This window comes from Aythya marila, assembly GCF_965140915.1.
Source record: "Aythya marila genome assembly, chromosome: 14".
NCBI classification, from domain to species: domain Eukaryota; kingdom Metazoa; phylum Chordata; class Aves; order Anseriformes; family Anatidae; genus Aythya; species Aythya marila.
In genome coordinates, this window is record NC_139055.1 from 1,858,995 (window position 1) to 2,003,173 (window position 144,179).

At 36.1% G+C, this 144,179-nt stretch overlaps 1 protein-coding gene across 4 annotated transcripts; it reads left to right on the top strand.

Moving 5' to 3' along the window:
• Positions 1–24,056: 24,056 nt before the first annotated feature.
• On the top strand, positions 24,057–102,021 carry GABRG2 (gamma-aminobutyric acid type A receptor subunit gamma2; the record flags this gene model as incomplete). Of its 4 annotated transcripts, XM_082771303.1 has the most annotated exons (10): positions 24,057–24,163; positions 54,211–54,359; positions 55,946–56,013; positions 57,012–57,232; positions 62,732–62,814; positions 63,482–63,619; positions 96,057–96,209; positions 98,242–98,447; positions 100,226–100,249; positions 101,746–102,021. In XM_082771303.1, 10 exons carry the CDS (start codon positions 24,057–24,059, stop codon positions 102,019–102,021), a joined length of 1,425 nt encoding a protein of 474 aa, XP_082627429.1. The 4 variants fall into 4 exon arrangements, with proteins under 4 accessions (XP_082627429.1, XP_082627431.1, XP_082627430.1 ...); XM_082771304.1 differs by lacking the exon at positions 24,057–24,163 and having other exon boundaries at positions 54,224–54,359; positions 96,060–96,209; XM_082771305.1 differs by lacking the exons at positions 24,057–24,163; positions 100,226–100,249 and having other exon boundaries at positions 54,218–54,359.
• Between the last annotated feature and the right edge of the window lie 42,158 nt (positions 102,022–144,179).

Here is a 144,179-nt window from a genome sequence, read left to right on the forward strand (position 1 = left end):
ATTAATAGTGCTATTCCCTTGCTTCTAAGAAATCAACCCACTTTGTAGCAACAAGAGTTTAGAAACTAAAAAACAAAAACAACTACAAAAACAAACAAACAAAAAACACAAATCAAAGCAAACAAACCAAAACAAAAAAATAGAGGGAGCTGTTGGGGTGGCAAAAGAAAGGTCAGATGGAGCCTCTTTGTCCCTTCCATCCTTTGCACAGTCACCTGCATCACCATTTGGAATACTGTAATTGTCCTTGCAAAGAAGGATGTTTTCTTTATTGAACTAAGAAATTCTGGTCTTGTCAAGGTCTGCAGAATGATATGCTATTGAATTTTGTATCAGTCAGGCCCAGCTCAACAATTTTTCTTACTCCCAGCTAGAGTTCTAAGCATTCAGAACTGGAAAGTCATTATGCATTCAACATATCCTGTCCTACCATCAAGTTCAACTACCCCAAGAATTCCTGTCCAAGTATTGAGCAAAGCTGCCAAAGACACTGTAAAGTCTCTTCATTTGCTTGTTCACTTCATTTATTTGTTAGACAGGCTGAGGGAGTTGGGATTGTTCAGCCTATGGAAGAGAAAACTGCAGGGAGGCCTTATGGAGGCCTACCTAAAAGAGGCCTACAGGAAAGCTGTGAAGGGACTTTTTGTCAGGGAGTGGAGGGATAGCACAAGGGGGAATGGTTTTAAACTAAAAGAGGTAGATTGAGATTAGATATTAGGAAGAAATTCTTCACAATGAGGGTGGTGAGGCACTGGCCCAAGCTGCCCAGAGAAGCTGTGGATGGCCTATCCATGGAAGAGCTCAAGGTTGGATGGGGCCTTGGGCAACCGGGCGTGATGGGAGGTGTCTCTGCCCAAGGCAGGAGAGTTGGAACCAGGTGATCTTCAAGGTCACTTCCAACTCAAAGCATTCTACGATTCTATGATTCACTGCACAGGAAGATAGAAAGACCTCAATTTTTTCATAAATTAGAATTTGATAGAAACAAATAAATGTGATTTTCAATAAATTATCTAAGCCCTCAGATAAGCCACTGACCATCTGGCACTTGGCAAAATACTAACTCATGAAATTATTTTGGTGAAGCTGTGGATTGACATATTACATTCGTTATCTCTTTTGCTTTTAACTGACTCACAAAGCTGAACAGCTTACAAATTCCGTCACAACAAATGTAATAATGATTCCTATACTCTTCACCTTAAATCCATTTTTAATAGCACTTTTCAGCAATCCACAGTGACATGTTGTAGGTGGGCTACCAGCTTAGAATAACTTCTACATACCTTCTGATTTCATGAAGCATTTGAAATAGAAGCCTGTAGGAGGGAAAACCGTTTGCAGATACATTAGTTGCAGGTCATGCTGTATATGCCCCTGTATAATTGCAAGATTACAATGTTAACAGTGCTAAAATTAGGGATAACATTTAGAACAAATATCTGCATGAGAGGCTTAGCAGTTTCAGTTTTCCTGAATATCATTTGTTTGGCAGTTGATACCAAGAATACAGCAGATAGTTTTAAGCATAATCCAAAATTGAATTTGAGCTACAAAAAGAACAATCAGGTAACATATTGTAGATTTTTGAACAATAATACTATTTTCCCAGCCACCAGAATAGAACATATATATATATCTTTATTTTTTAAAAGAACTGATGATATTAGTAATTGAGTAGTCCTGAACTCATAGATTTAATAAAGCATTTAGAATTGAAAAAAGTTTTCTTTGTTGAATAAGACAGGACACTTTGGAAATTCCTTCCATCATTTCTTGAGTTTTTCAAAAGCTCATGTTGAAATATACTATTGAATGTGTTAATACATTATGAAAAAAAAAAAAAAAAAGTATCTTAGGAAAAAGCAACAAGGATTAAGCAAGCAAAAGGAAAAGAAACATACTGGTATTGAAATCTACAAACAGGTGTAAAGGTGTTCAGATGAATAGGATTATACGGATTATAATGGATAATAGGATTAATAGGGTAATTTAGGTTTATATGATATAAAAGAAAAATCTCACTGATAAATAAAATGCTTGATTTGTTTCATTAAATTCATCAAACTATAAATGTACAGAATTTTACAGGTTTTTTTTTAATTGTTAATAAAGGTGGCTGAATTGTTCTCTTGTATGCAGTCCTCTGAGCTAGTAAAGTTAAAGTTCTTATTGTACTTCTGGATTAGGAGAGCTCCGTTCAGACTGCTAGTCCTCTGCTTATCGACTTAATAATTTCACTACTGCCACCTAAACATGAGGTGTGTTATTAATCTCTGAAGGATGCACAATGTCATGTATTTTCAACTATGTGGTTACTACCTGCAGATACTGGAAGTGAGCACTGTCACAATTACAATTACCTTTGTAAATGTTCTTGTAACATATGACTGGTTCATTTCTAGAAAAAGGGCAATAAATGAAATCAGACAAGGTCAAAATTGTATTTTTTTTTTTTGGTTGTTGGTTTGTTTAGTAGAAAGTATATTGTGTAAACATGAGAGTCTTATTTTAATATAAATACTGAATGACAGAAACAAACTTGAATTTATAAATGTTGCAAATGTTATTGCTACAGGCATGAACATTTAGTTCATGATATATAGTTCAGAAAATCTAGAACAAACAGCTTCCTAGCATTTTTGTAGGTATATGACCCTTATGTGATAGGAATCAGGTCTCAAATCTGATTGAGAAATCAATTTGAAATCATTTTCTTTTTAAAAACAAAAATTCTATCTTTTCTAACAGCAACAATAACAAAACGCATAAACATCTACAAATAAGGAATTTAGCTCTCAATGATCATAAAATATATATTTGGATGAAGATATGAATGTGCTTACCTGCTGACAAAATGTCTCTAGGTTTCTTCCATCTGTGATTGAGTCTTACTTGCCAAGCTAATAAATAGAATGCATCACTGTAGCAGCTAAAACCCTTTATTTGCAGACAATAAAATTCAACACTTGTGCATCAAAGGAAAACAAATAAAGACATATTTGAAAAGTCCATCATACACTGAGTTGTCATTTCATATATATAATTACAAGTAAATGGGTTGAGACCATATATTCTGTTTTCAATGAAAATTAGTCATATTGTGATTGTGATTTATTATAGAAGCTATAATAGCAAATACCTCTCATGTTTTGTTAACATCTTCAACGAAGGGTAATGAGAGACTTTCTTTGTTCCAAACAACATTTAGACATAGTGTGGATAACATATGAGTGTGAGGCCTGCCTGAGTGAAAAGAACAATTTTTCCATTTGCTCAGATAATGCTTGTTGAATAAATTAAAAAAAAAAAAAAAAAAAAAGAGAGAGAGAGAGAGAGAGATACCATCTGATATCACAATGAAGGTTGACAACTCTGAAAGAAACCAATAGGACTAAATGAATCAGCATGTTTGCCACCCTTTTTTCCTGTTCTACTAGCAAGTATACTTATTCATGATCATTGTCAGGCTTGCCACTAGTGGCAAAATAATTCCTCACAATCAAATAAACAGGCTAAAGAAAATATACTAGAAGAAATAGGAACATTTAAGAAATGGGCAAAAAAGTAAGTAAAACTCTGAACCAATGTTATTATGACTAGTATAAAAGTGCCAAATACAGAACTTACGTCATTATGTCTTGATTTGTATTCTTCGTGGAAATCAGAAAATTATGTGCTTGTTGTGAAGAACAGCTCATTTAATCATCAAGATTACTTGTAAGTGTTACTTAATAATGCTACCAAACTGATAGAGGAAATGATGATTTGATTACAAGTGGCAAATCTGCATACAGTAACTCCTGTCATGATGTCATAGATTTATTAAGAGGATCTGGCTTGATTTTGAGCTAAAGAGAGAGCCACTATGGTCCTCAGCACAAGAGGAAAAATGTAGACAGTTGACTTCTCTAGCACTCAGAAACCTAATCTTAGTTCTTGGTAGTTAATTTATCTACATTGTAATAGTGCTCTCACACCTGAGAACAGAACTGGCATACGTATTTCATGAACATATCACGAATTGTTTATTTCCTCAGAGACCTTATAATATACTTTGAAGGGATAGAGAAGCATCCTTTTTAACTGTGTTTTATAGATGGGGAAATGAGACACAAAATCTGTGCCAGAAGAGGTAGGATCCAAATTACCTGAAAGCATGTCATGTCTCACCTACTTGTATGTTTTCTACTTTATGTGTCACTCTTGGATCAAGCCTAGAAGCAGAACATCTTTGTCCAGATTTACTTCCTTCTTGACCAGCTACCCTCAGAAATAAGTTATATAATAAGCTGATATTTACCAGGAAAAAATGGTAAAGATACTTCCACAGAATGTAAGTGATCTAAGTCCTAATCATTTTTCACATTTTTATTTGATTCAGGTATGGGATTAGAAACAATGAGACCATCCTGATAGCAACACTACAGATTTTCAGTTTAGTAACTGTTTAAAAGAGTTCATGACATTTAATAGCGTCACACAAGTAAAATGGTGAGTGAGCACCTTAGTCCATGTTACCCCACAGAGCACTGGTTAGAAGGTTTTTGTAGGTGCTCTACATTCAGATATCCTCATGCAGCAGAAGGAAATAAACCAAGGTGCTAGAAAATGCTGGATAAATGACAGTTTTAAATGCCTGCCTGCCTTCCTTCCTTCCCTCCCTCTTTTTTTTTTTTTTTTCTTTTTCTTTCTTTTTTCCTGAATAATAAGGGAGGATCTTCCCTGTCAACTTGTGAATCTGACTCTTCCCTGCTTATGCTATTTCTTCAAGCATTTGATAATAATAATAATATTAAAAAAAAAAAAAACAACAACAACAAAAAAAAAAACAAACAACTCTCAAGTTATATGAAGATTTTAATTGCTTTAATTTAATTCTTATTTGAAATTTATTTTTTGTTAGATAGCTGAATTGAGACCATCCCTGAAACAGTTTTATGAATAAAAGATGTATACAAAAGTTTCTCCATTCATTTCTGAAAAAAAAATAAAAAAATAAAAAGTTTAAAAGAATAAATGCAATTAGAAAGTAAAATATAATCCTTCTGTGTGGAAAGTGAAGAAATTGACAGAAAAAGTACCATAAACGACTTAACAGATGAATGTATTTATGTCAACTCATATAGTCCTTTGTATTTATTGTGAATGTTTCATGTACACATTGATTTAAAGTTGACTCATGAAGTATTTTTATTCCTATAATTGAACATATACAAATAAAATTGAATGCATACCAATATATATATTTTTTAAGCATGTGACTTGTCATGAAAATTGCTGTATCTAATTTCTATTCCCAATGCACATAAAATACAAGTTTATTATATTACTAATATTTTTTATTTGTGATTCTTGAAGGGTATTTTGAAATATTGCCAAAATTTCCATTCTTTACCTCCAGCCTAATACCAGCCATTTGCAACATAATTTCTAATGAAGTCCAAGTAAGAATGGTAAATAATCATGCGAAAAAATCTCTATATTGCTAAGCTTCATTATTCTATCCCCAAATGAAATATCCTCGTAGTTGATACATGTCTTGTTTGTTCGCATTATTGAACCTTATTTTCAAAATAGTGGCAAATTATGTATTTCTAATGAAACTGTATTATCACCAAGGGAAAATATAAAAGATGAGAGTGAAAATAAAGCTAAACAGCAGTTAGGAAGTCAAAAGGCAGCTGGAAAAGGAAAATTGTACCAGTGGTATGCAGGCAATAATCAAGAATACGCAAAGAGACTGTTACTCTCCCCTCTCCTCCTCAGAGTAGACAGTCTAATTGTCAATGAATTGAGAGCTATGCATATTTACTGTCACTGTGTTTATAAACCCTTAAATATTTATAGCAGTATGATTTAACTCAAATCAGTGTAAGCCAACAGGAAAAGAAAAAACTAATTGATTTGGCAGCAGAGATTTTCCTGACTGTAGCAGATACTGTATACATATACTGTAGCATATATATACAGCAAAATGGTTGAAAAGTTTCCAGGAACACAGATACAGAAAATGCTCAGTGCAGAAAATCTTCATGGCATGATTTTTGTCTAGTTTTATTTCACCAGTTTTCCTGTAATATCTGCTCAGTTAATAGGGATAATCTTAATTTAAATTGTCGTAAATTTAGGAATTAACTTCCTAAACTATGAGACAGTGTGTAAAAGATCATTGGATATTATTTTTGTATCATGAAATGAATGTTCTATTACAATGCAGCACTCTTCTCAGAAAGGAAGTTACAACTACAATAGGTAACATAATTTAGGCAGTTGCTGTATGGATGATAACTGACCATTAAAAAGGCTTTCTTCCACTCAGACCTGATTCTACATTATAGAATGTAGAAATACAATGATTACAACAATGATTCAACTCTTCACCTCACCTTGAGGTCTGTTTATGGTGTTTCCACAAGAGACTGTCTCCCTCTGATATGGTTGACATACATTGCTGGGTCAGAAGAGTCTGAAAGGAGCTTTTGGGAACATTTCTACCACAAACTGTGATATTTAACAGATAATCTTATTTCCAGATGGTTCAATTACAATGGGGAAATTTCTGATTGACTCTTTAGTTCAGATTTTCCTCTCCACCACTGCCCTAAATAAGAATTGTTTTGTTAAAAAATAAAATTATCCTTCTTGAAAATGAAAGATTTATGCTATCAGTCTTCCATGAGATAGAGGTGAACATCTGTATATAAAAGAATAATCAAATATATATTTTTGTCATAATTATGATACAGTTCTACTTCTAGTGTCATAAACCTATATCAAGAATAAAATAAACATTCATTACTCTTTGCATAGATGAACCATAGTTGCTCATGGAAGGTATGTTATTCCTATAACATTTTGACTAGTTTTTTGTAAACAAATAATAAAAACAAATAAAAAACAAATAAAATATTAAAAACAAATAATAAATATTTTGTAAACAAATAATAAAATCTTTATTTATTTATTTATTTTATTTTTTGGAAGCCAATGACATCAACAGGTAAAGGAAAATGACTACTTACAATGTAAGGGAGCACCTTACATTATATTCACTGCTCAAAGTTGTGAATATAATGAAAATATCTGATTTTCCAGATATATGAGGTAGGCATAGCCATAAAGAGGTTTATGGATATATTCTGAACAGCTGCGTGGATCTTTTCTAATTGAAAAGATGCACTGTAGCCAAACTAAATGGCTCATTGTAATAATTTGTTTAATATTACAATATTAATACTAATATTTAATATTACATTGTTTAATACTTATATAACAATATATAATATTGTTATATTATATATATTTATATAAATATTTAATTTCCCCTTTCTTCATCCTTTGTTTTTATTTATATTTTCAGTGTGTTTGGCCATTTCCAGAAAAGGATTGGAAGGCCTAAAGTGAACTGCAATTTTAGGTGAGGGCACCTATGTTTTGAGACGTGTGACTCCTGACACAATCATTCAGCTCCTGTGTGACCTTGACACAATACAAGTGCTGTCAGGATGCTGTCAGGATGCTCCTGATGCTCCTGATTGTGTTTTTGCCTGGTACCTGTTTTGACCATGGTGACCAGTTTTGCACCTAGTCTTCCTAAGTGTCAGCAACACTACTACAATTTGCATTCTACTATGAGTCTCATCCTAGCTGATGAGGCTCGTAAAAGTTGTGGGCATGTAAATAATATGTAAGAGTGTTCTGACAAATCAAAATCTCATATCAAGCACAATTTCATTCTTAATTGATTTACTGCTGCAAACATGCACTAACGGATCTAAGAGAAATCCCTAAAATGCAGAATGTGTATTGATATGTAAAATAATCTTCGCTTCATTCAGTACTTATTCCCATTAAATGAAATATTAAAAAATTAAACAAATACACAAATCTCCAACAAGCAAATTTTTAACTGGTATCTTGTTTTGTGTGATAATTGTTCCTCATAGTACAAATGAGGTGAAGTCAGAAAATGAATAAAACCACTTTCATCTGGGGATTTCACTGCCACTTGTAACTGTTCACAAAGTCTGTCAGGGCACCTCTGGGACCTGGGCAGGCAGGGCAGGGCCTCGCAGTCATGGCCGCCCCAGCCCCACCCAGGCAGCAGGGTAGGATGGGGGCAGCAGGACAGCTCCAACTCTGTCCTGCTGTCCTGCTGTCCTGCTCCTATCACACAGCCCTAAGCTCTTCTCTTTGGAAAGTGGTGAAAGAAATGGTTATAAAAGCAATGAATGCTGGAGTGCTCAGGAATGATAAGGCTAGGGCTCAGAGTGAGCAAAAGGAGATATGTGTAAGAGTTATCTTCCTGCACAGCTTTGTGCAAAGGGCCCGTCACCTTGGTGAGGAAGAGGTTGGAGGCTGGGGGCAAATCAAGAGGTGTTAGGGAAAGTGGTGAATCACTGGCTGGTGAATCCTCACCTTCCTGCAGAGAAGGAAACATCCTCAGACACTCAGAAAGGAGGAAAGTTCACAAAGATGAGAAATGCAGCCCAGCCAGGACATAGCATACAGAGCTGATGCTCACTTGAAATGTTGTGACTGACTAGTGGGAGAGGGTTGTAGGTGACATGTTATTTCCCCATAAAGAGAACAGCTTTCAGAACACTGTTGGTTGTTGCTAGTGAGGCTTCTGCTGTGATGGAAGGTACAATTTTTATTAACACGCTGTTGCTTGTTAACAAACAGCTCTCCTTCCCAACTCTGAAGCACCAAAGTGCTTCATGTGTTTAATTCTTCCTTACTTATGAAAATTAAAAAAGGTACCTACAAATTCATCAGCTAAAATACAAGAACTGGCAGCCATAAACCTTTCCACACAATTTTGAGAAAATAATTTTAAATTACGTGTAGGATTCAGATCTATGAGCAGGATTCAAAGTAGCTCAGACCTGAGCAATAAAATGATCAATAACTCTGTCTTTTATCCTCCAGAACAAAACATGTCTCATCTCAGTTCATGACCAATTTCTAGGATTTAGGAAGACATTCATTTATTATCAGATTATTTTGCAAAATTTTTCCAGTTTTTCTCTGAGGCACCTGCTACGACCACTGAAGTACATAAAAATCATGGATTAAGTAAATACTACTTCAATAAGGCATTGTAAGGGATTGTATACATTTTTGTAATTTAGCAAAATAAAAAACAGGTGAGATCTTAGTAATATCTTTTTTGCTTTTAGTAGGAACGTACCGTAGCTTCAGCTTCTTGCCACTGAGTCTTTAATGTGCTTAATTTAAAAGCTTCCACTATCAGAAATTTCTCCTTCTTCCAAACATTTTTAGATTCTCATATAGTCCCCCTTCTTAACTCTTTTGGATAAAACAGAGGGGATTTTTAGTATGTCTCACTCTAGGACAAGTTTAAGACTTTGTCTTCAGATCATTCCCATGACCTCTGTTTCATGTCTTTTCCAGTAACTCAGTATCTTTCCAAAGTGTTTTATGAGTAAGAAATTGCCCCAGGTTATACATCCAAAGATCCCATTCATGCTGGCAACTAAAATATTTCACTGGAAATTTGTCCAGCAGACTATTAACCATTACCAAAACATTACCTGGACCATTTTCACAACCGTTGTATATCTTCTACATTTTGAACATGATCTGTATTTTTGAATTTTAAATGTATAGCTCTGTTTAAATACAGTGCCAATGACAATTTAACAATCTTCTGAGGATCTGTCCAGTTTCCATTGTACGCGACTTAAAAAAGGCAAAGCTTTTGTCTAGTCACAGCCACTATGTTGAACAACTTTTTACAGTGTAGATTATGCAAGTGATTCTACTCTGTTTTTCTTTTCTCACAGTAAAGTAAGAAGTGCTGCCTGAACACAACTGGCAGTTTTTTGGCAATGTTACAAAATTTTGTGTAGTAGCTGTGCTCCTAAATAAACAATTTGATATTGAAGAAATTAAGCATGAAGTGCAGTAAACAGCTTCAAGCCAGGAACTAGAGACACTTCTTTTTGCTTTGGAGACACATTGTGGCAGAGTATCTCTGATGGTTATTACTGTGAATTTGATTTGCAAATGAATAGTGCAGATCTGATCGTGTAAAATAATTGCTTAATATTTTCTTTCAAATACATGCAAAAGTCTTAAAATGCCACAAAATGTAGATACTCATTGTGAGTATCCTTGCAATTCCAGTTTAACTGATTAACCACTTTCATGTTGAAACTGGTAGTATTTAGCACTGAGATTTACAGTTTCCACACAGGACAGAGAAAATAACTGCCATTTATTAAAGCCATCTATTTACTTTATTACTGTAGATGAGCTTGGAAAAGAGAATATCCACAGAATATTTCTACTATTAAAAAGCTTGCAATTTACCTTTTTAGTTTTCCTCCTACCATTTTATGTAATATATCTAAAAATGCTAACTTAGGCCATCTGTTCTTATTCCTATTTTCAGCATACTTTTTCTGATGTTGTTGCATTCCCTTAGTTTAACTCATTTTAGCAGTAATGAAGCTCATTCTGTGACATTTTGCTACAGGGAAAATCCATGTTTATTTCCATACAATTTAACACACACAATCAAACAATGAATATGCAATTTTGAATATGCAAGAGTTTTGAAAAAGAGAGCAGTGAGAAAAAAAAAAAAAAAAAAAGGTCTACTTTTAAATACAGAGATGTTACAGTGCAGAATGGGTATTATAATTAGCCTCTAAACACTACAAAGGAATATATGAGACACTGCCCAGATCAATAAATAGAATAAAGAAAAAAATATTTAATTACAGTAAAAATGAATGGGGACAGAGCTAGAACTCTCTGAAGTTTTACAGATTAAAAGTTTATTCACTTCCAAGAGGAGAAAGAGAACAGAAGTAATGAGAAATATTTGCATATATGGATAGCATTTCAAGAAAAAAAAAAAAAGAAAGAAAGAAAAAAAAGAAAAAAAAGATTTTTCTATTTTAACATTTTGCTTTCTATGTTGGGGACAAAGACAAGAATAAAAGGCAAAATGGCTGGCCTAAACTTGGCCAGCACCTTTGGGGTCTAGATGCCAAGAATTCCCCAGCTGCTTAAGCAAATTTTCTGTCCCTACTTTGAACAGTGTAAAAGAATCAGGGTTGGGAATGTGATGTGACAGAACACATCTGAAAATTCAGTTAAACCATCCATAAATAAAATGAAAGGATATAAATAAGCAAACATGTATAAACAACTCTGGGTCATGTGTGGTCATCTATCTGTTTAAAAGAGCCTAATTTATTTGTTTTCCCAGGATTGCCTTTCACAGATGCTGTGAAGAGATTTTTTCTCCCTCTTTCTTTCTGCAGGATTGTGACTGCAATGTCCATTAGGGAGGATTATTTTGAGAAATAGTCTCCCCATCTGTTGTCTCTTTCAAACAGTGTTAAGTCGGTTTTTTCCTCACTGGAAAAGCTGTCCACATATTCTATATCCACTCTGCAGCAGCAGACAGGAATGAACACTAGGAAACCTAACTGAGTGGAGTATTTTCAAATAACAATGTTTGTTTAACCAAGAGTAAGAATGGTCTTACCTTCAGAAGAAAAACTACACTCATAAAGAGTGCATCTTTCAGTGCACCATAAACTGTGGCATTTAATTAAAACCCTTTATTTCTCAACAACACAGTCTGCCTGCAAAAAGGCCACTTTTTGTTCTCCCCTCCCACCAGTGAAGCTTTAGTGGAGATACTTGGGAGCTAGCAGAAAGGGACACAGCCTTGCCCTTCTCATCCTTCAGGGAGAAAGGTGTCCAAGAAGTGATGGTGCCTGTTTCCCTGCCTGGTACTTCAAAGACAAACTCTGGGCAATAGGGTAAGCTTATCTGTTTCAAGACTGGAAAGAAATAAATTTCAGATGTAACATACAAAAAACAAAAAACAACAACCAAAGTAATGGTCTCAGGGACAGTAGGCTAATTAGCTTTAATGCAAGTCAAAATTGTCAAAATTTCTGAATTTTTGATTTCCCACATCTCCACCGACGTCTGTGAAATTTCAGTTTTGGATCTGAACTTGTGAGCTTTGCCACACCTCTCTCTGTTTTTCTTAGTCTGTTTCATAGACCCTGATGAATTATTAAGAAATAAATATATAAAAATAAATAAATTTCTGCTGGTGGTTATGCAAATAGCTACCTCAGAGGCACAACAAGTTGCTTCTGTTACTGAGGAGTTTGCTCTGAAATTATACGGATCTTAATTAAAAAACATCTCTGAAAACAAACAAACAAACAAACAAAAAACAACCAGCCACATCATTTTATTTTGAATTCCTAGTTTTAAAAGATGCTGGTGCCTGCTGCTAGACAGACAGATATAAAAACAGTAGATTGCCCTTTATTTCTGGATTCATTTTGAGATCACTGTTGTTGACATCATCTGACAAAGATGAAAGTGTACAGTCCATTAGTTTCTTGGCTTTTTCTTTGGGAAAAATATGAAAAAATAAACCAATATTTTCTGAATGAAAATAATCAAATGTTTCTGCAACATTTTTCTAAAGTAAGAGGAGAGTGTAAAATTAATCCAATAATTAAAAAGTACTTGAAAGCTTCCTCCTAATGGTTTCTTGCAATATCAATTCACTAGCACATCAGTACTATGTCAGAGGACAGAACAGTTTATTTTCAAGTGGACACATTTATTCTACTTTTCTTGTTTTGCCTTTTTTTTTTTTTTTTAATCTATAAATTAATATTTGCTTTAGTCCAAGTCCCTGCAATAACACATCTCAAGGCCTTCAGACTTCAAAGTAGGCAATGCTGCCTAATTTGGGTTATGATGTTATCAATTTTAATAGCACAATTGTTTAATAATTACCATTGCTAATAATAATTATCTTAACCTGACTAGACATTAGAGTGTTTTATATGTTTAAATTTATTTGAACTTAAATATTTTTACAATTTTTTTTGCTCTAAAATCAATTTAATTTACTGAAGTTCTAATGGGATTGTGTTGATACATGAACTTATTAATTCTAATAAAAATCAGGCCCTCTGATTATACAGCCTTTACAATAAGAGAACTGGAAAACAGAACTAGCTACTTCTGAAATAGAAAGCAGTTTACAATGATCTTTTTTTTTTTTTTTTTTTTTTTTCCTTCCACCAGGGGAAGTTGTACAGATCACATAGCATACAAAGTGGGCACCCAAAAATAATTTTCTTTAACATAAAAGAAATATTGATTATAGTTTTTCTCAGGCTGTTTTTATCTAGAAGTTTCACATTTCACATTTTATTTTTAATAAAATTCAGTACTAGAGGAGATTGGATACACCCTCATCAAATTAGTGGACAACACCACTAATTTGGGCATGCGGTCAATGTGTTGCCATTCACAGAGACCTCAATAAAATGAACAAATGACAAAACAGGAATGTTGTGAAATTCAACAAGAACAAATACAAAATGCTGCACATGGGATAGACTGATCTGCCAGCCAAGGGTTGGGAACTGATGGGCAGAAGAGCAGGAAGAAATGGGAATCAAGAGCATGCCCTGGAAATGATAAAGGGTACAAGTATTAACAGTTTTCATTCCCCTTTACCTGGCACTCATTAGACCGCATCTGGAGCATTGAATCATTTTTAGGGCACCAGAGTTTTATTTTTAAATAAACTTGAGTGGGTCTCCAGAGGGCCATGAACGTAGCCAAAGGAAGGGAAGGTTTGGGCACATGGAGCAGCTTTCCAGGACCTTCAGCAAGGTAGCTGACAAGGCAGCACTGAAGAAAGGGGTCATTAATCCAAACAGGTCAAATAATAATTCACTATTAGGGATTGGAATGAATTGCCCAGAGAGTTTGTCAAATCTCTGTCCTTGGAGCTTTTCTAGAGCCAGCCAGACAAAACCTGGTTTGAATTTTTGCTGATACTGCTTCTGATGAGAGACCCATGTGGTCCTTTCCCACCAGAGTCTGAGTACATCCCAGCAGTGTACCCAGACCTCAGCTTTCAGCCTGATGCTGAATTACATCTTTATATGACAGGTCTTCAGAGAAATCAGTCCCAATTCTGAGAGCTTTGTAGTGCTGAAGAGAGTAAATTCCTGAATCCTTATAATTTCTGTACTTCCTGTCACTGTAGGAACTCATAGCAGTTCCTCAAGCCTCATTTAATCTGAGAAAATAAACAGTAGTAGGTAGTAGGGGAGACAGTTCTTTCTGTTTACATTTGACTTACTAAGTGACATATGTGGATGATATGGAACTGTTTTGGAGCATTAGTGTTATTAAACACCTGGAACAGAGAGAAACATTGAAACAGAAATCTGCTAATATAGGTAAAGGCTCAAATCTAAACTGCAACTCAGGTCATCACACAACCCACACTTCAATGGAAAAGGGTTAATTCCAATCTCATTTCTATTTTATTATTATATGGTCCTGTTATTTATGTTATTATTCATGTCATTTATAGGTGCAAAAGAGGACAGTGAAAGAGAATAATGCTACTATTCACTGTTAAAAAAAAAAAAAAAATGTAGACTGGAAACGAAAAGGGGAATAAAAGGATTCTAGGACTTTTGCAGCCCCAGCAATTTGAAGAGATGCAGTTACAGTTCTGAGTACATTGTAAGTAGTGCAAGACAAAATAATGTGAAACATAGTACGGTTAACGTTTATGTGAGCAATGTGTTACTGAAAATCATTACTTAGCAATAGGCTTTCACATCAGAAAACAGAACTTGAGAGGCAGAGATGAAAAAAGGCTATAGGTTTTACAAAACATCATAGGAAAACACTTTTTTTCCTGATTTTCTTTTAATCTTGTAAGCAATACTTCCAATTTCCTCTTATTTTTTCTCCATTTGCTTTTTATTTCATATGCCTAATTTCTCATTACCTTTAATATGTGTCATTTTCCTCATTATTTTTTTCTCAGCTAAATTGTGAAAAATGCTTTTTTTTTTTAGTGGCTTCAAATGTTTTCAATGCCCTTCAACCTATTAAATGAATGAATTTCTATCAATTCTTACAAAGAAATGTAGGATATTGACTTTTTACCTTTATGTTTAAAAGCTTATCTGAGAAATTATTTGTTTAACTTCAGACCATTTTTTAATGTAAGCCTTCAGCTACAACTTATACACAGAACTTTTGTTTCAGTCATGGGAAAAAAACACTGAAAAGACTTTATATACATATTTGACTTAAGCAAGCTCTTTCAGTGTTCTGAAACTCCTCCCATATGATTTTTATTTTTTTTCCTATTTTCTCCAAAGATAATTAACCTAAGAAGCTGTGACAAATCTCTATCATACAATGAGACAGAAATACCAGCTATTCCCCTCCTCATTCCACAAGTACAGATTAGGAAACTTGGCAGAATTCCTCTCAGAAAAAAGTGCATTAAAACACTTTTGTTGTTGTTGTTGTTATTTTCTCTGTCAAAACCATTTTTAAGGACTTCTGTCTGTTCCTTCTGAGCTTTCTGAAATTCATCATAAATTATTATTTTTTTTAATCAAATTTTTGAAGGTCTTCTTGATTTCTAAGCCTGTTCCCTACAGTACCCAATCCCATCCAGCCCCAGGTTGTCATCCTTACTGAATGTGATATTATTTATACTATCATCTAGTTCATTAATGAAAATGTTTAGAAATCGACTCCAAAATAAACATGACAAATCCTACTGAGTACCTACCTCCAATTTAAAAGAAATACATTGAAAATAACCTTTCCAGAAAAGATTTCTAGAACTAAATCATATATCCTTAGTTTGCTCATGAAAACATCATACACAATGTCTAAAGAGTTAAAATGTGTACTCCTTTCCTCCGAACACATATGTATTGTTATTAGGTAGCATTTGTTTTCCAGTATGTACTTGCATCCACTTTATGGAATGTGATCCTACAAAATGCTGAAATTTTAATGAGAAAACAGTGATTAAAGTTCTAAAAATTGACATTAGTTGAGGCTGAAGTGTTTTCCATAAAGTAGTGGCCTTTTGTTGAATTAATGAAAAAGAAAAGGCTACACCTCTCTGTGCAAAGACATGGACTTAGATGATGATGTCAGAGACAGCAGTTAAACATGCTCTTAATGCTCATCAAAGTTGTGAAACTTAAACTTGGGCTTTATTATAAGCATGTATTTCTAGCTGCTTTTTGTAGTAGCTACTTGTCAGGAATTTGCAGACTTTACTCTTCCCCACAAAATATAGGTATTTGCAGAAAAACTGATAAAGTACTTCTGAAAGAAGTCTTCAGATAGCTGAGGTCAGTTATTTTCTCTTTCTTGTGCAGAAACCAAGTGTTTGGTGTTGCTGCTGTTCTATAGACTAGGGGAATCCAATAAATGAATGAAACATGCTTCATTCTTCATCTGGGAATAAAAATAATATTGTATGTGTGCACAGTTTAAATGAACTGAATTTAGGATCCTCAAGTGTTTTTTTTGTTTGTTTTTGTTTTTGTTTTTTTTTTTTTTGTAACAGTAAATCAGAAAAAAAACTTAAATTTTCAAAAGGTATAATAATCACAGCCTACAAAGAAAATAAAAAAAGATTGAGTTGAATTACCAAAGAAAAAATCACAGAATCATAGAGGAGTTGAGGTTGGAAGGGGCCTCTGGAAATCATCTAATCCAAGCCCCTGCCATGCCAGGTCACTCAGAGCACTTTGCACAGGATCACGTCCAGGTGGGTTTTGAATATCTCCAGAAAAGGAGACTCCTCAGCTTCTCTGGGCAACCTGTTCCAGCACTTTGTCACCTTCACAGTAAAGAATTTTCTCATATTCACATGGAAGTTCTTGTATTTCAGTTTGTGCCCATTGCCTCTTCTCCTGACACTGAGCTCCACTGTAAAAGAATCTGGCCCCATCTTATTGACACCCTCCCTGTATTTATATACATTGATAAGATCTCCTCTCAGCCTTCTCTTCTCCAGGCTAAACAGGCCCAGATTTCACAGCCTCTCCTTGTATGACAGATTCTCCAGACCCCTCATTTTCTTCGTAGTCCCCCAGTCAAATTGGTCTAGCAAATGTGCTGCTTCTTAGATGATTTAAACACCTGTTTGGTTTCACTCCAATATTCACATATGCATATCAGAAAACAGTTACTGAAAGTACCCTTTCAAAATGTTCTTCCCACATTTTTCACGTCTTTCCCTGTGCTATTCAGTGTTTCTTATGTATATGTTGCATTTCTTCCTTCTCTCATTGCTAAGTACAGAATACATGCAGTTATAAATTTGTTTATCCCATACAGATACTGAAAGATAACTTCCCCAAAAAGTACACAAGTAGGTTGAAAGATCACTGATCACAACTGTACTGGAAATGATTGAACAGAACTCATCAGAACTCATCCCACTGAAAGTACAGACTGTTCCCTCGTTTCTCTGGGAACAGGCTCTAGTGTAATCCCAGAGGCAACAGCAGCATTACCTGGCTGTTACACCTCGCTCTTTCAGAAATGAGAGGAGGACATCTCTAACTTTCTCCTTTCCCCTTCAGTATAGTGCTTGACAACAAGAAGCAGAAACCACCACCACAAAAAAAAAAAAAAAAAAAAATAAATAAAATAAAATAAAAAAATAAAAATTGGTCTTCATCTTAGACATTTAGCACAAGGTACAGGGAGAAAGCTAGAGTTTGAACACAGGGTTTTGACCTATGCTCATTCATTATACAGTATAAAAACACTCAAAACACACTATGTGCAAGATACCTTGCTAAAGACTAATACACATTTGAATATGTAACAATACACAGCTCCTGATAATAATGCTTTTCTGAAACTCTTGTGGAGTTGAGAATTCTCTTAGGCATTAATGGTACTGTTTAGAAAACCATTATTGTGTTCCTTACAAAGTTTCTTGATATGGTGATTTCTTCACATAGAAGTTAGTGTAATGGAACTAGGTCTTCAAGAGTATATTACAGGTTGAGAAGAAAACTTTGACAGGGTCACTGTCAAAGGGACAAGGGGAATGCAGTCTACTGAAAGAGTTTTGTGATAAAATAATGCTGGATATTTATAGTAAAAAATAATGTTTGTTAAGGCTTTTCCTGGCAGGAGCTTGTGAATCTAAGTACAGTTAGAGAACTCTTAGCCAAAAAATATATTTTCTTTAATGTTTAAACACAAGATCAAAGCACATAAACAAACACGGTATTTTGGGATTGTGTTTTCGGTACATTTAGGCTACCAGCATTTTTTCTTGTAAGTCAGATACTCAAAAAGCAATTGCTCAGAATAGAAACCTGGTGAAACAGCTTAAATATTTCTGAAAAAAAAATCGATTTGCATAAAAAAATGAAATACTACTATGTACATATTTTAGAAAATAGAACCTTTATTGCTAACCTCTTAAATAATTCTAAAAACACATAGATAATTATTTCCCTAGTAGCATAAAATCTTTTTTTTTTTTTTAATAAAATTGATAGGTTGAATACCCTTAAAGTTGACCCCAGCTTGATTGCTTTCTTGAAAGAATTATTATTTTTGCCATTTTCATCTCAGTTTTCTTTTACTCTAGCAGCTTAAGTGAATCATCTTAATTGTAAAAAATAACACTGAAATAATGTTTAAATTCTACTTTCTCAGTTAAAAAATTAAATCCATCTGGAGTCCTACTTTGCCAATCTAGAATATCCATCTTCTACACAATGATATGCAATCTGTCTAACTACATTCAGTGTTTACCAGGAGAAAGTAATAGTGAGATTTAATATTACAAAGTGATTATTATTAGTTATATCACAATAAATAATTAGATTTAAGTTACATTTGCCAAAATATAGAGGACTGTATATACGTGAAGCACTGTAGTTTTGAGTTCGTCTACTTAGCCTTGGTATGAATGTATTAATTGCAGTAATGTTTAGTTAGACTTGATTAAAGCAAAACCAAAAACAAACAAACAAACAAACAAACAAAAATATTTGAAATGGCCAAAATTTCCTCTCCATTAATAAATAAATAAATGTTCCTAATCTATGATTTCAGTCTGTCACTAAAAAGCGTAGTTTCTCTTCAGTCCATGTACATACAACTTCTTCACAAAATATCTAGGAATATTTTGTGCAAATGAATTAAAAGTGAACAAGACCTAGAACTAGTCTAGAACTAGACTAGACTAGACTAGAACTAGAACTAGAACTAAACCTAGTTCACTAGGTCTTCTAGTTCTAGAAATCTCCATCCACAGTCCCTTACTTGGCAGTAAGTAGTCAGACCTAGCAGTTCCTCTAGTAGAGAATTTTCTTTATCTGTGAGATAATAACCTATCAGGAAAACACACACAAACACACACCATCACAGACATACATACAGTTATAGCCACTTAAACCACGAGCTATCTTTCTTCTAAGAGATGAATTTGTTCTGCAAGATTCATTTGATTTCTAGTTGTTTCCATTTTTTAATAAAAATGTATATACCTATTAGTAAACAGAAAATGTTTTAGAAGGTGGGCCTTGGGAAAAGTCAGCAATTGTATCAAAGCCTAAAGAACACTTTTTATTGACTTCACTATGCTAGGAGAATCTTGGAAGAAACCAAAATTCTATCAGTGTTACTATTACTACCATGAAATACCATGAAATTTATATTTAGCTTTAAGGAAGTCTTTTTTTTTTTTTTCTTAAAGTTTTATATTCATGCAGTGTTCAAATGGCTTTTTTTTTTGTTGTTTGTTTGTTTGTTTTACTTTGTTCTTGATCTTTGTAACTCAGGTATTTTATTTTTGGATAAAAATAACTTGAAACATTCCATATATTTCTCTAAGAATCATAAGATTAGGTAACATGAAATTAACAGTGTCTCCTAAATCATCACTAGGCAGCTTAGCTACGAAGAAGTTTTGATTTTTTTTTTTTTTTGTTGTTTTTTATTTTGCCTTTGAGAAACCATCTTTATCATGACCTATAAAAGCCAATCTCTTACTCAGATTTTATCAGCCACCTGAAAGGTAGAAAATTAAGTTTAAGAACATTTTATATATATATATATTTTTTTTCTTTCTTTCTTTCTTTCTTGTCTAATGTAACACAAAAGAAATAACAAGCTGAAACAGAAAGAACTTGCAGATAGGAAAATAATGTATGTTATCTTTTCTGTGGATAACTTGGCAATCTATTTACATTGGCAGTGTACTTTACCTGTTCTATCCTATCCTATCCTATCCTATCCTATCCTATCCTATCCTATCCTATCCTATCCTATCCTATCCTATCCTATCCTATCCTATCCTATCCCATCCCATCCCATCCCATCCCATCCCATCCCATCCCATCCCAATACTTTCCACAAGCCAAAGGGGGTGCTTTCAGCCATGGAAGAAACTACTTTGGGAGCAGTGAATGAGTAGATGGGTTGATGTGAGTTCATTAATATATATATATATTTCATTTACTTTTTCTCATATACCCTTTTGTCTTCTTTGGTAACATATGATGCAATATTTGATACACAGGAAAAATCATTTTAGTGGTAAGGAAGAGACAGATTTTCTTTGGGCTTAACGATACAGAGTGCTCAGGAAAACTATGGGAGCTGGGAGCCTGTTTGTAAATGAACAAGATGTCTGACAAAGTACAATAGGATTCTCTTGTGAGTATTGCTCTAGTCTTGTACAGAAAGTATGTTTTTGGAATAATCACTTCTTTGTTTAATTATTTTTCATTATATTTTTTCCATACAAAACCTTTAAGTAATTTGCTATGAACATGCCACATTTGTGCTCAGGGATAAGTTAATACATGGGATTGATTTATCACACACAAAGCGTCAGAGAAACATTTGACACGAGGCAGTGTCCTCATGTAAATTTGGTCCTTTGTGATAATTTATTATGATGGAGTTCCAAAAGATTGCTGTCTGATTTGAGTTTGTAGGCATAAAAAGCAGAAGCCTGTGCTTCAAAGACCACATGTTCAAATAGAACACAGCAACAAGATTTTTGTTTTTTGGAGCAGTTACATCTGCTATAGATAAACAATATTTTTCCCTGCAAGGGATATCATCATAACCAGAGATTACAATATTGAAACGTATTAAGGGTAAAATCTGTTTTTGCTTTCTCTTCCTCCAAGCCAAGACTGAAAAGAACTGCAGGATGATTTTGTATTTGGTGTTGCAAACAAATTGTCAATTCCTTGATTATTGGTTGGTAATTTTTAGGACTCTTGGTCAAATATTTTGGTACTGAAATTATGTTAGTTCTGTATCTACTACCAAGGAGCACTGAAAAATGTGACTTGGCCTTTGTATAGTCTGCTGATTGTACAAGATGCCAAAGACCCTAATTCCACTATCTAAGTTGATGCCCAAAGGCCAACGGCATACATCTGAAAATAAAAGTGAGGTGAACAAAAGATCATCATATGAAACATGAAAGACCACTGATGTCCAATTAATAATGTAAATAGAAAGGTACAGATAATATATAATAATAACATACCTACTAGAATAATATTATCAGTGGGCTATTTTTCTGTACATCTTAATGAACTCCAAGCAGTGGAGGATTAATATAACACTAACTCTTTTTGAGATAACCTACATGTGATGGGAAGCCCAGGGAAAACAAACAAACAAACAAACAAACCTGACCCCTTGTCCCCTCCCCCCCTCCAATAAAATAAAATAAAATAAAATAAAATAAAATAAAATAAAATAAAATAAAATAAAACAAAATAAAATAAAATAAAAATTGAGAGTTGGCACCAGAAGATTTTTCTTCATTTGCAGGCTCTTTGCCTCTCTAGAGGAGCGTAATGAGCTGGACCTCTGGAGTAAATCTGCAGAACAATTTTGTAGGGAGTTTTTAGACAGAATGGGTGTGAAACATTTTGCTATGGGACAAATTTCAGTAAGTAAATTGTCCTGTAAAGTTGATATTTCCTATGTTACATGAGACAGAGGTGCTATAGCTAAGACAATAACATTTGCATGCTTCAGATGCTTAGATCAGCTATAAGCAATTTTAACTCCCTAATCAAAACACACACAACATTGTTAACTTTCACAGGGATGTTTTGATAACTGATGAGAGAGACTACAGCACACCACACAAAGGTGGCATGTTCACAGGTAATGAAATGAACTATGAGCTATTAATATTTAAATATGCAAACATACATATATACACAGAGAGATACGTGGAGACCATTGGGAATACTTTATAGCATTTTATCTTTGAAGTAGCTGTATTTCATAGATTGGTGAAGTGACTGAATTAAGAATAAGGTCATTGACTGGAAATATTAAGAAACAGGCTCATAACTTGGTATTTTGCTTGGAACCGCCAATAAACATGCAGTGAATGTGTTAGATATGGGCTCCAGATTATCACATAAGATAACAGCCATTTCCAAAATGCATTTATTTCAACTAATAACATTGATCGCATTTTTATTGTTGTAGTTAAATGTGATGGCTGAAGGCTGGATATTTGTTTTTTTTTGAGATTCCAGGAAAGCAACTAGTGTACCTATATGTTTTTGATGGATAAATTACATTCTGCATTTGGACATTGGGAGTTACCAGATTAGCCCAAGTATTGGCAGGTCTGAGCAGGATCCAAGTGTCAAATTTGGTTCAGGCTGCTCTCAGAACAGATAGAAATGTTGCTACCTTTATTCTGTGAGAAGCATTTCACTTGCTCTCCATTTGAGCACTCCTTAAAAGATTTTTTTTTTTTTTCTCCTTAGAGCTTCACAGGGGTGGGTTTTGAACTGAAACAGTATCAGTTTGCAGCTGCCATTTCCTAATGATTATATCTGCACACCAAGCTCTGGTTTGTAAGCAGGTTTGAGGAGGCTTAATGCTGTCTATATTTGCCTTGCTTTTAGACAGAAAAAAAAAAGGGGGGGGTCAAAAATTTGTTACTGTGGATCATGGTCCAACTGTCTGTTTTAGAATGAGGTGCTCTGCCTCTGGGAAATCATGAGATTCTCTGTTTGTTTGTTTGTTTTTGTTGTTGTTGTTTTATTGATAGTTTTTTGTTTTGTTTTGTTTTGTTTTGTTTTCCCTAATAGCAGCTAAAATTCATGTTTGTACAATGGAACCTGGGATTCTGGTTCCAAAACTTGGCAAGATCCAGCTTTTATAGCCATCTAGTGTTTCCCCTTTGTCCAGGAAGCATTTCCTGTGTTGGTCTAGCCAGATTTTATTAGGGGGAGGGGAGATGAAGACCTTGCATATTCTCCCTAATCCTATCACACACTGAATCACCTCATTGATACTGACTCCACCAATGCTGCTTTCCCCATTTCCTGAGTTACTTAGCAACAACCATCCCTCCCTTTTCCACTCCCCCGATCCATCCTTTTATTTTTTCCCCTTTGCAATCACGATTTCCAAGCTGTTTAGAAATATGAGGATCCTCAGCAGCATAGGGCAAGCTTTTCCTTCCAACCTCCCTTTTTATGCCTGCCAAATCTTTCTTGCCTCCAAAGCAAAAATCCAGGCTGCCTGCATATGTGTAATCAAAGGTTAAAAAGCACCACGGCTGACACCACGCATGTGTTAATCTGTGCTGCTGCAGCAGAGTGCATCATTTCCACTTTGACCTCAGAGTTAATCTGCATTCAGGCAGAAGCTCCATTGCTTTATTCATTCTTTTTTTTTTTTCCTTTTTTTTTTTTTTTCTCTTCTTTCTTTTCTCTCATCTACCCTTTCCACTGCTGTATCGGATTGTTGCATGTATGTGAGTGGTTCTGTAAATGTGTGCATGTGTATGTGTTTCTCCTTCCCTTGACTGTTTTTATTCTGCGAGTGTTTGTGTATGTGCGGTTTTTCTTTTCTTTTCTCCCAATTATATTATTGCCCTAGATCTGGAAGCTGCTGCTTGCTGCCTGAGCTGACGTTTTTTGATTATATCTGCAAAGGGCTTGTGCAGATCTAATTTCTGCCCCCCCCCTGCATATTAATTCCCGCAGCTGGGCGCAATGTATCATCCCACTGACGGGACCTGGTAGGGAGGGGGGGAAGAACCACTACCAAAAAAAAAATAAATAAAGAAAGAAGGGGACGGATCCATCTGCAACCGAGAGAAAAGGGGAAAAAACAGGGCTGGGGGGGGGAGAGAGAAAGAGATGATTCCTCCAAATCCAACAAGCCTGGGGAGCACTGCACTCTTGAATCCTGCATTTTCTCTCAAAATGATGGTGTGGGCACTTGTGTTCCTCTCTCTCATCCAGTGGTAAGATGTGCTTTCTGATTCTGTTTGTTGGGGGGGTGGGGGGGAGGAGGGCTGGGGGTGAAGATGCTGTTTTCAAATTCACAGAGCTGTCGTGAGAATGCTGGAGGTTTAGATAGCGACATTACATTCATCTATCTCCTAGCAGATGAGATCTTTTAATGTTTTATTTCTCTTACAATTGTGGTTGCTCTGAAACGGACAGGGAGTGTGAGCAGCGGGTGTGTGTGATGGTGGTACATGCCGGGTGTTTCATGGAATTTGGTGCCATATTAATGAAGCCTTCTCCCTCTGAATTATTGTTTGCTAGAGTGCATGGAGTTATAATGCAGCTGTGTTTTGTGGGTAGAATGTCCGTGCATTCACGCTTGTTTCCACCTAAGCAGCCACATCATGGCCGTGCCTGGGCTTTGGGCTCTGAAGCGCTGTATGTTTGTTCTGTAAGGAGCCAGTGCAAGGATTTAGGACCAAGGACAGGGATGCATATCTCTGCAAAACCTCTGAAGGCAGATAGTGAGCTGCTGCCTGCATTTGCTGGTTACTGAGATGTGTTTAATGCTGATGAAACAAGCAGTGGGATGTAATAGAGTGTGCAAATCACATAGCTGGTCAGATTAGACAAATATTTACAGTAACATTTACCCCCACGTGCTTACACATGTACTGTTTGAAGACAACATGTGCAAGCATGCTGCATGTGTGTATTGTATACATAAATGTAAAGAGGTAAAAATCTTAATAGCAGAGGAAGAAGGAGTTTGTATATGGATGTGCAGAAAGTGGAGGGGGAGAGTAAGTACTACTGCAGTGCCAAGCAATATGCTGAACCAGGCATTCTTACAAAGGTTTCTGGACTGTACATTTAACAGTTTAGATGAGCAAGTAGCATTGCATTGTAAAGTACTTGGTCTTTCAAGACTTTTCCTCACAGCTGCACAAGCCTTGTTGACATTTATACACTACAGAAGTTAGTACCAACTCCTTTTTCTCTCTTTTTCTCTTATTAATGCTGTAGTCATACAGGCTTCTCATTCAGATTTACCTTCTTTCTGCTCCCTTCCTTTTCCTTAGACACTGCCATACAAAAAAAGTGGCTTAATTTTGTTTGCTTTTTTTTAAATAAATAAAAAAAAAAAGTGAACTTTGTAGCTGCAGATGTAGGACTTTAGTTCCAAGCAAAACAAAAGACAAAAATTACTGACCAAGGAAATTAAAAGTTGCTGGATTTTACAGTAGCTTTCATCACAAACAAATAACTTCGTGAAGAATTCCCCTAAAATTAAATGTAAAATGGCTGAAAATGGAGTAGAAAGTGAAATAAAACTTAGTGAGCCTACCAGAAAAGAGACCTTGTTGTCAGAAGCCAGACAAGCAAAAGGCATGTCTGATTTTGTAAGAATTCTTTATGATTACTATGTGAATAGAAAGCAATGGAAAATGAGCTTTTATTGGATTTCAAGAAAGCAGTTCACCTAAGGACTTCAGCTGAGGTGACTGTACCTGTGTTTGTATTGTTCTGTGTAATTCTTCCTTCTTTCCCACTGGACAGTGCTCACTTTACACAGATACAGTCTCAGATTATTTTACTGTAAAACTTCCACTAAAACGATCCCTGATAGTTAGTTTAATTCGCTTATTTTCACTCACTTTTCAGCTACAGAATTTTGCCAAAATTATTTCATAAGCTTTAAAAGAAACTCTTCATAGTAGAAATTAAACTTTTAGCTCAGCAAAATGTTCTGTTTTCTGTTCATAACCATCTGATAGCCAAGATGGTTTGCTCTGAAACTTTCCTGACATCATATTTTAAGGAAAAACAGACAGAGAAGTAATATTAAGGAGTTACAATTAAAGAGGAAAATTATTTTTAGTGCTTTACAAAAATATTTTCAATGAGTCAACATGAAAACATGATTTTATTTCTAATAATCAAGACACCTTTCTCTTCCTGTTGTGGAAGAAAAATTAATGTTAGCTTTGGGAAGTCATGGACCAAGAGAGAGTTAGGAAAGTTGAACTTAGTGTCTATTTATAGCCACAATGAAAACTTTTCTTTCTTAAAAACTCATCAAACAGATCAGATAGAGGGCAATATAATTGTATTATGTGTCACTTGTCTTGGACATTTAAATTCTTATAGGGCAATGTAACTGAACACTAACATGTGCTCCATGTTATGTGTGTAAATAAATGTGTTGAAAACAGTCAGTACACACAGATGTTAAACTATTTGCAGAATCTTATCAAAGTAGCTGAACATAAATTGGTTGTTAATTTTGTGCAGAGGTTTTTCCTATTTAAATATAAAAAAAGAAGTTATTCTCTGGAGAAATTAGTTGTTTCACAATTGTTGATAGTTTGGAAGATCAGAGAAAGAAGAAGAAAGTTAGGGCACTATTCAGGTATCACTGAAAGCAACAAACCATGATTTGAATCAATTCAGAATAAATGTCACATTATAGCACAGCGGTACATTACCTTTACAGTGATTTTATATCATTAGTTTCATAACATTCACACAGTACATCTTTACAACTCTGCACACTAAAGTTTTAGGAAGCGTTTCTTTCAAAATTTCATAAGTTCCTAACTGTGCTGCAAATACTGCATAAAGTTAAGTTCCCCCATTATCCTATCACTCAAACCAATGTAACAGCACTGTGCAGCCCACCCTTTTGACTGAAACACTCATAGAAAATGAGTCAAACCAAATTCCAAATGTCTGTGCACCATAATACGGGGTTTGAGACAATATTTTAAAAATGTACGTAGAATACTTTAATATTTGCACATATCAGTATGGGGTTTAATTGGAAATAATATTTGATTAAACTTATTGTATACTACATAAGTAATTAATGAATATTGCATTTATTAAAGCTCACTTACCAGCAAAGTTTCAGATAGATTGAAAGCTATACCCTGTGTACTGTTTACATATGGTTTTTATTTGTTATTTTTGTCTAGTCCTTAGCTCTAACTCATTGACAACAAAAATCACGCAGTGCAGAGTAATGCTGGGACAGTGGCTACTTTTTTTTTTTTTCCTTGGAAGTGCCCAAGTAGTGGAATGACAGCGTTTCTACAATGTTTCTATGCTACAACTAAATAACTAAAATTGAAAACTGTCAAGAATGATCAGGAGAAAAAAAAAAAAAAAAAAAAAAAGCACAAGACAATCATTTTAACTCTAAAATACCTTGGTGCATATATGAATGAGCATATTTTTCTTAGCAAATTACACAGCATGGAAATGAATAAAATTGTTTTGTTCCTGTAAATCACTAGCAGTGTCAGCTGGTTTCTTGTACCGTGTGGTACATGATATAATAACAATGATTAAGAGGGGCATGAATATCCCTGAGCTGAACAGTCATTTAGAATTACTGTAAAGTTTGCTAACATCAGTTTGGAATCAACCTTGCAGATGTAGTTATTCATATACTAGCTTCCAATTCTTTCATGCAGTGCATAGCACTTCTGTAAAGTCAGAGGTCCTGTGGAAGTCACCTGGAGCATTACTGGAGTATGATGTTGCTGAGCAAGACAATTTCTCAACAAGGAATACTCCCTTGTAAAGAAGCACCACAACAGAAGTTGTGAATATAAATGCTGTTAAATGATGACTTTATCCTTGTACAATGAAATTGCAGATTTAATGCTGACTGGCCTATATACCACCGTGTATTTCAGCAGAGCTGAGACTGCATGGACACAGGACCTTCACTCTACTTGAAAAATTCAGGGGTAGCAAGGAGAGTGAGATTGCCTTTGAGTTTTTCATAGCCATACTGCATTCCTGACTTTTATCAGTTATCAGCTGTAATGGTGATACATTCATACTGATTCAGAGAAGGAATTTGGAACAGCTATGATTCTAATAAAAAGACTGCAAAAAGCAATGGTATAAAGCAGACTAGAACAAGTAAATAACATTCTATTTAGTAATTTTAATGGAGCATAAAATATTGTAGATATTTTCTCCCTACTTTCAAGTATATAATGGTTTGGAAATGTGTATTAAACCCTTTAACTAACTTCTGTTTTTCGGCTATTCCACATAACCATAACTTGCATACTAATATTCATGTATTCCAAATTACTCTGATGAATAAGCAAAGTGATATTAGAAAGCCTTTCAAAAAGTTTGAATCCTTGAAAATCTGAGAAATAAAACTTGTTAATAGTAAATAAATAAATAAACAAACTAACAGCAGCTTTAGAAATGAATCTAATCTTTAATTGTAATATTTACCATGCAATTCATGTTGTGTCTTCTCAGTGGCCATCTAAACCATGTCTTTGGTCATGAATTTAAACTGTTCTAGTTCAATGCTATCTGGAAAAAAAATATCTTGTTGATTTGAATTGTGATTATGTTGTTTTCCTGTTGAGGATATATTTGTTCAGTTGTTATAAGTCAAGAAACTCTGTAACATTGTCCAAAAATTTAAAAGGAAAGAAGATTGACAGGAGTGAATGTATGAAGGCAAAGGAAGTACGTATCTGGTCACAGGAAACTCATTGCAGGTCTCCATCCCACTATGCTTAAACACTTTAGTACCTTAGTAATGACCACCACTTGCTCCAAAAAAGCACTGAATCATGACTTAAAAACATGAGTTATTAGAAGATTAGATAAAATGTATAAAAAGTAATCTCCAAAGAAGAGGCATCCTAAGGACCCAGGTCCAGACTCCCAAATGGCACTTTCCTGCAACTTGGAGATGCACTAACCCATTTTAAGTTAGCTCAGCACCCTATACCTTTCCCTGGTTTTGTTCAGCCATTCTAACTATAAAATGTTTATACATTCACAGATATAGACTTTGTATTAAAGTAATAGTTCATTAGTTCTTTGAAAACATGCAACAGAATACCTAGAGTGTACTGTGGTTGTCGGCATCATTGATGCAGTCTGAACTGCTGCTTTACAAACTACTGCACCTGCAGCCCCACTCAGTCTTGTACAGAACAAGTAGGTTATGTCAGAATGGCAGGGGAGAGTACATTGCTAGCTGAAGGCTTGCTTAATATGGATTTGGGCTTGGTATACACACACACACACAAAGATTTTAGAAGTGAAGTTTCTTTTTAGTTTTGATGCTTCATAGTTTATCTAGTGTTGCACTTTCCTTATGGACATTTATTGCACTATAAATTCCCTTTGACACGGATGGTGAGGCTTGATTTTACATTTTCCCTGTGATGTCTACTGAGAAATCAACATCCTATCCTGCAGCTAATGCTGAACATCTCTGCAGTCTTAGGAATCTCCTCATATCATGGACCCAGTTTAATCTTCTCACTAACACTTGACCAGATGAAGTCAGTCTCTTGCTGAGAGAAAAGCCAGGACCTACAGAGTATGAATTCTTATATGTAATGTGTTTAGAGCTAAGAACTGGGAAATAGCCCAAAGTTAAATTATAACTCCAGAAGAATCTTCAAGAAGTATTTCTTACACTGTATAATGCTTTTACTCTGCAGAAAGCTCTCAATCTACATTCCAGCTAACTGATTTACAATAGCTATAAACAGTTTGTTGTTGTTGTTTTCTGTTTGTCTGCCAGGGTGAAATTTATTCTGTATTGAAGATCAGCTTAAACCTAACATGCCATTTCAGCCAACAAACTATAGCATACATTGATCTTAAGTCTCACGTAGGTTTTGTCCTGACACTCTGGATATAAACAATATTCTTTGTTGAAGAGCAGAACTTGTTTTCTTGTTCTGCACAAGAGCTAGGGAGACTGTGCAGCACTAAAAGACCAAGATGCATGTATATTTATCTCTTTTTGGAATAGATGTAACAATTAATGATAGAAATAGGTGTCCAAGTAACTTTACTGCAAGTAGAGACATGCTTCTGTGTGCAAAGGTGGAGCAAGTGTATTTAGAACAAGTAATGTCCATTTCATAAAAGACTAAATTCCTGCAGAAAGTAACAGGAAAGAACCACAAATTTCAGGAAAAAGAAATCCATTGCCATAGTCAGAAAACTATTATTATTATATTATTATGAGGTAAGGAAGAGCCTATTTCAAGAGACTAAACTAACTGAGACTAACTGAGACTAAAACTAAACTTGCTGAGCACTAATGAATTTAGGGAATATGATTAACCATAGTGAATATATCCATAGCATGAAGAAACAAACAAACAAACAAACACAAAAAAGCAGGTGAAAAGGTGAAGAGCTATTTTAGCTGAAGGATAAAAGTGATACGAAAAAGGAACAGCTTAAATGGTCCATTCTAAATTCACTGATTTTAGACTTTAGACTCAACATGATTAGTGACTTCTAAAGACTTAAAACTTAATGTATATATTACATTCTTCCATTTGATTCTGGATTGTAGCCCAGATCATTATAATGTTAACAAAAATCAGGCCATGAGAGTCTGAATCTTCCAAGCATATATACCTAGAGAGACATTATCTTTACAGGTATTTAGGTGAGCTCCTGGCTCGGAAGAGCTCCAGTGCAGTCAGTAGGAGCTTTGTTGTTGTTTGAATTGAGTCCATCTTTTCTCCTGTTATGTCCAGAAGTAACCTGCAATTTTGACCTTTCCAATTAAGAGGAAATTAAGGTTTGCTATAAGCCAGGAGGTGGAGAAAATATCATTTAATTTTATCTTTGGAAACAATAAAATAATATTTACATTTAAATTTGTCATATGGTTAGAAATTCATTTATAACATAATGTGTAATCATCTACTTCAATGTGAGAAATTTATATAAAAACTATCATTTTTCCATCTTTTTTCATAGAAGAGTTGGAAGAGGGAGATAGTGGGTACATATTTTCACAAGTCCCAGCACCTACCAGTTTGCTGAGACAAACTGAGGTGGCTGAAGAAGAGGGCTGAAGGTGGTAAATTGAAGACAGCTATTGAGGGTGATAATCATCGAGTGTGATTCTGGGTTATTTGTACAGTTGTGCCAGGAAATTAATATGTGAGTCTCATGAGACTGAATATTGGGTATTCAGTCTGACACACAATGATATCCTCTTATTTATATAACTGGATAATATTTTTAACACAACTACTCTCAAAAATGGGAGGCTTTAATGCTGCTGAAAACCATCAGGAGAAATAATTCAGTGACTGCATAAGCAGAAGAGAAATTTAGCAAACACCTTCCCATATAAATGACTACTTCAACAGCATAATGAATTTTCATATGATGTCCTAAGCAACCAGAAGGAAGTTCACTACAGAAGCATTATTTGTTTTCTCCTATAAAAAGCCTGAATAAATTATCATTAGCTATGTGAAAAATTAAGGAAAGTTTACTTTTCTAGCCAGTGAGGTAACTGCAGAGCCTGAAGTTTTACAGAGGTTCAAAACCAAGAGAAGTACATCAAGGAGCATTGAACTCAGTGGCAAGATTTTGTTACAGGAAATCTCCAGCTGCATGTTTCTGGAAGCAGAGATTTTACCAGAAAAGCATTCTTTCCCCAATATTTTGCTCTTAGTTTCTGCTAGTGGCATGTCAGATGCAAGAGACCTGACATGATATATAGCTGATCAGACCCAGAATAATCATTAGTTTAACCTCTTATATATCCAAAGCAATGGCAGGTAGTAGAACTTCATTAATTTATGCAAGAATCCCAATGCAACAAATGGTTATCTTTAAGAAAGAAATTCACTTAAGTGTAAGTCATATTTTCTTACCTACAGGCTCAGTTATATTTTTTCAGATTTAGTTGAAGGACATTTTCACACATAATCAGTGATGTACAACACAATGCGTAGGCCTAACTGTGAAATCTGGCCATTGTATATGAAACTAAATATTACTCTTACAAGACATAACTTTCATCTGTTCACAGACAGACAGCAAAACATTAAAGAAAAAGCACTTGTACTCAACCTAAACCAACATATACAGATTATTACCATAAATAAAACATCAATATATGGAAAGAAAAGTGTCTCAAAGGAATGAAGGCTAACAATGAACATTTTAAGGAAAGGAAAGAGAAGATATCTACTTTTTGTGCTTGCATTAGCTTATTCCAAACGATGCAGGTAATCATGAAATATGAAATTGTATTTTTCACTGAATGCCATCTTGGACTTTGGTGTGAAACCTTGAGATGAAAGTCTAGCTGTTCTCTGAGCCATTTATCATCTTAATTTTTTTAAATTTTTTTTTTTACAGAAAAATAGTTATGGTTCTATACACTGATGAGAAATGTGTCTTAAAAAGGTTCTCATGCATACCCAGAATAACTCTCTGACAGAATTCCCTGGAAAACACTGGGTGACATCAGAAAATGTTTTCCTTCAATAGTGATTCAGTGCTGTATTGTGTAACACAAATAGCATGCTCTGGTCAGATGAAGCTTTTGTTAATCTGTAGTAAGATATCTTCAGATAGAAACAGAAATCTGCCTGCTTCAACAGATTGAGGATTACCTACTGAATTGCACTTTTGCTTAATTCATCTTGTAAAAAAAATAAATAAAAATATTTCATTATTTTTCAAGAGAAGAGGGAAAAAGAAACAGAAACAGGAAGAATGATAAAAACAGTTAAGAACAATTAATATTAATGAGGTAATGTTTGTTAGAAAACCTTATTAAACTAATCAATATACTATTCAATATGTTATTAGGTGCACTTCTGGCCCTCAATGGTCCGTGCATATGGTTGGTAAAGACAGAGAAAGCTACCAAACCAGTCTAAATTATGCTCTTTTAAGTCAGTTATGAGATTGGTCACTTAGTCATTTCTCATGCAACCTGTAAAAGGGAGGTATAGGACATACTCTTCTTTTTTTTGCACTGACGAAGGCACAAAAGACCTCACACAGTAGATTAACAGTTAAAAAACTTCAACTGGGTATACAGCAAATAGTGATGGAGTCAAGGGAGCACAGTTAATTAAGGTTCATTAGGTTCATAAAGGTTGATCATCTTTCCTCTTTTGCTATCCTGATTTCTGCTTTTATAGGCCAAAGAGCCATTCTACCTAAATTTAGGCACTCAAACTGCCTCCATGTGAAGAAAGATAATCCCCTGACCAAAATAAGTAAATAAATAAAAATCAATAATATAGGTATATATGTAGATCATTGGCTCATGCTGATCTGTACTAAAGACCAATATTTTCAAAACAGCTGAGAAAATATTGCCCAGAAAGATACCACACTAAAGGCAAACAAACAGACAGATGTTAGTGAATGAAGAATACTACCAAATAATTGATATACAATTCAATTTACTGTCAGTTTGAATCTCTGTAGATGAAACACTGTTAGCTCTTAAAGGGACTTCCTACTGAGAATAAGGGCTTTAGCTATCAGCCCAGAAAGACTGTTGTGAATTGGAGGCAGAACTGAAGGGTATATGGAAATGAAGGCTGGAATTAGACTGTGTTTTGAACATACTGACAAGAAGACTGGCATTACTGCAGATAGGAAACCAGTGCAAGGACTCAGAAGGGTGAGTTATTATGATCAAATTAACAGACAAAATGCAGGGCAACCTTCTCTATTAAGTGAAATTAGGCTGTGTATACCTTTAGTAAGTATATTTTAGAGGGAAGGGAGCATGCCACTGTGGAATAAGAACAAATGGGAAAGTTGATGGTAGCTCACAGTTATGCAGGAAAAGGAGAAAGAAGCAAAGCAAATCCATTACCACAGTAAGCAACTTTGGCTGAAGAAGTGGTGATGTGATTAGAGGGTTTGGAAGATATGAGATGTTATCTGTGTAATAATATTTATATTGCCAGGAACAGTCTTAGTAGGTGAACCTGAAGACTGAAAAGACACCTTTTTGCTTTCATATATATAACTGAAATGATGCATTTTGCTTCTACAGCCAGTGAGGCTTGTGAACCCAAATCTCTTTGTGTACTACGCTTTCATTTCATAAGTTAGTAAAGGTATCACCATTTTCTTGGAAGGGGAGGATTTGGAAGAGGGGAAGTTTGCCAGTAGTAAAATGCTTTGAGGATTGTCCTTAGAGGACAATCACAAATACTGTTGCTCTTTTATTGGGCCAAAATAATTAACTAATGTCAAAGAGTGCATTATAGTAAATAAACCTATATTGATATTTGTAAACTCTTTGGGGCAAAGACAGCATTACATCATTAATATCTTTTTTCATTTTCTCTCCCTTGTTTCCATAGTAAAAGCTCAAAAACCTTAGTAAGCAGCTTTAAAGACTTAAATTATGTGCTTAAAATGACTTAAAACCTTACTGAATCTCTAATGCAGCACATGAGATTACGTCACCACAAATATTTAGGAGCAAATTCTTAACTTCCAGGTCCAGCATATCTAATCAGGCTCTGAGCACAATTTTTAAGATCCCACAATTAGCAACGTGAAAATATTCTTCTCTTCTACCGATTATCATGATACAGATCCACAATTCTGCCTCCTGGATGTCAAAAAGTTTGTAAGGCTAAGATACCTCTATTTCCCAGAGTGAGGACAGCGTTCCTTTTGTCTTTCAACATGGCAATGTGCTCTAGGTGGTCCTGCTCAGCAAAGGGGTTGGACTTCAGAGGTCCCTTCCAACCTCAGCCATGCTGTGATTCTATGCTGACATGGCTTCTAGAGAGATATAATTTCTCAATACTAAAATGAAGCATTTCCAAGTTACTATTTGCTGTTTATATTGAACCACTTTTAACCCTTTACTCTGTCTCCATAATGGTTACTTTTTTGAGTTCCATAATTCGCTACTCAGTCATCTAGGGATTATATGTGTGAAAACAAACCCTATATGGATATGATTTTAAAATAGGAATAGGAATAATTTTAGCCTTACAGATTTCAAAAAGTGGATTTTATTTTACATTTTGCAAAACAATTATTCATCGGCCAGAAACCAAGAATTGTAGCTCACATGAGAACTTTGAAAATGTTCTGAGTGTATGAAGAGCTTCAGAGAGTATTAGAACTGAAAATAATTTGCAGCTTTAATTACAACATTTGTTAAGGAAGGAAAAAAAAAAAAAAGAAAGGAAACCTACTACATCTGTAAAATCAATTCTTGTGTTGTGGTACCCATAGCAGTATTTCTTTATTCTCACTATAGTAGATTAGCAGCAGAGGTGATTAAATTCACTACAATATGTATTCAGATTAAAGAATGAGAAACATTTGTTATCTGCAATTGTTACCTGAACACACAATGCTCTGAGCTCCTCAATAAAACAGTATCAAAAAGATTTAATGAAAGAAATGGAAGCTTAATAATCAAATGATGTTCAGTCATAAATAGTACATATTTTAAATAGGACTTCTTATTTTAGTTTATCTGCAAAAACTCTAAAGAGCATGTGAAGAATACATTATTTTAAGGGAGATGTTGTGTCTGCCAATGACACTTCAGGAAACAGTGGCTGTTACCTATGTATTTCTGCTATGTATTTCTGGATATGGTTTTCTGAACAGGAACCAGAATACTAAGCAGGATGAAGAGCATAATCCCAGGAAATCTGACAGGGATATGTAAAAATGCCAATGTTGCCAGTTAAACGTATTCCAGTTATGTCTCCTGGAAAACTTTAAGTCTTGGAACAGCACCTGTTCTTCATTTAAGAAAATATTTTGAGGTGTATTTGCCAAATTCCCTAGGAATTCAGGAGAACAAACTGCATGTAAAAGTCTTGTTTTGCTGGCTTCCAGTGAAATTTCTTCTCAGTACCCTATCAGATATTCTGCGAAAATCCACAGTTCATAAAAAGCTGTTGGAACTTTAGCAAGTAAAAGTGAATGTGAATTTAGCCATGTAGAAAATATGTTATAATTAGTAAAGCATCTCCATCCCTCCTTAGTTTCTGCTCATGTTCTGGTAATTTTAAGGATTTCCCTTCTTTCCAGGTTTTCAGGTCTCCATCCTCACCTGATGGTCCCAGCTGGCTTCTGCTCAAGCCACTAGAAGACTTCCTGTTTTTAAATAGATCTTGATCATGCAGTTTGAAAAGTACACACATAATCTCTGAAGCACCATCGTGTTGTCAGGTGTTCTACATTTTTTTACTGAAGAGCCTTCTCTGCACCCATAGAAAATGGGTTCTTAAACCCATCTGCATCTTATTCTTAGAAAATATGATGCTTGTGCTGATACCCTAATTATCTCCACGGACTTAGCTTAGGTGCTCACAAATAGTACATCGCCCATAAGTGCCACCATTTGTATCTGCTGCTCTTAAATGGAGACCTCACAGCTGGGAATGGACTAGTTTAAAATGAGCCAGCAAAATCAGATAGCAGTTGCCTTTCACTGCTAGGTTTTGCATCTGTTCAGTTTTAAAACTTATCACTGTCATGGCCACAGTGAACACTCCACAGGGCTCTCAGAAAGAACCAGGGAAACCTGCTTGGGTGCTAGAACTTGTGGCCTTGAACATATGGATGTTTGGGTTTATGTGTGAAAAATGCTCTGCAGCACATTTAGTGGATCTTTAGATTTAGCCACAATACAGAGCTACAGTGAAGAAAAAAATATATATATCCTCTTATGTAATCTTTCAAACTGAAGAATACATTTTCACTTCTGTAGGTCTTTCTCCACTTAACATCATTCTCTGCGATATCTTCTGCACTCTGTACCTTTCTATTGCTAAAAATATTTTGAAAGTCTATTTACCTGAGTCTGCATCTCTGAGACCTTAATGTGTTTTTATCTCTTATACGAATTTCAGAAATATATCAGTAATAGTTATACCCTATCATCTTTGTTCCCAACACAGTTTTTCCTAAGTATGTTTTTGGAATATTGTCATGGTTACATCTACTGCTATTTCTGACCCTCATAGCCACACATTAATCAAACTCACTCAGACAACTTTCTTAGCTTCTGCTCATACTCAGTTATTGTTCTGATTCCTGCCCTGTTTTCGAATTATGAGGCATCCATCTTTCCCTATGCCTATCTTCTAACTCTAAAATATGCTCCTAGCAGCTTTCCCTTTAAAAATTTACAAATTTAAAAATTTTACAAAGAGAGACTTCCTTGATCATAATCAGTGCAATGAGAATTTATAAAATAAAATCCTACTTTATCACAGAATCACAGAATCACAGAATTGTCTAGGTTGGAAGAGACCTTCAAGATCACCTAATCCTACCTCTGACATAACACTAACAAGTCCTCCACTAAACCATATCACTAAGCTCTACATCTAAATATCTTTTAAAGACCTCCAGGGATGGTGACTCCACCACTTCCTCGGGCAATGCATTCCAATGCCTAATAACCCTTTGGGTAAGGAAGTTCTTCCTAACATCCAACCTAAACCTCCCATGGCACAACTTTAGCCCATTCCCCCTCATCCTATCAGCAGGCACATGGGAGAATAGACCAATCCCCACCTTGCTACAGCCTCCTTTAATGTACCTATAGAGAGCAATAAGGTCGCCCCTGAGTCTCCTTTTCTCCAAGCTGATTTATGTCAAGGAGTGAAAAAAGGTGTGTTAAAATATTTCTGGAAAAAAAGAAGGAAGGAAGGAAGGAAGGAAGGAAGGAAGGAAGGAAGGAAGGAAGGAAGGAAGGAAGGAAGGAAGGAAGGAAGGAAGGAAGGAAGGAAGGAAGGAAGGAAGGAAGGAAGGAAGGAAGGAAGGAAGGAAGGAAGGAAAAGGTCTGTGAAGTATATGTTTGTATGTGTGTGAAATAGAAATTTCTCCTATTTTCCTGGTGTTTTGACTAGCGATAATAGTCACATTTAAACATAAGGGATGGGGAGATAGGCTTTGCAATGATCATTACACCCAGCCCACTCAAATGTCAAAAACTTGAGAGATAGGTAAAAATTGCATATTATGTGCCTTACATTTTGTTTATTGGAGACTGATAGAAGAAACAAGAAGAAAGAAATAAGACAACAGCTAAGTGAATCCATACTCAGTTTCTTCTCATTAAAATAAAGTGCTGAGTAATCTTATTATTATTAATTATCATCAACAGTTCAGCATTTTTTTCAGAAAAAAAAAAATCTTGCATAAAAAGCTGAATATAATTGATGGCAAGATTTTTTCAATGTAACAGATATCCAAAGTACATGTTTTATATCTTTTTCTGTATGCTGGCATTGCTAACAACAGGCTGTAGAGCCAAAGAGTAGGATAAATATGGTTTCAAGGTAATAAAAAGAATCATGAAATAGTATTTAACAAGGTCAACTTATATAGTAAGCTTGGATATAATGTGGAGCTGCATGCCAGTGAAGGAAGAACTAAGACTTAAAAACATGTTAGGAAAGAAAGAAAAATGATCCCAAGTGGATCTTGGGGTGAGAAGAAGGAAACTACCAACATGACCATTCTTCCAGCAAAAGATGCCAGATGGTGGCAACTCACTGTAAGACCTCACCACCACCATTATGAAACCACCAACCTCAGGAGCAGGAAAAGGGTGAGCCTAACATCAGGAAGTGGCATAGAAACTAAAAACTGGGTATATAACAACTTTAACTGTATCATTATTATTGAATCTTTTTCTGAAAAAACATATTATTTCTTTACATAATTACATGTGGACTACTACAAATTCTTGTCAGACTGTTCAGATTCCTATTATAAGCACAATAAATTCTTGGCTTGTTATGTAAGGTGTGTTTCCTTTTTGCCCACAAACAAGATTTTGAGCACAACAGAATGATGATTCCCATGCCCATGGAGTCTGGATACTTTGATGGCTCTAGTGAATACTCATTCTTTCACATTACAGCTTTAAAGGACCTTTAATGAAAGTGAGACTGCCTGAGATAGCCTTAGATTATTTATTCATTTCTTCAGTGTCAGGTTGAGATCACCAGGGCGGTCTCCAGAAAGTTTTGCCTTCAGAAGTCCTCTGTTGTTTAAGTCGAGGAACAACTGTTCTAAACCCTTGAACCAAATGTCTTTCCTTGCACTTGGTTTGAGTTTGAGTTTGAGTTTGTCCAAAAGACAAAGGGACACTTTGGGATTCACCAAGGGATTCTTTGTATCTTTGCTTTGAACTGCAGTCCTGCAGAAATGAAATTTGGGTTCATAATAATTTCTTCCTGTGCAAAGAAGGAAAGGAATTCTGCACAGCTATATATGTGTCAGATCCTACTCAATGAAACCTGGCTGCTTTGAAAATTCTCTGAAAACCAGTCCCTGCAGTAATAGCTACAGGCTTGAACATGACTCCAGAAACTCCCCCCTTTTTTTTCCTCTTTTTTTTTTTTTATCTCTTTTATTTTTTCTCTGTTTGTGACTGTTTGCTCACAGTCACTAATAGAAAATTAGTTTACATCTCTCACTGCTGCAGATCTGCAATGATAATCACTCTTTCTTCTGATATATACCGAAGATTGATCTGTGAATGCTTGTGGATATGATTTTCTTCTGTAAAGTGATTTAAAACTGGAAGGGCTTAAGAAACAACATTTTTACAAGTTTTTCTTCTTTATTATTTCATTGAATAATTTATGTTTAAAATATATGAAGAATGTACCAGGTCTTCACTGCAAAATAGCATTGGACATCTTATAAAATGGGAAAAGGTTACGTTTCTCTTCTCACATGGTACTGGAAACAGAAGTTTTTGTTGCCTTCAGTGATGGGAAGCAACACAACCAGCCATTCCCTCTGAGTGGGACAGCCTATTTCTTATTTATTAATAAGAGACTGAAATATAGTTCTAACCATATTATAGTATTACACTCTGACCCCCCTTCCCCCTTTCTTGTTTTTTTTTTTTTTTTTTTGGCGGGGGGGAGGGGGAGTGTAAAAATTTATTCCAGCTCCAATACGAAGGAAGAGATTTGTAAAATCAGGTGCCACTTGACAGGGCTAAAGGTTATATATACCTGTCTAGCTGCATATGACAGCAGAAGTGCTAACAATCCTTATCCAGAAGCTAGTATGTTCATACATTCTAGAAAATTAAAGAGACCCTGACTTGAGCCATCCTGATGGACTTTCCTTGTGGCTGGTTCTATCGTAATTTCATAACAAAACCAATATAGTCCTTTTATTGAAATTAATGCATTCCATAGGGAAAAACTCAGGCACACTTGTTGACTATTCTTCTATGCAGATGACACAAAGACTTTAGCTTGCCACTTACATTCTTAATGTATCACACATCTAACCTGTGATCAGGACTAAACTCCACATCCACCCCTGTACAGCCTGTTTTTTGAGTATGAGTGCAAACAGCGTCTTGCATGATACGCGTATAAGCTGGTTTAAGTGGGATTGCATGGGTTACAACTGGTTACTGTGCATAAAAACTGAAGTGAAATCAAAAGCATTGCTAAAAAATAAAAGTTTAATATTCACTATTTGCTTATACTCATTTTGTGAATGAGTTAGCTTCATGATAAGTAAGTTAAAGAGCCATGTATCAAGCAACTACTTGCTGTTCATTCAGCTCGCTCTTCAAGACGCATTTTCTATCTGACAAACATGTCCATAATGATACTTCCATGATCTTAAAGAAGCAAGAATTGAGAATTGAGAATATATTCTGAATGAATATATAAACCCATATTGTTTTTAAATTTATTGTTGCCTGGTTCCCCAGTCATTCTAAGGTTAACTGACACACCTGACGTAACAAAGCTATGGGCTATAATGTGGCTGTTAAGAGCAATGGAAGTGTGATTCCCAGCAATGCAGCCTTATTTCCAGTAAGACACAGATAATGATTGCTTATTCCTTCATAATAAGGCCATTTACAATAATGCCTAGTCTTCACCAAACACAAATAACTACGCAGATTTATGTATTTATTTTGTAAGCATAATATACGCTTACAAGAACAGTTGATAGAACTTGCTCAACACCTTTCAGCAAAAAACACATTTACATTAAGAAAATCATGTGGTTCCTAGGCAATTAGGTTCCAAGATTCATGTAGAAGATGTAGTCCAAAGGTTTCTCCAGGTGACAGAAACAAATTTGAATTCAACAATACTGTGTTAACATATCTGAATAAGATGATTCAATTAGCTAAATTAATCATTTTGCAAAGTGGAAATTGCAGAAAACCTAAAGAGTTTGCTTTAGCAGGAACTCTGCTGAGAAAGCCATAGAAAGTATTCAATTTGGCATAAGCAAATCTGAGGACAGAACTTGTCAGAATGCAAATGCCTATTCTAGGAACCAGGATGGAATTCCTTAATTCTGACTGATATCTTAAGCTTGACTGATGAATTGCACATTAAAAGGAAGAGAAGAAAAATATTGACACCATGGATTGTTAGAAAACTTATTTCATTTCCATGTATCTGTGTCTAAATGAACTGTTTATTTAGGTCTTCGACATTCTAAAATCCAGATCCTTCAACACCATTGCTCTCACACAAGGTCAGGATGCCCCCAGATTTAAAAAGTAACCTAGTCAGAAACCTGGTCTAGTGTAAAAGCTTATAATGAAGGACATTGATTTGGACAAGAGGGCTCCTAGTAACAAGTATTACCTGTAATATCCTTGGCTACAGAGATGCTTCAACCATGCATGCTTACATAAGTTTAACACCAATAAATGTTTTCCTTGTGTAAAATAAGTTCCTTCTCACTTTCCTGCACGTAAGCCATAATAGAAACACCCTAGTTCAGCCTTGTAAGAAAATGAGAACTGTAATCTTTATTATTATTATTATTATTATTATTATTATTACTATGTGACCTGTGTAGAGCTTTTCAAGATCTGTTTCTTTATGTTCAAATTGCACTGTCATTTCTGTCTGGATTATATGCTATTCAGAGTTTGGTATTATGTAGCACTGATGTGGTGATAATCTTCATGTCAAACTCTTTTTTTTATTGTTACCTTGTTAAGACCACGCACAAAGAAAGAAAGAATGACATAAAAAGTTTAGTTTTCACATGTAAACAGGTTTTCCCATTCATTAATTACAAAAACAAGTGTGTCCAACAAAAGCTTTTTTTCCAAAGGTGAGAAGGCTGTGCTTGAGGTATTTGTTTCCTCATCTTAGCTAAGCAATCCATTCTAACACTAGGTGAAGCATGGCAAGATTTTTTTTTTCTGTTGTTATAATTGCTTACAGCTTTGCTGTTCTAATAATATTCATCACAGTGCTGTCAGACACAAATCAAAAAGTGCCCTATACAGTGGAATATTATTAGCTGAGTATTTCTTAAATGAGTTGAGTCAGTAGAGCAAGAAGCACACTAGTCCTTTAAGTGGGATTAGCATCCAATGTTCCTGACTCCCAGCCCAACATGGGGAACACCACACTACAGTGTTTTGTTGTGTATTTAGACATAGAAGATGAAAACGTTCCCTGATACATTTCAGTCTAATGAGGAATTATATTCAGTTTCACCTGAATTTTGAAGCTCACATATAAAATAAAAATACATAAAGAAATAAATAATCTAAAATAAAAAGTTTAGGAGGGTTATTCAGTAAGAAAAAAATGCTGAAATTACCAGCATTTTACATGTTTGTTTCTAAATAGTGGCAGATAATGATGTAAATATGACTGCATCATGAATGTTTGATTCCAGAAGTGAAAGTATCATGATGGCAAAATACAGAAAAATTGTGCAAGTATCATGACAGACTATGAATATGAGTACCTTACAAGGTATTACAGAACAATAATCTTTATTCTTCTATTTTTCAAACCTAATTGAGCAATAACTTTTTTTCTTTTTTTTTTGAGATAATATTGTTTAAATAGGTGGCTGCAGGGCATTCATGTTTTCCTAATTTTACTGAGAATAGCATTAAGCTCCATGCTTCTCCTATTAATTTACAATGAGATTTTAAAGTAATCTTTTCTGGAAAAAAAAAAAAAAAAAAAAAAAAAAGTATCTTATTTGAGAAGAGAAATTATATATAATAGTAGCAGATGAAATTAGATACAAAAAAAATGCAGCCAGAACAAATGGTGAGAACTCACACTAAACAATACCTATTCAGATCACATTTCAGTAATGGTTGTTAACTTAATTTCTTGAGCTCTCCAAGCTATAGCACAAATCTACAGGAGCTGAGTAATAGCAATAGGCAACAATCATACCCCATGAGCCTCAGATTTCACATGCAGAGATACATAAAACAGTTTTAAAAGAAATTAAAAAAAAAACGGGGGGGGGGGGAGGGGTAGGGGCAGGGGGGAGAAAGAGGGAGGTAAACCAAAAAATAAACCTTCTGAGATTCAAATAATTCCAAGGTTATGCTTTTTACAATTAGATATGCCTAGATAATTTCAAATAAAGTCAAAGCTAAATTCAAGCTAAGATTATGATGCAGAAAAATACTGAAATTATTTCTCAGTTTCTGTTCATTTCTACCTAATTTTGTCCTTCACTTGCCACTTAAATGTGTAGCCATAACTACAGTAAAAAGAGAAATGGGTAGATTATATAACCTCATGTAAACAAAATAAAACATATAAAAAATTTCAGCTCAAAAAATAATAAAAAAAAATATTTGAAATGATTGTTTTAAATTACAGAACTTTATCTGAATCATCTGAGTTCTTACAAGTTTAAATGCTGTTCTTCTAGCTCAGGCCATTCAAAATGAATTATATGAGCTTGGTTTTATAATTATCACTCTTTTTTCTTACTGGTTATAAAAGTTTGTTTCATACCTCTACATTTTGTTATCCTTTCTGGGGATGGTATGTATTTCCTCTCCTTACCCAAAAGTCTTATATCATGGTATAATTCACTTTTGGTCCACTACATCATCCTAGTCCAGTATATCTGACAACAGAAATCCTTTATATATATATTTAGCCAACGTGCCTCACCTTTCTGCTGGATAAACTGATCCCAGACTAGATGCTATGTTTCAGCCTGCATTCCATTTTGTTTCCTTTTTAGGGCCACTAACACTGATCTCTGCTTCTGGTAATCTTAGTGATAATTGGTCAAAATCCCATTTTGTTTATACTAGACATATTTAAAACATGACAATCATTATCATGCTTACTCACAACTTGAATCAATCAGTTGCATAATGCAAAAATTACAATGCAATTTTTCAGTAGAGCAAACTAGAAAACACAGTAAATACTATAAATCAAAATTTTTATGTATAACACTCTCAATAAATGGACCCCATATTTTTTCTTTAAAAAAATAATAATAATAATAAAAAATAATAATTTTCAAAAACTTATAAGCAGCAAATAAAATTTAAACTAAGATTAATTTTCATTTTCAACCTTTCTCTGTACACATTAGCTATAGCCAAATTCTACAGAAACTGTAAATATGGAAAATAGATGCTTTAAATATAACTACCAAAAGCTAAACTTTATGATGTGATCAGGTGCACTAGCTAATATGAGTGCACATCTTGGGGCAGATACAGAATAACTGTGAGATAAACTGGTCTGTTTTACAGTGACTATTAAAAAAGCTTCATTGCCATGTAATATTTAAGACGTCAGTGAAAGGGTTTAAGAATAGGATTGCTTTACTCAAAATGGATGACAAGTGCCAACAAGAATGATATGAGTTGCTGAATGATTAGAAGAAGGTGTGTAAAATATACGTCATGATCACAGAATCACAGAATCACAGAATTTCTAGGTTGGAAGAGACCTCAAGATCATCGAGTCCAACCTCTGACCTAACACTAACAAGTCCTCCACTAAACCATATCCCTAAGCTCTACATCTAAACGTCTTTTAAAGACTTCCAGGGATGGTGACTCCACCACTTCCCTGGGCAGCCCATTCCAATGTCTAACAACCCTTTCAGTAAAGAAGTTCTTCCTAACATCTAACCTAAAACTCCCCTGGCTCAACTTAAGCCCATTCCCCCTCGTCCTGTCACCAGGCACATGGGAGAACAGACCAACCCCCACCTCTCTACAGCCTCCTTTAATGTACCTATAGAGAGCGATAAGGTCGCCCCTGAGCCTCCTTTTCTCCAGGCTGAACAAGCCCAGCTCCCTCAGACACTCCTCGTAAGACTTGTTCTCCAGACCCCTCACCAGCTTCATCGCCCTTCTCTGGACTCGCTCGAGCACCTCCATGTCCTTCTTGTAGCGAGGGGCCCAAAACTGAACACAGTACTTGAGGTGCAGCCTCACCAGAGCCGAGTACATGGGGACAATCACCTCCCTAGCCCTGCTGGCCACACTTTCTGATACAAGCCAGGATGCCGTTGGCCTTCTTGGCCACCTGAGCACACTGCTGGCTCATATTCAGCCGACTATCCACCATCACTCCCAGGTCCTTCTCTGCCAGGCAGCTTTCTAACCACTCATCTCCCAGCCTGTAGCTCTGCTTGGGGTTGTTGTGCCCCAGGTGCAGGACCCGGCACTTGGCCTTGTTGAACTTCATACAGTTGGCCTCAGCCCATCGGTCCAGCCTATCCAGATCCTCGTGCAGAACCTTCCTACCCCCGAGCAGATCGACACACGCACCTAACTTGGTGTCATCTGCGAACTTACTGAGGGTGCACTCAATGCCCTCGTCCAGATCATTGATAAAGATATAAAGAGGACCGGCCCCAGTTCCGAGCCCTGGGGAACGCCACTAGTGACCGGCCTCCAACTGGATTTGACTCCATTCACCACAACTCTTTGTGCCCAGCTATCCAGCCAGTTTCTAACCCAACGAAGCGTACGCCAGTCCAAGCCATGAGCAGACAGTTTCTTGAGGAGAATGCTGTGGGAAACAGTGTCAAAAGCCTTGCTGAAGTCAAGGTAGACCACATCCACAGCCTTTCCCTCATCTACCAAGCGCGTCACTTTGTCATAGAAGGAGATCAGGTTCGTCATGCAGGCCCTGCCTTTCATAAACCCATGCTGACTGGGCCTGATCGCCTGCTTGCCCTGTAAGTGCCGTGTGATTACACGCAAGATAATCTGCTCCATTTATGTTACTTAGGTGTTATGTTTTAAGGTACCATCTTATTCAGTAGAAAACAAAGTAAATATTCAAAAGAATCCAGCCAGCCTTTAAATCTTGAAGTAGGCATAATTTTCAGAAATGCTTGTTTGTTTGCTGGCAATCTAGGGTCTTCACATACTGTAAAGACTGAAAAGTCATCTGCTGGGAGCACTCATCTCTCCTGTTCTAGAGATATTGGGTCCTAAATACTCCCTCTGAGACCTGTGTACTCAGTCCCTACTTAATTTTGTTTTGGTTATAGCAATTTATTTGTGAAAACTGTAGTATTATTTTAATCACTTTTCCTTATATGCCTCAGTACCTCTGTGACTTAGGAAGGATAAAAAAATTCAAGCAGTACTCCTGGCTGTGAATGGGACTACACAGATCTGTGCCATTTACTGCTGTTACCAGCATTTGCTGTTACACTAGCCTTCCAAGACTTTAGTCTGATCATTTTGTGAGCAGTTTCTGAATATTTTAAATGATTAGAATACTTCATGGAATGATAACTGCACCAGTAGCATAGGAAATAAACTGTGAACCACAGGTGACCTACCTAAAATCTACCCAAACCATTAAGTAGGGGTAAGAACCATTTTCTTTCTCCCTGTTGTGAACTTCTTTAGCCTCCTTCACCCCATGACTAACACAACTGGCCAAAATACAGTTAATAAACTCTAAAGGCTGAGTCTGAAACAAGCTTTTCTGGAAACAATGTGACTCAGCATTTCATGGTTCGGTCTAGTCCTTCTGGAATAAGACTCCATCCAGATAAGAGAATCATGGTCTCACTGGTGCCAGAGGTCTAAGAGGAGGGAGCAGGACAAGTAAACACTTTTCTCTGATTTTTAAGCCCAAATCTTCCAATGCAGTTTCCATTTCCTGTTATGGAACTTCAGATGGCTAACTGGATTTTCTATCTTCTACTCTAAGCAAAGCATTATCTTCAGTTTCTGTCTCAGATGTGGGAACTCAAGAGTATGTTACTTGGGAAGAGAATAATCTTCACATTTACATGATCTACAATTATGAAAAAAAAATATGGTTGGGTATTGTAGTGAACACTTAATAGTAAAACAGAAATAAGTACCACTGTAGTGAGGTCAATGTCAGTCTCTTTTCTCAGGTAACAAGTGTTAGGATGCAAGAAAACAGCCTCAAGTTGCTCCAGGGCAGGTTTGGGTATCAGGGAGAATTTCTTCACAGAAAGGGTGGCCAAGAGTAGTGGAAAAGGTTGCTCAGGGAAGCGGTGGAGTTGTCATTCCTGGAGATATTTAAGAGACGTGAAGATGTGGTGCTTAGGGACATGGACTTGGAGGTGTTAGGTTGATGGTCAGACTTGATGATCTTAAAGGTCTTTTCCAACCTACATGATTCTGTGATTCTATGGGAGGCCTGGTCCTGAGCACAACTTTTGGGTTTAAACACTACAAACAGACAGAACAGATGTGAGCAGGGAGAGAAAACCGAGCATAGTGCTTCATGAGAAAAATAAATAAATCTGTTTTAAATGAGATATTTTTACTTAAAATATGATCAGTAGTCAAAAGGAGAGAGAATAGATACAGTTAGATTTCCACAGACACTGTAATCTCCTGAAAATGTGCTATTCACTACACATGTCTTGTATGCATAGAGCATCTTTGTATCTGCAGTGGGAACGTGGAATATGTCCTTCCCTCCCAGTGACAGTATTATTATCATGAATAATGTATAACATAGAGTACAGTAATTTTTTATGTACAGCAGAGAATGAATGTAGTTTGACTGTTCATTAAGTTAAACAATTCTGTTAAGTAAAGCAGCAAGCTTTGTTTCAGCTCTTCACTCAGAGGTAGAAAGCATTTGTGCTATAAGTGGAGATTTACTGTATGCATGAGTAATTTGTTAAATCTCTCCTGTGGGCTCTGTAGCTTCTATAGCCTACTTAGCATAAAAGATAAAATCATTCAGATTTTTTTTTTTTGGACAGATAAATTTTAGTTGGAGTTAAACTAATTACTTGTTGGCTATTCAGTACTGCTAAAAGTCTTTTTCTTTAGGCACTGTGACCACTGTGATTCTGCTTGCAAACAGCAGTGCAGTAGCCAGCAGATTCCAGCAGGGATAATTGACTCTTGTGCGAAGTTTCATAACAGAACACTTGGAAATGGTTAAAATTCATTTTCTAAATTTAGAAAATTAAAGGACAGAACCACAGCAGGTATAAATCACCATGTCTTGGTTGAAGTCACTGGAATTTTAGAGATTTAGACCAACAGAATACATGAGCTCACATCTGAGTATTGAAAGACTGAGCAATCACAATAGGTTTCTGCTTCAGAGAAAAGCATCTTTTCCCTTCTACTGCTTATGTCATTATCCAAGTTATGAAGCAACCAGTTGTGAAAATCATATTCCTATAGATTAATATTCACCTTATTTTGGAGGAATATCCTTTGTGGGTGACTGCTCACTAATGAAACAAGATGTGCCCAATCTTTCCCTCAGTTTAGAGAAAAAAATTATTGCTGCTGGCAGTAATTTTAAGCAATCAGAAGTGCATCTTTACTGACAAATGGTGGTGTCTTTCCAATGCTACATATGGTTCTTCTGAAAGTTATATAAGAATGTATTTGATGCAGAAATATTGTGGAACAGCAGAGATCAACAGTTATAATTCTGACTTTAAGTTAGTAAACATGGTAGTTTTGAAAAAGATAATCCATTCTCTAGTTTGAATTTTGAACTAAAGAATTTAGATCAAATGACTCCAAAGGATAATCATTTAAGACAGCTAAGTACCATTAATATATGTGTTTTCTGAATTTTACTAAAAAGGTGATTATTTTTGCATTGGTCTAAATCTTACCATCAGGGAAATGAAAGCAAAAAAGAAAAGAAATCATATTGATCCTACTGAGAGGAGGAATAGATTTCAAAACTGTTACATGGACGCGCACAGTTTTGGACTGCTAAGAGAAGAGTATATCAACACATTAATGAAACCTTTGACTGGCAGGCTTTGCTCTGTCTTCTGATTCAGAAAAGAAGATAAGGAGAATAAACAAACAAACAAACAAACAAAAAACCTTGTTTTTTCCCTAAGGTATTGGTGATTTTACAGCAGAGATCTTCTCAGACTGACTGAATTAATCTGCTACAGTTTTAACATATTTCCAGTATATGTTTTTAATGCTGAGGATTCTGTAAAAGAGACTATGCCAATCAAATAGAGCATCTCTATAGTTTTTCACTCCTTGGTAGGAGAACCCATTCCTAGCTACAGTAGGTATCTCTGCCCAGAGATGACAATTTCTGCATGAATGTGTTGCCCAGGTGGTATTGCAAAAAAAAAAAAAAAAAAAAAAAAGTATGGATGATGTGCATTAGCAAAGATATGGAGAATCTGGTCCTGAACATTTAGCTGGTGTAATCCCAGTTTGTGCTAAAGTTATATCACAGAATCACAGAATTTCTAGGTTGGAAGAGACCTCAAGATCATCGAGTCCAACCTCTGACCTAACACTAACAGTCCCCACTAAACCATATCACTAAGCTCTACATCTAAACGTCTTTTAAAGACTTCCAGGGATGGTGACTCCACCACTTCCCTGGGCAGCCTGTTCCAATGCCTCACAACCCTCTCAGTAAAGAAGTTCTTCCTAACATCTAACCTAAAACTCCCCTGGCTCAACTTAAGCCCATTCCCCCTCGTCCTGTCACCAGGCACGTGGGAGAACAGACCAACCCCCACCTCTCTACAGCCTCCCTTGAGGTACCTATAGAGAGCGATAAGGTCGCCCCTGAGCCTCCTTTTCTCCAGGCTGAACAAGCCCAGCTCCCTCAGCCGCTCCTTGTAGGACTTGTTCTCCAGGCCCCTCACCAGCTTCATTGCCCTTCTCTGCACCCGCTCAAGCACCTCCATGTCCTTCTTGTAGCGAGGGGCCCAAAACTGAACACAGTACTTGAGGTGCAGCCTCACCAGAGCTGAGTACAGGGGGACGATCACCTCCCTAGCCCTGCTGGTCACACTGTTCCTGATACAAGCCAGGATGCCGTTGGCCTTCTTGGCCACCTGAGCACACTGCTGGCTCATATTCAGCCGACTATCCACCATCACTCCCAGGTCCTTCTCTGCCAGGCAGCTCTCCAACCATTCCTCTCCCAGCCTGTAGCTCTGCTTGGGGTTATTGCGCCCCAGGTGCAGGACCCGGCACTTGGCCTTGTTAAACTTCATGCAGTTGACCTCAGCCCATCGGTGCAGCCTATCCAGATCCTCCTGCAGAGCTTTCCTACCCTCAAGCAGATTGACACACGCACCTAACTTGGTGTCATCTGCGAACTTACTGAGGGTGCACTCGATGCCCTCGTCCAGATCATCGATGAAGATATTAAAGAGGACCGGCCCCAGCACCGAGCCCTGGGGAACGCCACTAGTGACCGGCCTCCAACTGGACTTGGCTCCATTTACCACGACTCTTTACCAATGAGGACTCCAAAGAGCTATTTAAATGATAGAAGTCAAGGAACAATTAATTTAATGTAGAATTAGGACTAATATAGTGAGAAAGCTAAAAAACATGAGAACTTGTTAGATCCTGCCATTTTAAAAACCTTACTGGCAGAATGACATTTGTATGCAATTATAGTGATTTACCAGTTTATAGATCTTATGCATTTTATCACAAAATGAATGAAGCAAGCAACTCAGTCTTGTGCTGTCATCCATCCACGAAGTTTCCCATGGTCCAAACTAATGCACTAATTAATACTAATGCAATAATAAATACTACAAATAAAAACTAATGCACCAATAAATACTTACTAACATTTTTTCTGCCCTCTATCTGCTTTGTGATGATATGTTTCAAGTAATTTGACACATTCAAATAACCCCCCTGAATTTCAGGTATTATCACAGTTTTATATAAGTAATTACAATGAAAGGCTCTTGCAGGCCCATATTGCAAACTGAGAAGGGACTGGACCAGATGACCTTCAAAAGCACCTTCTAAATTTAAAAGTACCTTCTAACCTTTAATTTCTTTACTATTTGAAGTCTCAAGTTCATATTCTGACACCCTTGAATCATGTTTCACAAATAGGAAAACTTGATATCAGCAGATTGGTTTGCACACATCTTGTTACAACACTAATGTGAGAAGTGGGAATATCTCAGAATGAGATTTTGCATCAGTGTCTGAAACGCTAACTTTCAAAAAATGTACTATAATCTGCAAATAGGTAAACAGATGTGGTTTTGCTTACCTCTATTGATAGACCTGAAAATGTCTAGCAGTCAAAAATAAAAATACATTTCAGTACATATTTAAGTGTAATCTGGGCATTATCTTTTTTTTTTTTTTTTCTGGCCATTAAAAGCACTTGCAATATTTAGGTCATATAATCAGAAAGACTGATCTGAAAGTCTTAAGGAGATGAAAAGGGCTTTATCTTTATATTTTCATTAGTATTAATGGCACTTGCACAACTAAAGCCCTGCCCATCTGGATATAGATGCAACTCTGATTGCTTTTGCTGGTATTCAATTTTATAGACACAGATATTTATGCAACTGGATATCCATGTTGACTTAAGATCCACTTGGAATTCAGATAAAAGATGGAATTCGGTGGCCTTTTTCCCTAGTTGCATTGGCCTTGTTCCCTTCCCTCTCTTTCACACTAATCTCATAAAACATTTGCTGTGTTTTGAGATATAGAGTGCCAAAATGGCTTGGGATGGCAGATGAGCAAACAGATAGCTATTTCTTTCCTACAAATCATTACGAAAGGGAAATGCAAGTTTTAGTGCCTTCAAGCTGCTATTTAATAAGGTTGTTGTAGATTTTTGTAGATTTGAGAAGTGTCCCAGACAAGCACAAGGTTTTCCACCTTCTGATTTCACACTGTCCAGTATACCAGACTCTACTAACTAGCTGCTTAGCTTTTGATGTTTTTTCAGCACCTGTATATTCACAGACTCATTGTCTCTGTGAAAGGAGGTATTTGATTTTGTTGTTGTTGTTTTGTTTTGTTTTGTTTGTTTTTTGTTTTGTTTTGTTTTTTTCTTTTCCACTTAGAAAAACATTTCTTCTTGGAAAAGGCATGTTTAACTGGTTTTACAACAGGAGTATGGTGTAAAGGTTTTATACATAAAGGTTTTATTTATTTATTTATTTACTCTGCAGACTAAAAACATATAATCTAATGCCTTCTGTTTGCAATGACTCTATTTAGAAGGATTTCCTTTCCTTCAGGAGGGAGAACCCTGCTTCAGTTATGTTCCTTTGAATTGCAGGTAGATCTCTGAACCCTGGACAGCTGAATAAACACATTTCCCTCACTGATTTAATTATCCTGGTCCATTTGTTAGTACCAGCAGAATACTATATAGCACATTGCCTGTTAAAATTCAGCCTTTGATTGCCCGTAATACATTACAGGTTCAGTCTGTACAGCCAAAGAGAGAAGGCTGGGTTGCCTATTGTTTGATGTGGAACGCTGAAGCTCCAAGATGTTAATGCTGATGCAGGATGGGTTAGGTGATGCCTGGAGGCTGCAGTCAGTGGTACTTGGTACAAGCATTGAGGGCATAAATCGATCTAGCTTCACTAGCAAGCTCAACTCAATGTAATGCAAGACTTGCTCTCTCATGCACATTGTTAATTCCCACTTGCCAGTGTCTTATGCACAGTGCTATGCTGCTTCCAAGTTCTCTGTGCCTTCAGCACCTCCTAGGAAAAAGAGCTCTATATGAAGAGGTGCTGTGGCTCTTTTCTGTTAAGCTAGGTTCATGGGGAAGACAGAAACAAAAGCCTCTTTCCTTATTAAGCTGTATTTATGCAGTTGGCTTACAGCTTCCAAATGCTCAACGCAGGAAAGCCCTCGGGCCACCCACGCTGGGTAGGTCTGATCAGGATGCATCAGTATAGTGCTGTAGGTAGGAACATGCAAGACCTCGACTGAGAGAAGGTCTGTATTAGCATAATGGTTCTCTTAGCATCTGGGACTACTTGTTCCTTTTCTATCACACTCATAAGCATGGTCTGCTATGTCTGTTTTCAATCACGTGTCAAGCATGAGCTCCAGACCCCATAAAATCTGCTTCTCTGCACTCTTTCCCACTTCTGTGCTGTACAGGAGAGACTGTAGAGATTCAGGCTGACACAGGAATATTAATGAAAATTTCTGCTTTTAACCTACTCATACCGAAACCCACTGTCTTGCTTAAAACATTTGTAATATCACTAAGAATTTCAATATCCAGTAGTGTTTAAACTTTGTCATAGAAGCAGGTCAGGAAAGGAGGGCACTAGCATATTATGCAAATAAATAAATTAAATAAAAACCTCACATTTGCCTAGCACCATTCAGCTTTGATTACCACCGACATTCTCAAATGAAAATTTCTGTTGATGCCATACAGTAAATTAGATTCTATGTTTTCCTCAGGAAACTGGAGGCACAGATTTCAAGAAAGTAAAACATCCATTAAGGCTAGTCTACACATTTCTGATGCCCAACTTGCCCTTTTACCACACTAAGATGGATGAATTTTACTAGATCTGTTGCCATACTGCTCAGTAGCAGAAGATAAAAAAAAAAAAAAGGGGGGGGGAGAAAAAAAAGAAGTAGACTATTTTTATTCTCTGGGTTCTGCTTAGCAAAAGTGAAAACAAAAACACCGGCAAAAATTTATGCTGAACTTCCAAAATGAACAATAAGCTCAAGTTCATCAGAATGGAGAAAAGCTGTATGACAGTATGTTTGAATGAATCTAATTATTGGCCTTGTCAGTAATGTGTTCCATCAAATTGTTCTCCCAAAGGAAACTAATGCAACAACACTGTGTACATACTAAGGGATATTTTGGTGGAGAGTTACATAACAATGACAAATAGATTTGTTTTATAAGAGGTCCAACCTGAGTCAGTGAGAGAAAAAAATAGACATGCCAAAGGTAAGAAACACTGAAGCTTCTTCAAATAGACAGTGTGATCTCAATTGTATTAAAAGGAAACTTTGCTAAAGTGAACTGTAACCTCAACTATTATGTGACATCTTTACTGTGAGTCTCCTTTTATAAAGCAGGCTACTTTTCAATGCTTTGTACAGTACTACTAAAACCAGAATTATATGTGTATTGTCCGTGTCCAAAGAGGTTGCCTGTAAATTCATCTTTTTCAAGGCTTTGCATTTCTTTGTTTTTATTTGTTTTTACAGTTCCACCCAAAAGGGAGATGATGATTATGAAGATTATACTTCAAATAAGACTTGGGTTTTGACTCCCAAAGTTCATGAGAGTGATGTCACTCTTATTTTAAATGGCTTGCTAGAAGGATATGACAACAAGTTGAGACCTGACATAGGAGGTATGTTGGTTTTCTTTTTAGTCCAACTTTGAGTGGTGAAGAGAAAGCTTTTTCATACCATATTATACTACACAGGTAGCAGAATCCATTGAAAGTTGCTATGAAAACAAAGTAAGATGTAGTAAAACATCACTGGCACAAAAAGTACCCATGATTTTGGAACCTGACATAAATTGTTAAGGTTGCTAAATCTAGCCTAAGACACCTAACAAAACCATCATGATTTGCTGAATCAGGACACTTGTAACCTTGAAGGTTAACCCTGTCATACTTGGGGCCGTGACCACTGTCCTGGGGAGCCTGTCCCAGTGACTGACAACAATCTCAGTGCAGAACCTTTTCCTAACATTGAGCCTGACCCTCCCTGTCCCATCTCCAAGCTGTCCCCTTGGGTCTCTGCTCAGCAGGTCAAGAAGTGACTGGGAAATGAGACAGTGAGAAAGAAGGGTTCACAAAGGATAACTGCAATCAAGCAGATTGACTTGATTTCCATAGATTTCCCCCACAACTTATAAAAGTCTATACACCCAAGTTCAGACTCACAATAGAAGTCTTATTTAACTGGGAAAAAAAAAAAAAAAAAAAAAAAACTTTTGCAAGGGTATTCCTCTCTATTGATTACTGAGGAATCTGAGAGATGAGGGTTCCTGAGTAGATAGGAGAAGGACCTATGTGTGTACAGAACAGCCAGACAATACCTCTGTGGAAGAGGATACAGAAGTAAGATTATAGGAAAACACAAAGAGAATTCACAGATGAAGCAGGCAGGCAGAGGAATGCATAGAACAGCAAGGTTAATGAAAGAAACTGTTTCTAACAAGTTTATAGAGGCTTATAAACCAAGGACATTTTATGATGAGTGAAAACGTGAATGTTTAACCTTCATCATATGCGAGTAGTCTAAAGAACAGAGGACTGTGCCTTACTCTTCGAATTCAAGACATTAAAGAGCAGAGAAAAAGTAAGCATTTATAAGAAAACATCTAGGAAAAAAATATGTTTTAGTCAGGGTATTTGAGAACAATAAAGCTACAGTAATTTCAAAATAAGTTAATCTAGCAACTGTTTTTGTTCCTGCTTTAGAGCCGTGAGTATTAATATTACTTTGGGTTCATGAAATTGATACTTAAATACAGGCATCTCTGCAGGCAACAGCAGTCACATTGCATTCAGCATTATAATGTTAAATGGGTGATGCAACAAATTGTAAGAGGAATAAATTTCCTTCCGTTGATAGTGTTTTGTCAGATGTGTTGCTGCGATTTGACACAAAATATACATATTCACTGAGATATGACTCACTAAAGTAATGACGCTGGTCTCAGTATTTGTTCTCATATCATAAGTAAATATGTTCTGATAGAATATATTGTATAAGAATTTGTCTCAAAGTGTGTTCAGCTAATTTCAAGCTGGAGAAATTTCTGTAAATTTATCTATTTATCTATTGGATATGAACATTTAAATGTGAGGCAACCATAGCCATATAACAGAGGTATTAAAACAATCTTTTTAATTTGTTTCATTCTCTTGCAGTTGGTTTTGACCTTCATTCATGGTGGTGATTTTTGTTGTTTCTCTTACAGTTAAACCAACAGTAATTCACACTGACATGTATGTAAATAGCATTGGGCCAGTGAATGCTATTAATATGGTAGGTAAATGATTGCCACATTTTCCTACAATGTTCAAGGTTGAATTTTTGGCATTACAAGGTTTCCATTAATTTTAATGTTGTGTTATACCTATATTATTTAAAAGCTTATTGTTACTATAGATGTAAGGACTGCATGAGCTATGAGTCTATATGAGACAGCAAAACTGAGCTGTGAATAATAACAGTTTTTGCACATCCATGTGCTGTATTCTGCAGTGCTTTCTGATAGTTTAGCTCTTGTAGGACTGACCTTCCAGATTGCTACAAATCAAGCAAAGGCATTCACCAGTGATATTACTACTCCTGCCACCAAGAGATAAAAGGAAAAAGCTCAGATCCTAAAAGCAAAGTTCCATAAAGAAAACTTTAATTCTATCTTCATATAGCTGATGGAAAGTGATTTAGCCTTAGCACCACAATGTGTTCTTCATTCTAATAGTTTTCAAGTGTAGCAAGAAATTTTACATCGCTCTTTTTCATTCTGCAATTTCTTTTGCTGTTTCTGGCTGCTGACTGGCTGCTGACTGGCTACCAGGGAAAGCAAGACTTCAGCACTTCTGACATTAACTGGGGAGGGTCACAGGCAACTGGGTTAGCCAAATCACTTCAAATCTTACCTGTCCTAGATCCAAGGGAATAAGTAAATTGTTCTCTAACCTGATCAGGTGTGGGTTAAGGTGTGGGGACACGGAATCAGAAAGGTAAATACAAATATGACTCTATTTTATTTTAGGTCAACCTGTCAGCAGGAAAATAATGAAACAAAAACAAAAAACAAACAAAAAATGATTTTGTTTTGTTTTGTTTAACAACAATCTTTGATAAAGAATCTCCTCAAAAAATCACAAAAAAAAAAAAAATTGTCAGTTCTAGTATCTTCTTCTCTATTTCACATTTGTTTGTTTGTTTTCTTATGAAGTTAAGGAAAGCATATCAGGAGTAATGTGAAATGCTGAGTGCTATGTTTTCATCAGTATTTCTGGTTAACACAACAGGAATATACAATTGATATATTTTTCGCCCAAACGTGGTATGACAGACGTCTGAAGTTCAACAGCACTATAAAAGTGCTCAGATTAAACAGCAACATGGTTGGGAAGATCTGGATACCAGATACATTTTTCCGAAATTCCAAGAAAGCTGATGCTCATTGGATAACAACTCCTAATAGGATGCTCAGGATCTGGAATGACGGCAGAGTGTTGTACACACTGAGGTATTTACATCTGACTTTAATTTCAACTTCTCAAGGGAAAACCAAAGAAAAGGCTCCTGTGAATTAAAATCACTTGACCTTAATCCAAAGGAAAAAACAGTGTTGTTTCCTGTTACTTATGTGGACAACCCTGAAAAAGGAAAGAAAGTTTTTTGTTTTTTGTGTTTTTTTTTTTTAATGCGATATATTTGATAATGATAAATTAAAATGGTTTCATTTCTACCTATAGATTTTTCTGTCTTCCTTCACAAATAGTTACATTTCTATACTAAAAGAATATAAGCATGGTTATAGTAATTCATCTTCATTTTCATGTATGTTCTATTGTTTACCAGTAGTTTGGTCCATACTGTCTTTTACCTTTTTATTAGGTTAAACTAAAAAATTCAAAATATCCTTGAATCAAATAGATGTTAGAAATGAGGTACTGCAAACACCAGAAGCCTCATATTCTGAATTGATTAGTGCTTAGCTAGATGAAGTTCTACCTGAGAAAATATTTAATTCCTCAAATATCTAATGAAAATAATGATTCTCTTTTTAAGATTGATTATTTATGACTTAGGTCAATACCTAACAAACTAAACTTGGTATGCTCATCTCCAGATTTCTCACTTGCTTGAATAGTTTTTCTTTTGAGACAGATTTTCCTTATAAGTCTTGTAAATAATTGTTATATGCATGCCTACATCTAAATGTTGCATATGCAACATTTACTAATTTAAAAAGCACATTCCCAATTATCATAATATATTTCCTAAATGTGGAAAGCCTAGGTGCATTTTTTTTTCTAATGTGGTGTAATATTTGGCTGTAAGTAAAATGTAGATAAAGGAGGTGTCTATTCAAGAGACCTTATAATTTAAAATAAAAGTACTGAGTCAAAATTATCAGGCTTAGGACCTTCTGAATTTTAAACTACGTTTTCAAATTGTTATGGATTTTCTGCTTTCGTTTTACTGGGTGGCAAAAAAAGAAAGTTTCAGGACAGTATATTCATTAGCATTTCAATGAACAGTTTTGAATCTTTCCTTAAGACAACCTTTTAATATTATAAATGTTTGAATTACAAAAAGGAGTCTTATTTCATAGTTATTTTACATTCATTACACATTGCATCACCAGAAGATATAAGAGAGTGATTGGAATTGAAATCCAGTGCAAATCAAAGTCAACCTGATAAAGAATATCCCAGGTTCACTTTTGAAATGTTAAATTGGACTTTGCTACACCAATGTCTCTTTGGACTTGGAACCTTTTTCTTCAAACCACTGTTTCCCTCATTAGAAAGAGATATATTTGATAGATCTTAGAAACAGTTAGCCAATGTTTATGTATGTTTAGTTGTCTAGATGAGTCACAGCAAGCACCAATTAGGATTCATCCAGAAACGAAATGTGATAGTATCATTGCAAATCTGCAATCCTGGCTGAAGAGAAGAGGGCTCCAGGACTGATGGCTGATTTTTTATTGGCTCCCCCAAGCTCAAGAGCAGTCCGTTCTGACCAGCAGGAAATTAAGCAAGGAGGTCTCACGTGTCAACTCAAAGCTCCTGACAAAACTCAAATGTGGAAAGAAAATGTACAAGAGGCAGAAGCAGGAACAGTTGACCAAGAACACTGTCCAAGCTCTCAGAGACAGAGTTAGGAAAGTCAAAGTTCATCTGAAATTGAATCCAGCAAGGGACATAAAAGCATAAAGAAGAGTTTCTTCACATACATCCTCAACAAATGGAAGACTAGGAAAAATGTGGGTGAACTGCCAAATGGGAATGGAGACCTGGTCTCAAGGGACACAGAAAAGGCAAGGAATATCACACAGAATCACAGAATCATCTAGGTTGGAAGAGACCTTCAAGATCACCTAGTCCAACCTCTGACCTAACACTAACAAGTCCTCCACTAAACCATATCACTAAGCTCTACATCTAAACGTCTTTTAAAGACCTCCAGGGATGGTGACTCAACGACTTCCCTGGGCAGCCCATTCCAATGCCTAACAACCTTTTTGGTAAAGAAGCTCTTCCTAACATCCAACCTAAACCTCCCGTGGGGCAACTTTAGCCCAGGGAGGAAGGGAGGAAGGGGGGAAGGAAGGGGAGAAGGAAAGGGGGAAGGAAGAAGGGAATGGGAGGGGGGAAAAAAGGGGGAAAGGAAGGGGGAAAGAAAGGAGAAAAGGGTGGGGGGAAGGGAGGAAAGAAGGAAGGGGGGAAGGAAGGGGGGAAAGGAGGAAGGGAAGAAGGGAGGAAGGGAGGAAGGAAGGAAGGTCACTCCTGAGCCTCCTCTTCTCCAAGCCCAGCTCCCTCAGACACTCCTCGTAAAACTTGTTCTCCAGACCCCTCACCAGCTTCATCGCCCTTCTCTGGACTCGCTCGAGCACCTCCATGTCCTTCTTGTAGTGAGGGGCCCAAAACTGAACACAGTACTTGAGGTGCGGCCTCACCAGAGCCGAGTACATGGGGACAATCACTTCCCTAGCCCTGCTGGCCACACTGCTTCTTATGCAAGCCAGGATGCTGTTGGCCTTCTTGGCCACCTGAGCACACTGCTGGCTCATATTCAGCTGACGATCCACCATCACTCCCAGGTCCTTCTCTGCCAGGCAGCTTTCTAACCACTCATCTCCCAGCCTGTAGCTCTGCTTGGGGTTGTTGTGCCCCAGGTGCAGGACCTGGCACTTGGCCTTGTTGAACTTCATACAGTTGGCCTCAGCCCATCGGTCCAGCCTATCCAGATCCTCGTGCAGAACCTTCCTACCCCCGAGCAGATTGACACACGCACCTAACTTGGTGTCATCTGCGAACTTACTGAGGGTGCACTCAATGCCCTCGTCCAGATCATTGATAAAGATATAAAGAGGACCGGCCCCAGTTCCGAGCCCTGGGGAACGCCACTAGTGACCGGCCTCCAACTGGATTTGACTCCATTCACCACAACTCTTTGTGCCCAGCTATCCAGCCAGTTTCTAACCCAACGAAGCGTACGCCAGTCCAAGCCATGAGCAGACAGTTTCTTGAGGAGAATGCTGTGGGAAACAGTGTCAAAAGCCTTGCTGAAGTCAAGGTAGACCACATCCACAGCCTTTCCCTCATCTACCAAGCGCGTCACTTTGTCATAGAAGGAGATCAGGTTCGTCATGCAGGCCCTGCCTTTCATAAACCCATGCTGACTGGGCCTGATCGCCTGCTTGCCCTGTAAGTGCCGTGTGATTACACGCAAGATAATCTGCTCCATGAGCTTCCCTGGGAATACAATGTTGCCTTTGCCTTGCAGTCTTTACTTGTAAGACAAACCTCCAGCAATCCCAGGTTTCCAAGATGAGTGGGAAAGCCTGGAGCAAGGGAGGCACACCCTCAGTGGAGAAGAACCAGGCACAGGCTAAAATACCGGGCAGCAAAGTGGATGGAAAACTTCATGAGCTGCCAGGTGCAAAGGGTTGTGAGCACTGTCATGAAAGAAGGAAAGAAGCCACTAGAGGTGTAGTCCCCAGTTTGGTGCTGAGTCAATACTGTTTAACACCTTCGCGTCTTCATTAATTACCTGAACAATAGGACAGAGTGCATCCTCAGCAAGTCTGTAGGTAATACTAAACTGGGAGAAGTGTTTGGTGTATCATAGGGTTGTGCTGACACTCAGAGGGACCACGACACACTGGAGAAATGGGCCAAGAAGGATCTCATGGACTTCAACATAGGAAAATGTAAAGCCCTGTATTGGGTGATGAATAAACCTATGCATTAGAACAGACTGGGTGCCAGCCAGCTGGAAAACACAAATGGAAATACAGGAAATTCTGGTTAAACATAAGAAGCTTTCTTACTGAGAAAGTGGACACACCATGAAACAGGTTGCCTAGGGAGGTTGTGAGGTTGTGAAGTTTCCATGCTTGGCAATATTGAAATCTTGGTGGTGCTTTGTCCTAGGGAATATCTACTCAATTCCACAAGAGAAAACAAAAGGAAAAAAAAAACAAACAAAAAACAACAACACCAAAAAAAAAAAAAAAAAACACAAACAGTAGCATAATCTGATTCCATCCCATTAACCATGTTAAATTTGTTTATCAGAGAAAAGACACTTGAAGGAGGAACTTTTTTTTTTTTCCATATTATAATTTTCTTCAAATGAAACTGAAGATGATAGAAATGAGAAGAGAAAGAATGGACAATGTTCTTAGCACACAGAATTATCTCTCCTTTTGTGTCACAAACACATTATCCCTTAGTATCAAGAGAAATGAGTTTTGTTCCTATATCCCTAATGTAGAAAAGTTTCCTTTTGACTATATTAACTTGTTGACTAGCAGCCACAGCATTCCTCTATAACACACATATCCACACACACACACACACACATCCACCCAGTGGGAGATTCAGGGAGACATCTGCATACAGCACTGACATGCACGAACCAGGAAGCACGCTCATCTCACAGAGTTGCTCATTTGGACACCGAGGAACCAGGAGAAAAAAAAAAAAAAAAAAAAAAAAAAAAAAACAGAACAACAAAAACACCAACAAACAAACAAAAAAATATAGTTTTTATATGAACAAAAGGAGCAAATAAACATCACTGCTCTTCCCCTCCCCCCCTCCTCCCTCCTGTCCACAGACTTTTCTTCTTATGGGTTATTTGCTTACAGCCCATGTATCGTGCAGCTCATGTCAGGACTGGAATCCGTGTAAGCTAGAAGCAAGGAAGGGATTTGGTGAAAAATTGTGGAGCTTTTAGCAGGGCATACATCTAATCTAATTTTGGATTTCCAAAAGCACATGTGTCTATGTGACGAATATCTATAGCACCTACATCAATTGAGTTATAATTGAGACTTCAATGATAGTCAGTGGAGAGAAAAACCTTCCTGGTGCATTCCTCTTCCAATTTAATTCAGATGTCTATTTTGGAATGCAATGAAGTATATCCCCAGAGCACCTTTCTTTCCACTGGATGTAAAGATGGCTGAGATGGCTATCTTGGATGCAGATGTCTAAAATTGGACTCTTACACATCATTTCTGAAATAGTATATATATATACATATATATATATGTAAAATACATTTCCCTAGTGCATTATGGCATGTTGTGACACAGAGACTTGTCACTGCTCAGGAGAAAACCTGTGTATCCACTCAAGGACTAGCCAGTCATGAGTAATTCTGCCATTTCAGATGCATAGGAACAGAACTTTTAATATCTCATTCTGCTTTACAGTAGATGGTAAGGACCAAAATAACTAAAACAACAACAACAACAACAACAAACAAACAAACAAACAAAAACAAACCTGCTTATCAATAAGCATATCTTCCTATATTTGGAATAGCCAAATTAATATATCCGTATCAATAATTTACTTTTGCTTTCTATATTCATTATATATATGCATATTTCATAGTCAGATTCCACCCTAGTAACCACTCTTGTTTTACTTGCCATGACATAGCTTTCAGTACAAACTTCTCAGGTGTGTTCTGTATAACCTGATCTCTTTCTCCTCAGGCTGACAATTGATGCTGAGTGTCAGCTACAGTTGCACAACTTCCCAATGGATGCCCATTCCTGCCCCCTGGAATTTTCAAGCTGTAAGTAACATGCTTAAAGATAACTCTTTCCTGACCCATGCTGAACTATTTATTAAAAAATTATATTTGTATACTTAGTGCTAGATAGGTTATATTCTTAGCTAGACATAATGTGATAGTTTTCAGTTTTATTTTGACATTATTTTGAAGTATATGGATCACACATGTTCACAAAAAATGTTATACAAAACACGTGTGACTTCTGGGACCCCTGCGATTAATATTTATGCTTATATCTTAGCATAAAAGTAGACATTTTTATTTCCAGCATCAAAGCCTTGTGGCCTGACACTTTTTTTTTGCACATGGGTGCTCTACTGTTGCAATGGTAAGAGTTTGGCTTTTTGCATTCAGGTTGAATGAATTCTATGTCCAGCTGAAGAGTTTTTGACTATAAATAAAGGGTGGGGCAAACAAGTGAAAAACTCATTTTTGAAAAATTTACCTCACATGCTATTTTAATTTATAATAACTAAAATGTGACATCAAGTAAAAGGCACTACTAAATAACTTGAGGAAAATAACACACACATATATATAATTTACTTGCGATATGCTTCTCCAGTTTTTTCCAGAAATAGAAAATAGTATTTTTACTCCCAAGAATACATTAAAATCCTAGCAATGACTATGAAACAAAGCATTCTGTATTTTCCTTCGCAATAAGATGGCTACCCAAGAGAAGAGATTATATACCAATGGAAGCGCAGCTCAGTGGAGGTGGGGGACACAAGGTCCTGGAGGCTTTACCAGTTCTCCTTTACGGGATTAAGAAATACAACTGAGGTAGTGAAGACCACATCAGGTAAGACAACTGATTTATTTATTATCACATTTATTTACAATTTACAATTGTGAATAATAATAATAGTTATAATAAAAATAATAAAATATAAAATATAATAAATAATTTTAAAAATTACAATTTATTTACAATTGTATTAAAAGAATTAGAAAGAAGGAAATCTCTGACTGTTTGGAACTTGGCATTAGCACTTCACAGAAAAGATACAGGGTTTAGTATTTCTGAAGAGAAACTCACAGAAAGAAAAGTTGTTGCCTATTGTCCATTCTTGCATTGTCCTCCAAGAAATGCTTAGAACTGGCAGAAGAAAGCTACTGCTGCAAGGAGTGAGTGAGCGAAGTACTTCCTAGCCTGCTTCGGCATAGAAAACAGCACAGCCTCCAAGTAATAATCTGATACTGGTTTGAATATTTTACGGTTCTGTTCCCAACTCCTAGAAGCAGAAAGTTAGGCTTGGACAGAAATGAAATTCAAAGTCCTATCCTCTTTACTACAGCAGCTCCAAGTGTATTTTTCTCCTTAAAACAGGGCACATTCAGCTCTCATTAAAGAGAACAGTCTTGCAAGCCAGAGTCTCAGATGATTTTCCTGCATATTTTTATCTCCTTGGAAACAAGTAATGGAATTTAAAATGATAAATGAGGAAAGACTTAGATTTTAATAAAAATGGCAATTTTAACCCTACTAGCTAAGCAGGAAAATACATTATTCTAGACGTATATTGTTGTATTTGTCAGTGGAAAGGAAATCATTGAGTATGAGAAAGGATGCAAAGAAGAATTACATATTAATATTCTTGTACATGCATGGTATCCCTTGTCTTTGATTTCTTACTTTAATGAAAGCAGTTTTTCTTTTCAGGTTTCTTTTGACTTTCACCATATTTTATTGTTCTGGCAAATATATTGGTTTAAATTCAGACATTTGTGTTTATTTTGACTACAGAAATATCCCGATCTGTTAGAAAGAATAACACAATTATTTCTAAAAGGTCAGCATCACTATTATATTCAAAAGGAGAGCGAGATAACACCAGAGCTGAGAGCAGCCTGCTGTGCATTATACTGGAGTGCAAACAAATAGTTTGAGAATTAATTCAACTTCTAACTCCTGAATCACTGGATATTAAGCACCAATGACATGTTTGGTCTTAGGAGCAGGGCAAAAACAGAATGAAGTCTCCAAGCAGTAGCCACATTTGCCTTGTGACCCCTTCTGGCATTTTATCTGAAGGAAATATTTAGTCAACTATTCAAGAAAGCATTCGACCTTTCTCATTTTCCCAGGGAAATAAAAATACAGTTGCAAAAGAGGCCAAGATAGCAGCGTGCATGGGAGCCATAGCTGCTAATACCTACCATTACACATGATATGGTGGAGCTGATCTCAAAGCAAAAATATAAACAGCAATGCATCACACCTCAGACTGCCCCTGCAGCAGGCACAGCACAAAAGACACCAGTAAACTGAAACATGGTCTAAGATCTCATCCTGCACTGGCTGACCACTAGATTTATGTCAGCCGTAACTTAAGTTCTCCTTATTTGCTCCTTTTCTTATTATTTATTTATTTATTTTTGTTTAAGCGATTCTCTGATAAACTTATTTTGACCAGAAATACAAAGCAATAAAATCTTATACTACAAGCTTCATATCCACATCTTATGGTGGTGAATCAAAAGCACTCTCATGTTCTCTTAATGTGAAGTGAGCACATACTGGGAAATAAGCAGAGAAGCACAGAAAGAAAAAAAAGATAGTTTTCCATGCAAAGAAAGCCTTTTTTTTTTTTTCGGGGAACAGCAATTCAAGCTTGTAGCACTACCATCATATTGTACCAGTAATTTTCAATATGATGACATACACTATACCTTTTAATTTGCTGAAACAAAAATAAGTGATTAGCAGTTAGCGTGTCCTTTAAAGCAGAGTCCCTCTAGACATCCCTTAACCCCTAAGAAGAAGTGCTCATGAGAACTACTCAGTATCCTGACCTACTCTAAAGCTCTGAGTACAAAAACTTGGAAAATAATCCTGTGTATGTTTCTTGTCCAGTGGTTATCTTAAATTTGATTTTCCTTGACTCTTTGGTTTATATGCCTGCAGATATGCAAGAAAATTTGATCCAGGTGCAGAATCTAAATAATGAGAAAGTGAAGGGAAAAAAAGAAGAGATTGTCATGAATGTGTTCTACCTCCTACAAATATTGTGATAAAGCTGGCAGGGCCCAAAAACTGTTTGTTGCTTACCTAAATGCCTTATTGGCATGCTGGGAACTATATTAAGTACAATATTTCTATTTTTAGGTAAAAAAAAAAATAAATTGGGCTGAGAAAATACCTAAAATTACTCTGACATACACAGAGCTGCCCCAAAAGAAAAGAAAAATAATCCAAGCTATTAGATTTACTTGCAACCTATGTACAGCCTGATTACACAAGAGTTTGAATACCCAAACAGCCAAAATTAGTCACAAGGCTTTATGCAACTAATTGCAGTGCTGTGGATAATGGAGTTTAGGTACAAACTAATGACAGTCCCACTGGTGATGCTTTGGAAGAGATATGAGCTTAGGCGCAGTGGAGGAGATTAAGGAGATGTCAGAAAGAGGACTGTACTGTAATTCCCTCAACTCTTCCACAGACTAGATTTAGGTGACAACAGAACCCAGTGAAACCTGAACACAAGATGTTCGTGTATGAGACTGAACAGTTATAAAACAGGAGGAGCCTGGGGTAGTATTAAGGTATTTGAAACTGGAGTCAACTTTCCATATCTATGTTTACTCCATTTTAAAAGAAACTCTTGATTCTCACTGTCTCCCAGTTACTAACACGTCCAAGTCCTTGAGGGCTACGCTGTCTCAATGACTGGAGCAGAGAAGAGAATCAGAAAGGATGGCTGAGACTTGGTCACTAAAAATTCCCTGCTATTCCGTTTCTGTCATGTCATAGCTGAATGTTCAAGATCTGGGCTGAGTTAAGGGCAGAGGGAAGCAAGAACCGATGAGTGTAAGCTCCTTAATATCTGATGAACTTGTTGAAGTGACATTTGTCTGCAGCTCTTCCTTTGCAACCAGTGCAGAAATATAAGACTAACTGAAAGGGCCAGATGTTGGAATTCAGCCCCCTATTAGTTAGAAAACCCTGATAACAGCAGCAAAAAGGAGCTAGAATAAGACAAAGGTGGAAAAATAAGGCAAACGGAAAAGACAAACCATTCTGTCTGTCTCTCTGAAGTGTGCCATCCAGAATCATCAGCTTGTTGCTCTCCACACGGAACATCCCAATGTGACTAATGTTCTGTGAAAGTCACAGACCAAGCAATAAGACATGACTTAGCTAATGGAATCTGCTGTCCATAATAACAGAAACCACTAAGAAAATTTAACTCTCAAGTCGCTGCTCCATGGACATTTAATTGAAATTATTAGATAGTCTCTACAATTAACAATATATTACCAGTATATATTTATTGCCTTTGCATTACCACCTATGTTGTGTAAACAGCAGTGATTAAGCTTAGATTCTCTGGAATAAAATGAATGTTAAAATATATAATTTGAGTTATGTAAAATATTACAGTTGACCTGACATAAACTGAGATGGCTTTAAGATTTATTGTATTATTGAATTGCATTCGTAATCATTGCTCAAATGATTCATATTTTGATAATATTTTATATATTCATATATTTTTTAAATATTTTCATATTATTCATAAATTGATCCATATCTTGGATCAATTACTCAGAAACTACCAATTGTCATGTGACCTTTTGGCTCACAGTGTAAGGTCCCGTTCCCTGAATGGTACTGAGATTCTTCAATAAAAAATGAACGAGTTAATGGGAAAGTCTTGGGGACAAAAAAAGTAGTTTTTTTGTTTGTTTGTTTGTTTGTTTGTTTGTTTCCAAAGTTTAGATGGATGCATTCATGAGTAATCCTCACAAAGCAATCTGTTATGTATTTTACAAAATCCTACCTCAAACCTAATGCTGAGGCACCTAGCTGTTTTTCTTTTACATGTTCAGAGTTCATGATATTGCCTTTGGTTATTTAAAGGTGTCTGATCTATTAGATATGTGTTCTACACGTTACAAATCTAAAACGTAAGTGTGGCAGAGAATGGACAGTTAACACAGAAAACAAGTTGTATTATATAACAAGCAATAATAATAAAGATAAAAACAAAAATGACAGCTCTAACACAAGTTATCCTTAATATTCTCATCCCATCCTCAATATTTTCTTTTCGTATTGCACACCACACGTAATTCAAATTACACCACATGTAATTCAAATAATGATAGTTCTTAGCTTTTCTTTAAAAACTATCTTAAATTCAATTTCTGACCTTTCATATTCACCATGGATTAAAAACAGGGAAAAAATGTGGTTAGAAAACAGTGCAGCAAGTCCACCACTTTTCTTTACTTTGGATGTCAAAATGAAAATATTACAGAGTGTAGCCAAAATCACGTAAGAGAATAAAAATGTCTATAGCTTAGGAGGCACTTCAAGGAAGTTTTTCTATACAACTCTCTCACCTCTGATTTGACTAACAAGAAAGATAAGCTTTAATCTTTCTGATTATTACTGCAATGCAACAAGCGATGCAGAAGTACAAGATCTGCAATACAGAATGCACAAGTGAGTGTTACCAAACAGGGAGATGTAGCGCTTTGTGAAAAAGATAAAATAGGAAAATTCAAAAATCTGAAATTTGTTACTTAAAATAAAGAGTGAAAGATGCTATTAAGGAAATAATAAAATGCACACATATGAAAAAGTCAGGAGTTGCTGAAAGATAGAGCGAGAAAGAGCAAGAGAGAAAGAAAGTCCAAAAATACACCAGGATACAGAATGTGATACTGTTGCAAAAAAACTTTTTTTTTTTCTGGGATTCATGGCCCCAAGTGCTGTATAAATTTGAGTGAAATATCTGTTCTACTAGGTGAAAAACTGATGTGAAGTTGTTGTTCTTAATTCAAAAAAGTGTTTGACTTTAAGTGTAGCCTTGTAAGAAAGTGAGGGGAGTGCAGGAGATGGTAGTAAGTAAAGGGTTTAGAGAACATGACCTATGCAAACATTTGGAAGGATGTGACTAGCCTGGAAGAAAGAATAACCAGTGATCAAGGAGCTAATGCTCATGTTCTTCACTTAGGGTTAGGGGAGAAATAATGAGCTGCTTTTCATCAAGTAAGATTTAGGCAGGAGAGTAAAACACTCTTTTAAAACCATAATAATAATTTACACTGACGCATAGGAAGATTGTAGAAATGCTAAAATCAGAGGTTTTATGAAATATAAGACAGGCTAGAAATATAGCGATCCTACCTCAGACCAGAAGGAAAGAACTCTTTCAATCAATAAGTTTCAACAAATTTCATAAAATTAATGCACAACATGCAGTTCTACTGATTATTCAGTGTTTTTGAATGGACATCCTGCTACTGAATACTGTATTATGCCAAAGTTTGTAAATGTGTCATTATTTAGGAGAGATGGAGCTTCTGCTATTCCCAGTCCATTTCTGTGACTGGGTATTTCCTTTCTTAAACCAGGCATATACCTTAGTCGCAGAGCCAGTCCTGAATTTTTAGTTAGATACACAGCATTATAAGTATAATCAATAAACAGCAATTTAACAAGGCGAACAGAATCCATGAGACTGGTGAGCCAACACTTGTAAATTCCATTTTATTTTCTTTCAGTTCTGTATTTTGCACAGCTAACCAGAGCTGTGCAATAGAGATTGTGTATTGCTCATAATTGATAAAAAGCATCAAATTGGTAATTAAATATTTATCTTGTTAGACATCTATTTAACTATGTAAATACATCTGGGTCAGGTTTCTGCTTTATCAGGAAAATGTGGTCAAGGCTATTATTTTGTGGAAGAGGACATATTTGTACACTTTTATATTTTATCTTAATGCTGTATTGTAATGAATTGAACTGTTGGCAGGCGTGCAGTCCCCAGAGGTCGCATAGCACTCTGAAAAAATAGGAACCTTGTCTTATATTTCTTTATTAAGTCAAAATATGATGAGACAAGTGCATAAAAAATTTGAAGATATTTCCCCCTGTTGGGAAATAGGCCTGGAATTAAAACATGCCCATAGGTGGATTTCCACCATGCTTAGAAGTCTTTGCCAGCCCAACACACTGTTCCAGGGCCCAATACAGGCTGAATACAGCATGTGGCATTGCAGGGAGGTCCTTTCAAAAACTGTTCCCTGTCTAAAGATATTGACCTAGTGAATAAGCACAAGATACCTGTACCCACATTTGGATTTTGGCTGAGTTTAAACATACTTTGTTTAAATTTGCAGAGAAAACTATGATGTAAGCTGTAAGTCAGAGAACTCAACCCACAGTGTCTTAGCTTGTCCTGTGTATCCTTGTTGTTCTCCTGATGGCTTTGGAGGGTATTTATCTCAATATTCTAATTTTTTGAAAAGCTATATGAAATTATTACCTTTCACATTTTTGCTCTCTGATACTCTCTGTAGAAGAGTGAAACATTTAAAGCAGCAGGCAGACACAACAATCAGAAAGGCCTATTTTTATGCTTGCTGCTTCCAAGGAAACCCAGAGCTCCAAGCTAATATCCTTAATATTCTTAAGATATCCTTCACAAATGTTAAGATTTTATTATTAATATAAATATTCTTGTCACCTCTCTGGAAAGAGCACCAGTGAGTAAATTACTTTTTTCTTTTGACATTTAAACTTTCCCTTGTTTTAATAATGCAGAACTACTCTTATGAACCACTATTTCACAGTGCCATACCTAGTGTATCACTATTTGAAAAAAGACAAACAAGCAAATCCAGAATAAACTGAGTTATTTAACTTTGACATACCACCATTATGAATAGTTACAGATGATCTGTGAGGAGGAGGAGTGTTTTTGGTGGTGACTTACAAGTTTGATATTGCTGTCAGGGAATAAAACAGGTAAGGTAACTATGCCTGCATATTACTTATGAAGGATAAGAAATATAAATAACAAACATTTCTCAGATATGCCAGATACTCATGTCTGTTCAGTCATTCATCAAACTATAGCAATTAATGAATGTTTGCTGAAGTTACGCTGAAAAGATTGCTGAAAACAGTCTACCTCTCAGGATGATGTCTTCAAAACGTAGAGATGTAGTACAAGTCCCTCTCTCCCATACCTATTGTGTTCTCCACTTTTTCTCATCCAAATTGGTTAATTGTGTGGCAAATGAGTATTCATAGATGAATTCACATGGCTGCATAAATGAGCTTATTCTGTAAGCAGGCTTTTTGGTTCCTTCCTGTTGTGTAGACAACCAAAACCTACGTATGCACACACACCTTTTCTGAACTGCTAACTCAGAACCCCTTAGATCCATTTATCCCCATATCGCACTGTGAGACAGACCAGAAGACAGGGACAAGCTGAAAGCTTTCTGTGGAACTGGGCAATGAGTACAGGCAGGAGGGACAGAGTCCTCTCCTGGGATGTCTGTGAAGAATTCGAGTCAACTTCATTCATGTCTCTTCTCCTATGCCAACCACTTCAGCTCTTGGTAGCACCTCTAGAGACCTGAGAATATCTGAACAGGTGCCTTTCCACTTCCTTTATCCATTCAAACACCACTTTTTCCATCATCTGATATGTAGTTTTTGAAATGACTACACACCCACCCTTGTGACAGCAAATCAACCCATGGCACCTTAACAGTATAGGCAGGGGAGCAGAGAATTCAATGGAAATGACATGTCCAACAAGCAAGCTTGTAGATTCAAGTAATACTTATTATTAAGAGCTAGTTTTGGCCTTGTTTTCTATTCTATGTTCAGTTTTGACCACAGTAAAAAGGAACTTTTCCATGTCTTTAACAAGTGTAGTTGCACCCATTTGAAATGCATTTTCCTAAAATTGTTAGCTGCTGTAGGACCCTTTGGAAAGAGCATGATGGTTAAGCACTGAGAACTGCCAAGCCATGGAAGTAGCAACTGAGAGTGAAGGGCTTGGGTGTTAATGCAAAAAAGGATCTGGAGCACCAGGACTTAGCTTGGTTATTTCTGTTACAGTGACAGGTTAGATCTTTGAGGTTTAATGGGTGGAAAAACAAAACAAACAAAGACTATTCTTATGGAATCAGAATATTTTAAATTCCTATGGACTGAAAGAATCTGAGTTTTTTCTTCAGACTTGTATCTATATAGCTTCAGGTTTAGGCAATCAAGTTCACCTGCTAATCATATAAGTTCACCAACTAATCATATAAATAGAGTTGAAAGCCTCTTTGATGCTTTTTATCTTTTGAGAATATTTTAAAGCCTTCTTAACATTCCAGTGACAGTAATTCAGCTCTTTTAATCCTGGTTTTCCTAGACTCAGTAATGTCAATTGAGTCACCCCAGCAAAGTGAAATCATGACTGTCCCTGAAGAAAAGGGTTGTTGGAGCCAGAAACCTCTTGATTTCCCAATTGAACAAAGACTCCTGGGGGTCATTTATCTTCCTGAAAGCAAGTTTGTCTCTCTGAACATTTGCCATACTGAAAGCATGGCTTGCTCCAAAGTAAACTGAGCTTTAGAAAGGTTAGGTAAGGATAAAAAGGATTAATGCAAGTGTCGTGGTTCCGCTCGAGTGGGCAGCCGAGCTCCACCACAGCCGCTCTCTCACTCCCCCTCCTCAAAAAGGAATGGGGAGAAAATATGTGAAAAGGGCTCAAGAGATTGAGATAAGGACGAGAAAATCACGCAGTAATTATTGTAACGGGCAAAACAGACTCGGCATAAGGAGATAGTAAGATTTATTGCCTATTACTAACAAGCGAGAGAAGTGAGAAAACAAAGGAAAAAGCAAACCAAAAGCACCTTCCCCCCCATCCACCCTCTTCCACCTCCTCCCCCCAAGCGGCGCAGGGGAACGGGGGAATGGGGGTTATGGTCAGTCTACAGCACTTCTTCTCTGCCGCTCCTTCTCGGTCACTCTCGTCCCCTGTGCTGTGGGGTCCCACCCACGGGATGCAGTCCTTGATGAACTGATCCGGCGTGGGCTTCCCACAGGCAGCAGCTCTTCCAGAACTGCTCCAGATATGGGTCCGTACCACGGGGTCCATCCCTCAGGAGAAAACTGCTCCAACCTGGCTCCCCTACGGGCAGCAGCTCCTGCCGGGTCACCTGCTCCTGCGTGGGCTCCTCTCCACGGGCTACAGGTCCGGCCCGGAATCTACTCCGGCAGGGGTCTTCCACAGGCGGCAGCCTCCGTCGGTGCAGGGCCACCTGCTCCACCGTGGTCTCCTCCACGGGCTGCAGCGTGGAACCCTGCTCCACCGTGGTACTCCATGGGCTGCAGGGGGACATCCTGCTTCACCATGGTCCTCACCACAGGCCACAGGGGACTTCTGCTCCGGCGCCTGGAGCACCTCTCCCCCTCCCTCTACACTGACCTTGGCATGTGCAAGGCTGTTCTCTCACTCCCTTGACTCTCCCGGCTGCTGTGTGTCGCAGCGTTTTTTCCCTGTCTTAAATATGCTCTCACAGAGGCGCAAAACAACATCGCTTATTGGCTCGGATCTGGAAAACAATGGGGCCCTTCCCAAACATGGGAAAGCTTCTAGATCTTTCTCACAGAAACCACCCCTATGGCTCCCTGCTACCAAAGCCTTGCCACGTAAACCCACTACAGCAAGGAACCAGAGAATAAGGGATAATATGGAACCCTATCAGCATTTCCACTAAACCAAACTCATGACAATTGCAAAAGCTCAGATGCTAAAGGCAAGAAATTTTGTTCTAAGGAACAAAATTGGGGGGATATAATACAACAGTACATTTAAGAAAAATATTTGTTTATTTGAGAGAAAGAAAATAATTTGATATTTTAGGAAAAAGTAAATTAATTAAAAACAATGTGTAGTTATTAATATTTTTATTAATATTATTTAATTTTTATTTTGCTAATATTACATCAAATTTTGTTTTGTCAATGTTATTTACACTTTATTAATTTTATTTTATTTTATGACAAAACTAGTAAATAGAGTAATCCTTGCTCTTAAGACATCTCCTACAAGCAACTTAGTACACAAATTTCTGTGATGTCACTAGTATATCTGTGAATATATTTACATAGGTACTGATTACTCTGATTACACAAATAATATTAACACCCAAGGTCTCTTTTTTAATTCTTGTTTGGTAATAAAATCATCATACCTCATCCTCTGGTTAACTTTCACAGAAACTGTTGCAATATCTCAAGAGAAAATCACTGTAATGCCACTCTTTGCAACTGATGCCAGATCTAATTATAACAAATCACTGTATAGCTTAGCAGTCAAAAACATAAATGTACAATTATTTTAGCATCACAATAAATTACTTTTAAGCATTTTTAGTAATTTTCTTCATAGTGAATAGGTATGTTTCAATTATAGATTTAAACAAATGTTTTATTGTGTTATTTGAATAATTAAACTTCAAGCAATCCTGTAATAAATTGGAGGTTTCCCAAGCACTTCAGCCTTTCAGCTATAAAGTCAGGAAGTAATCTTTGTAACCTGTAAATTGGTCAGCATAGCACTGATGCTTGATTTTTTCACCAGTACTTCACTTCCAGACCCTTTTTATGATCAGAAAATATGTTTTTAGTACAATGATTTTCAGATAATTTTTTTTTTTTTTCCTTTAGTCTCACTTTCCTTATTACCTTCCTGTTCTCTCAGGGAAGAAAAACAAATTCAGGAAGGATGTTTGAAGGTGATGACAGTTTAATGTTCACAATTTATAGAGTGTAGGAATAGCTCATTTGAAATAAGTTTGGATTTGCCTGGGGCACATGCATGTCCTAAATAATAAACATATGCTTCAAAGGCTGTTCTTGTGCAGCTAAATCCCTTCAGTTTGCAAGCACACTTTCTAGCTTCTCATTCTCATAGCATTACATTACATTTTCAGCAACCTATTTATCTAAGGTGCTGTTTTGTTGAGGGAGGTTATCACTGTATTTGAATAGATACAGTTGTAAGTCTGATTGGAAGAAGGATACACAAGACAGTGAAACAGGACTATCAGAGTCAGATGTCAGTAATGGGAGCTAATAATTCTCAAATCCAGCCAAATATCTGACTTAAAAAGCAAATGAAACTAATATAACACCACTAAGTTTAAAGACAATACTAGTAAGCTTCAATTTGTAATTTGGTATGTTAAATAAAAGAGGAGAAACAAAAAGAAAATAAACCAAGGCGTTAAATAAATGTGCAGTAAGTAGAAATAACTAACACTCTCCACAGGACTTTATGATCGTAAGTGTTCTACTTATATTTTTAGATACATGTGGTCTGCAATTCCATAGAACAATTTTATAATGTTGACAGCACATTCTCACAGAGCAACATTGTAGCGTAGCACTAAGGATGGTTGTAATGTTCGTATATTTGTCATTATCATTTTGTTTAATAAACATTAACCCCCTCATTTGTATTGTTAAAATAAATTCTTACTTGTAAATAGTGTGCTTCAGTATTGCCTTTTTTTAAGCAAGACATAATTGTCCTCATTTTGATGCACATTACAGAAGCTATAAATATGACACTTATCTCTACAAGCGATACAGTTTATTAAGTAAGCTCTTTGCTACTTTCTCAAAGACTGCATAATTAAAGCCAAAGAGCTGCAGGATAAAATTTATGTAATAATTCTTTCTTGTATCATGCTCTACATAGGAAAATCTTAAAATATTTTTCAAGACATTATGCATAAACCTTTTGTGTGTCTCAGTGTTAATTATCAGGAATGATCATGAAACAAGTTGTCAAATTACTGTTTGTTCTTGTATATAGTTCTAAGAACTGATGAAATGGTCAAAAAACTTGACTATTACAAATAATGTGTTCTTGTTGGTTCAATCTCATCACTTCTCTTTTAACCTTGAGAATATGAGCATAAGGAGGAATTAAAGAGTTGTATTTTATTAGTAACAGTCATATAGGGTTGCTTATCTTCTGTGACTGTATGGGTCAAGAAAAAAATATCAAAAAAAAAAACACATCAACAACAAAGTCTTTTCCTTTGTAGTGCTCAGAAAATCCTAACAAGTTTACACTTTGCCCATTCAAATTACACATAGAAGTAACTATTTGACCTTTCTTAATGTCCCTTCTCTAGTTAATCAAAAGACAAAAACATATAGTCAACAAATAATTAGTAACAACTTCCTAGACTATTTTCTACTGTTATCTAGTAACTTCCATTAAAACAAAATAAATCCACATCCTTCCTACCATTCTTGTATTTTACTAAAATGCCCTTTTGTATATCACTGCAGCAAACTACTGTTCTGCTATTAGAAATAATAAAAAATAGGTAAAAAAATCATAACTGAAAACACTAACATCTTGGAACTGAATTTCTTAAATAAATAACATAAGGTAATTTATGAGAACACTATGTCACACTCCAGCTATGTTTGCAACAGCTATGTTTGCAACAGATCTAAGGATCTGTTCTATGAAATGAGTTCTTGTAAAACTGTTACCATTTGTTTTCTTTCTGGGAAAAAAAAAAAAAAAAAAAAAAAAAAAAAAAAAAAACTATTATTGAATTTGAAGAAAAGCAAAAATTTTTATTTTGCTTTTTTTTTTTTTTTTAACTCAGAAATGTTGAAAACAGTAGAAGTAGGTTTAGCAATAATGCAGAAAAAAAGTCTTTCAGTATGGGTATAGGATATCTGCAATATCTGTCAATTCGCAGACAGCATGCATCCCTGTTGATGAGAAAAGCAGAGAACTTTCCGGGGAGAATGTATTACTAGCAAATAGTGAAAACTAAGTCAGAGAAGAAAAATAAGTCTGAAGAAAAGTGCAAAAGGAAAACATCAACATGCTGGATACTGGAATACAGAAACAGTAAATTTCTGTCAACTTGTGGAATGTTGTGTGTGGAGAGCAAATCCCACCAGTGCCCCAGAGAGAAAAGGCACGGTGGTAACCTCCCATCCCCAGAGGACAGGGCAATTTCTGTGTGGACATAGTCTCAGCAGTCACAGTAGCCTTATTTCAGAGCTTGGTAATGACTAAGACTGTCCCTGAGCTTCCTACCAGCTGGCTGATCTAAGATCGCTCGGTCAGTGCACCATTTGAGGTGGTAGTGCCTGTTCTGTGCAGGGGGATGAATCATTACATCCTCATGATTTAGTTACCACATCTCCTGGAGGTTAAGTTCTGAAACAATTCAGTACAAAAGTAACCACAAGCAGACATTCCCCTGCAGAGTTTGCCAACTTTAATGTCCACCCCTTCCTCAGTAGGTGGCTCCAGGATAAACCATACCCCTTGGAAATAATGCTTTGCTGATGAGGCTGATAAACTGGGAAGAAAAAAAATCTCAATTTCTTTCTTTCTTTTATTCTGGCCCTACTCTTCCTTATGGTCACCTTCTTAAAAGTTTAAAATGGATTTTTGTTTCACAGTGTGATAGGAGATTTTGTCTAGGGAGAATTAAAACTGAAAAATGAACATTTCTGTGAGCAGAAGGCTGATTTCTTACAGATTAGTATCTCATGGCAGAATTCCCTACTGCCTAATGGACATGTAAATCCCAATTTAAGCTTTTTAAGCAGCTGAAGCATTCCTCACAGGTGCTCTCTTAGTTTCTCTAGAGTCTAACAAGACCAAATTCTTGTCTTACCCTTTCTTGGCAGGAGAAATGTATGGAGCAGCTGCAGAAAGCAGCATTGTGGCATTATAAGACAGTCTTTCTGATCCCTCTACATGTTTTTTTGACACTTTGCAACTTCTGTCTTGATAGTTACAATTGATCAGTGCATTCAGAATTATAAACAACGAGGTTCTGAGATAATATAGCCTTGATTTCTCTTACAGGAACAAGATAAAAGGCAATATGCATCTCTAAATTTCACCAAATCTTAATCAGTACCAGATTTGAAGCTCTAAAAAAAGCCCTACTTGTTATTTGTTTCATTTTTAATTAAATTTCACAAGCCATTGCAATTTCAGGCCCCAGATGGGATTCAAGGTCTATGAGCAAAAATACTGCAATGAGAACATTAGAAATTAAACTGAAATCGGGAAACTACTGGGAGGCTTTTGGAAGACCGAGTTTTCAGCCTAATATTTTTAAGTGGAAATCATCTTATGTATAGTTCAGATAAACAATATGTCTTTGGTGTGTGAATTAAAGAAATAGTAACTTTCTAATAGTCACTGAACAAGTGTATGAAGATCCTTTAGCACACCTGAGGAGGGAACAAAAATAATGCATAGCAAAAGTTCTCAAAATAATATTTGACTCTAGCACCTCTTAAGAGGAGGAAATTCAGCACAAGCTAAAGATTTTTCATGTAGAGAGTCTACACTTCACTAAGTAAGGCAAATAAATTCCAAATTCACTAGCCAAAATCAAAGATAAATATAGGATAATAATTAATTTTCCTATCTGAATGGAGTGTCACAGGTACCACCCAAGCACAAAACTTAAAAGACACTTTATAAAAATAAATTGAAATGAAGTATTAGCCTTTTAGAAAAGGGCAATTAGGACTAATAATTTTTAATATGGCAGCTCCGTAATTCTTGGGAAAACAAACTTGGGGGATACAAGCTTTGTTTCTTCTTGATATAAATTCTCTTATAGTAAAATTGGAGTCCAAAATCAGTGCTGCTACCTCATGGTAATACAACTAAACAACAAATTTTATCACACCAAGAGCTGCTTTGAGAACTTAGTTTACAGCTGTGTTCATATTTTCAAACATTCACTTTGCTTTGCCTAAAAAGTTATTCACATACTGTTGTTAGGATCAAGAAACAGGAAGGAACTTACCTCATATACCAGGTTGCAAAAACTACCATCAGTCATCTTCTTTTGAACTACTACTACTAGAAATAATAAAACTTTTATGATTAATCTGGCTGGGAACCCTTTGACGTGTAGTTTGGGAACAACACTGCTGTCATTTCCATGGTAAAACTAGTCATTTATATATATATATATATAGTCACTGTACTGAAGTATTTTAAATGCTCTGTTGGCACCAGCTATTCTTTCTCTCCCACCTGCTGTATGCAGATATGAATGGCAAAGTTGCTGGCGAATGGGGCCAGCAGAGCCAAACCCACAGGGAGCCCCACTGCTGCATACAGCACTGGGGAAGAGGAGTGCTGTATTTGCCGGATGGGAACGTTAGCTTCTCAAGATAAACTGGGTGGCATTTCCATTTCCAGTCCCCCATCACCGCCAGCCCCCCTTTCCAGGAAAAAAACTCTTTTCAAAACAAGTATTTTCTTGAGTGTAAGAAGTTACTGTTTACAATTGCATTATTTTGCTTTTGTGGAATCTGAGGCATCTGAAGTAATTTGATGATCAACTTTGCCTCATGGAGAATCTTTATAATGAGCTATACCTGAGAGATATCAACAACCAGTGTATCAATTCTGCATCCAGCCTCGCATCTCAACTCTTTATCTTTTATGATAGCAGCCTTCATAGAAAGATAAATGCAAAAACCATTAGGTAGTTATTTTGGCCATATTAACTTTTTTTGGTGCCTAGCTCCTGTCACGGCCTTTGCTTTGTTTGTATGGAGCTACAAACACAGCAGATGTTTGTAGAATCATAGAATAGAATCATAGAATCATTAAGGTTGGAAAAGACCTTCAAGATCGTCTGGTCCAACCATCACCCTACCACCAAAATCACCCACTAAACCATGTCCCTAAGCACAAGGTCCAACCTTTCCTTGAACACCCCCAGGGGCGATGATGCCATCACTTCCCTGGGCAACCCATTCCAATGCCTGACTGCTCTTTCTGTTCCTCTAAAAACCAGTCTAGGAGACCTTACAGATCTAGCTAGTTTTCAGCACCTTCATCACTTATGCATAGGGTATGGTCCAGGCTACAGGACAACTCTCAGTCCCTAGTTCCCACACCTCAGTCCTGGGGCACTCCAAATGCATCTTTCTTTGTATGCCACACAGTGTTTTAGATCCAATATTGCCAGGTCATTTTTTAAAGCTTTGCAGGACATAACATTTTAAAACTTTCCTCTTTCAACGTTTGAAAAAGACATAACCCATGGGATTCACAGTGTTATAACCCCACATTTTTGAAAAAGATTAAGAGGTTGCACTTCATGGCCTGAAAACATACAACATGATGGTATTCACACTGCGATGTGGAGTGGAATCCCAGAGGAACCTGTTTTGTAGTAGCTGTGAACACTATCCTGAATATATCTATTTGAGAAATAAATGGATCCTCAAAGGTTTCCTCTTGAAAAGGGTGAGTCATTTAAATACCTTGTAGGATTTGGACTAGGGTGATTACACACACCTAGAAGCTCTACCTTTATTCCTGCAAAGCTGATAACTGAAATTTCAAGATGGTATCTGTAGTCTCTAAAGATTTTTTTATTTTTATTTTTTTACATTCTAAGCTTGATCTGTTTGACTTCAAATGGCAATACTAGTTATAAATTATTCATGTTTCATAGCTATTTCTTCTGAGGCATGATCTTCAAACTAAACATTCTCTTCATCCCTATTCTCTTCAGGCCTGTTGCATGAAGATCTGTGGCCTTACTCTTGCACTTGGTATTAAGTGTAATTTTAGATCATCTTACCATTTCCCTTTTTTCATAGTTTGTCTCTATCTCTAACACCAACTTTTTTAAACTCTACACTTATTTACTATTTTAACCATAACCTAGTTCCTTCTGCTTCAGTGCCTTCATTTCTTTTTCTCTGATTTTAAAATCCTTTTTTTTTTTTTTTTTTTTTTTTTTTCCTCCTGATAGCTGGAGAGATTCTGAGTTTGACAGGTTTTTTTTTTTTTCCTCCAAAGATTTTGCTTTCTACTTAATGCCAATAATTTCCCCCTAAAAAGCTCAATAAGTTAAAAATACACCCAAACACATTTTCCATATCCTTTCTTAGCACATAAATAACTGTCCTGTTAGAGCTAGTTGTTTCTATTCCATGTCCCCACCAATCACACCTTGGACTAATTTGCAACACCTCCTTTTGTCAGTGTATGTTTCTGCTGTGACATTAGCTGTGATTGTGAACAAGATTAATTTCCACATTGCTGAAGGTTTGCACCTGCTTTCTGTGAGACAAAACACTCCAGAAACTAGAAACAATTTGGAATCTGCTCACAGAGCAGGCATTGTGCTCAGGCAAATTGATAGCAGGAGAATGACAATGCTTCTGTTTACCTCTCAAACATTAGTCCCCAGTCGCATTTCCTAGAGGATTGTCTCAAATTGGAACACAAATGCATTTGTGATATTTTTACTTAAGAAATGTTCTAAGTAGTTATAAAAAATGCAATTCAGAATGTCTTATTTTAATAGTTATGTAACTCTGAAGTAACAAATAGCCAAATTACTTGGAGTAATCTCTTGCAGCAATATAATGGATTTATATACTTAAGAATATGAAATAAAACATCTCAAATTCTTCCACATTTCTCACTGGAAAAAATGGTTTTCAGGGGTAAACGGTTTACTTGGATGCTATAAGTGATGCTATAAGGAAGTTAAGATGTTTACAAAAAGTTGACAATAAAAAAGTTACTCTCAAAAAAACAAGTAAACCTAAATAACCTAACAAGTAAACCTAAATAAAGATCCATATTCTTCTCATAAAAACCATTGTGAATCTGAGTAGGATTTTAAGAAATCAAGGATATAACAGAAATAAACAATATTTTCTAATTTGTCATGAACAGAACTTAATAAGTCTACAGTTCTAAATCCAAGTAGTCACCAAATATTTTGAGACAGTTGCATACCTTCCTGAAACATGTACATTAGGGGGAGTAACCTGCCCCAGTATAGCACATTTGCATATAAGGATGCACAAAATTACAGCTCGTGGGAGAGAACCTACTTGTGTGAGACAGCACGTACTCAGAAAGTAGATAGGCAACAGGTCTATATTCCCTGAGACAGAGTGCGCTATTATTCCCATTTTCCCATTCCCAGACCACGCAAGATAAAGAAGAATGTATTGATTTTCTGAACAATGTATATCTCTGTAGTAGACAAAGGAAGCGTATTTTTCATGATTCCTATGCTTCAGCTTAGGTAATTGATTTCTTTCAAGTCTCACCTGTTCTCTCAGTCAGAAGGTGCTCTCTAAACAATCCAAAGTGTTTACTTTGTTATGAAGTCTTATGAGCCATATTCTGGATGGGAGCTTTGAAGCAAGCTGAAATACATATATGCAGATATGCCTATATTGACATATATTATATATTCTCTTCAGAATGACCACTCTCAGAGTATAGACTAACCATTGGCCAATTTTAAATTCTAATTTTATTTGTACAAGTTAAATGCAACCAAACTCAATTTACTTGTAAGAGTTAAATGTAACTTAGCTTCCTTGGAGGGAGAAAGCAAAATACACTTTTGTGCGACTTTAAAAAAGACTCAAAAATAATCTATATGGAACCTATCACTACCATCATTGGGGGAGTGACTCAAAACTGAAGCAGCTCTGTAGGTTGTACACGTAGCTGGGAAGCTTCCTTGTACTGGACAGTCTAAGAAACGTGTTTCTTACAGTCACCTCTTTCTGAGGGTCATTCTACCAGTGTCCACGTCTCAAAAATATAGTCATTCTTTTCACAGACAATAACGTGGCACTGGAAAGAAACACGAAAGAAAAATTACCTAGCCCACAAACGAGTAGTACCAATACTGGGAACCCTGACAGCAATCACATTTGGCTGCAGACTGAGAAAGATGTCATGCAGCATAAGCAGTAAGAGCTCAAAGTTTGCTTTCCTGGAATGCAAATAGACCATACACTACTGCATATGGGCAGTAAGAGCAATATTATACCATACCACACCATTATTATAATTCTTAAAACATTAATGAGTTGATTTCACAACTAGCTACCAAAAACCCACAAACTCATTCTCACTTCTTCCGTTCCCCTTACATACACAGGCATGCCCAGGATAAACTGGACAAACCTTTGAACAGGGGGAGTTTGGGCTAACTTTCTGCTGATGATCAGTCTGCATAAAGCATACTGTTCATACTGTGGCTAATGCTAAAAAGCCTATGCTGGGATTAACAATTTACTTTTCTGTTTTTGTTTGTTTTGTTTTGGTTTGGTTTGGTTTGGTTTGTTTGTTTTGTTTTGTCTTTGTTTTGTTTTTATATAACAAGGAAACAGATTCAGCTACTTCTTGTTAATGCAAATGAATACTAAGATATGCACTGGAATTCCTACACACTCATACTAGAAAATCTTCAACAATAGCATTAGAACACAGTATAACAAGGTCTGTGAACATCCTCTCTTCCTGCCTTTATTGGAATATGAGGGTAAATAATAGTTACTGAGGAATTTAATATGCCAACAAGTAGAAGTGGAAGCTGATGGAGAGGACTCCATGCAGAACGTTGCAAGTTTTTCAACATTGAATCTCTAAGACAAAACCACACGTTTGTAAGCAATATAGTTATCTTTTTGCTATATACATATATATATTATGTCTATATTCAACAGAGGAAAAAAAAATAGAAGTTTAAAGTGAGAAATTCTAATACAAAATTTTATTTACTTAAATTTTAATTAACCTCCAAATGTATGATTTGGTTACCATTCACCTATAGGAGTACTGTGTAAGAATCAGAAATATCAGGAAGTTCAGAATTACCATAGTCATTGCAGATGTCACATTATTTAGTGGTTACTCAGACCTTGAATATGGGCAAGACAAGGTTCAGGGATTGAGTCCTAGATGACAATGCAATAATTTAACTATCATGCATCATCTTTAATATTCTTATTTCTTGCAAGAACTAGTATATGAGGGTCTATATTCTTTTCCAAAATTCTGTTACATGAATTTTCATTATCATCTGTAGATGCTACCTTGCTTTCATGTTGTACAAATACCTTTTTTAAAACATTTCAACTTGATCTTTTTGGCAGCTCTGAAATGAACATGGCAAAACTGAGAAGTTTGATTTTTTCTTTCTATCATAAGAAAAAAAAATGGGAAATGAAGAAAGTATCAGACCTATCCTAATAATATTAATTGACTGGCTTGTATTTTTAATGCCAGAATTTCTGATTTTATTTCATTTTGTGTCTTTGCATGACCCTATGCATACTGATACCTTTATTGTCACCAGAAAGACAAAAACAATATGTATATATATATATTAATAATTTATTGGGGGTATAAAAGCACAGAAAAATTATCATATAATAGGCATAAATAGACAAAAAATATAAATCATATATTATGCAATGACATCAAATAATATTTTTTCTCCCTCAGCCACTCCCATTAAATATTTTCACTTAAGTTCAGAGCAGAATCTGTCAGATGTTGAAGTACATAGTGCACAAATGTTCCAAAACCTCCTTGACAGGAAAGATGAGCTGGGAGAAGATAAATAGTTGTCCTACAGCCCTACAGCTGTTCATGGAAAGACTTGAGACTAGACCTAAGATATCTTGCCTACTGCTTCAGTGTCCTAACCAATAATCCACCCTGCTTCCTTGAGATATTTTTGGGCTATGTTGTCTTTCAATGAGACAATTTATTTTCTAATATGTATCGGTGTTGGCTTCTTGTGCTCAAAGTCTTCTTTTATTACTGAGCTACCCTAGCTCTCTGAAGCCCCTGACATTTGGTAGCTGATCACACTGAGCTCTGAAGAAAGTTGCTTTTGATCTGGGCTACTTATGCTCCTTGATGTTGTGCCTTGCGGTATCTCACACCCGGGTGAGTTTTAGTCTTTTCTTGGTTACGTAGAGTTGTTTCCTGGGGGGTTAAAACTAAATATGTGCTGATGGAACCTTCTAAAATATTTAAAGAAAGCCAAAAATAAATTAAATTAAGATCCTAAAATAAATATAGTGTTGAAAGTTGAGCAGTAAAACATGTTGTTTTCCTCCCAGCATCCCTTGGGCTCTTTGTTTATCGTACTGTCTTTCTAGTGATCTGCCTGTGCATTCAGTGGAAGCAGGATGCTGGTGTTCAAGTGGGACTTTCTTTTATAAATATTTCTTTCGCTGCGGGGGGGTTAAGACAGAACGAATCTGTGAAAACCATAGCTTCCCTGCTAAACTTTGCCTCCATGCAGTCATGCCTTTTCTCCTCTGGAGAGGAAGTAGAAGAAAACATCAAGTTTTATTGCAGCCTCGGGTTATGTAATACTGTCTCTTGGTTCTGAAAATAACTGGAAACATTAAGACCAAAGATTAAATGTACAGTATCCTCAAATTCCTTTTCTATTCTCTCAGAAAAAAAGGCCTTCAGAGGAATTCCAGGATGGCCTTTGGCCCATAAGACAATTTGGAAAGATGTAAAAGCAACTCCAAGCAGCATTGTTATATGAGCTGCATTAGTCCTGTGCAGTCACTTCAGCAACCAGGACATGCACAAAGTTTGTGAAATACTGATAATTTCAGGGAGTTTGCTAACTCATCTGTAAGTCTGTTATTTAGACTAGACATAATAAATATTTTTTCTTCTTCTACTGTGGAGTTCATTGAATGTATCTACTTATACCTAATTTTCAACCACTTCTGAAAGACTTTCAGGAAGTCTGCAGTAGGCACATAAGTGGCATGATGGCACATGGGTCTTCCTGTTGAAATTGGAGTGGTTCTGTCCATAGATTCATCCTTTGACCACAACAGAGCTCCAAAGTCTAACGTCAGCTGAGCAGAGACGTCACTATGACAGGAATTAGCTCAGCTAAGATCTGACTCCCTTTGGAATCTCTCTGTCTCTCTTAACTGACCATTCACTTCTAGCTTTGTTCTCACAGGTACTTAATGTTAGCAATTGTTAAAGCCTAAATAATCTAGGCATCAAAGCTCCATTTTCTTGAACTTCATTCCTACTTTTTTTTTTTTTTTTTTTTTTTTAACATCTGACATGATTCTTATTATCACTGGAGTTTCCCACACTCCATTTTCACACAAATCTTTCACACAGTTGTCTAGAAAGTCCCAATATAGACCCATGGCAGAGTATAGACATTGTGCATTATCACCAATGTTAAAAAACAACAACAACAAAAAAGCATCCTGTACTTTTTTCCTTGATAAAAACTGCTGAAACTTTTAACATAAAATGTACAAAGCTTTGACAATTCTTATTTCAAGCAGTTTCATAATCCTGATAGTGTGACTGATCTGAAGTACCAGGTCTATGGTGTACTTCATGCGTAGAAGAATGGAAACAAACTAGCTATCTCCTGTATTGAAGAGCAGAAAGGATCAGATACTTCCAGAAAATGGGTATACCATCTCGATACCTTGAAATAAATGGAATATGATAAAACATATTTCTTATTTGCTCATATCACATGATCTCCCTGCATCTCAAAAAACAAACAAACAAACAAACAAAAAACCTTATTATAAGACTGATAATAACTCAAATATTCCAAATGAATCAAATCTTTACTTTAAACCCATGTGGAGCCCTTAGCTATAGGTCTAATTTATTATTATTGGTTTTGTTTTTTGAAGGGGACAGCCTTTACTTGGTTGTTCAGAAAACAACCAGACATCCAAAAGATCCAAGGACACAGGATGCCAGCACAGAACAGCATCCCAACTGGTTGTGGTACCTGGAAATTCTCGCTCTTTGCTTTTTCATTTTCCCTGAGATTTCTGTGAGCCTTACATTTCCTCATCTATCTGATCCTGTTTTGTACCACAATAAATCAAATAGGTTGATGGGATGCTGATCCAAATGGGATGCTGGGATGATGCTTCCTAGGGAAGAAGGGAGCAGGAAAAGGAGCAGAAAGTTCTTTAATTTGCAGATTATTTACGCACTGGAGCATAATGTCTCCTTCACAGCAGCTGCAACCTATTACATCATGCTGCTGCCACATCTAAACACTAATCCTGCACACTAAAAATCTTCCTGTGTTTGATAATGTCAGTGTAGTAGTTTAGCTGTCTTCAAAGACAAACAAAAAGGATTGGTTTTTTGTAATTACCTCAACAAGGAAAAAAAATAAAAATAGGCTTAGTTCATTTTTCTTTCAGATTTGAACTATTCACAGAGAGAGCCTTAGAAACATATACATTTAAGTTTACCTTCAGTCCCTCAAGACATTTCCACATATTGATATTTTTCAGCTATAAAAATATCTTAGGGTGAGGCTTATCTCTGTGAATTCAAAGGGAAGGTAGGAATAACAATAAAAGATTTTAATTACTGTCTAGCATCATTACATTCTTTCCTCCTATAATTAGAAACATATGAGAAGTAGAACACATTCTGTCAAATAAACTGAGAAAACAGCACTTCAAGTGGAATGAGTGGCCAAGGACCAAAAAAAAGTCAGAACTATTGGGCAGAAAGTCATGTCATACATAAAGAAATTTCATTTGCTTTGATAGCTATAATGATTCATCTCATTTTACAGGAGTTTCATCAGCTGGGGTTGCCATTTCGCACAAATGCAAACTAATTTCAGCTCCCTTTCCCCCTGGTCCTAGAGGAAATCAAGGTGTTTGATGTCAGATGCATTCACAGACATAAAAGTTACTCTTCAAAAACAGAGAAAAAAAGTAGATCTCCTGCCCTTCATCCTACTGTTCAATGTAGTTAGGATCTATCTTTTGGAATATAAATTGAAAACCAGGCTTGCAGCTATCTGAATCCCAGAGATAATCTTATATAAATGGACTACAGTACAAGCTTTGTGAAAGTCTTAATGTTGTTTTACCCCATTACATAATCAAGCTATAATCGTAGCTTAGAAATGGATACTTAGAATTGGGATGGAAGTCACTTAGTACAGCTGCCGTGTTGGATCAGTGATGACCACGAATTGCCTTGTCCTTTACATAACACCCAGGCAGAGCAAGCGCCAGCAGTCAGGTAGAGAATGAGACTACTTCTGAGTTCTTCAAGACTACTGCAAGCAAATAGATACAATGCCATGACAGATTTTCTTTCTTTTTTTCTTTGCCCCAAAGGCTAAATATTCACAGTATTTTATTTCACATCATGATTTCCTATGACACAATACTGGCATTTCACTATTAAACCTCAGAGGGAAAGAGAATGTTTTGAAAAGAGACTTAATTATTTTCTGAAGCGTATGCACTTATGCAGTCCAAAAATGAGTCAATGAAAGGACAAAAACTGAATTAAAGTAACAATGAAAAAGGTACCTGGCAATGGATGAGATAATGAGAAGGTGTTATGGTTAGGTATCTAGGGTACAGTATCTGATTGTGCCTTTTCCCCAGAGTCTCTTCTTTCTGGCTGTGGACACCGATAAAACTTATAAATATCAGCTTACAGTCAGCACTGTGATTAAATTTGTCTTATCTTAATGAAAATTCACTTATGTGACACTGTGATCAAAGACTTTGACCAAATGATTTTACTATGACATATGTAAAAACATACCACAAGGAGAAGCTAATGTCAGCATTTCCTCATATGAGAAATGACCAATTTTAGAAGTTCTATTTCATTAGTACTGAACTAGGCAGACCTAAGAACATCCTGATCCAGTGGAAAGAAAAAAAAACATCAAAATGTGTCATTTTAGATGTTATACAAGAGAGTCATTTGTGTAGGTTAAATCTGAATACTCATAGAAAATTATGTATTCAGAAAGGAATATTATGTTTTCCTTATATCACAGTAACAGTGCAAGACGTATAATTGAACTGCAGTTTCAGGCTGACTTGCTACCTTCAACCAAAACAAAAATGCCAGAAAGTATTCCAAACACAGGCTCTGTCGAGGCAAGAAAAGAGATGAGGACAAAAGCCAAGTGAAGATGCATCAGAACGCGTACACCAATCTTAAACTATTTACATGATTTTTCATCCAAGATTAGAGCTCTACTGTACAGCCCACAGTCTGTCATGGGTTTGAATACTGATCTTTCAAATACAATATGAGTGACCTTCCCTTGTGTTTTTTTTGTTGTTGTTGTTTTTTGTTTTTTTGTTTTTTTGTTTTTTTTTTTCCTGAGATTGATCTAGACTGACCTAGAATGCTGCTGGCAACCAGTTTATAACTACAGCTCCTAGCTTAAAGGAGGTATATATAGAACTGTTACTTTTTAAATGGTATTTCCATGTATCATGACTATAAACAAGAAAACATGTATTTTCCATTAAACTATGTTTTATCTGTTCTTTCTTAAACAAACAAAACCAAACAAAAACAGTGTTAGCTGTTAGCTCCACCAAACAGAAAATGAGACCTTTGACCATGTTAACAGAGAGAGAGAGAGAGAACAATGATGTTTCTATTAGTTATTTATGAGCAAAACAAAATAAATTCTGCTGCCATGGTTGTTCTTCATTAACAATTTATGCAGTTTAAACTCATTATGTGTAGCACAAAGGTGATATTACTTAGCTAATATTTCTATCATACAAGAATTAGTTATATTCTTGTAAATGCTCCTGTATTAATATAGCCATAGAATTCAGGCCATTCGAGTGGCCACATAAATCAATAAGAGGAATAATCAGAAAATTTTAAGATTCAGTTTTCCACTGGCAGACTTACAATCGTTGCTCACTTCCATTCTGAGGTGACAGTGCCCTCCTGTGGCACGATTTTTTTTGTTTGCATTTTTCCTATATACAGTCCATCCAGAAAGATGAACTAAAAAGGGTTTTCCATATATAACAAGTCATGTATTTATGTACTTGTTTATATAAGTTAACTGAGAAAAGGTTCCATTTCTATCTATATTTTCATATGGTTTCCCAAACAATTTTTTTTTTACAGGTTCTTGCTCTTTTCTATTTGGTTTCTATTTAAATTAAGAAAAAAAAAATAAAAAAATGGAATCTGGACAGCTGGTATAAGTCTGGGTCTGTATGCACCATGTGGCTGCTATTGGCTGCACAAACAAAATTGTGCCTGTTACTTACTACATAAACAGTGACTTATGTTAAGTCCCAGTTGCCAGTGATCAGACCTTAAAGAACAAATTATGGTCTATATGAAAAATTATGAGAGATTTTGGCTAATAATACCACTGCTTTTTCTGTCTTTATATATATATATTTATTTATTTTATTTATTTATTTATTTATGTTTATTTATTTATTTATATATATATGTGTGTATATATATATATATATATAAACAAAACAAAAAAAAAAAAAAAAAACGGTTTCAAAATGCACCTGGAAGAGGAAGAGTTCAAATTTTTAAGAGACATTATACTTGGTAGCATTTTTTCTGCCAGTTACTGATTCATCATCAATATTCTGGTATAGAATTTGTTTTCTCCACAGATTTTTACATTTCAAGCAAGGATGAAACGTGTTAAATTACAAGTATTATTAGAATTACTAAAACACAGCTATATTTTCATAAAATTATATGCAGGCAAAAATATTCAATGTAGTCAAATACTCCAGGAAACTCATTTTCAGACCCTGGGATAGAATACCTCCAGTTTTTGTGGGAGAAGAGCTCTTCCACTGCAGATTCAGCATGAGGCAAGGACCTCATGCTCTATATGCTTTCAGCACTCAGAGAATTTCTGGAGATTTCACATATTGGACTGTCTAAAGGAACAAATAAGGTTTGAGAAGGAAAGAGACACTTCATTGTGTGAGCATGCATCTGTTTTTGTTGTGCTCTTCAAGGTAGCATGTAGCCTGGTATGAAACAGAGGTAGCATGGGGCTAGACAAAACTAAGTGTTATAACTTCTCAAAGAACTTCCTATGTCTGTGAACACATTTGTTGTTTTCCAAACTGTTAACTTAGCCATGAAGCATTTTCACAGAAATGCCAACATATAAAAAGCCCAGCCCTTTGCCTAATTGAATTTCTCTGTTACAAACTCCTGTTAAACTATGTTTAACAGAAATGAAACATTCAATTTTTTCTGAAGCTTTTCTGCATTTTTTTTTTTTTATATAATATAAAACTAGTGGTGTTTTAAACAAGAGAAAACAGAATCTTATAATAGTAAGCGTGAGATGATCTGGGCTGTAAGTGTTGCTACCTGAACTATAATTAAGGCACCAATTTCCTGGGATATTAGAAAGCTGTTCTCTTCTCTACCATTTGTACTAGCTTCCAAATCACTTGTGAGCACAAATTAGAGAGTTGTTTCCCCAGTACCTCACACTTTGCACAGTCACTTAAACAGGCATAAGGAGAGTACTAATAGGTATAATTTCCCATTTGCTTTGCACAGGTATAAGCAATTCCACAACCAGGATGCAGTGAAGGATCACACCCACTGCGCTGATTAAATCAGCCAAGTGCAGCGTACACCCCCCCCAGCTACGCTTCCTGGCACGACTAATCCCTTCTATTGAACCTTTGGGACTTAGGCCAGGACATATGCACAGATGGTTCCTCAAATCATGAATTCACTTCCCCTAATGTCTAACAGAGCCTGAATCAAGTATTCAAATTACTGTATCGCACAAGTATATGGAAGAGCTTAAAGTTCTCAGACTGATTTGAGACTGCATAAATTAGAAATAAATTAGAATGGCACAAGGCCCTTTGAAATACAACCTTTTGTAAGGGCTTACTAATGTTGTAATCACTGGATACTGATGTTATGCATCTCCCTTTCAAACCATATTCTGCTCTAGATATGATTTAAGGTCCATGCACTTTCTCTACATGTAACAAGGATTATTGCCAAGAGAAATCTTCAGCTTCCCATTCAGACCAGCAGCATGAGGAGGCTGTGCCTCAAGTCAGAATCCTGCCCTGCATCTCCTGATCTGAACATAATTAGCAGGAATATGGATTTAGTAGAAAATATGATGAGTATTTATACATGCATATAAGTATGATCCGAATAGCATCTTCCCAAGGAACTGCATTCTGGTTTAAAAATTCTGAAGAAATTGCTCAACTGATTATCATACCTTCAGACTATGTCTATCTATATATATATACTCACACAGATGAATAGAGGATATATGCATATTCATGTACAGAGTAGGGGGACTATGTCTAAATATATGAAGGATGACTTGTTATGCTCTTCAACATAAGATTATTTTTTTCAAGGGCAATAGAGTATTTCTCAAAAAAAAAAAAAAAAAAAAAAAAAAAAAAGACCTATAAAATGATGCCTATACATCATGAAATGGGCAGGATGATAAGATCTCTAGTGAAAGGCTAAATCTAAATCCAAAATTTTTTAATTATGGTGCCAAACATTAAGTACTTGAGTACTTGATTATCTTGGTTATGCTGTGTTACCAAGATACAGTCAGGTTGCATTATCAGTCATTTCTAGAGAAGTCCAAAAGTTTATCAGTCCTCCAAATAGCAATCTGGCAGTCTGAGAACCTCCCTTGCTGTGGAAAAAAAAAAAAAAAAAAAAAAAAAAAAAAAAAAAAAAAGTGCATAAACAAGAGCTACAGCTCAGGGAAAGAGGATGAAGTAATAATGAAAAAAATATATCAATTTATCAAATAAGGGCTAGTGGCAAATACTGTGCTAAGTATCAACTCTGGTCATTTTTGACTAAAATTGAGTCTTAGCTTGACAGCTTCATGTAGGCACCACACCAGGAGTGAAAATGACCTCAGGCACAGAGACAACCTGAAAATAACAACAAGCATTTAAACTGGTCTGAGGTGAAGAGCAGAGAAGACCATGAATAAAGTCAGAAAAGAACAAAGGTGGATAAAAACAGGGCCGGGGCAAGATTCCATTGTAAGAGATAATGGTTTTATCTCATGACAAGTGGGATTAAAGCAATGTACTGCCAAGTCCATATTCCACAAAGGACTCAATACACTTTACTGTGTGTTTTATGACAACAGGTATTAGGTGATAAACTGCATGTCTTTGGTCTTGAATTAATTTGTGTGCTTCTATAGTGTTAAATATTTTATTATTGCCAGAATGATTGTCTTATTCAAAACCGTGTAGCATCTAGAAGGCCTGCTGTTACACCATTACGTCACCTGCATAAACTAGGCAACACCTAGCACCATGATTCTCTGGAGCATCCCACCACTTACTCCTGTATTCCTTATTGCTTTGTTTACAATTAGTTTAATATTAGTTAAAGGCTAGAAGAGATATTCAGTACATTATAGAATTATTGCATTGCCTCATCATGGCATTTCCTGTCACATGCTCATTATTGAGAAAAATCATCAGCACATCCAACTTCCCAAAATCCTAACCAAGCAAGGTAAGGAATAAATAAAATTCCTCTGTGGTATTAACTTTATTCCTTTCTTTAGTAAGATTCTCTAAAATATCAGAATTTACTCCACAACACAATGTTTGCAGCTCCAGCAGGCTTTCAGATTAGAAAGCAATATTTAATTTAAAAGAATTTACATATCTTTAAATGCTTCTTCAGACTGGTCACCTCCACGCTGCCTGGCAAGTTATACTGGACACTGAGGTTCTGAGTTCCTTTGATTTTACTTCTCCATTCATAGACATATTAAAGCCTATTAGAGTACTTACGAACTCTTTTGATTCCTTGAGTTTTCAGTAAAATGTTCCAGATTCTACAAGGTATAAGAAATAAGGTCTGTAAGAATAATTCTGTAGGCTTTCTCTGCAGTTTCCGGGAGCTGATAAAAACATTTCCTGTGGATATCACTCTGAAGTGGTTTGATGATTTTTTTTTTTTTTTTTTTTTTTTTTTTGTGGTGGTGGGTACTTATTGTTGTTACTTTTATATTTGCATCCATTAGGAAACAAAGACCTTCCATAAAAGTAACTGCAATGACATTAGTGAGAGATGAACAAAATCTAGAACAATTGCATTACTTTTAACTTTTGGAACATATTAATAGAGATATACTATTTCTAAACATAATTGGTTAAGAAGTCCAGTGTTTAAAAACAAAACAAACAAAAAATAAAAATAAAAAAGCAGTGGGAATTGTGTTCATTTATATGAAAAACACTTCCACCTGGACTGTCTCCAATTTGAGTAGCAAATGTCAGGATACTGCTGTTGCTCTGTGTAAACAGATCATCCTCACAGAATCACAGAATATTAGGGATTGGAAGCATGTCATTGACCTAATAGAGAATTCAAAGTAATGTCTCACTGCTGCTGAATGGACCAAGGCCTTTACAAGTTAGTTAATATTTTAAAGTTCTTGTTATATTTTGAAAAAAAATATATATTTTTTAAATAATATATAAAAAGTTGTAAAATATAACTGTGATAATTTAACTATGCAAAAACACTACTTTTATTAAGGGAAAAATGCAAAAAAAAGTCTCCATGGAGCCAAGATAATCTGCATAAGGTTTTCTAGAGAAAACACGGTAAAACAGTGTTTGTGAAAATGGTCTATAAAATGGAAGGACTGAAGCTACTCTGTCTCTCTGTATACATGTGCGTATTTGTGTGTTATTCGCAGCAGCATTTGACTGGAGTTGCATACAGTGTTACTGAACACAGAGGCTCTACATAAGCCTTGGCAGAACACCCTGGTCTATGTCAGCTGCTTTTATCTGCTGAATTTTTCAGCACAGGTTTCAGCTGAGTTTTGGATGTGGCTCTAACATGAAGCTTTGGCTTCTGTAATAGATCCTGATATTTTCTATTCTTTTGAGCAAAAGATCATACAAGAGTGGTAAAATCAACAAAAAGACCTGTCCAAGTACAAGACAAAAAAATTTGGACAAAATATAGGAAAGAAGTAGTTAGCTAGGATCCAATGTATCTGCTCAGCTACTCCACAAGATGGTCTATAGAATTTACAACTTGAGTAAAAGAAGTAAAAGCAGAGAGAAAGCAGCCAAATTTTATTTCAATGCTGATCTTATCTTTTGTAACTTTTTACATTCTCATATGTATTTGGGTTTATGTTTCACATTTTTCTTCTGGTACTTCTTTGTCTCATTAATGTAATATAACAACACTGCACATGAAAACAGCCTTTTCTTTGAAACTTTGCTTTGAAGTAATACAACTACTGCTTTAAGTTCTCTCTACCATAAGATACCTGAAAGAAATAATACCATACAAATTTGAAATACCAATTATTAAAATTGCATATATGAAGGTGAATGAATAAAATTTAATTCCCCAAATTGATGAAATATTCACTTTCTATGAAATTAACAGATGATCTACAGAGATGAAGAATGAGTCTGGCTTCGGTTTTATGGCTGAAGTTTATTGTACATGAAGGACAAACACAAGATTATCTGTGAATTAAGGGGATAATCAGGCAACACCTAATTGTTAAATCTGGTTTCTTATATTCAACCAGACTGCCTTGTAAATCACACATACACCATTTTCTTGTTTAAATTTCTGATTTTCTTATAATAATGACAAATTATAAACCCGTTAATCCCTGGGACAGGGACATTCACTCTGGGGAAAAAAAAAAAAAAAAAAAAAAAGCACAAGCTTAAAAAACAATCTCTGAAGTTTCTTATGTGACTAGATTTAAAGGGATTATTCTGGGGAAATAAAAATTTTAATTATGCCTGAAAACAGAAAACTCACTGTTAAGTAATGGTACTGATCTAAGCAGAATACACATTACCCACAGAGTCTCTTTGATATCTGTGGAAAAGTATCTTATTCTGGATTTGCAAATCCTATTCTGTTTCAGTTCAAGACTTCTCTCTGGACTGTTTTTCACAGAATTGCAATGAAGTTTTTTTGCAGCCTGGGGTTTTGCAATTCTTTTGCAATCAAGATTTCCCAGGAGTGCTGTAATCTGAAGAAAAGATGAGATCTAAGAGTTGTTTTTTGTTGTTGTTGTTGTTGTTGTTTTTGCTTGTTTGTTTTTTAGTTTAGAAGAAATACATCAAAACCCTGAATCATTGCTTTATTCCTGAATCCAGATGTAACTTATTTAATAGTTTTACAGGGAAAAAGAAACTGAGAAGAGAATCACAAAACTATTGAATGTTTGAATGCAAATTATGTTGTATGCACTCCAGAGTAATACATAGCCTAGTCTTTTTTTGGGTACATTTTGGGTAAACATGGGTTCCAATCCTCTTAGAGGAGATAATACAAAAGAAGATCTGCAGGCAAATTGAGAATTAATTACTGAGACAACCTTGCCCTGAAAAATAGTTGAGACTTGAATAATTTAGAAAGTACATCTGAAAGCATGCATTATTTGAGAGCAGAGCTGAGAGTATGCTAACAGGGACAGGGTGGTGACTGGAGGTGTGCCAGACCACCATCAGTCAGTCAGTTGCTGCAAGAGGACCATGCAGGCATCTCCACGTTATGACGAGTGACATGGTAAGGAAGAAGCCTGCTGTGCTATGTACGCAAGGAAGATTACCTTTGCAATCTGACATTGAAGTTACATGTATGACTTACATAACTTCAGACATAGAATAGGAAAGTCCTACGTACCACCTAGAAATTCTATGACCTGTTTTTAAACATATTATCCTATCTCAATATGTTTTTATTTTACAGGAGACTATGTAGTCATGTCTGTTTACTTTAACCTGAGTAGGAGAATGGGTTATTTCACTATTCAGACCTACATTCCCTGCACGCTTATTGTTGTGCTGTCCTGGGTCTCTTTCTGGATTAACAAGGATGCAGTTCCAGCCAGAACATCACTGGGTGAGTTGTTTTACCTTCCTGCTTTTGTTCAAGCATTATGATGTTCAGTTAACACCTCTATAGAGGTTTCTAAATATAAGAGAAAAGACATTTTTTCACAAGTTCTCATCATTTAGAAAGATGTAATAATTTCCAAGGAACAGCAACTTAAAGCATATTTCTCTCTCTTCCATTTTACTATGGCAGACTAGGAGTATTGTGGATTGCCTCTAATAAAAGCTTTTGCCCCTTTTCTGATAACAGTAGTATTTTATAAATGCCAAAACACTTCTGGATTAGGCACAACAATGCATTAGTTTTATTTGTTCTACTTCTATATGATAGTGGTCAGCAATACAAACAAAATAAATGCCAAGAATGAAACAATCTCTCTGTGTGACAGTTAAAAGAAGGAGTGTAATACCTTCAGGGACCAAAAGTCAAATCTAGCCTTCAGACCACAAAATCTACTGAATTTGGTGGTATCTAAAATCCTATGCACGTAAATGTGACATGCAATTAATCCAAATTAGCAATTTCTACACAGTTAGCATGCTTTTGCACAAATAAACTAAGAGATACCAAATTCACTTGCTTGTACAAATCAGTTGGATCTGTAAGAATTAATAACGTGGAAACCTGATTGTGGAGGCAGGTAGAAACACTCAATTTTTTACTTCTCAATTAAAGCCACACAAATAAAAAACATTTTAGTTTTTCATTTTGCAGTTATATTTCTTCATAAAAATGCAGCAAAGAGCACTGGATTACAAAATAAAGGACAGCATTTTGCTTAAGAGCTCCCTTGAAAGAATATTCCTTGAGGAGTAGAGAAGCAGTGGGCCCCATAACAAAAATGTTTTAAATGTTTTATTGCCTTTTCACACTAAAACAAGGTCATAAAATCAGGTTTTTAAAAAGTAGATAATTAATAAATGCATTCAGCTCTTTTTGTTTGTTTGTTTAGATGTACAATACAGATTGGCCACTGTTAAGAACTAGTCTATCCATACCTCTGAGGGGGTGAAGTCAGTGGTTATGAAATTTGCCCTAAAAAAATGTGATGGATTTTAAATGTTCTGATGTATTTTTAATGTTCTTCACATGGCAGTACAGGGAATAATGTTCTGAAAGGAGAAAGGAAGGTGAGGCATGTCATAGTAGCTCTCAGTTATAGACTACAATTGCTTACAAAGGCCAGAAGAAACACTCTGGCACTGCGAGAAATCTGACCTCACAGCATGGCCCCCACAAAGAGCCCTGAGAGACTCTCCCATCCAGCTTTATTTACAAACCACTTAAATAACCATCAGTAAGAATGTGTGTGGGAATTTGGGGCTAGCATCTTTTGCATACATTTAGAATGCGTACAATTTGAATGAGGAGAAAGGAAAGAGTCTTCTTTCTTTATGTGGCACACATGGAGATATATACACAACCTCTCCTAAATTTTTATCTTCATTAGAAGCTTTCTTAAGAATTTTCATGAATTTCTCTCTCGTATAATGTCTGTAAATGTGTTTCTTACTGGCGCTGTTACCATTACCCATATCAATTCAATAAATGAAACTTAACCTAACAGCGTGGAAAGTTTTAGATGGGCCTTGAGAATACAATGAAGAATGAACTGAAGCAATAGACCTATTTCTATTCTCTGCTATGACTTCTCACTCTGATAGAAGTTCTCGTCTCCCTGTTTAAGTAGACAAGTACACAAACCCTAAAACTCAATTTCTCAGTTAAAAATAAACTAAGGATGCCTAAAACCTAAACTACATAAATAAATAAATGAAATTCTTAAAACCAGAATCCCTCTAATGAACATATTTTGCAGGGCAACACTCTCAGTAACTATGCAAAAATGATTTGCACTCCCTGTTAATCCTTGAAGCTTTCACTTGTATCCACATTTCACTGCTTGGGATGTGCTATTTGACATTTTTGCTGTATGTCAGAACTCCAGGCATCCTTCAGAAACAGTCAGAGACAACTGGCAAAGTTGTTTTGTTACAGGAAGTAATAACATTTCTGTTGTTTTTTGTCTATTTACCAGGCATTACTACTGTCCTGACAATGACCACCTTAAGTACAATTGCTCGTAAATCTCTTCCAAAAGTATCCTATGTGACAGCAATGGATCTTTTTGTATCAGTCTGCTTTATTTTTGTTTTCTCTGCACTGGTGGAATATGGAACTTTGCACTACTTCGTCAGCAACAGAAAGCCAAGCAAGGATAAAGACAAAAAGAAGAAAAATCCAGTATGTATCTTTTTACCAGCAAGGTATAATATTCAATATTCAACTAGGTTTACATCCCTCCTCAAACCTGTACTTTCATTTGAGAGTTCTCTATTACATATATACTCTTCTTTTGTACTACTAGGAATAAAAACATTCACCTTGATAACGAAAAGCTTATATGGATGCCAGAGAAACTAATTTCTTAGAATAAGGGCCCTTTTAGCCAAATTGTTCTGCAAATCACAACTACCACCAAAACCCTTATTCATGTTATAGAAAGAGCTCTTGCTGTGACCTTTATGCAAGAACTGTCAGTTTCTCTGTTTTAGCTTTAGTAATATTCTCTGCCATTAACTTATGTCTGTATTATTGATGTGATTCTGTTTTTATTAGTATCAGGACCACATTTAATCCTTTATATTCAACCTATGGACTGTGCTTTTTTTCCAATTCCCCCTTAAGTATCTGTTTCCTTTTAATTGTTTCCTTATCTTCTTTTTCTTATATTTTCTCCCTTCATCTATTTCTCTCTCTTTGAAGGTGATTTGGCAACAGTTTGCAATGTTACTTATACTTTCTTTTTGTTGTTGTTTTTGATTATTATTGTGTAGCATGCACCCATATAATAGCCACGGTGAAAAAAAAATCCTGGAAATGCCCTCAGTAGAGGTCTGGTATCTTTCCCAGATAGGTAGAAATATGTGCTTGTCTTGGCCAGGACAAACTTCAACCCATTGCAAAAGGCAAGAAAAGTGTGTTGTCTAGAACCTGTGAGGTGAAAAGAATTAGCGTAAAATACTAGATGGAAAAAAGTAACCCAATCTTCTTCAAAAAAGCCAAATATGCCTCTGTAAAACGTGAAGGACACAATAGTTTTATATTAATTAAGAATATTTTCAAATCCATTTCAGACATCTAGGAAAAAAAATTGCTCTGCTAAAATCTTCAAGGACTTCTTAAGATATTCTCTCTTAGTTCTAATATATAGCAAATATAAACAAATACAACAAAATGTATTAAAGTCCCTTTTATTAAACATTATTTTTATAATTTCACCATTAGAAGCTTTTTGAGAAAGTCACCAAAAAAAAAAAAAAAAGAATAGCAGATGTACACTGTAGTGAGTAAACATCCAGCAGAGCATCCATAATGGAAGAATTTTCACCTTACTTTCAATTTGGATTTCATCATAGGCTCTCTTTTGGTCAAAAGAAATAAACACTTCTGGAGGGTGACACATTCTGGCCTGACTCAGGTTCTTTGTGTGCACCTATGTTTTCCATATGCAAAAGAGCAAAGATTAACTCAAAATGAGTTGAGTTAGAGATTGTTCTTTACATTACTTATCGGTGACCATCCAGGGACAAACAGAAATATAACAGATGCCCAAATCCAGAGTCTAGAAATCTTAAGAGTACAGTCTTCAGCACCCAGGTAAAGAGATTTTTTTCTAAAACTTGCATTCATAAATTGTGATCAGTTTCCTCTTTTAAAACAGTCCAACATAAAAGAATGAAATCTACCGGGAATATGAAAAGATCAAATGAAGTTTGATGTTCTGTCTTTGGCCCAGATGTAGTTACAAGCCAGTTACAAGACAAAAATATGTGGTTTTATATCATAGATACCTGTTGAAATGGCTATTACCCCAACCTTTCTATAAATTTAGTTCTTTTTGACTATGTTTTAGAAACATATTTTTAATTTATATTATTTTTTTCTCTTTCTTTCTTTTCTTTCTTTCTTTAATTTAAAACAAAATCCTCTGATTCTCTTTTCTGTCTACAAAATGAAAGCTTCTTCGGATGTTTTCCTTCAAGGTATAAAGTTTTTTGGAATGGAAATTCACTGCATGCAACTGCTGAATTTAACTATTATAGCTTACATGAGAGTGCTATTGTTTGTTTGTTTGTTTTTAATTAGACATCCATTCTACCCAAGGCAACTTCCTAATTAAGTAGAATGATTATGTATTTCTAAATAATATGTAGAGTTGATTCAGCAGCCCAAATACTGATTCACTATAGTTTTGAACTTACCCTAAGTTCAAGAGTGACCAACATTATTGGATCGCATGAATTAAGAGAGTTTAATGTGTTGAAAACATTTCTGCTTGTCTCTTACTCAATTGCCCATGGGATCCAATGCCACCAGCTACACCAGAAACCTGCACTACACCCTTTTAGAACTCAGCTCTGATCATTCTGTTTAACCTTTGCTATTTAGCTTCAAATAATAAAACCAAATCTGGTCTGATATTGACCTGAACAAAATTCATTGTCATCATCAAATGCTGTTTCTTAAGAAAATAAATAAATAAATAAATAAATTTTTAAAAGTCAGAGTTTTGAAAGGGTTTAAGATGCATATGTTTATTAATGCTGTCACTGGATCAACACATTCTCAGCAAATAAGCAAATATATCTATGTTCTACATCTAAATCTTATCTTCATTCAGAAATGCAGAGATTTTCTCAAAAAAAAAAAAACACAAAACAAAACAAAACAAAAAAAACACAACCCAACATATCAAATGAAAGCCAAGAAATTTACATACTCATGGAATCAAATTATTGTAATTTTACCCTAGTATCTATCACCAAGAAATTATAAGACTTTTCATACTAATGTTCACCAACTGCTTAATCATACTTTAAATGTTTAATTTGCTCAATTCATTCCAAATATATGTATATGTATACTTACCACACAATATCTGGAACACACTGAATCTTCTAGTTGGTGAACATTAGTAGATGGTGAACTGCATGTATTCAAACTGTTGTAGAGTCTTTTCAAGATTCTCCTAACCTTATTCAAAAGACTCACTTTTTGCCTTTTTTTTTTCCATATATATATTTGCCCATGTCTAAACATGAACCATCCCTATATTAAAAATAATCCTGCATTTCCAATTGATTATTTCAGTGCTGTCCACATGCAACACCCAAATTGCCTTCATGTACCAAGCAACTATGTAAAGTCTAAAACAAAATCCATTCAAAATACCATCAATTACGTTCCTGAATGTTTACTTCAACCTCTATTGAGTACTTCAGCATTAAAGTTAATCGTCCACAACTGTTAACTTGATATTGATTTGTGCTGCTTTCCTGTAAAATTAAAGTGTATGACACAACTGATTTTAACAAGTTCAAGGTAATATTACCATTAGAACTTCTTAGCAATTTGCCATGTATCCCACACAGAACCATCATTCACATGTTGCCCATTAGTCTGTCTCCCTGTTGGTCTGGTGATAATAACAGAGTGTCTCCCTCCTGCCATCTTTTTCTTTTTTGCCACTTCACCTTAGGCACCTACAATTGACATCCGACCTCGATCAGCTACTATTCAAATGAACAATGCTACACACCTCCAAGAAAGGGATGAAGAATATGGGTATGAGTGTCTTGATGGCAAGGACTGTGCTAGTTTTTTTTGCTGCTTTGAGGATTGTCGAACAGGAGCATGGAGGCATGGAAGAATACATATCCGCATTGCCAAAATGGACTCCTATGCCCGCATCTTCTTCCCAACTGCCTTCTGTTTGTTTAACCTGGTGTATTGGGTATCATATCTTTACCTTTAAATGCAAAAGGAAATCAGTGATATGAGCCTTACTCACTGAATTTCTTAGAGAGATGGTTTCCTAAGTCCACTTGAAGTATTTATGATGCGCTTTATAGTGGTCTGAATTCTTTAGTGCCATTACCCAGTAAATACCAGTCATATCATTTGTCCAAAAATTACCATCAGGTTGTTGTGAATTAAATGTCTGTTCAACATGTTGAAATAATTTGAAATAAAAATCTTATAAATAGGTAATATACAGCTATACCTGATGGAATAGAGAAACAGAGCAGAAAGGGCAAGGGGAGCATGGCAACATCACTTAAGTTGACACTGCCATTTCAAACAGAAGCGACAGAGAGAATTCCCAGGTAAAGTACTGTACAGTTTGTTAACATTGGCTATAATTATGCTATAGCTTTATTCTCTGTGGGCTTTTCTTTTTGGAAGAGTCATCTCTCACTTTGAATAGGTATTATTAAGCTAGGAAAGTAACTTCTACTCCCACCAAAATAAAAATAGACCTTTCCCTTTGCCATCCCTTTAAGAGCACATGTACAATGCTGTAAATATTTCAATACCTTGTAGTACATAAAGTCTAGTGCATGCATCTTCTGGGGACCAAAATAAATGAAACAAAGGTACCATAAAGTATTGTCTTTTATTTTGTGTCTCTGGCTGTGCTATTGTAATTTAAATGTGGATTAAAAACATTTTTCCTTGAAAAATTTCCCCTTTCCCTCATGCATGGAAGACCCAAGCAGACAGCACTTTCATGTAAGACATTAGAGAAGCCTTAAGGATTCAAATAAATAACATGTAGACAAATCTGTATGGCCAATATAATAGCTCATAGTATACGTCTGCTGCAGTTGTAGCCTTCATTTTCCATTGATAACATTTCTATATTTCAACTGAATTTCCAGTAATTATACATCACAAGATCAGCTTCTAAATTTAATCCATGTGTTTCCATTGTTTTTTCCCATGTTGAACTCTTTGAACTCTATTTTCCTCACACAAGGTTGTTTTTTTTCCCCTCTTTAATCCAGTCAGGAAATAGCTTTTATTGTAGACATTTTTACATAAGGACTTCAAGTTCATTTTGAAATACTAGGTTTTGTATTACATACAACTCTCTGCCCATTCATGTCATTGATCAGCAATAGTTGTTGCTAGTGATGCTTTTCACTCAGTGAGTACCTTTACTAAACAAACCCTAACACCATAGCTAGCACACAGTTTATAGATAGCCTTGAAAATAAAAGAGAACAAAGAGTGTCTTGGCTACTAAGTCATATTTATGCAGTTTATGTGTATTTAAAAAATTCAGCCCACCTGGCTGAATCTTGAAACCCACTTACCCACTGGTTTTCAGAACCTCTATGATGCTCAATTATGCAACCTTAAGCACATGTAAATATGACTGACTTCTTTTTTAATTATTGTCAAAGATGTAAAATGTCACCTCCAGAAATGTGGGTTTGCAGATTGAAATGGGAGATATTTAATTATCATTACAGAATTACTAATAGCTAAAATGGAGAAAAGAAAAGAAAAGAAAAGAAAAGAAAAGAAAAGAAAAGAAAAGAAAAGAAAAGAAAAGAAAAGAAAAGAAAAGAAAAGAAAAGAAAAGAAAAGAAAAGAAAAGAAAAGAAAAGAAAAGAAAAGAAAAGAAAAGAAAAAAGGAAGTTTTCCAATGTTTGTATAGTTTTGAAATAAAAATGTACAAAAAAGTAATAACCTGAACATCAATTGCTCCTTGTCCAATATATTTGAAAACCTTTTAATAAAGGAATTGCACACACCTGTGGACTTTTTCCAATAAAACTGCTGCACTCAACTCCACAGTTTTCTTGTAATTGGTTTGTTAAAATCATACTTGAAGGAGTAGACATCTTGAAGATGCTGGATTCATCAGTTGCCTAAATATAACTGATTATAATCCTCATAACCCTCTGTGTTGTCTTATTTTGTAGTCAAATGGCTCACTCATGTAACTTTCATGGTTGGAGACTAAATCTTTTAAAGCATTTTTAAGATTATCTTATTCTTAAAAAAAAAAAAAAAAAAAAAAAAAATTGGAATCATCACAAGAAAAAAAAGAGAACTTATTCCTTTTCCACTTTGTGTCTCCATTCCCTGAATAAGTTTCAATCATCTTTCACATGGAAGTGCATTTCAGCTGCTGCCAGACTGTTCAACGAATATATATATTTTTTTTCAGTGGTCATTGACATAACAGCTTTTTGTTAGTTCCTTCCATTTAATGAGAGTGGCTGATGTTAAATATGTAAGAATTCAATTTTTACCTGTATCTTTTTCTTGTTACCAAATAGCTTTTATACAGATCACTATGAGTCTCAGCCTAAATCAGCCCTTTAATTTGCTGAGGTCAAGTGTATTTCAGTTAACATTTTTAGATTATTTTTTTTTCTGTCAAGACCAGTGAAACTAAGGATTCAGTCACTCAACACTAGTTCAGCCAGCAGACCGCATGTGCCTGTAGAAGGCCTGAGGCATGGCAGAATTGCACGTAGTACTGAGGAAAGAGCAATCAATGTGGCCTCCTCCTTCCAGAAAGGAAGGAGATGAGTTAAAAATTACAGAAAAGTATGCCACCCCTGTAGTTAAGAATTTGAGTGACCATTTATCACCAACTGTCACTAGACAAAGTAGAGCACATAAGCCCTTCCTCATTCATGACCCAACACAGTGGCTTTTACCACTTTGATTTAGGTGATTTGTAATTTCCTCTTGGGGCAGATACATGAGACTCAAAAAGACATTTCATGGAGAAACATGTAATTACCAGTAAGGATGTGATACCAAAGCACAATGCAATGCTCTCTGAGCAAAAAGTTTTGTGTTATGAACAGAGACTGCATTAGCTATTCAGCACAGAACCAAAAGATGACCCTTGTATTGTAAAGTTAGACTGCCATCAAAGCAACTAAACAGCAAGCAAAATACCATTTGGGTTACATAAAAAATACTATTTGGGTTATATACAATACCATAAGGGTTATTATTCAGGATAAAACTGCTCAGAAACTGAACTATAAAGACATTCACACATATTTATATATATATGTGCACTCATACACATTAACCCATTCCAGCTGCGTTCTAGGGAAGAAAGTCTTCACTCAGCAGAATTGTTAAAATGTTTTCATCACACTGCAGACTGCTACTACAGCTCTGGGATATGTCTGTGGATATTCAGATGGTCATTAAGAGTTTTGTAAAGCATACACTAATGGCAAAGTTATTTGTGTTCCAAGAGTATATAGATGTCCCAACCAAGACAAGGCATTCATATCCCAGTGATTATGTCATATATGACATAATGACATATCAAATCAATAGAGAACACCCTGAAAGCTTTTATAAATCTTCAAAAATATATAGTCCTAAGTTTCTACATAAAAAGCTGATATTCAGAGAGAACATAACTCAGCAACAGTTCTGTCATCAAAATGTGGCAACCACAAATGACAGATGATATTCTAACTAGTCCGTATCAAAGAATTTTGACGCTGTACAGTACAAAGTGCTAAAGCCTCCTAAAGGCACTGTTCCCAGCTCATGATATACAAACACACACACAAGGTGGTTTTGTTTCCTCTTTCAATCCACTTGCCTGCCCCATATATGAGTATTTTATTTCTATCATGTTTTTCCACAGCCACATAAATCTATGTAACTTGAATGAACTGGTCAAATATTCTGTGTGTAACAGTTACAATGACACATCCATAGCAGCAAATATTTGGCATACACTGAACATACAAATATTTGGACCTCCTTTGCACTATGCCCCAAAGCCCTTCAGTCTAAAAACATAGAAAAAGGAAAAAAGAAAGAATAGTTACAAAAAACTCCAGCAAATGAATAACACCAGTAATGGAACAAGAAAGCTTTGTTAACTGCACAGATTTTAGTAGCTGGCATCACTGTACATGGAACCATTAAGAGAATAGGGAAAAACAGAACTGTTTTACCACAAAAGCTTGGTTTTGTAGGATCATGAAGAAGAGCTGTAAAGTGGGATTTGAAAGAGGATAAACAAAGAATTCCAGGTTTGCTGGAGTGTTTCTCATGCAACAGAGGAAAGGCAGAACCAACTAATGCAGTCATTGTGGGAGAAGATGGTAGTTGAGGAATGAAATTAAGGCATGATATGACACAAAAGCTAAGGTTGATATTGAGCTAATGTACCCTATCAAGCCTGCAGCTGAGGACTGAATTAGAGAAGCAACAGAAATAATTTACTGAATTAGGTACACCAAGAGACTAAAGAGGCCGCTCAAAGCAACAAGCCAAGAAGAGAAGGTAGGAGGCAATACAACCCACAGAATGACAGTGATTGTGAGGGCCAGAATAATGAAGGCTGCAGTTCTCTGAACCAACTAGAGCATATTTAGGGGCCAGGTTTCATCTATGTGCATAAAGAACCAGAATTTGGTGATACTATGAGAGAAGGTTAATGTTATTTACAGATGAATAGGGATGTCCAAGATAAGAATTAGGTAAAGAGTGAAGCCTGATCATAGGCTTCTGCAGCTGGAAGAAGAAAGCCTGTTATAAACTAAGGAATACATGGAAGAAAATGTAAAAATAAAGGAACCGTCTAGATGAAACTTAATTAAAACCCAGGGGAAAAAGTGGCATTTTTAAATGCAAGTGTTGTCTTTCATAAAAAAAATCAATTGCTATGTAAACAGAACTCAATTAAATCTTGTGAAAAACTTCACAGGTAAATCAGCTTATTATATCCATGAGAGATATATTGTTTCATTTATAAAAATTAAAAGCCTTTCTTCCTTTTTTAGAAGATTTGTACTTGCTACTTCCACATTAGCATGTTTTTCTTTTAAATTCAAGATTTACAATGGAAAGTATATCTGTTGAATATGTAAAAGAAAGTTCATGACCTTTAAAAGATGTTGAATAACAGACATGAACTAAAAGCTTTGCTTACACACCAGCAAACCCCCTTGAATGATTCATTTCAGAATGGTAAATTAGTTCAGAAAAAAAAACAGATATTAAAAAAGTTTACTTCTGTCATAGGAAAAATAAAAAGGACAGTATGATAAGATGGATAAGATTTTCTCATTTCAACTTACATAAAATTCATATCCTTCACCAAAATGAGAAAAGGGGAAATAAGAAATGAAGAAGCATTAATATAACTTTAATTCAACCATTATGAAAATCATTAGATATATTGATCTTCCCAGACACATGCTTTGTGATACTAGCGTATTGAAATCTCTATCTGATGAGATAGAAGTTTTCTTTTTTTTGACATCACTATTTTTCTTTAGAATTTTCTGATGTGCTATAAGCCTAGCTACAGATTCAATCATTTTGCTTTGAGAAGTTTAACTTTAATTTACCCAAAACACACACATACAAAAACTTCTCATTTAATTCCTAAAGTGAGACACAAGCACAGAGACACCTTTCCAGTTAATATTTTTATATGATATCTATAAAAATTGTAGCTTGTGTTACAAATTGTTTGAAAGTCAAATAGACATGCTAAAGGGAATGTAGCCTATCTGAAGACTGTTGGATTAAAGAAAAAAAAAATCTCATGTTTTTGCTAAATAAATATGTGTGCTTGTATTTAAAAGACAATGCACATTCATAGATTCTAAAAATTTAATTCAGTGTTTCCCTTCAAACTAGGAGCAAAAGACTAGAACAATTTCATCAATTACAGATAGCATTTCCCCTTCTATAATTTCACATCTATTCAGATTCATATGTTATTCTGCTTCTGAGATAGTTGTTGTACTTATATCAGGGCTTCCTAACATGCTGCTACAGTGAGATCTCTTACAGAAAAAGGAATTTTCCTTTTGCCCTTTCCAATTCCTTCGTACTCTCTGAATTTCCACATGAATTTGATAACTTTCCTGCTTTGTCTAGCAGCACTTCCTCTTTCTTGTGTGCATGTTTCTGTCCCACAAATCACTGTACTCACAGCTTCACCCAGATTTCTGTGGTTCTAGATCAATTCTGAAAAATTACTGTAAATTGAAAAATTTTAAAGAAACTTCAAGTGAACCTGTATAGCTAATGGACTGAAAACTAGGAAGCTAGTAAGAGGTAAGACAGACAAACTGCTAAGTTCAAGCTTGCCTTTACTTTACCTGGTTTTGCCGAATCAATGCCAGCTCTCAGTAAGACCCAGTCTGTCAACACTGAATTTTAGTACCCTGGAGAGCACCCTTCTTTGCACAGCCTGCAAACCTTGGTGACATGTAGTTGTAGCCTAAGTCTCCCCACAGCTGTACCCTTCCTGTATAGCAGCAGTCCTGCTGGTGTCAAGTACACAAAGGTGCCTTCTACAGATGCTCTAGCTCCTCAAATATTTCTGTCAAACAAAAATAATGGTTATGCAGCCACAACTTTCATGAACTCCTTCAAAACCTGAGTAACAATTCAGGAGCGTTTTTTGGCTGCCTTCCCTGTATCCAATAGCTTTGGTGGCTTCTCAGGAGTCTTCAGCAACTCTTTTGGAATGATATACACTTGCTGAGCATAGTCTGCATGGCTCTCAGGGGACTCTCAATGTCAAGAAATCACAGATACGGCCTAAGTGTGAACTCCCCTTGATAGAAGACCTTGACAACTGAGAGAAGTTAGTTCACTAAATCCTGAATTTATAATGAATTGACAAAATATTTGTTGTTCAGCTTAAACACTTGGGATATGGAAGAAATAGTAGCATTACAGAACAAAAACACTCAACAGAATGACACTGAAAAAGCACCTTAAGAAATGGCCAATGAGCTATTAAAGTGTTTCTCCCCCATTATTTCTATGAATTATTTTATGAAAATACTACAGCAAAAATTCATCTTTATTAAAAAAAATAATAAATAAATACACAGAATATCAAGTATGGCTCTAGTTTTGATTTGTTAGAATAATTTACTTCCAAATTTGCTGTACTGATATCCTAAGTAAAAATTTGCTATGAAGTTGAGTGAGCATTAGTGACTGTTTTTCCTCTAGATCACATAGAACATTTGGATAGACAGACAGCTTCCCTGTGAGAATGGTACATTGCAAAATGCATTAGCTCAAATTACAGATCCATCCAAAATCTCTAGAGTAGAGAGTAAAAATGTGTGAAAGAAACCACCTTGCAAACTCCTAATATGCAATAAGAAGTTAACCAGAAGGTATTTGAAGAGTCATCTTGTTCGAGTCCATTAGTCTGTTTTTTATTAAATTAACATTTTAGGGATTTCTGTCCTTTAGAGCATTCACTTTCAAGAAAAGGTAGGGTAATTCCTCCTTCCAGCTCTGGCTGACCTCATACCCTACCATTTGCGTGCAAAGAAACAAATTGAAGCCCCAAATAACAGTGTAGAACTCCCAGTTTAGGAGACTGTTTTAATCAAAAACAACTTCCTTCCAAAATCTTTCACAGAGCCTTCTTCCCTACCCATGAAGGAATTTAGATTTCAGAATCTCATTAAATATCCTGCAGCTTTCTGTAAGCATATTTCTGTAACTGCATATTTTAGAAGTTTTGAAGTAAACAAAAATACAGGAAGCCCATCCAGCAATAATTAACAGGATAGGTCTGCTCCAGAGCTCTGGAATTTGAGAATCAGTTAATACACTTGTGTGTCTGTGATTCTGTCCTTTATAGGGAATTTAAGGACAAAACACTGACCTTTCTGAGAAGTCCAGAAGTTCATCCCAAGCCTGAAATAAGATATCACAGAATCACAGAATCACAGAATCACAGAATTTCTAGGTTGGAAGAGACCTCAAGATCATCAAGTCCAACCTCTGACCTAACGCTAACAGTCCCCACTAAACCATTTCCCTAAGCTCTACATCTAAACGTCTTTTGAAGACTTCCAGGGATGGTGACTCCACCACTTCCCTGGGCAGCCTGTTCCAATGCCTCACAACCCTTTCAGTAAAGAAGTTCTTCCTAACATCTAACCTAAAACTCCCCTGGCTCAACTTAAGCCCATTCCCCCTCGTCCTGTCACCAGGCACGTGGGAGAACAGACCAACCCCCACCTCTCTACAGCCTCCCTTGAGGTACCTATAAAGAGCGATAAGGTCGCCCCTGAGCCTCCTCTTCTCCAGCCTGAACAAGCCCAGCTCCCTCAGCCGCTCCTCGTAGGACTTGTTCTCCAGGCCCCTCACCAGCTTCGACGCCCTTCTCTGCACCCGCTCGAGCACCTCGATGTCCTTCTTGTAGCGAGGGGCCCAAAACTGAACACAGTACTTGAGGTGCGGCCTCACCAGAGCTGAGTACAGGGGGACGATCATCTCCCTAGCCCTGCTGGCCACACTGTTTCTGATACAAGCAATATATGTTATGGTAAAATTTCAGCAGATTAAGAAATTAGTAATTTAGGAAAGAAATCTCAGTACACTAAGAGCATTATGACCAATCCTATGAGAAGTACGCTAGTTCCTAAGTCAGCTCAAATATTGGTACAATTAAATAATCTTATCCTGCCTAAATAACTTGTCACAGTTCCAGTAAGTGGATTGACATTCTGATATTACCTGGAACATCAGTACAATGAACATTTTTAAACAGACAGGGAGAGTACCAGTTTTTAATTTTAGTAACAAAAGTCTTATTAATTTATTTAATTCTGTTTAATTCATAGGTAACAGGCAAAATATCATTCAAAATACTAACAAAAAAGACATACAAATTATAGTAGAAGAATGCATTTTATTCTTAACAGTCTCAACAACCAGTCTTTAAAGATGCTCAATAATTACTATCAGTTTGAAGGAATAATATGCGTTTAAAAATTAAAATAAAGTCCTCTATTTATTACTGTTAAGAAAAAAAATGAAAATAATTAAATAGGAAATGAAAATAAAAAGAAACCAGACAAAGGAAGTACATATCTGAAAATACAGCAAAGTAATGCAAACCAGAAGTTTAAAATCTCATTAGTTACTTTTATTTTTTTTTTTTTTAAGATTTAGCACCGTTCGAAGTTTACATTCTTCTTTTCCCTTAATTTGAAATACATTGCTATTCAAAAATCTGAAACATTGAAGTGTTGCCCAACACTTAAAATAATCGATAAATATATCCCCATCCTGAATGTTTTAGAGCAAAGCACCTGTGTTTTGCTCTATCTATAATTTACTTTTATCTTGTTCAGAAACAATTATCAATCCTCTTTCTGAAGTTCCCTTAAATATCTTTTTTTTTTTAAATGAATCTAATGAATCTAATTATTATTTTTTTTAATGAATCTAATTTTATCTGTTAATTAAAGTATGTTTAAAGAACTAAAGTTTATGAAGAAAAAACACCAGGTAACTCAGAACGCTTTAAAACATAGCACTTAGTTATCTATCTGGACTTCAGAATCTATATTTTCACATTTCCTCTTGAACTCTTATAGAGAAAACACTGAAGCTGTCAAACTCTGAGGGGCAGACTGTTTAGCATGGTTACTACTCTACACTGCTATGGCGTGTCCTTTCTTGTGTAACAGATTTACTACCTCTTCCCAGCTCCTTCCATGAATAGCAGGATGGCTTTAACTCATTTTGACTGCTGGAGATCTCAACAGAAGCTTTCAGGCAGGTGTGTAGAAAAGAATACGTGTGTTTATAACAACTAATTTTTATGAAAAAAAAAAAATCTCTACAAAACATAAAAAATATAAGTTATTCATTATCAATACAACATTAACACAGTAAGAATATTTACTTCTTGTACATTGGAAAACAGAAAAAGAAATATTCTTTAATAAAGTACCTAGTAACATTTTGTAATTATCTCTATATCCTACATGCCCATCTTGGGAGTACCAGAGAAATCCCCACTGAGGTCTAGCACACAAGTACACAAGAGAATATTGTGACCAGTCTTAGCCTAGAGCTATGGGAACATCTTTTGTGATTTGACTTGCTGCATTTTGTCAAGGATCTTATTGACTATCCCCAAATTCACGGAGGTATGTAGTTGGAAGCAGAGCTTAGCATAAAAAGGGATAGGCAAGAGAGAATTACAAGTTTTTTTTATAACCATAGAATCACAGAACTGAAGGGGTTGGAAGGGCCCTCGAAAGATCATCGGGTCCAATCCCCCTGCCAAAGCAGGTTCCTTAGAGCAGGCTGCCCAAATAGGCGTCCAGACAGGCCTTGAATATCTCCAGAGAAGAAGACTCCACAGCCTCCCTGGGCAACCTGTTCCAGTGTTCCGTCACCCTCACCATGAAAAAGTTCTTTCGCATGTTGGTGCGGAACTTCCTGTGCTCTATCTTGTGGCCATTGCCCCTTGTCCTGTCCCTGCAAACCACTGAAAAGAGGTTGGCCAAATCCCTCTGTCTCCTGCACCTCGGGTATTTGTACACATTGATGAGATCCCCTCTCAGTCTTCTTTTCTCCAGGCTGAATAGACCCAGGTCTCTCAGCCTTTCCTCATAAGGAAGATGCTCCAGGCCCCATATCATCTTTGTGGCCTTCCACTGGACTCTTTCCAGGAGATCCCTGTCTTTTTTGCACCGGGGAGCCCAGAACAGGACACAGTACTCCAGGTGAGGCCTGACCAGGGCAGAGTAGAGGGGGAGGATCACCTCCCTTGACATGCTGGCCACGTTCCTTTCAATGCACGCCAGGATCCCATTGGCCCTCTTGGCCACCAGGCCACACTGCTGGCTCATGGTCAAGTTGTCATCCACCAGGACCCCCAGCTCCTTCTCCTCAGAGCTCCTCTCCAGCAGGTCGTCCCCCAGCCTATACTGATACGTGTGGTTGTTCCTTCCCAGGTGCAGGATTCTACACTTGCTCTTCTTAAACCTCATTTGGTTTCTTCCTGCCCATGTCTCCAGCCTGTCCAGGTCTCACTGAATGGCAGCACAGCCTTCTGGCGTGTCAGCCACTCCTCCCAGCTTTGTGTCATCGGCATACTTGCTGAGGGCAGACACTATTCCCTCATCAAGGTCATTGATGAAGATGTTGAACATGACTGGACCCAGCACCGACCCCTGGGGAGCACCGCTAGTCACAGGTCTGCAGCCAGACTCTGTGCTGCCGATCACCACCCTCTGAGGTCGGCCAGTCAGCCAGTTCTCAGCCCACCTTACTGTCTCTATCCCACACTTTCTCCACTTTGCTAGCAGGATGTCATGAGAGACAGTATTGAAAGCCTTGCTAAAGTCAAGGTAGATGACATCCACTGCTCTTCCCTCATCTACCCAGCTGGTGATGCCATCTTAGAAGGCAATAAGGTTGGTTGAGTGTGACTTCCCCTTGCTGAATCCATGCTGACTACTCCTCATAACCTTCTTCTCTTCCAATTGGAGATGTCATCCAGAACAAGCTGTTCCAACACCTTTCCAGGGCCAGAGGTGAGACTGACTGGCCTGTAGTTTTCCGAATCCTCCTCCTTGCCCTTCTTGAAGACTAGAGTGACATTGGCTATCCTCCAGTATTCAGGCACCTCTCCTGTTCTCCAGGACCTTTCAAAGATGATAGAGAGCGGTTTGGCAATCACCTCGGCCAACTCCCTTAGCACACGTGGATGCATCCCATCAGGACCCATGGATTTGTGTGTGCTGAGCCCACTCAGATGCTCCCGAACCACTCCCTTGTCAACAAGGGGGGAGATCTTCGCTTCCCAGACCCTTTCTCCTCCCTCCAGGGTTGAGGAGTCCCGGGGGGAGTCCTTGAAGCAAAGACTGAAGCAAAGAAAGCATTCAGTATCTCCATCTTCTCAGTGTCTCCAGTTACCAGGATACTCCCCTCATTCAGCAAGGGACCTCCATTATCCCCAGTCTCCCTTTTACTGTTTATATACTTAAAAACAACCTTCATATTATCTTTTATATCTTTTGCAAGCCTCATCTCTAGGTGGGCCTTCCTTGTCACGTCCCTGCAGGCCCTGACAACACCTTTATACTCTTCCCACAAGGACAGGCCCTTTTTCCACATTTCATAAACCTTCCTCTTCCTTTTGATCTTATCAATGAGCTCCTTGCTCATAAACTAGCTTATATCAATAAGATCCTTGCTTATAAACTAATAAGTATTTTTCCGTCTTCCCAGATTGTTGGACAGGTACATGCAGAATTTAGACAATTATCAGTTCAGTGATACAATCTTCTCTTTGCCATACTTTTTTATATAAAGTTAAATAATAAGCTTTAAAAGGCAACAATATGTTTATTTTACCACTTAAAATAAAAAAAAATCCATTTGGGTATATGACCTTATTAAGATACCTTCAGTTTTATTGTACTAAATATTTTGCAGCAAATATTGTAAACAATAAATTAATCTGTTTTATGAGATTCTTAAACATTATCTAAATATTCTTTGTGAGATATCATGCTGCCTGGTTATGTTCTGAGAGCAAGTGAAGCATTCTTTTGCATTTTCAAACTGTCTAGCAAACTGCCAAACACCATTAAGGAGAGAAACATAGAAAATGCCATCATTTGGAGAAGCAGCCTTAATTCTGTCTTTTATTTTTTTATTTTTTCAGATTAGGGGGTAATTTATAAAGGCAGACTACACTATTCCTTCTATTTTCAATCTAAAAAGAGATTTTCTGTTTCAAGAAACAATAGCTAAGACCTGAATCCTCCTTCAAGCAATCACACTCAGCTAGCAATACAAATTGTGTCTTGATTTACATTGTACAGGCTTTCTTCAGATAAATTCTTTTTTCTACTCCACAAACCAGAGATGCATACTTTATAGATGATCTGCAAGTTTTTACTCATCCCCTGGGCTGGCTCATTTTAAGACTGAGATGCCCATTTGGAGTCAATGATGAACAGAAAATGTATTTCTGAAAGCTATTTTTCACAGGAGAAGAAAGAAGTGAAAGGGAGCCCACCTGACAATGTAGAAGAATGATTTATTTCCTACACCTTCTAGGACAGAATGACAAAAGAATCAAGCAGACAGCAATTGCAGCACTTTTGGACAACTGTGCAGAGCTTTCTTACTGTATAGACTTCATGATCTGCAAGTAAAAAGCAGGTATATTGGTTCACCCCGCCAAGCAATTCTCCCTATCAAGATGATGTCTGGTGGTACTACTCATGGGGCCAGTGGTAAATGCAATGGGCATTTGTTCAAGTCTTTTTTTAATCCTTTTCTCCATTCACTTGGTGAATTCCTTTTCTCTTGAGCCTATTTTGCAGAGTCTGGGTGAAGCAAAAAGTCATCTTGAGACACAGCTCTCCTTTCCTACAGATATTAAAACTGTCAGCAGGTAATATCAGAAGGCTTTCAAGGAGCCATTTAAGGTTGCTTAATGTGGAAAAAAAAAAAAAAAAAGTCTTCCTAGTTCCATCATTTGGAATAAAAAAAGTTTTCTTTGTAGAACCATCATTAATTCACTCTTTTACTAGCACAGAAATCTTCACTTCACTGATATTATAAGTCTAAAAGGCTGAATGAGAGTGCTTGCATTGTTTCCTGGTGTACAATTTTTTGTTATTTGTATACTTCCAACATAAAAATAATAAACAAACAAAAAAATGTTAAAATTAAAAAAGGCATGTTACTCCTAACTGAAAAGAAACATGGTTTCATTGTGAGTTTAACAATGTAAAATTCAGATAAGATATAAAACAACATCAACTAAATGTGAACAGCATCAAAATAAGTTGTCTTTATGTAAGACAACATGAGCTTCCAATGAGAGTGTTTCACAGTATTGACCTGCATTTCAAACGTTGCTGACATTGGACTGGAAATACCCAGTGCTGTCTGTGCAGCACCAAAGAGATGAATATTCCTTTATGCTTACAGATCAAAGATAGCAACACACTCAAATATAAACATACCCTCATCCTTCTCACATCATTGAAACTTGCTTAACATTTTCTTTGTGCTGTGCAGATTTCATATTCCTAATAGAAATATTTGGCACATTTAATTCGTCTCAAAAAACTCTTTGTTTTCCAACTTTAGCCACAGTTCAGGTGAGAGTATAGAAACATACACTGAGTATGATCTTAGCCACCCATCCCAAAAGGAGTAGGCCCAGGCACAACTGCATCCCTGACTGGAGTTATTGTGTAACACTTATCAGGCCTAAATTTCAGATTATAGCAAAATTCCCAAAATCCCATTGCAACTGAGCATTTTTTAAATTACAACATCTAAGACGACTGAGAAACGCTATGATCCGCATATTACAGAGGAGAGGAAAAGAGAAAAAAGGTACAGGCAAGGTGAAGTCTAAACTGACACATATGCAAAGCTTGTACCAAAAGATGTAAACTGAACTAGAATCCTTTGAGACTCAGTCTATGCCTTAAACACAAATCTGTCCTTTCTTTGCCACAAAATGAAAAATCTCTCCACTTGACTGTCACCCAGTGACAGCATTGTAAGAAGATGAAAGATGAAAGGTTTTGCAGAGTTTTTTAAACTGCAGATCTTACAGATTGCTCATTTCTCTCTCATAAAGATTTTATATTTGTTCTCACTTTGTATTTTGGTTTTCCTAATCTAAAATGAAAGTCATTGAGTATGAAATGTATGTTTTACTCTTTGTGCACAGAAAACACAGCAAAGAAACTGTCAGTGAAGATCAAACTGAAAATAAACTGCTTAGAGAGAGCAAATAGAAGGTGTGAAAAGGGTTCTTGCATAAGTAGAAATAACTAAAAAGAGCATGCATCCAAGCAAGTAAACTAGTCTATTGTTCAAACACAAGTTTTCAGTTTAATTAAAAATGTGAGAAATCTTGTTATCCTTTACAGAGGAATATTTAATATTTTCTGCATATTCTCCTGAATAAACAAACAGTTTTTAATAGATACTGCAGCCTTTGTGATTTCCCCTGGGACTACTCATGGGGTGAAGACAGACAGTAAGCCAGTCCTAAAACTATTCACAATTACATCAATTAGGCAGTGTAAGCTTATTTCCATTTTCTTGGTACATTAGAGTCACGCAGAGCTTTAATAAAGCTCATGGGAGGGGGAGGAAGGGTAAACAAAACTTTATGAACCTATGTGTGCTAGAATACCCAATGTCTGAACCAGCAAATTTGTAGAGAAAGCATTTAAATGCAATGCAACACATAGCCTTTACCTCAACTGAACTATGAGGAGCTCCCACACAGGTTGGACTGTAACAGCAGCCTGCCATAATGGCTGAAACCCCACAAGTTTGTACTCCTACCACAAGTTATCCTCTTAACAGCCCTGCTGATGGTGCATGCCAACCCCACATCTACCACTGAGCCCATGACTCAGAATGGAGTCATTAAGTCTCACTAATAGTAAACAGATCACATTGTGTCTTGTATTCACCAGCCCAAATTCCTGATCTGTTTTCCACTTAAAACCATCTTGAAGCTTGGAAGATGCAGCAGAACATTCCCTGTTGTGTAGTGCAGCAACACAGCATAAACAGTTGTCTCAAGATGTTACACTGTGGCAGTTATCCTTTTGGGGTGACAACCTCCAGCAACTGGGAGAACCTAACAACACCCACCACTATTTCAGCCAGTTTCTTCTTGCTGAAATATGAAGCAGCATTTTGAACCCATTTTGATACTGTATTTTTGCTATTTCATATCTTTCTTATGATTCTGCTGTTCCCTGAAGTTTTGGTATCCTTTTATAACATAGCAGACATTTGTTTTCATTTTTCTGTTGAACAAAATGTCAGCAGCAGGTCATAACATTTGTTCCACACTATTGTAATTTAACAGTGCTAAATACAGTTTGATTGGACTCTACATATCTTTCTACCCCAAGGTCTCTGGCTGGAGTAGTATCCTGAATCTTCATCCTCCACACACAGCACTTTCTAATAGTCTGAAGTTTTATCTTGGATATCTCAAGTTTATAATGGGATTATTTGAGTCACAGTAAAAGACCATATAAATTTCTAAGTTCTTGCCATAGTCTGCAATCTGTTCTATTCTTTGGAAAATGGAAATCTGCGGAACTTTCTAACCTCCCAGCTCGCAGGATTAGTGCTTTGTTCTTTATCTGCTTCTCCTTTTTGAGTCTCCAACTGTGGTAGCCATTAGGAGTCTGAAACAATTCAGTAATTTAAACATACAAGTCCCCAAGGAAAACTCCATGATGGTGATACGAATGGAACACCTATATACAAAGATTGTGATAATTCACTTAATTGATTTATCCTTTTTCTCTCCAAGCTACCAACATTATGTCAAGTTATTACAGGTTGTAGATTTCAACCTGTGAGCTGTTCAAGTATTCAGTCCTTGTGTTGTGATCAAACTCACACTAGATTCTGTTCCTGATTGCATGATCTGACCTCTGTAAACTATTTCCACTTGTTAAAATCATGTTTTGATTACACAAATCTTAGTATCATATCAAAATTTGCTTTTTATGAGCATTCACACAAATCAAATCACACTTGCAAAAAAGTATATAGAGACCCAGTATGTGAGAGGCTATGGAGAATCCAGTATTCTAGTTAAAAGTCAAAATGTTTAGAAATTATATTTACCCACTATATATTAAAACATGCTCATGAGCTCCATTTTTGTTTTGTTTTGTTTTGTTTTCTGAAGAGGTTACTGTAGAAAATATAGCCCTACTATTTCACTGGGGCTGGTGCCTCTTTTAGGATTTCAGCTATTATAGCAGAGAAAGGAAGACAGTCAGTTGATATTTCATATTCTTCAAAAATCAAGCAGAGCACAATTCAAGAAAAATGTCCTCTTTTATACTGTCAAATTGATTTTAAAGGCATGTCAGATGTCTATGAATTAATTGCTAGTCTAAGGAGGGTGATATCATTAGGGCCAGAACACACTACATGAGAAAGGGGAGCCTGGAAAAATAGGTTAAAGTTAAATACAAACCCTAATTGCATTACATTTTAATACAGCACTTGCCATATGCCAAATGCTCCATGTGGCAGAAAAGAAGGGCTGTCTTCCTGTTCTTCTCAGCGGAGAAGAAGGCCTGAGCAGAGCAATGGCATCAGTGCTGCTTGCGTTCTAAAGATCAACAGAAGCTAAAATAAGCCTTGCGCTTTCTTGACAGCCAATCCTGTTTCAATTATGCAGATCATGACTGAGGAAAACACTTACATAGAAGTTTAGTATTAAGCACATAAACAGTTCTCTGACTCTAAAGGAAAAAAAAATCAACCTAATTCTCAGTTTGGATCTGGGAAACTAAGACATCAAAGGTGTCTCATGCTCTATCCTGCAAAGTTACTTTTATTAGAAATGACAGCTACTAAAAGTTACTTAAACTGGAGAACAGCATATAAATATCATATAGAAATATGATATTTATTGAATTCATAATTAGAAGTTTATTATCTATCCCCAAACTGTAATTCTGCTATTGAATTTCTCTAGCTCTTCGAATTTCTCTAGGTCTTCTATTGTAATATATGTTTCAAAACTATTGTTCAGAACAAAAGATACAGCTGTAGGGACTTGTAGTCTTAAAAATAAATAAATGAATAAATAAATAATAATACAAAAGAAAAATCTAACAGTCAATAGGGTAATTTTTACAATTTGTGTAACAAAGCAATTAATACAAATCCCAAAGGTAATTTTCTTCAACCTATTACTCAGGTGGAAATATAAAGAGAGTGAATATAGACGAATATATAGATTGCATTCATATTCAAATACAACAGCTAGACAAGTATCGTCCCTGTCTAAGATCTGTAAATTATTTACATTAGGTTCTTTTATATAATGTGCAATCTTATAATTCACTGGTATGTGTAAGTATTTAATACTTCATATAAATATTTTCACATTTTTCAAAGCACTACTGAAAATAAACACATGAAAAAGTTCTTTTCAACTGTCTTCAGAATAAAAACTTGTATTGTTTCATTTTGAAAATGCTAATGTTTTTTATTTTCTTTACATTTTTAGTTTCCTTAAGCCAGAACAGTGAGACACCATTTTTTTCCCCTTGAAGAATTTGTTAACCAAAATTTATTCATGAATTAAATTAGGAAAGGCATTGAGTTAGAGTAGGGAAGTGCAAGGCACAGATTTCTCATGAATTCTTAATTCAGTCTCACAATAGCAGCACTGACTTACACTAAGATCATCAGGTTACTTAGGGATTTCACTCCTCAATGAGGAAAAGCTTATCTTGGGGAAACCTCCTCTGTCTTTCCTACTTACCCCTAAAAAGTTTTTTTCTCTCTGCAGAGACTTTTCAGGTGTTTACAGTGTATCTGTTGAATCATCACACAGTAAATAGGCACTGACTTACGCTATAGACTATATAGCCTATAATAGGCTATAATGTGCTGTAAACAGTGCAAATTCTTACATGAACAGTTGAGTTCCCTCAGTACAGTGGCGATACAAATCTCACCATGTATGTGGAAATGGAGCACGAGGCAAAAACGTCTTACAACCATCGTAAAATGAGACATAAGACTAAGACTGATGTTATGACTTTTATCAAAACTTAAGAGTTTAGAAGCTTGCTTTCATTTTTGTTCATGTCAGAGCAAAATCTCCCCAAAAATTTAGGAAAGGAAATGCTGATTTCTCAGCTGTGCCACAGTACTCCCGATCTCCTGAAAGTGAATAGAGAGTTTGCTCTATTTCTCTGAAAGACTTACTGCTGAAAACTTAATTACACTCCTGGCCAAAAGGCTTGGCCTCAGCAAATGAGGCTTATGATTAAATAAGCAACAAATTGTAAGGAGTACCCAGTTCAGTCTTCTCTCTCCCAAATATTATCATATTATGTAAATAAACACAGCTATCATATTATGTAAATAAACACAGCTGAATTCAAATCTATTATGCTTTTTTGTTCTCTATCTTCAAGACAAAAGTTGTACTCCAAAATGTCTTAACCACATTATCCCCTCCTTAATTCCTACAATAGGCAAAAGAGTTTTGCTAACAGAAAACAAACCTCTGTAATATCTCAGCCTGCCCAAATTGGCCTCACACAGTGTGAGTATTTCAAATTTGAAGGCTACTTTGCACTTGAACATAGAATAAAATAGGTTTAGCTGGATTACAGATTCTGCCTCTTAGACTCCTGACAGATAACGGAGATATACAATACATGCTGCTGCAGGCAAGTTGGCTTGTTTCAAATTCTCAATGAGGCTAACTCAGCACTATTGTTGGAAAAGGTAGGACTCAAAAACATAAGACATTTAATTAACCTTTTGTTTCAAAGGACCAATCCCCCACATTAGGGTTCATGTAAGTCAGTCCTATAGAAGTTGGCAGATGAACAGCTAACCTCACAGCCCTCACCTTTTGGGAAAGTTCAGATGCATATAGAAAAGTGGCTTTCAGAAAGCCTTACATTCTGGCTGCAGTCCAGGAAAATAGTCCTTTGTAATCAACTACGTATGAATCCTTTAGAGAGGGACTAAAATCACATTACTTGGTTGCCAGTGACCTAGGAAGGGCAGGAGAATACTGACATGCATCTGCTGGTGTTTTGCTTGGAACTTGCACTACAAAGTGGAGCTTTAGTGAGAAAGACAAGTCACTGCAGTGTTTCTGGAGACAAAATAGAAATACTTTTTTCCAGGCAACAACCTAAGAAGACTATGTTCAATTAGCTAGTTTTGTCTTTGTTTTTCATAGATGCTGAGCCCCACAGCTTCTACTGCCTTCAGGTTTGAAATTCAGGTCACTGAAAACGACCAAAAGAAGTTCTGGGCCAAGTGCCCAGTAACAGTCAGGTATTACAAATAACTGCTGATGGAGAAAGGGACCTGATGGAGAAATTATTACTAATAAGTAGTGTCGAATATATAAATATATATATATATATATATATATATATATATATATATATTTCTGGAAAGTTGACTATATCATTTTTCAGTGGAATGGATATGAATTAAAAACTATTTCATGAAAAGCATAGAGCATGCTTTCAGGGGGAGATGAAAGGAGGCACTGAGAATATTTAGTGAAAAAAAGCTTATAATTCAATTATTTACTTTTTGCATCATATCACCTCAACCGATTAAGCACAATGCTCTGACACATTAGCACAAACCCATCAAAGAGTACGTGTTGCTGACAAGAGAATGCACCAAAATCTAAATGGAAGCTCAGCAAAATACACTGGGTTAATAAGGACAGTTTTCTTGGTTGCTTATCTGCAGTCAGAACTACCGCAAAAAATCATAGCAAGTCAGTTTCCTAATATGTTTTTCAAGTTCTTTCCATCAATTTTCCTGGAACTAGCACAGCTAAGTGGAACTGAGATTTGAAACCAAGTCCTGGGGAATACATTTTTAATGTTTAATTCTGAGGAGGGAAGCATACTTAGATGTATCCCTCATTTCACTACTACCACTTCAGTATTTTCAGTGCATTTTAGAGCATGACCCAAAAATGACTCTAACTTCTGCTGCTTGACCAGGTAATTTTACTACAGCTATCTTGAGAAGTGTCAGTTGCTGCTCCTAGACCTTCCCTACCAGTTTTCTTGCCCATTTATAGGCATAAATTTGCTCTGTTTGCTCTGTTTTTGAAGTCTCTTAAGAAAATAACAAATAAAATGATACCAGCTTCCGAACTCCAAGCCTTCAGCCTTTATTACTTCTCCTGTCACATGTAAAGATTTTGCTCTTGAAGGTGACAAACTATACAAATCCATCTAATTCTCAGAAGGTATTTTCAAAGAGATTCATTAAAAACAAACAAAAGAGAGAAAGTGGCAGCTGTGTAGGGGGAACACTCAAGAGAAAATATCATTTCTGAAACACCTCTAAGAGAAAGCATTCAGTAAAGCAGTAAATGAATTCCAGAAATAAGTGTCCATTCTGAAAACATTTGGGAGGAGAGAGGGAGGCATTATCCATTAGACTTTCATTCACTTCTCCGTTTGTTAGGTTCTTGTTCCTCTGTATGCCCAGACCTATTTTTCAAATGTCTTGTCAGGGATTCAGTTCCTTTGATGTGTCTGGCTTGTTTTCAGTCCAAACACCCTACAGAAAGGCATTTCTGTAGGCAAGCTGTTACACCTCATTATCAGAAAAGATAGCGTTTTGCTAGTCCACCCATATATCTTCCTTCATAGCTCCAAGACGACCATGGCTGGTACAGTAAGTGGATAGACAGATGCAGCTGCCAACTTGAGAGCAGTTATGTTCACACAAACTCACTTACTGGCAGCAGACATTTCAGTAAAAAAGCCTAGGTATCTTTACTCTCATTGCCTCATAAATATCTCTATCCATTTTGGGGGAAGATAAGGGGGCTTTTTCAAATCATCTATGTCCCCATCTAAAATATATCCTGCTCAGTGGCATGCATCTGAAAATTTTCAATGCACTTGAACAAATATGTATTTTCATAACTTTCTGCATGGTTATCTTTTGATATTGGATTACTTCTGCTAAAACTTAACAAACCTCTCAAATTTTATTAGAAACAAATCTCCTTTAAGACCCAGATAAATCATCTCATTCTTTTGAGAAAGGATAAAGTGAAGGAGGAAAATGTTCCAATGTCTTCCCCTCCTTTAAACCAATAAGAGCAAAAAAAATCAACATTGGAGCCATAATAGAGCAGAAGTCTAGGCAAGAAGGGATCTCCTCATGTGTAGTTTATTCCGTTGCATCAAGGCAAGCCCAGCTGTACCTACCTGTGCACTTCCAAGAAATCATCTAAATTGTTCTTAAAAATCAATTTGTTTTTAACAATTACCAATTGCATTTCTATGGTTCCTTTTTTTTTCCAGCTTAAAAAAAAAAAAAAATATCTCCAGTCATATTTGAAATTCTACTTCCACATTTTAAGCTGACATGACAGTGGATAATAAATTTAGCACCATTTATGTAGTTGTGTTGCTGCTTACTGCCCTCAGTCCTTAGGCTGAAAAAATTTCCTACTCTTTCATTTAATCACTCCCAGTTGTATAGCTTTTTTTATTTTATTTTTTTTTTTTAGAGGTTTAAGATTTCCCTCAGATAGATCTGTGCACTTGCTCTGTGTCTTCCCTGATGAACAGCAACTAAATGTGGATGCAGTCCTCCAGCTGAGAGACTGACAGCAAGTGAGTACACAGGCTGCCCGGACACAGAAAAGACTGACTCTTTCCCCAGCCCCAGTCACAAGCCAAATCCCAAGTCAGTGCTCAAAGCTTCAAGCTGGACAACAGAAAAATAACTGTAGAAAAAAACAGAAAGGAAAGTAGCAGAAAAAGAGGCTACATTCCTAACCATCAACAGCAAACCAGGGGCTTCCACTTATGTCCTTTCTTATCAAGAAAACAGGCATGACCACTGTCTCTCCTCCCTCCTGGCACAGCATTTCTTATAGGTTTATCAAGTGCCTAATAGAAAAAAAAAAAATAAAAAAAAATTGGTCCTTATAAGTACCCCAGACTAAGGTGGGGTTTGGAGTCCAACTGTAAATTTTAATGTGATCTCTGCTGTTTAACTCCTGAACAGGCATAGTTAGCCAACATTTAAATATTTATCTTGTAAATCCTTAAGCATTTTTCTGAGAGCTGTAATCTATTTGTTCCAATAGTTTTTTCTTTCTCCTCTTTCCATCTTCAAATTGCCTGTGATTTTTTTTTATCAACTGACACGTTCGATCCCTTCCCTCATCTGAGCCCATGAATCTCATTTGAAGTAGTTTTTTACAAGTGCTTCATTTTCCATATGAAGTATTATTAAACTAAGTCATGCAATGCCTTTTTTTTTTTTTTTTTTTTTTTTTAGTTTCTGATTAGCTGTTTCATATAAATAACCAATACTGCTTAAAATTAGCATTCTCTTTGCTGCACATTACATTTCAATTGCAAATTCATTTCTGTAGACTAAATACTTTTCTCATCTTGAACATTAAAGTTTACAAAAGGAAAAAAAAAAAAAAAAAAGCACACACTATCCAAGCATTGAAAGTATCACAAACCATTTCTGGTTTTTGTTTCTCTTTTGAGATAAGTCCCCAGTTCTTACTCAGGAACACAAAATGGTTAAAATCCAATTTTTGTTTGTTTGTTTCTTTGTTTTTCATAATATTTAATTAGCTTTTGGGGAGGAGTAGGATAGCTCGCTCCCAGGTATGAGAATTCTCTGGGTTGCCTTGCAGGAAGTGCAGTTGTGTGTTGCAGCAAAGTCCTGGGTATCCTCTGTTAATGTAAGGTAACAGAGGAGCAAGTACTTCAGCAAATCCCCAGTTGCTAATAGCAGCTCAATCACTGCCTTCAGAATTTACTGACTCATCTCTACCAGTGTTGCCTTCTATTCCAGAGATGGATAGAAGTATTATGGATAAAAGTATTTCTGAAGAGGAATTTTCCCTCTGGAAAACGTCATGTATCAGTCAATTTTCAGGGCAGGATGCTCTTAAATAGTTGAGCTAAGACTGTAGTCTTCAATAACAAAGCATAAACATTTATAGCAAATGGCAATATTATTTTTAATGCCATCTGGTGTGCCTTCACTTTAGTTTTAGTTATGAGAATTCATATCAACATATTTGGGAAATCAAATCAGAGTCCCCAGTCACCCTTCCTGTCACACTACAAACTCGTACCTATAACATGAGATTAAAATTCTCTAGAGATCTTCCTGATAGGAATCTCCTGTTTAAATGTGAATAGTACCAGCAGTACTAACAAGGTGCCGAGTTTAGCAGTGCAGAGTAGCATTAGATAGTTTGTATATTAAAAGCCATGGCAAGTTTAGAATAAATAAAATGTCTTCTCTGTCTGCTCTTTCACATCCTTCACCATTTTTCCCCTTCTCTTAATGTGATGGAGTGGAAAGGACAAAATACCTTGTTCCATTACACTTAGCGTAATGGCCAAAATCACTTTTTCAGTCTTTCTTGATCTGAATTTTAGGAAATGCACTACTGGGAAGGGATACCTCTGTGCTCTCTTCTACTTGTTGATATTATGAATGGACTTAAGCTCCAGAAGCTTCCTATACCCTGGGTATTTGAAGAAACCAAGAAAATTTCATTTATTTTAGGAGGACCTATATTAAAAAATTCATTAGAGCATCAGCCTTTTCTATAAATCAGGTTTAATTAAATGCAGTAAAACAAAATAAAGCATCTTTAAAAGAGCAAAGAAGGAAATTATAAAGAGGAACTTCTACAAAGTAAATTTTGAGTCAGTATTGAGTTATAGTAGTGAAGCTTTTCCATTTAAGAACTTTTTTGTCACATCAGTATTATCCCCAGTCTCAGGTAGAACTACACATGAATAACATGTCATACAATTGATTCTCTTTCCTCCTCTCACTCTTTCTAGCTGCTGTTTTTACTTTTTTTTTTTTTTTTTTTTTCAATGTAATAATGCAACAGGCTCCCAGTAAAGTGATCAACTTTACTGTGTGATACACTTCCTTGCCCATAGGTGCCCATGAATCTAACTTGTATCTAAGCTTACAAAGACAGCAATGCTTTACCTCTAAGTCATAAAATTGCTTTCTCCCTCCCAATAAAATCTATTTCTCCTATATCTATAAGGACATTGACTCCAATCCCTCTATCACAGCACTAGTTTTAAAATGTGTTTTGTGTATTTTATTGTTGATGTTTGTTTTTTGTTTTTGTTTTTGTTTTCTTAATCAGAAACTTACATACATTTTAAATCCCACTGAATAGCAACATTGTACTTACTGTACTTTATCATGTTCCATCTATTCATCCTCTTCACTTACTCCTCTTTTTCTTCATACACTATAGTTTCTGAATCAGCTCAGGTTTTACACATATGAGGAAAAATGAGCTCCTGTGTACTTCAGAATAATCTTCAGTACTCTGCTATGACAATACTAGACTTGGCCTGCCACTGCTATTGACATCCATTATGAAATGATTCATGGTGCCGGTCAGCCCATTGATTCACCGCATAATTAATATTTGCTCTTACATCAATTTAATAAGTATATAAATCTTTGTATGTAGGAAGATGCTGGCACAGCATCACTAGCATAAACCTTACAAACTCATAAAACAATTATTTTATACCAAAATAATTATAATTTATACCAAATTATTTTATACCAACATTAAACATTTTTGGCATATTTTGGCATTACTATTTTCATAAAACACATGTTCTCTGGAACAGTTTATACAACAAAATAGATTAGTGTTGATACTAAAGAGTCTTTAGGAAATTTGTCCTAAATGTCTGCAGAATCCAAAATGCAATAAAACTTTGGTTAGAAGATGTGGAATGGAAAAGACTGGAAAATGTTTTTGTGTAATTTGTTCTAACATTTCTCTTGGCCAAATCAGAACAGCTAAAAGTTTTCATGTGTTGTCCCTTATTTAATACAAATTAGGATAGAAAGTTTGTCACAGATAATTGCTTATTATATTAATGTAAATATTTGTTTAAATCTACTTAATAATATCCTACATTCACCTCACATCAAAAGTCTTTGGGTATTCTTAGCCTGTGTGAGTTTACTACTGAGTCACTTTGCAACACCCTAGCCACTATCAGGTTGCTCAAAATCTGGTATTTTTCCTCTATCATTTGGGAAAATGTTAGGAAAGTAGTTACTGTATTGTATTATTGCATTCTATAAAATTCTTATACTATCTCAGTACCATCACCTCTTGCTTGCCATTTCTACCTTTTTATTCTTCCTCTTTGCTTTGCTGAACATTGGAAAGAGTATTTGTTGAAAAATGGGAAGAATAGTTCCCTGAAAGAACGTACAAATATATAATTGCTACTGCTTTAACAGCTAGTAGAGGTTGAACTCTACTTGTAGAGGTGTTCTTCCCTCTTCCTCTTTTTTTTTTTTTTTTCCCCTGTTATTGAGCTGGAGCTTTTGTCCATGTTACAAATGACTGTTTCATTCATAGCTGTACTTTAGTATGTTCCATAACTGGACCAGAAACTCTGACAATTGTGAGTAAAAGCAAATTCCTCACATTACCAATTTTGAACAGATGAACTCCTGTCATACAAAGAAATATTGCGTTTGGAGAGCAGGGCAGTGAAATTCAAATGCCAGCATTCTCTTGCTTTTTATGAATTACAACCCTTAAAAATAGTACTCTGTTTGATCTCAGTGGTACCCTTCTTTCATAAAAGAAGGCAGAAAAAGCTGTGCAAGTAAAGAGAGATCCACCCTATGCTGGGCAGGAGCCAGTATTTATTTTTAATGAAAGATGGTTGCTGATGTGTAGCTTTGATTTTTCCAATTTTCATTACTCTCAGTAAATTCCCATTTAAGGAAAATTTCATTTCCTTATTTCAAATATTCTCAAATTGCCATGAGTTTATGTGGCTATAGAATATAGCTACTGGAAAAAAAAAAAGAAAAGAAAAAACAAACAAACAAAAAAACAAAAAAAAACACCTTCAGACTTTGAAGCAATGGGCAACCCCTCTGAAGGACAGGTTTTGCAAACAAATGTAATAAGATGGCCAAGTCCTTGAAGGTGTCCTTGCACATTTTAGGAGTGGTCTACATAAAAAGCAGATGAGTTTTACCATACAGCAGCAACTTCAGTAGGCCCAAGTGATCACCCATTTATGTGTGTTCTGGACTCCTGTGAAGTGGCATTCTCTCTGAGGCTTTGTATTTCTTCAGTTTTATGCTACTTATTCAGAAGTACTTAATTAATAAAACCTTTGATATGACTTACCCAAGTATTTAGAATCTTGGAGGTTGTATTTCTTTTTCCCTAGGTACAAGAAATCTATTTCTGATTTTAAAAATTAAATACAAATCCAACAGAAACTTGCTTGTTTTTCTTTCTTGGTTTTGTTATCTCAGTACATAACAGGTACATAGCACTGTTGACTTCCCTGACTTGGAACTTCCCTGACTGTTGACTTGGAGTCTGCTTTCAGGCACCTACTTTATGTACAGTAGGAAACCCTGGGAGTCTAGGAAGACCTCATTTCCAATAGTTGCAGCATGGCTTGTGTCCTGCAGACTCTATGGCATCCTAACTGGTCCCTGCCACCACAAGGCTACAGGAAAGCACTTATCTCCATGCAGGGTCTCCAGAAAGACCTGCACAACATAGCTGTCTGCGTGATCCATGACAGATTTGATCACTAAGAGGGCAGTGATGCCAGAACAGAATTTGAGCTAATAAGAAAGCAATACAGTATCTTACAGGTCTTCAGCTTTTAGTTTTAATAAATAAATAAATACAAATAAAATCATAATTATGCACAGGCAACATCTGGACATGCTAGATGAATTTTGTGGGGTTACAAAATACATGTACCTCATGACTTAACTGCATGCAAATTAGTTGCAGCTCTCAGATACCAGCGATAGCCTGAATCAGATTATTTGGGTGCTCATTGCTTATAGAAACAGCCAACAAGCTCTTTCTGAAGGAGGACAACATGTAGATTCAGATTTATATGCATCACTACGAGATAATTAATTTGATCTTGTTTTTCTCTGACTAAACTGTTTGGGGCGACTGAGCTGTCGTTGCCTGGGAGACAGCTGGTTCGGTCTACCAATTGTAAATACATTGCAAAAGATTCAAATGTCCAGTCATCTTTATCCTCCTCTTCCTAGTGCTTTCTATAAAGAGAGTACATGTATATCCCCTTCATCTATACCTGGATTGATAAGGAAGAAAATTCTAGAATCACTGTTTTTTGATATTGGCCTTGCAATAGTTTTACACCCTTATTAGTTACATTAGAATAACCTAACAAGTAATGTGCATTATAATCTGTGAAAACATCCACATGCTACCAATGTATAATTCTTAACACCTAAATTCCCTTAAAAGTCCCTCACCTCACCTCTTAAGACTTCACAGTATTTACAGTATTTCAGATGGGCTATAACAAAATCTCAGTTTTAACAGCTACAAGACTTTGGCAACATGGCCAGTCGGCAAGAAAAAAACTCAAATACATTATAAAGAAAATATTGGAAAATGTGGGCCTGGGGAAATAGCTCATTTTACAAAGTGACTTTCACAGCAGTGAAAGTTCAGTTAAACTCTGTTGTTCATCTTCAGTAAGAATGTACAGTGGGCTTTTCAAGTCCACCTGACTTTTTTCTTTATATAGGTTTTTATTTTTTTAAGGGAAAAAGTGAACAATGATTGCTGACACCACAGATAGGAAAAAAATATCAATAAACATTTCCTAAAAGGTTACCCGAAGTGAAAGCTCTTTCTGTGGTTGTACAGGCAAAAGGGAACAGAAGATAGTCATATTAAAGGGAATTTTGGGGAACTATTTTATTTTACTGACGTTATTCTCCTTTGCCAACCTATCCGAATATTTATTATTGCCAAGTAGATATAGGTACAGGTATACTCAAAGCAGAGTACCTCAGAAACCACTGAACATTCATTTTGCTGTCATTGCATCGCAAAACAGCCGAGAAATTTGCAAACAGCTACTACAAGCAAGTAAGATGGTACTTTTAGGACATTTTCAAAAGAAAATCCAGTTGGTTTTCAGAATATCCAAAAAAGCCACTGTCCTGCATAAACCTCTAAAACTTAAAACGTATTGTTAGCTTTTCAAAGAATCTCCAGTGATAACAAGCTGCAGCTGGAGAGATAAGCCACAAGGCACTCCATCTGGGAGCAAACAGACAATGGAGATGAAAGGTCCAGATTTATATTTGCTCAGTTGAGGGGAACTGTCAGAGACTATCAGAGTGTTTGCTTGAATAACAAACTGAAGACTCTTATACACAAGAAGAGAAGGTATTCAGGAGGCCTTACGTCAATTTTCTTGTAGCTGTGTGAGCAACTCTACAAAAAGGGCTATAAACTGAACACATTGAGGTTGTTAATATCCTGAATTAAATAGCCAGTTGCAAAGCTTAAGGTTAGAGTGAAAGGAGAACAAATACATAATGAAGGTTTGCCCCATACGAAATAAGTTATGGCTTAGAAATAATAGCTACCTCTCTGTTCTCCATTCTTATAGCTCTCCAGAACTACCTACGACATCAATATATGTATTTTTCAAAGACAGTGGAGAAATGGTGAGTCAACACTGATTCATGGTTGCTTCAGTGCATCTAAACAGTACAAAGAGCTGCCCCTGATTTAGCTTTGTATTCCAAGATACTGTATTTCCAAAGTAAAAAATGCAGAGCACTGACATTTGCTAAAATAGGCCGGAATACTACCACAAAGAAAAATTCTGGCCAACTATGAAATGCTTTTATTTTTGGTTTCAAAACCAAGAGTAAGATTTAGTTATTAACAATATATTGTACATTGCACGCTAAATAACAGGACAACAATTTTTAAATGTACCTATTAAAATGAATATTCGTGGTATTAAGTTTTCTCAAGTTTTTTCAAGCACGTATTAAATACTACCTAAAACAGCAAATTTCAAAGTAGAATGAATCTCAGATTAGTAGATGCTGATAAGTGGTCTCAGATTACAATTTACACATTCAGAATGTGACTGCTTTCAGGAGATGAAATTTTTGCAATGAATTACAGCTATTTATAGACACAGAGCTATATTTGGCAGTTTAAGAGGCAAGAACCAGCAGGGGGTAAACACAGCACAGTAACAGCAATTACTGTTATGGTAACAAGACAAATACTGGAAGAAATACCAGTTCTTCTGTTACAGCAATGTAAGAACTGTGTTACAACCCTCCAAGACAAGTTAAGCTTGAACTTGAATGTGTAGACCCCTTTTCCAAGGCAGCACAGGTATTCATACCTGTGTATTATCAAAATACATTTCCCAACAGAGTAAACTCCATGGAGTTAACCCAATCTATGCCAGCTAAACATTTGGTCCTGCACTTATGAATTTGAAAAATTTTGTGAAACTGCCAGGATCTGCAGTTCTTGCTGTGCAACATTGCCTTTCCATATTTTGTTTTGGTGTCTATATATAAATCAGTATGTTGTCCCTTCAGGATACAAATTTCTACCTGGACTTGACTTTGTAAGATGGTGTTTCAGCAAAGTATTGCTCAGTTTTAGCACTTTTCTTATTCCTGTGCTACAGCTATTTTCTTTAAATTTGCTATAAACCTAGGACATATTCAGCATATCAATGGCTCTGCTCAAAGCCTTCAAAACAGCACACCAACATATGTCACATGTGGGCTGTCTGTAAGTACTGGCCAAGGATGAGAGACTTTCGGGTGTGGTTTTTCCTGGTTTGATTTGTTCTAGTTTCACCCAGCCCCCATGGGGCCCAAATTTTCATGAGTAATTGGCAAACATCTTTCTTGAGCAAGTCAGTCCGTGGGTAACATTTTGCATATGCGTTTCCTTTCTGGTAGATATTGCACCTTGCTTTGAGCAGGGCTTATATGATAGCCAAAATTTCTACCTTTATATACTTGGAGAGCTTCAGAAAGGAACATGGCCAGCTCTGTCTGCCTTCCTACTGCTGCATGTTGGTTGTTAGAAGTTCACACAAGCATTCTCACATTCTACATTTCCTTCTCCTTTATGAGCACATTTATTTTGCTTTAAAAAGTTTGATTGGCAAATGATTTTTAGGCTAAACTATATATAAAAAAAAGGCAGAATAGAATAGAGAAATTTAATAAGGAAAGTCTATCATTATTACAAGCGGCTGTAACAGACAAGATCTGGTTGTGGGGAAAATGTTCAAACAAGCATGCACGCTGAAGCAGCTCTGTAGGAAGATGCATTTTTGTGCACACTATTATCTTTCTTGTAGAGTTCCTAAGAACTTACTTGAAGGTAATAGTAAATCCTCAAATTTGAGGGATCCCCGTCATACCAAATCATAGTGATTTTTATTGAATTTTTAAAGAGTTCCTGCATTATGCTCTCCCAGTCTTGCTTCCTGCAAGTCTGAAACACTCTTTCAGACATAGTTGTGTTCCAAAAAGTCTATTTTCCATCTTTCCCAGGGCTCCACACAGCTGTAGTCTTTTGATTAGAGCATGCGCAGACATAGCCAAATAAACCAGGATTATATTCAGAATGGTTAAAAGCAGTCAGCAATATCACTACAGAAAACACATGTAAGTGATACTGAAGACCTGACAATTCAGATCCTGCTGGCGGACCGGGATCAAGAGCTCTCAGCAGCCAAGAGCTCTCACCCTGCTGCTAGGAGGACGGGTGAGCAGTGCCTGTTGCTCCTGATGCTGCTGTGCAGCTGCTGGCAGAAGCTGCCCACCAGCCCTGCACCTGTCTCTGTCCTGCACCCTGCAGCAGCGGGACAAGGGCCAGGTCTGGGCCGGTTGCATGTTATGCTGCTGAAAAGTCAGGCTCCTCCAGCACAGACCAAGTCAGGTGGAAAGCCTGCACACCCTCTGGCAGACTGCCAATTTCAATAGCCACTGCCTTTGTATACCCTTTTTTAAATCTTATGCTGGAAGCTAACCTAAAGGTGCACATTTTGAGAGTTCACCGAATTCAGTTTGTGAAGGACTGTGTATTCTACCTGAATGATTAAAGTTGAAAAGGCCATGTGATTATGTTTTAGGTTCACCAAAGTCTTTCAAAGACATCATTCTCAGTAAATTAGGCAACACAAAGTGACTCTCTGGCCTCATGTTAGCATGACTTAATTTAACATCATCTTGTTTTGCATTTTTTGTTAGATATTGTCCACCATTCTTCCCACTACCCTTGGATAACTGTTTGAGGCCACCATTTCTTCCTAAATTTGAAGCATCTTTTTAAAGAAAGATCTGTGGAAGGAGTTCATTTTTATTTCAATTATTCCCAGTAAATGCCTGCTGTTCTGATATTAAATAAAATTTGGTATTAATTAAATCTGCCTGTAGGGGGCCAAATGCATGTGGTATCACATTAAACAAAACCACAAGCAAACATGTCTCTCCTTTAACCTTTATCTTTTTCTCCTCCAATCAATGTACAAGCAAATGTTTGTTTATAAAGCAACTATCCAGAGCACTAATGGTTTCTCAAGCTGCTGAAATTACTGTAACTGTTTCTTTATTACAAATATTCAGATCCATATTTCTTTTAATTTCAGTCCCCCAGAAGAGTAAAAATCTGATATTCTGATAAACTCTTCTGGAAAACTGAATGCAAGATTTTGGAAGACTCTTCAACTATAAGCAGTAATGCGGAAAGAGAACAGCTTGCAGTATAGCTGTCTCTTGACAGTAATCATTTACTCCAGCTGAATGCTAACAGCAATCATTTACTCTAACTGAATGCTAATGATCCTTTCCTGAGACACAGCACCATTATCTTTCCACATATTGCCTACAGCAAAGCCACTACAACACTTCTAAAAATAACATTAATATTAAACCTTTCTTTAAAAAAATTACTTGCCATCATCTAGTTTCAAGTAGTACCTGTTGATTGGTCAGGGAATTTGGTATGTGGACTAGGCACTTTAAGTGTCCATATTCAAGTAGTTCTGTTCTGCAAGATCTTGAACCTGAGACAATCATCCCAAATTCAGCTCAGGACCTGGATCTCCAACAAACCTCTAGCTTGGCTACATTTCTGCTTTCTGTAAATCTGCTGCTGCGCTAAGATCTGCCCGTGCCATTGCTTTTTGACCCATCCCCTGGTTACTGTAAGAAGATCTCTTCTCACAGAAGACTTCTCTAGCTACCTTCATCTGTCTCTTCGTCTGGGAACCAAAACTTTTTATTTTTTATTTTTCCTCTCACCTTACTGACATCTGCAGATGTACATTTTAGCTGAATTCCCAGCTTTTAAGCTCAAAGTTCACTAAAATAAACACATGATCTTCTCATGACTATATTCATCTCAGAGCATGTTCTCAGTTTAAATGATGTAGTTCGGTACTCATTTTTAAACTCAAATATTTCAGTCAATTCAGGTACTATTGAAATATCTGTTATTCATCATCATTACACTTGAATACTCAAATTAGGCACTAGAGAAAGAGTCAAACACCAAAAATCCTTTTATAGAAGTAAAATAATTCTATTTTATATTTATTTTTTTATAATTAGTGAAGAAGCAGTTTACTGACTTCTGGTATGAGTTGCAGGTGTAGTATTGCAGGTATGAAACATACAGCAAGACCACTTGTATTCCAGCACATTTCAAGTGACCCTTAACTCAGCTCATTAGCCATGTGGAACAGGAGCCATTGGGCTGTACCCCCAGCTGAAGTTTAAGCAAAATTTAGATTTATAGGCCATGTCAATTAATCCATTTATTATTGCCGGCCATAAATCTAATTTGCATTCTGTATTGCATGAAAGGGAAATACATTTGTTCTTATGCCTTTTCTAAAATGCAGTGTTCCACACTGAGGTGGTGAATAGTTTATTGCCTAGTTAACCATCCATGAACGTGGATACTTGTCAGCATTCCAGGCAGTCAGGCATGCCTGATTCAGGGCTGTTTAGAACAGATTTAGAATAACATTAAGCAAATAAATGCAGCACTTCATAAAACATTAACGATTGTCATAAGTAATAGAAAACATCATCACACAAAACAAAACAATGGGCTTAAAATGCCCACAGAGATGCAATACCAGTTTCATTTGCAAAATAAATATGCATTAGAGATTTTTCTTCCTGTGTTCAATAAAGTTAGAGGTTTGATAGGTGGCCAAGTCTTTCTTGATAGGTGGTCAGTCTTTCTTCAAATTCTGTCAGACTGAGCAGGTAGGGAATAGCCTGCTTCATGGATGAGTGCTTGCTTAAAGGAGATACTTCAGCTGTTAGTAGTCAATAACAGAAATAAGAGGTTCACAGTCACAGATTAAGGGGTATGATGGTATATTCTGATATGAGGCATTTTCTAATGTCATTTCCTTTTTATTAGTTTAAAGTTAGGGGTTTAATTCTGTAACTATCACTTGATTAGCAGTATCAATTCAACAGCTGTTTCCTAGACCACACACAAAAAAAAAAAAAAAAATGTTATTGGTGACCAACCTTATATACAATATGGTATATGTAGATATGCAATTCCTTATCAATGTACTTGAACATCTATGCTAAACAGCACATTCATGATTTCTAACCAAGTAACCAAAAAATCTCCAAATCATGCATTAATGCAACTCAGCATCTGATGTGATTTGGTGGAACATGCAGAAAGGTGGCATCAAACAACACAAGAGAGAAACAAACCCGTGAGGCAGGAGAGGTGTCAAGAAAAGTAAGAATAGAGGTAAGTCAGAAACATAGTTGAAAGCATATTTTAATGTGCTTTTTCCTCACAAGTAACTGAATAATGATAGTGATGGGTAAGGCAAGAGTAAAAAATTAATAACAGGACATAGAATTAGTGATTTAAACACATGTTAAAGGTGCTAACCAGGATTTATTTCTTAGCTCTACTGCAAAACTTGTCAGTCTTGAGCCACCACTGTCCTCCAGAAATAAACTCCACTCCACCGCACCACTCCAGAAATATAGGCAGTTCTGCTACCCTGACCACAAGTTCTCACCAAAAAAAGCTTTTTGTATTTTTTGTTGGTGGTGGTAGTGGTTTGTTTTTGTTTGTTTGTTTGTTTTTTGTTTTGTTTTTATTTATTTAAAAATATTCTTGACCCAATACCATATCTCTAATCAATCAGAAAATCTCAGAAATAATTTCACAAGTGCAGCCAGTCCCCATTTCCCTCAGAATATAATTTGGAAGAAAAGCAAGCCTATGTAGCTGCATAGATTTATTTCATGACAAGTTTCTCACTGGTCCTTATTCCTCAATGGGTAATAGGCATACTTTGCTATACATCAACACAAGAAAATCAACTACCTTTCACTGGTTGCAGCATTTTTATCTGAGAGATAGTTCAGTGCTTGTGTAAGCAGAGTAGGTTTTGACATGGCGAGCTTCTTGACCACTTAATGCTTTAGGGTTGCAAAAAGGAAAAAAGAATCTTTGTTCCTAAGTTCAAGTATCATCTTCTAGTTTATTTTCCTGTGTAGAAGTTTTGCAAAGCTGCAAAATAGACAACTTGGAGACAGGTAAATTGGGGAGTTGAGATTGTAGTCAAAACACAGTTAGAGCACCACTAGAAGAAAGATGCTTTCCTCAGAATCAAGTGGTGGTGTTCCTCTAAGAGCATTATCATCAGGAAGCACTGCATGCCACATAGTTATATGTAATATTTTTATGATTTCAGGCACCCTCCTCTATGCTCCTTATAAATTAAGTCATCATTAATTGTTAATTTGTATGAGTAATTCCCTCATTGATATTCATTTGTCAAGCATAGTGTCCTATTTACTTTACTATATCTGGTAATTAAGGATTTAAGTGACCTGTAGGTGAGGAAGATGTATGGCAAGTTAAACTAGGTTCCATCATGTTCATATGCATATCACAAGGCTGACAGGCTACATTTCATATTTGCTTTTTATGGGTACTTATACTTATTTACTGTGAGGATAATTCAGCATTTGTTCAAGGCATGATTTTGTCAAATTCAGCAAGTTTTAGACCATGGTCTAAAGGCTCAACTTCAAGGCACTTTTTTCCCCTATTAAAATCAGTTTAAATAGAAGTTTGGTGTTTCAGACACTTGCCTCATGACCAATTTAATTCCCCTCAGGGATGGATCAGCCACTCTTCCCATTGGCTAGCACTGACTCATTCTATACTTCTGTAGTTTCTATGTTTTTCCTCCTTAAAAACATTAACAGAATGTGAATATTGTATAGGTTTAATCCAAGAATATCCTTATGAAACTACATGTTCCATTTTTTGTGGGTTATCTTTTCTTTCACATTAATTGTTTTCATGGCATATGTTTAAGCCACAAAGTAGTCCAAGCTTTTTCCTTTCAACAGTTCAGTTCTATGATTTAATCTAACTTATCAAGTGCAGTGGTGGCTAATAAAGGTTTTGATGAAGGCAAAATTTGGTCCCCCGTTTGGCTGTCTTAGATGGTTGCAATCACTCTCAGTACCCTGTTCTCTGCTATGTGAACACAGTTCCCACCATCTGAGTAGTTTACACCACTGTTGGTAATTTTTTAGTAGTAGTAGTAGTAATCAGTTCTCCTTTACAAGAATATTTTTGCTTCATGTTTTAAAGTGCACTGCAATACAGGTATGAATTGCACTATGAGTACTACATTCAAAGTGTTTCTAGCTTGGGTTTATTACCTAGCCATCAACTGGGTAAGAAATCTAAATTCTTTTCAATCAGGTATGGTATCTTGCAATATAAGTAACTTTTATCGCTAGTGCAAAATTACTCGTTCATTTTAACTATGGGGATCTCAGTAAACGTTAGCATCATTCAACTTCTAACTCTGTGAGCACTAACAATAAAACTAATTTCAGCAGTATAAGTACATCATGTACCATTTATTATACTGATAAATGGTTAGAATTGAAAAATGTGGAAATTAATTTGAGAAATATGACTTTTTAGCAATTTTTGATTAATGAAAAAAATGGAAATCAAAGATGGGTGTCAAAATATTACCCAGTGCAGTAAAAATATCCATGAGCACTAGAGGGCAAGATTTTAATCAGAAGAATTAAACAGGTGGAAAGCAGTTTATTCACCACTTCAGAAGGGACAAAGCTCAATATTAATCATATCAACTTTAATACAAAACTCCTCACACAGCAGCTAGCTTGTGTACCATAAAAACATACCAGTGAAGATTTTCTGTAGCCCTTTTTTTTTTTTTTTAATTTGGAAGTGAAATTTAAATATCCTTCATATCTCATATGCAAAGTAGAATTTAGATATTTTTTTTTTCACGTGGAAATAATGATCACATAGAAAGAAATGAAGAAACTATTTATACAAGAGCATAAATCTGTAAAATTATGATATGCATACCACATGCCAGACAGCTGTCAGAAAACCATGCAGATCCATAGAAGACAGCTCAACTACATCCATACACATCAGATGAAAACCAGCACTAAAATGTTAACCTAAAAAAGGTGGCACTGGAAATAGAGGGAAGATTCCCAGCTTACTACTGTTCTTTCTGTAGAAGAAATCTATTTTTCCTCACTTTCCTACCTTCCTACAAAGAGTAAGCAGAGTTCACCTCACAACAGGTAGTAATCTCCCCAGGTGTATGGCAGTATGCAGGCCAAGAGGGCCCACCTTCTTTGTGGAAAACAATACTAGCTGATCAGAAAGGTTCCAGCACCTCAAGCACTCCCCTCCCCCCCCCAAAAAAAAAAAAAAAAAAATCTAACAAACAGGACAAAGTGTCCTTTCCGCTGCTCACAAGCCAAAAATGGACTACAATTTTCATTAAAGTTTTGTTCTCAAACTCCTTATGGAAAGATGAAATCTATTATATTGTAAAATTTACTCAATTTTAATTTTGTATGGAAGAAACTTCTCTCCACTATCCCCTCCCCCCCCTCCACCCCCCCTTTTTATTTCTGCTTCTACTCACAGGTTCACCTGGAATTGATAAATGTGCCCTACCAAAAATACACCATACACCTTGACTCTATCTCTTCTGAGTGTGAGAAGTTCCATTACATGTTTCAATAAATTGTTTCAGGTCAAATTCAAATCCACAAAGTTTTACAAAAAGTGATGCAAAACTGCTAATATCTTTGTAGCCTCACATTAATTTCCACAGGTACTGCAGCATTTCCCTGGCAATATGTTTTCCACCATTTTTCAGTTTGAGCCATGTTATTTTGGGCCAAAACATTTAAAAGATTTTGTGAACAACTTGATCTCTAAGTACCTCCCCAAATCTCTACCTACCAGCTTATTTGAAATAAACTAGCTTAGAATTTGTGTGACTTCAGAGGTTTCCTGCAAGTAGGCCCAAGGGGGACAGAGGCCTCCAAAACTAGAGACTGCCACTTGCTTTATAACTGACTCTGCACTATTTGGTCGTGTTCAAAACTTAACTACTTCTCACTAATATATTTTTTAATCGCTCCTACACAGGACACACACATTACTCCAATGAAGACGTACATGCAGAGGGGCAACTACCCTAAATCTTCAGGCAACAGCAATCTAAAATGGCTGCCAGAGCATGGTGAAAAGGGCAGGTACCTTGAGGACAGGAACACAAATAGAACACAGACTTGTCTGTAAATGCAATAAAATATGCAGTGAAAAAAAAAAAAAAAAAAAAAAAAAACCACTAAATGTCAAAAACAAAGTTACAGTGGTCTTAGCCTATTAGATGTTCTTGAAATAGGTAAAGCTAGAAGGCATATGCTAATAGCACAGAGAGAATCACATGCTAAGGCTAGAATGCGTCACTGCTATCAAGTGGCATTAACTGCTTAGATTTTAAATAGGTAGTCCTGTGAGCATTGGCATGAAAAAATCAGTTTTTCAGAAATTTGTATCTTGTGACTGGCTTTTCAAAACTCAATTGTTCTCACACTATAGTGGTAGTGCACTTTTAATTACAAATGGAGGCCACACATGGTAATAAAATAAAATAAAATAAAATAAAAAAAAAAAAAACAAAAAAAAAAAACACTCATAGCAGCTTTGACCACTGTTCATTGCCAAGAGGTACCAATATTTTTCATACTTCATTGTTTTACTTGAGAGGTGTTAAAAAAATATTCGTTCTACAAGACCTTCTCTCATATTTGGTTGTAATCTCACCTGGTTGCTTCACAATATCTCTGATATGCATATACATGATATTGAGTATGGAAACATTACTTGCTTCAAAAGTAAGAGTAAAAAGCGTCTAAGAAGACCCTGAGCATCCAATAAGGCTCCTAACGACTCTCAGCACTGCCCTCAGTGTAACTGATTTGCTCCTATGAAGCACAGCTATATTTATGATCCTTTTAATGGACATCTCACTTGCCTGTAGCTGACAAGCTTTACTTTCAAATCAAAATACCTTGAAGTTTCATTTTAGATCTTATCTACACATATCTTATAGGCTACAGTCATCGTTCATTTTTTCCCAGGATTTATTTCTTTTTTTTATAGTAATTGTGATCCATATTACCCTGAGTCCCTTATTATAGAGTAGTAAAAGAATTTTATTCAAAAAAAGCAATAATTAAAAATGCATAGATCTATAATTAATTGCTGTTACAGTTTAGAATGAAAGACTCAACTTGCAAAAGTCATAAAAGTTATTGAAGATACTGTCTCTCATCAGATCATATTCCTACTTACAGTATGTAAATTTAGTGATAATTGTCGTGACTCAAATCTCTGATTTGTATTCAGATAGTAAAAGGATTCAACGGAAATGAGTTTTCTAACTTAAATATGTTTTTTTTAGAGGGTGAATTCTTTGCAATCTGTCGTTTTTCTGAAAGATCTTAGAACCTTAATGCCATGAATATATTTTTTTATTAAGAAATATATATTAATTATATATTAACAAAACATATTAACAAATCCTCAAAACTGGAGGATAAAGCTATCTACAATAATAAGCACTTCACATTTGTAAAGGCAGCAAAAAAAAAGGTATCTGAAGATGTTAATAATAATCTAAGAATCTAAGATGTTAATAATAATATAAGAAACAAATATTTTTATTGTACCCATTACAGAAACACACAGAAATGGGGACCTGCAAATATAAAGACCATTGTTTTAAGTGTTTGTCTCAATCTTTTCAGGTTGAGCAACAGCAGATTCATTAAATAAATAAATGATTTTTCTCTACTAGAGCAAGGCTTCATTCTAAAGAAATCATTGTAGTGCCATTTAAAACATAAGGCATTTAGGGGAATTGCTCTGTGTTTGTCTTCGGTATTTAAAATGCTTCTACTTGTACATCCAAGTGATTTATAGCTTTTATTAATGCACAGAAATAGTGGCCAGAAATCTAAACACTGCTCAGCTTTTCCCTGCTCCTCTTTGATTGCCATCGCCTGGTTAGAGCTTGAGAACAAAATTGTGAAAACGTTGTAGTATTTACATTAACAAATAAACTTCTATTTTTCTTGTTCTTGTCTATTTGTCCTATAAAAATTATAGTACTGCACACAATATCATTTACATCAGTTACAGATAGCTTAAAGTATCTTCTGATAATTAAAGGCAATATAATGCTTCCAAAATAGATTTAACCTTCCCAATCTCCAGTATGCTATTTTCATGATTTAATAAACAGATCAAAAATTTGGTGTGTGCTCTAATAAAAGTTTCACATGCATGTTGAAATTTTACAAAGAGAAGTCTGAATAAGGATTGAATAAGAAATTCTAGTAGTTTACTTCCACTATTTTTTTTTTCCCGTTAATATAAACACTAGTACCTCTTGGCTTTTTATTAGAAAATTGTCATTGATCACTGGGATAAATGACACTTTGATTTTAATTTTTATAATGCTTTTTGGTAATGTCTTACTAAATGTTCTTTAATCCAGTGTATCTGGATTAAAGGAGTATATACCTCCTACTACCAGATAGTTTTGTAATGCAGTTTGCTGCACCTTAGCACTTTAACACCTTTATTGTTTCTGAGAAGTTCACATTTTCTTTAAGATTTCAACTGGTACAATACATCACATGGGTTTACAAGATACTTAAGTTTGGAGCTCTGTACTTTCTGACTGTTTGATTTGCATTTCAGCCCTTATTTTACCCCTCACAGATCTTTTCTGGAAGTCTACTGGTGTTTTTCATGCTTTTACTCCTGCTTCCATGACCTCTACTGGTACTTGACTTGCACTGCACCATGTATATTTACATCTTACTACTGTAAGGTAAGTACATTGTACTGTCCTGTCCATTGTACAGTAAGCAATTTCATGTATTAGTTTGCTAATAAGATTCTTGTGTTTAAAGGATTTCTACACCATTCACCCCTTTTAAATTGAATTTGCATTCATGATGTAGCAAAACCATGGCACCTTTCTGTATTTAATTCTGTTCTATATTATCTGTCCCTCATCTCTAACTCTTAAGGCAGTTTAGCCATATAAACTGTAATAATAAATTACATAATACATATATATAAATACATATGTACATAATACATAATAAAAAAAAATATTTCCATGCATATCACCACTTTTTACACCTGTGGAATGCTATCTGATTATATTGACATTTCACTTGGTACTGCTCAGAGACTTCATGACCAGTAATGTTTCATAGTCCATAATGTTACCACACTAGGGAGTAGGTAATCCATGCCAGTGTTGGCGAGTGTATCACTAATAAAAGGGCCAGAAAAGGAAAAAAAAAAAAAAAGAAAAAAAAAAGAAAAAAAAAAAAAAGAGGCTCCTTGGCTCCTTTTATAAAAACATAAAAACAGGAAAACAGAATAGACAAACATTGCATGACCTTGAAGAAAAAAAAAATTAGATACAGCTTTGAGACCTTGCCAGAAAGCAACTTGATGCAAGGAAAAAAACTGTTGTTGGTTGTGTGGAATCACTTTAAGAAGTGATTTTTGCTTTTAAGAAGGCAAAAATTGAAGGTCCCTTTAAATTGTATAAATGCCAGCTCAATCATCTATTTACTCAGTCTTAAATATTGCTGTTTCTCAGAGGAGATTTCTCAGCCCGAGGAGCACAGAAATCAAGGGTGTACAGGTAGATAGATGGCACACACGGACATAAGGAAAAGCTAATTTAGAAACAAGGAAGAAATGATTCATTGCAGAAAAGGAAAATAACAGGAGAGCACCAGGGATATACATACTACAGCATTCCAAAAATCAGTTTAACTCTGTCTTGTTAAAGGCAGATTAATGCAACACATTTCTGAGAATGTAGTACTAACAAACAGTTCCAGGATGTTCTTTTTTTGGTAGTTTATATAAATCCACAAAATCTCCAAGTATTTAAAAAAATTAGCAAAAGGTTAAGGAATAAGAAATCAGGAACACAAAGTTCTATTCTACTACTCCCATGCTTTAGATGAGCCATTTCCTTTCTCGGTGCTGTTCTTGACCAAATTTCTCTTTTCAAACCTGCCCTTGTTACTTCCAATTGCATTCTTTTCATCTAAATTGCAAGATTATGGCGAACTGCATCTTCCATGGGGTCGTACGTGACCCTAAAACACTAAACTTTCTGAGTAAAATTTAGGGGAGATAAGATACTGTCTTTTCCTCTCTAAAGTAAAGTTTTGTTGGAAGGCTACGAGTTAGCTCCATCCACAAATTGTAATCACCCATCCACATGCAATTCCTGGTTCACCCGCAGATTTTCTAGACTCTCTTGAAGTTCACTTCATGCAGACTTTCTAAAATAGATGAAAAAAATACTACTTTTTATCATTCAAGCTCAATCTTAGAGAGCAATCAGGATGCCACCAGGTGACTCTTCAGTATCTTGTCTGGTTGGGTTTGGCAGTATTTGAGATGATATGAAATAATGATTATAAGTATTT